General features: G+C 48.0%; 3 long non-coding RNA genes across 3 annotated transcripts in view, besides 15 other annotated features; 1 reads left to right on the top strand and 2 right to left on the bottom strand.

The window, feature by feature from the left end:
• Nucleotides 16,310–16,946: an enhancer, noted in NCBI's record as "H3K4me1 hESC enhancer chr6:168551001-168551637 (GRCh37/hg19 assembly coordinates)". NCBI's record gives its function as "activates a minimal SCP1, AML or CMV promoter by ChIP-STARR-seq in naive H9 embryonic stem cells {active_cell/tissue: H9 hESC(naive)}" and the evidence as "EXISTENCE:reporter gene assay evidence [ECO:0000049][PMID:30033119]".
• Nucleotides 21,638–22,637: an enhancer, noted in NCBI's record as "H3K4me1 hESC enhancer chr6:168556329-168557328 (GRCh37/hg19 assembly coordinates)". NCBI's record gives its function as "activates a minimal SCP1, AML or CMV promoter by ChIP-STARR-seq in naive and primed H9 embryonic stem cells {active_cell/tissue: H9 hESC(naive and primed)}" and the evidence as "EXISTENCE:reporter gene assay evidence [ECO:0000049][PMID:30033119]".
• Nucleotides 22,638–23,635: an enhancer, noted in NCBI's record as "H3K27ac-H3K4me1 hESC enhancer chr6:168557329-168558326 (GRCh37/hg19 assembly coordinates)". NCBI's record gives its function as "activates a minimal SCP1, AML or CMV promoter by ChIP-STARR-seq in primed H9 embryonic stem cells {active_cell/tissue: H9 hESC(primed)}" and the evidence as "EXISTENCE:reporter gene assay evidence [ECO:0000049][PMID:30033119]".
• Nucleotides 23,636–24,634: an enhancer, noted in NCBI's record as "NANOG-H3K27ac-H3K4me1 hESC enhancer chr6:168558327-168559325 (GRCh37/hg19 assembly coordinates)". NCBI's record gives its function as "activates a minimal SCP1, AML or CMV promoter by ChIP-STARR-seq in primed H9 embryonic stem cells {active_cell/tissue: H9 hESC(primed)}" and the evidence as "EXISTENCE:reporter gene assay evidence [ECO:0000049][PMID:30033119]".
• Nucleotides 34,278–35,477: an enhancer, noted in NCBI's record as "P300/CBP strongly-dependent group 1 enhancer chr6:168568969-168570168 (GRCh37/hg19 assembly coordinates)". NCBI's record gives its function as "activates an origin of replication core promoter dependent on BRD2, BRD4, P300/CBP, MED14 and CDK7 cofactors, with strong dependence on P300/CBP, by STARR-seq in HCT116 cells {active_cell/tissue: HCT116}" and the evidence as "EXISTENCE:reporter gene assay evidence [ECO:0000049][PMID:35650434]".
• Nucleotides 45,622–46,329: an enhancer, noted in NCBI's record as "H3K4me1 hESC enhancer chr6:168580313-168581020 (GRCh37/hg19 assembly coordinates)". NCBI's record gives its function as "activates a minimal SCP1, AML or CMV promoter by ChIP-STARR-seq in primed H9 embryonic stem cells {active_cell/tissue: H9 hESC(primed)}" and the evidence as "EXISTENCE:reporter gene assay evidence [ECO:0000049][PMID:30033119]".
• Nucleotides 55,714–56,913: an enhancer, noted in NCBI's record as "BRD4-independent group 4 enhancer chr6:168590405-168591604 (GRCh37/hg19 assembly coordinates)". NCBI's record gives its function as "activates an origin of replication core promoter dependent on BRD2, P300/CBP, MED14 and CDK7 cofactors, and independent of BRD4, by STARR-seq in HCT116 cells {active_cell/tissue: HCT116}" and the evidence as "EXISTENCE:reporter gene assay evidence [ECO:0000049][PMID:35650434]".
• Nucleotides 59,383–59,950: an enhancer, noted in NCBI's record as "H3K4me1 hESC enhancer chr6:168594074-168594641 (GRCh37/hg19 assembly coordinates)". NCBI's record gives its function as "activates a minimal SCP1, AML or CMV promoter by ChIP-STARR-seq in naive H9 embryonic stem cells {active_cell/tissue: H9 hESC(naive)}" and the evidence as "EXISTENCE:reporter gene assay evidence [ECO:0000049][PMID:30033119]".
• Nucleotides 60,207–60,856: an enhancer, noted in NCBI's record as "H3K4me1 hESC enhancer chr6:168594898-168595547 (GRCh37/hg19 assembly coordinates)". NCBI's record gives its function as "activates a minimal SCP1, AML or CMV promoter by ChIP-STARR-seq in naive H9 embryonic stem cells {active_cell/tissue: H9 hESC(naive)}" and the evidence as "EXISTENCE:reporter gene assay evidence [ECO:0000049][PMID:30033119]".
• Nucleotides 60,857–61,505: an enhancer, noted in NCBI's record as "H3K4me1 hESC enhancer chr6:168595548-168596196 (GRCh37/hg19 assembly coordinates)". NCBI's record gives its function as "activates a minimal SCP1, AML or CMV promoter by ChIP-STARR-seq in naive H9 embryonic stem cells {active_cell/tissue: H9 hESC(naive)}" and the evidence as "EXISTENCE:reporter gene assay evidence [ECO:0000049][PMID:30033119]".
• Nucleotides 74,052–74,758: an enhancer, noted in NCBI's record as "OCT4-NANOG-H3K4me1 hESC enhancer chr6:168608743-168609449 (GRCh37/hg19 assembly coordinates)". NCBI's record gives its function as "activates a minimal SCP1, AML or CMV promoter by ChIP-STARR-seq in primed H9 embryonic stem cells {active_cell/tissue: H9 hESC(primed)}" and the evidence as "EXISTENCE:reporter gene assay evidence [ECO:0000049][PMID:30033119]".
• Nucleotides 74,759–75,465: an enhancer, noted in NCBI's record as "OCT4-NANOG-H3K27ac-H3K4me1 hESC enhancer chr6:168609450-168610156 (GRCh37/hg19 assembly coordinates)". NCBI's record gives its function as "activates a minimal SCP1, AML or CMV promoter by ChIP-STARR-seq in primed H9 embryonic stem cells {active_cell/tissue: H9 hESC(primed)}" and the evidence as "EXISTENCE:reporter gene assay evidence [ECO:0000049][PMID:30033119]".
• Nucleotides 74,918–75,212: an enhancer, noted in NCBI's record as "tiled region #8070; K562 Activating DNase unmatched - State 20:ReprD". NCBI's record gives its function as "activates a minimal TATA promoter and a strong SV40 promoter by Sharpr-MPRA in K562 cells {active_cell/tissue: K562}" and the evidence as "EXISTENCE:reporter gene assay evidence [ECO:0000049][PMID:27701403]".
• Nucleotides 80,933–81,433: an enhancer, noted in NCBI's record as "H3K4me1 hESC enhancer chr6:168615624-168616124 (GRCh37/hg19 assembly coordinates)". NCBI's record gives its function as "activates a minimal SCP1, AML or CMV promoter by ChIP-STARR-seq in naive H9 embryonic stem cells {active_cell/tissue: H9 hESC(naive)}" and the evidence as "EXISTENCE:reporter gene assay evidence [ECO:0000049][PMID:30033119]".
• On the bottom strand, nt 91,268–92,506 carry LOC105378137 (uncharacterized). The gene is made up of 2 exons (NR_134590.1): nt 92,298–92,506; nt 91,268–91,513 (listed from the first exon to the last, which is right to left on the bottom strand). It is a non-coding gene; the product is annotated as an uncharacterized LOC105378137 (long non-coding RNA).
• Nucleotides 92,507–94,681: 2,175 nt separating this feature from the next.
• On the bottom strand, nt 94,682–97,365 carry LOC124901501 (uncharacterized). Its single transcript, XR_007059934.1, has 2 exons — nt 95,376–97,365; nt 94,682–95,257 (listed from the first exon to the last, which is right to left on the bottom strand). It is a non-coding gene; the product is annotated as an uncharacterized LOC124901501 (long non-coding RNA).
• Nucleotides 96,580–97,081: an enhancer, noted in NCBI's record as "H3K4me1 hESC enhancer chr6:168631271-168631772 (GRCh37/hg19 assembly coordinates)". NCBI's record gives its function as "activates a minimal SCP1, AML or CMV promoter by ChIP-STARR-seq in primed H9 embryonic stem cells {active_cell/tissue: H9 hESC(primed)}" and the evidence as "EXISTENCE:reporter gene assay evidence [ECO:0000049][PMID:30033119]".
• An 11,561-nt stretch (nt 97,366–108,926) lies between the features above and the next one.
• The window catches only part of LOC101929420 (uncharacterized), a 19,641-nt gene continuing 18,544 nt past the window's right edge, over nt 108,927–110,023 (top strand). The window contains exon 1 of the long non-coding RNA NR_110870.1: nt 108,927–109,064. This is a non-coding gene — a long non-coding RNA (uncharacterized LOC101929420). The remainder of the gene's footprint in view (nt 109,065–110,023) is intronic.

A 110,023-nucleotide genomic window follows, 5' to 3' on the forward strand; every position in this document is an offset into this window, starting at 1 on the left:
CCCTGAAGGCATGGCCTCCTCCCGGTGTCACAGCCCTGCTAGCTGCCCCTGGGTCCATGAAGCCCTTGCTGGCCGCTGAGTATCACGTGCCTGGAGAACTCAGTGACACGTTGAGGTCTCAGACCAGATGCCCCTGAACCAGTAGGCATTGGGTGGAAATCCAGCCCCCATCTGTCCTCTGGACACATGGCTGGGATGCTAAGCAAAGAGGGCTGAAGGTGACACAAAGTCCCATCCTAGAAAATGCCCTGAACCCTGGAAAGTGTGGTGGAGCACAGCCTCAGGTACCTCTCTAGGGTGTCACAGGGGCCGAGCCCCTCAACCGGACACTCTCCTCTCTTCCTGCACACTCTGGACAGAGGCCAATGTGCAGCTGTGTCCCCACGAGGCTCTGGGACGTGGGATGTGGACCAAGTGAGGGGTGGACACTGCAGCTGCTGGTACGTAGACCGAGTGAGGGATGCATATTGCAGCCACTGGGTTGAGGCCACAGGGATTGGAGAAGTGTCTGCACCTGCAGGGCTGATCTGCACGTGTTCTCTCCACACTTCCCAGGACCCAGGAGCACCCAGGGGAGGGCTTTGCAGCTGCTGGGGATAGGGCAGGTGCATTTCTAATGATTGCTGTTCACACGATCGTGTTTGTTCCTAAACACTGGCAAAGCCTGGAGAAGTTTGGGTTAGGCGAGAACCCAAATTGGTTTACAGACTGCTTTTAACCAGAGGCCGGCCGTGGCCTTGGTGCGAGGTCCTGCAGCTGTGCTCCCCCCTGCCAGAAGCAGTCCCTGCAAGAATGCTCACATCCTCCATTCCTCACCTCCCGATGAGGCAAGTGAAATCCCTACAGAAAGGAGAGCAGGGGAGGCAGGAGGGTGTGCAGGAGGGTGTGCAGGAGGGTGTGCATGCTGGCGCAGAAGAGGAGCCCTGTGGCGGGTGATTGGAAGGAGGTGCTCCAGCGTGGACGTCCAGTCGTCAGATGCAGCCACTTGGTGGTCAGGCAGGCCCCATCAGTCCCTGTGATGACCGTGCAGCCCCCTGCTGGGCCTGATCTCAGGGCTGGAGCCTGAGAGTCCCTGCTTCTCTGACTTTGGGCCAGAACTGTGAGTGGGTCAAGCCCGCCCAGCCTGGGTGTGTATGTACAGGACTCGGGGGTGCAGGGGTGAATGGGTCAAGCCCGCCCAGCCTGGGTGTATGTACGGGACTCAGGGGTGCAGGGGTGAGTGGGTCAAGCCCGCCCAGCCTGGGTGTATGTACAGGACTCGGGGATGCAGGGGTGGGAGTCATACAGGGTTGGGTGTGAGGGAAGTGAAGTAAGTGAAGTAAGTGATGTGTATGTCTCCATCCATTCCCACTCCTAATACATTAGACTGGGTAATTTTTAAACAACAGAAATTGATTTCTCACAGTTCTGGATGCTGAGAAGTCCGGGATCAAGGTGCCAGCAGGTTCAGTGTGGGGTGAGGGCTCTTCTTTGCTTCCGAGCTGGCACCTGTGGTTGTGTCCTGACATCAGAGTGGGCGGAGGGGCAGAGGGGGGCGAACTCTCTCCCTCAGGCCCTCCTACGAGGGCACGGATCCCACCCATGAGGGCAGAGCCCCCATGACCTAATCCCCTTTGGGGGGGTCCATCTTCTTTTTTTATTTTTTAGATGGAATCTCGCTCTGTCACCCAGGCTGGAGTGCAGTGGTGTGATCTCGGCTCACTGCAAGCTCCGCCTCCCAGGTTCACGCCATTCTCCTGCCTCAGCCTCCCGAGTAGCTGGGACTACAGGCACCCGCCACCAGGCCCAGCTAATTTTTTTTGTATTTTTAGTAGAGACAGGGTTTCACCGTGTTATCCAGGATGGTCTTGATCTTCTGACCTCATGATCCACCCACCTCGGCCTCCCAAAGTGCTGGGATGGCAGGCGTGAGCCACCGCGCCCAGCCTGGGGGGTCCATCTTCTAATACCATCATCTTGGGGCTTAAGTTCCAACATCTACATTTTGGAGGGACACATACACTCAACGCATAGCAGTGTGTGAGCAAGGAAGACCCAACCTTCCCTTGAAATCCCTGTGGTGTTACAACTTTATTTTAGGGGAGGTTTATGACCCTGGAGAGCAGGTGGCAGGCCCTGAGTACAGCTTGGCGATTGGGACTGAGTGAGTGACGCACTTCTCCTTCACAGACCAGTCTCTCCCACACAAGGCCACATCCTGGGCACCACTCAAGTCAGCACGTCAAAGAGACACCTGTACTCCCCCGTTCACCACAGCACCACTCACAAAGGCCAAGACACGAAATCAACCCAAATGTCCAACACTGGAGGAGTGGGCAGAGATAATGTGGTGGATATGTATAGACAAGAGAATACTACTCAGCCGTAAAAAGACTCCACTCCTGTCATCTGAAGCAGCACGATGAACAAGAAGGACATTGCATCATGTGAAATAATCTAGGTACAGAAAGACAAATACCACATGATCTGACTCACATGCGCAAGCTAAAAAGTTGTTCTCATGGAAGTGGAGAGTAGAAGAGTGGTTGCCAGAGCATGGGGAAGGTTGCAGGGAGTGGGGACGGTGGTGGGGAGGGTTGCAGGGAGTGGGGACGGTGGTGGGGAGGGTTGCAGGGAGTGGGGACGGTGGTGGGGAGGGTTGCAGGGAGTGGGGACGGTGGTGGGGAGGGTTGCAGGGAGTGGGGATGGTGAGAGATAGAAGAGTGGTTACCAGAGTGTGGGGAGGGTTGTAGGGAGTGGGGGTGGTGAGAGATTAGCAAGGGCATAGAACTACAGTTAGGAGGAATAAGTTCTGATGTCACGTGACGGGATGGCTAAAGTTAACAACAGTGTACATTTCAAAATAGAAGAGAGGGTTTTGAATGTTCTCATCATAAAGAAATGATACATGTTTAAGATAATGGGTATGCTAATTACCCTGATTTGATCATTGTACAATGTATACATGTACCAAAATACCATGTTATGTCCTATAAATATGCAAAATTATTACGTCAGTTATCACAAAAATTAAAAAATTGTGTATCTCTCAATCTAAATACAGTCAGGAGTCACTTCATAATGGGGATATGCTCTGAGAAATGAATCATTAGGCAATTTTGTCTTTGTGGGAAGACCATGGAGTGCGCTTACACAAACCTGGGAGGCCCAGCCCCCCTCTATACACCTAGGCTGTCCGGTACAGCCCATTGCTCCCAGGCCACATACTTGTGCAGGGTGTGGCTGCTCAACACTGTAGACAACTGTAACACAACGGTAAGTACTTGTGTATCTAAACGCATCTGAACATAGGAAAGGGACCGTAAAATGCGGTGTATCATCTTACGGGACCGCCATTTTAAATGCAGTCCATACGCCACCAAAACAGGAGGTGGCACCTGACTGTATTGCTTTAACAATTTCACTGACAATTCCATTGCTACTGCTTCAACAGAGCACCGTTTCTCTATGATAATTAGCAAAATCCATCTAGAAATACAATGGTTCCATAAATGCTGTCTAATTTGTCGTTACTCTCAATGGAACACAGATTGTGTGAACATCTTAATTACAGCAACTGAATTAGTATTTGTTGAAAGAAAGGCAAGAAAGAGTATAGAATAAATATATAATTATTATGTTTATCTGCCCCCATGTTTATCCAAATATCACCAACTGCTCAACAAAATATTCAGATTTGTGCTATAATAACTAAATTTAGTCATTTTTGATATTTTATCAACATTTTAATTATATGAAACCTATATCTTTAAATACTTTTTAAAAATGTTGTTATTATAAAGGTTCATCTGTCAAGATTTTAAAAGGAGAGAGTGCGGCTCATTTGCTTTTCTTTTCATAACCTCTAACTCTTTACAACTGTGGCTTGTGACCTTACGGAAACCTTGTCTGAGACACGCCCCTCCTAACCCTTCATGCAGCTGGACTGAAACTTTCATGACAGAGCTTGGGCTGCTTACTCCCTTGTAACACATATTTCGATGTCTTCCCAACTTCAGGATTGCACCTGAGCTCTGTGATGTGCCCGTTTGCTGGTCGGGCACCTGAGCTCTGTGATGTGCCCATCTGCTTCTCTAAAAGACATGGACTTTTTCTTGTACAAACAAATTGCTATGATCACACCTGGTAACATTATCAATTCTTTTATATCTAGTAATTCGTCCATAATCAACCTTTTATTTTCTCTTCTCTTTTCTTTTTTTTCTTTTTGAGACAGAGTGTCACTCTGTTGCCAAGGGTGGGGTGCAGTGGCACGACCTCAGCTCACTGCAACCTCTACCTCCCAGCCTCAAGCAATTCTCCTGCCTCACCCTCCCAAGCCGCTGGGATTACAGGTATCACTATGCCCAGCTATTTTTGTATTTTTGGTAGAGTCTAAGTTTCGCCATGTTGCCCAGGCTGGTCTCAAACTCCTGAGTCAAGTGATCCACTCGCCTTGGCTTTCCAAAGTGCTAGGATTACAGGTGTGAGCCACTGTGCCCGGCCCATAATATATCTTTTTTGATGAACTAAAAGTGTCTTTTAACAATTGTATTCAGTTTTTAAACTTGGTGCTGAGAAAGAACAAAAGCAGCTGGAAGCACCCAGGAGCTGCCCCGGAGCTCCCAGCTGAACCTGCTGCTTTGGTGGATGGGCAGAGGCTCACAGAAACCCATGTGAGGCCCGGCCACTCGGCAACCCACAGACATCAAATGCTCCTCTCTGATTAAATGAGTGCTGGCTCCAGCCTTACCCTTACTCCACTCTGCCCTCCTTAGGAGGAGGTTCACTGGCCCCCCCAACTCATAGACTTGCCTCCACTTCCTGACAGCACCTAACCTAGCGGGGAAGGGCCTCATCTTCCTGAGACCCTCCCCAAATTACTCCAGCAAAGTCCCATCCTGTGACAGGTTATTTCTAACACCCTTTCACTGAGACACTCCCACCCCCAACCAGTGAGAGGTCACCCTTCCTACAGGAAGTAATAAACTCATTTTTCAACCACAGTGTGTTCCACACATCTTTGGCTGAAAACTGTCTGGATGTTGACAGCCCTCAGGTGCATTAACGTGAAATCTTACAAGTCTCTTTTCCTCTCGAGCTGCCCTACCCTTTTCTCCTTTTTTTATGCCATGCATGTGTTGATAACTGGTCAATTGTACTGTGGAAGTTCTCACTTTCTGGGTCTTTCTGTTTGCTCCCTTTTTTGGGGTCATTCAGCTTGTTCCTCTATCCCCCATTTCTGTAACTCCGATTTCTGGAAGTTAGCACTAAAGGCTTGATGAGACTCGGGCTGAACATTTTGACAAGAACGCCTTCTGTTGGGGCTGTGATCTTCCCCTGTGCCAGGGTGGAAGCACCCTATGTTGGGTGGGCCCACTCTTAGGGACGCTGGGGCTGGCACTGGGCTCTTGGGACAGCTGGAGCTCTCTGCTATGAGGCTCTGTGTCAACCTATTGTCCAGTGGTTTTATCTATAGATGAATGAATATTTTTAAAATTAGAAGTGGAAATATTTTACTTCTGTTATTCCTTCAACATCGTTATTAGTTGGTATTAATTTTCAAAAAAGAAATAGTGTCATCATCCAGGGTTATTTGGTTATGTTGAAGTACAATTTGTGCAGGAAAGGCAGGAAAATCACTTCTTACTCTATTTGCCAATTTCTGATAATAATCTTGCTTATTTATTACACCTTTGTTTATTTTCTCTTTCTTTGCTAGAGAGGAGCTCCAAGTGGCAGATATGACTGCTCGGCTCACTGGTCTATCCCAAATGCTGAGAACACATGGGAGAGATTGCTGCACGACAGAGTGAATTCTTCTGAGGCATCCAGGTAGCTACATGGCCTCAAAGCTCGGAATAATTCTCAAGTCTCATATTCTCCATTATTTTCTTTCAAACATTGGGTTCTCTCCTGGAATATAGGACACTTGTTTTTATTTTTTATTTTTTAATGATTGTGGGTACATGGTAGGTATATATATTTATGGGTTACGTGAAATATTTTGATACAGGCATGCAATGTGTAATAATCACATCAGGGTAAATGAGGGTATCCATTCTCTCAAGCATTTATCCTTTGTATTACAAACAATCCAATTATACTCCTTTAATTATTTTTAAATGTACAATTAAATTATTATTGACTATAGTCACTTGTTGTGCTAGCAAATACTAGGCCTTATTCACTCTTCCTATTTTTTGTACCAATTAACCATCCCAACTCCCCCTGCCCCACCACCCCACCCTCTCACTACTGTTCTCAGCCTCTGGTAACCATCCTTCTACTCTCCATGAGTTCAATTGCTTCAGTTTTTAGCTCCCACAGATAAGTGGAAACAGGTGAAGTTTGTGTTTCTGTGCCTGGCTTATTTCACTTAAAAATGACTTGCAGTTCCATCCATTGTTGCAAATGACAGGATCTCATTCTTTTTTAAGGCTGAATAGTACTCCATAGTGTATATGTACCATGTTTTCTTTATTCATTCATTTGCTGATGGACAACTTGATTACTTCTCAATGTTGGCTATTGTGAATAGTGCTGCCATAAACATGGGAGCTGAGATATCTTTTCGATATGCGGATTTCCTTTGTTTTGGGTATTTCCTTTGTTTTGGGTATATACCTAGGAGTGGGACTGCTGGATCCTATGGCAGCTCTATTTTTAGTTTTTTGAGGCAATTCCAAATTATTCTCCAAAGTAGTTGTACTAATTTACTTTCCCACCAACAGTGAAAAAGGGTTCAATTTTCTTCACATCCTCATCAGCATTTGTTATTGCCTGTCTTTTGGATAAAAGCCATTTTAACTGGGGTGAGATGGTATCTCATTGTAGTTTTACTGCATTTCTCTGATGATCAATGATGTTGATTGAGCACCTTTTGATATGCCTGTTTGTCATTCATATGTCTTCTTTTCTATGTCTACTCAGATCTTTAGCCCACTTTTTAATAGAATTTTTAGATTATTTCCTATAGAGTTGTTTGAACTCCTTATACATTCTGGCTATTAATCCCTTATCAGGTGGGTAGTTTGAAAATCTTTTCTTCCATTCTGTGGGTTGTCTCTCTGTTGATTGTTTCCTTTGCTGCATAAAAGCTTTTTAACTTGATGTGATCCCATTTGTCCATTTTTGCTTTGGTTACCCTTGCTGTGGGGTATTACTCAAGAATTTTTTGCCCAGACCAATGTCCTGGAGAATTTCCCCAAGGTTTTATTTTAGTAATTTCATCGTTTGAGGTCTTAGATTTAAGCCTTTAATTCATTTTGATTTTTTTTTTTTGCATATGGTGAGAGATAGGGGTCTAGTTTCATTCTTCTGCATGTGGATATCCAGTTTTCCCAGCACCAATTATTGAAGAGAATGTCTTTTCTCCAATGTATGTTCTTGGCACCTTTGTCAAAAATGAGTTCCTTGTAGGTGTGTGGATTTGTTTCTGGGTTCTGTATTCTTTTCTGATGGTCTATGTATCTATTTTTATGCCAGTACCATTCTGATTACCACAGTCCTATCATATAATTTGAAGTCAGGTAATGTAATTCCTTCAGTTTTGTTCTTTTTACTTAGGATAGCTCAGGCTGTTCTGGGTCTCTTGTGATTCCATATAAATTTTAGGTTTTTTTCTATTTCTGTGAAGAATGTCATTGATACTTTGATAGGGATTGCACTGAACCTGTAGATTGCTTTGGGTAGTATACATATTTTAACCATATTGATTCTTCCAATCCATGAACATGAAATAGCCTTCAATTTTGTGTGTCCCCTTCAGTTTCTTCCGTGAATGTTTTATAGTTTTCATTGTAGAGATCTTTCACTTCTTTAGTTAATCCCTAGGATTTAAATTTTATTTGTAGCTATTATAAACAGGATTGCTTTCTTGATTTATATTTCAGATTATTCTGTTAGCATATAGAAATTCTACTGATTTTTGTATGTTGATTTTGTTGTATCCTGCAACTTTACTGAATTTCTTGATCAGTTCTAATAGTTTTTGGGTGGAGTTCTTTTTCCTTACAAATATAAGGTCATATCATCTGCAAACAAGGATAATTTGACTTCTTCCTTTCCAATTTTGATGTTCTTTATTTTTTTCTCTTGTCTGATTGCTCCAGCTAGGACTTACAGTACTATGTGGAGTAACAGTAGTGAAAGTGGGCATCCTTTCCGTGACCTAGATCTTAGAGGAAAGGCTTTCAGTTTTTCCCCAATCAGTATGATGCTACCTGTGGATCTGTTGTATACGGTTTTTGTTATGTTGAGGTATATTTCTTCTATACCTAATTTCTTAAGGGTTTTTATCATGAAGAGAAGTTGAATTATATCAAATTCTTTTTCAGCATCAATTGAAATGATCATACGGTTTTTATCCTTCTTTCTGTTGATCTGATGTATCACATTGATTGATTTTCATATGCTAAACCATTCTTGCATCCCTGGGATAAATCCCAATTGGTCATGATGAATGATCTTTTTAATGTGTTGTTGAATTTGGTTTGCTAATATTTCGTTGAGGATTTTTGCATAAATATTCATCAGTGATATTGGCCTGTAGATTTTTTTAAAATCTGTCTGTGTGGTTTTGGTATTAGGGTAATATTGGCCTCATATGATGAGTTTGGAAGTATTTCCTCCTTCTGTGCTTTTTGGAAATAGTTTGAGAAGGATTGGTATTAGTTCGTCTCTAAATGTTTGGTAGAATTCAGGAATGAAATAATCAGATCTTGGGCTTTTCTTCTCTGGGAGACTTTTTATTATGGCTTCAATCTCATTACTTGTTATTGGCTAGTTGAGCTTTTGGATTTCTTCATGGTTCAGTCTTGGTAGGTTGTATGTATCTAGGAGTTTATCCATTTCTTCTAGATTATCCAATTTATTGGCATATAGTTGCTCATAGTAGCCATTAATGATACTTTGAATTTCCATGGTATCAATTGTAATGTCTCATTTTTCATCTTTGATTTTTCTTATTTGGGTCTTCTCTCTCTTTTTCTTTGTGTGGTTAAAGGTTTGTCAATTTGTTTATCTTTTCAAAGACCCACCTTTTAGTTTCATTGATCTTTTGCCTTGTTTTTTTCATTTGAATTTCATTTATTTCTGCTCTGATCTTCATTATTTCTTTTCTACTAACTCTGGGTTTGGTTTGCTCTTGCGTTTCTAGTTTTTAAGGTGCATTGTTAGGTTATTTATATGAAAGTTTTCTTCTTCTTTGATGTAGACACTTATAGCTATAAACTTCCCTGTTAGTATTGCTTTTGCTGTTTCCCAAAGGTTTTGGCATATTGGGTTTCCATTATCATTTGTTTCAAGGAATGAATTATTGAATTTCCTTCTTACCTCTTTATTGACTCCCTGGTCATTCAGAAGCATATGGTGTTTGTATAATTTCCATGTGTTTGTATAGTTTCCCAAGTTCCTCTTGTATTGATTTCTATTTTTTTTTGTCCATTATCATCAGAGAGAAGATGCTTGATATTATTTCCTTTTTTATTAATGTTTTAAGACTTGTTTTGTGACCTAACACATGATCTATCCTTGAGACTGATCCATGTGTTGAGGAAAATAATGTGTATTCTGCAGCCTTTGGATGAAATGTTCTGTTAATATCTATTAGATCTATTTGGTCTTTAGTGCAGATTAAGTCCAATGTTTTCTTTATTGATTTTCTGTCAGGAAGATCTATCCAATGATGGATGAGAGGTATTGAAGTCTCCAGGTATTATTGTATTGGGATCTATCTCTCTTTATCTCTAATAATATTTGCTTTATATATCTGGGTACTCCATAGTTGGGTGCCTATATATTTAAAATTATTATATTTTCTTGCTGAATTGACCCCTTTGTCATTATGTAATGACTTTCTTTGTCTCTTCTTATAGTTTTTGTCTCAAAATATACCCGGTATTTCATGTAAGTATAACTACTCTTGCTCTTTTTTGGTTTCCATTGACACAGAATATCTTTTTCCATCCATTTATTTTTAGTCTGTGTGTGTCTTTATAGGTGAAGTGTGTTTTTTTTTTTTCAGGCCACAGATCATCAGGTCTTGTTTTTGTTATCCATTCAGCCAATCTATGTCTTTTGATTGGAGAGTTTAATCCATTTCCATTTAATGTTATTATTGATAAGAAAGAGCTTACTCCTGCCATTTCATTGTTTTCTGTTTCATTTCTTTCTTGTTTTCTCCTCTGTAGTTTCTTTTCCTTCTTTCGTTCCTTCCTGTCTTCCTTTTAATGAAGGTGACTTTCTCTGGTGGTATAATTTAATTTCTTTCTTTTTATTTTTTGTGTATCTGTGGTATGTTTTTTGATTTGTGATTACCATGAGGCTTGATATCTTATAACCCATTATTTTAAGCCGATAACAACTTAGCACTGCTTTCATTAACAAACAAACTAACAAGCAAAAAGAAAGCTAATAAGAACTCCACACTTTAATCTTGTTCCCTACTTTTTAACTTTTCATTGTTTCTATTTATATCTTACTGTCTGGTCTATGTCTTGAAAAGTTGTTGTAGTTATGATTTTTGGTTGATCTATTTTTTAGTCTTTCTACTTAAGATGAGACCACAGTTACGGTGGTATAATATTCTGTGTTTTTCTGTTTACTTACTATTACCACTAAGTTTTGTACCTTCAGGTGATTTCTTATTGCTCATTAACATCCTTTTCTTTCTGATTGAATTATTCCCTTTAGTATGTCTTGTAGGACAGGTCTGGTATTAATGAAATCCCTCAGCTTTTGTTTGTCTGGGAAAGTCTTTATTTCTCCTTCACGTTTAGAGGACGTTTTTGCTGGACATACTGTTCTAAGGTAGAATCTTTTTCTTTCAGCATTTTAAATATGTCATGCCACTCTCTCCTGGCCTGTAAGGTTTCCACTAAAAAGTCTGCTGCCAGATGCATTGGAGCTCCATTGTATGTTATTTGTTTCTTTTCTCTGCTGCTTTTAGGGTCCTTTCTTTATCCTTGACCTTGGAGAGTTTGATTCTTAAATGCCTTGAGGTAGTCTTTAGGTTAAATCTGGTTAGTGTTCTATAACTTTCTTGTATTTGGACATTGATATCTTTCTCTAGGTCTAGGAATTTCTCTGTTATTATCTCTTTGAATAAACTTTCTACTCCTGTCTCTTTCTTTACCTCCTCTTTAAGGCCAACGACTCTTAGATGTTCTCTTTTGAGGCTATTTTCTAAATCTTGTAGGCATGCTTCATTCTTCTTTGTTCTTTTATTTGGTTTCCTCTGACTGTGTATTTTCAAATAGTCTGCTTCAAGCTCACTAATTCTTTCTTCTGGTTGATTGATTCTGCTGTAAAGAGACTCTGACACATTCTTCAGTATGTCAATTGAATTTTTCAACTCCAGATTTTCTGCTTGAATCTTTTTAATAATTTTAGTTATTTCAATCCCTTTGCTAAATTTGCCTGATAGAATTATGAGTTCCTTCTCTGTGTTATCTCAAATTTCTTTGAGTTTCCTCAAAACAGCTATTTTGAATTCTTTCTCTAAAAGGTCACATATCTGTTTCTCCGGAATAGGTCCCTGGTGGCTTATTTAGTTTGTTTGGTGAGGTCACGTTTTCTTGGATGGTCTTGATGCCTGTGAACGTTCATTGGTGTCTGGGCATTGAAGAGATAGGTATTTATTATAGACTTTGTTGTCTAGAGACAACAAAGGTACTGCCTTTGTGGTCTTGGATAAGATCTGGAAGAACTCTCTGGTTACCAGGGCAGAGACTCTTATTCTCTTCTCTTACTTTCTCCCAAACAAATGGAGTCTCTCTGTCTCTGTGCTGAGGCACCTGGAGCTGGGAGGAGGGTGACACAAGCACCCCTATGGCTACCACCACTGGGACGGCACTGGGTCAGACCTTAAGCCAGCACAGCACTGGGTTTTGCCCAAGGCCTGTTATAACCACTATCTGGCTACTGCCTATGTTTGCTCAAGGTCTTACGGCTCTGCAATCGGCAGGTGGTGAAGCCAGGCAGGCTTGTGTCCTTCCCTTCAGGGCAATGAGTTCTCCCAGGCCCCGGGCAGATCCAGAGATGCTATCCAGGAGCCAGGGATTGGAACAGAAAACCTTAGAAGTCTACCTGGCGTTGTATTCTGCCGTGGCTGAGCTGACACTCAGAACACAAGATGCAGTTCTTCCCCCTCTTCTTTGCCCTTTCTGCAGGGAGAGAAACTGCATCCTATGGCCACCACGACCACAGACCCACGGGAATACTGCCAGGCCGCTGCCAGTGCTCCCTTCAAGCCCAGGAACTCTTCAGTCAGCTTGTGGTGAATGCTGCCTGGCCTGGCACTCACCCTTTCAGGCAGGGGGCTCCCCTCTGGCCCAGGACAGGTCCAGAAATGCTGCCTGAGAGCCAAGGCCTGGAATTGAGACCCCAAGAGCCCGCTTGGTGCTCTGTCCCACTGTGGCTGAGCTGGGACCTAAGGTGCAAGACAAAGTCCCCTTTATTTTTTCTCTGTTTTTCTCAAGCAGAAGGAGTCTTGCCCTGTAGCCACCACAGCTGGGAATGTGCCAGGTCACACCTGAAGCCAGCACGTCTCTGAGTCTCACCCAAGGCCTGAAACTCCTGGGTATCTCTACCGCTCCTTCAGGGCCCAACGGCTCCTCTGTCAGTAGGTAATGGCTCCTACTTGGACCACGTCCTTCAACAGGGCACTTGTTGTTTTTTTTTTGTTTTGTTTTTTATCCTAAGACAGGGTCTTGCTCTGTTGCCCAGGCTGGAGTGCAGTGGCATGATCTTGGCTCACTACAACCTCCACCTCCCAGGTTCAAGCAACTCTCCTGCCTCAGGGCGGTGCTCTTGTGCTGAGACAGCTCTGGAAAGTGTGGAGTTTCCAGCTGGGCTGGGGCTTTTGCCCAACATGATCAGGCTGAGCTGGAGCAGCCTTGATCTCAGATGTGGGTCTATTCAAGGGCAGGTTCACCACGGTGCCAAGGAAAGATGCCTGAGGACACCTGAGTGGCCTCATTCTACACCTTCCTGATGGCAGTGGCCTCATTCTGCACCTCCTGATGGCAGTGGCCTCATTCTGCACCTTCCTGACGGCAGTGGCCTCATTCTGCACCTTCCTGACAGCAATGCAGCCCCCAACGGTGATCCATTTTTTCTGAATATGCAAAAAATATCAACTCCATAAAAGACTCGTGTCTAGTTAATAATCCAAACAGGATTGAGAAGTCCTGCTTTGGAAATGAGAAGAGAGGAAGTGTCCCCAGGGCTTCGGTCCTGGCAGGCATATCCATTATGGCTCCACTCGCTAAATGAACAGCCTGGCTCACAGCAGGCCCTAGACCATCCTAAACCCTTCCATTAATCAAATTGCTTGGATTAAATAGAACAGCAAAGCAGTGATCTTGAGAATGATCTAATAATATTGTGATTGCTTTGAAGATTAAGTGAAAATATCAAAGGAGGTTAACCTAATCTCCTTCCCACCCCAAATGTAAATATACAGTATTGGATTCCCACTGAGAACTGGGAACCTTTTGGGAGGTGGCTCCACTAATCACTCTTCCTGTGACAATCTAGAGAGCCTAATTAAAGATTCTAGGGGCTGGAGAACATTGGCTCTTGGGAACATGTGGGCAGCAGGAAACTGAGCTCTTTTGGAGTGGCTGTGATGGGCGTTCCCAGGCAGGACTGCCCACTTTCTCTGGGTGGACTGGATGGAAGCTTTGATAACCGCATGTGAAAAGCACTGCATCTATTTTTCTTCCTCTATACATTTTCTACCAGAGGTTCACGCAGACTCAGGGAGGTGGTTTCTATCGTGGAAGATCAGGTTTCCCAAATGGTGTGCAGAATATCCGGGACTCATTCTTCCAATCCTGCCTCATACAGACTGAGAACTTCTAATTCAAAATGCTTGGGACCAGAAGTGTTTCAGATTTCAGAGTTTTTTCAGACTTTTGAAATATTTGCATATACATAGTAAAATATCTTGAGGGTCCAGCACAAGTCTAAACATGAAATTCATGCATGCTTCATGTACGCCGTGTACACATAGCCCAAATGCATGCTTCATGTACACCTTATACACATAGCCTAGAGGTAAATTTATACATTTTACATCATTTGAGACATAAAACAAAATTCATGTACATCAAACCATCAGGAAGCAAAGGTGCCACTATCTCAGCCACATATACGGATAAGCTGGGAATATTTCACATCACCATCTCTCCTGGCTCTGAATTTATCTGCTACCAATAAGCAGTCCTTTCCTCACGCTTACTTACACAGAGTACGTGACAGTAAGGAACACTCCATCCCATTAAAACAGTGAAGAGTAACGAGTCCAGGGTTAGTAGCAGCATGGTGGCATCAGCCATCAGACAGCAGCTGCAGGGAACAGCGGCATCTTCAGTATCCACCAACAGTGCTGGGCTTGGTTAAAAGGTGACCATACGCTGGAGCCCCCTTGCTGAATAAACGGTGTGTTTTGCACCTGTGTTTTGACTGTGACCTGTCACATGAAGACAATGCAGAATTCTTTGCTTGTGGCGGCATATCTGTGCTACAAAATTTTGGGATTTTGAGCATTTCGGATTTTGAATTTTCAGGATGCTCAGCCTGTGGTAGACACTAAACTAATATTTGTCATGTTGAACACGCATGTGGTGAGTGCCGACTGCATCTGAAGCACATGCACAGACCACATGTGAAGTCTTGCCGACTTCAGAGTTCAGGAGCCTAGCAAGAGGTGAGAGAAACACAAACAACATAAGTCAAAAGTGACGTGATACGAGGTCAGGAGTTTGAGACCAGCCTGGCCAACATGGAGAAACCCCGTCTCCACTAAAAATAGAAAAATACAAAAATTAGCTGGGTGTGGTGACACATGCCTGTAGTCCCAGCTACTCAGGAGGCTGAGTCAGGAGAATCACTTGAACCCGGGAGGCAGAGGTTTCAGTGAGCCAAGATCGCACCACTGCACTCCATCCTGGGTGGGTGACAGAGTGAGACTCCATCTAAAAAAAAAAAAAAAAGTGATGTGATAGAAATACAGATTCCAAAAACGGGTTCCTGTCATAGGTGCTTTTTCGTCTCCAAGTCGAGAGTATCATGTTCCTTTCCAAATGACACGGATCATACAAGTTTAACACAGGCTTAGAGGTCTCCCAGCCCTGGAGTCTCCACGTGGAATCTCAGAATCACCGGGGGAACATGGAGCAGCCGCTGGCCCCAGCCCCACCCGGACCTGGCCCTGCTGGATGCATTTCCCACGGCTGTTGAAACAAATCACCTCAAACGCAGTGGCTTCTCCTGACCAGATGGAGTGGCGGATGTAGATGAGACATAGCACTATAAACCTCTCACACTGAAGGGGGTGTGGAACTAAGAAACGTGTTATGTGCTGCGCTTTGAAATGGGGAGAAGACTAGGGAAGCATTCTAGAACGAAATTCCAAATATCTCTTCTGAAGGAGAACAATGCGTGAATCACCCTAAGTAACAGAAGTAAGAATGCCTTTCACATTCGGCTTTGAGGGGCATTCTGTAATTTTTGCCTTGCTTTGAAAAAATATCTTCCATAATTTCTTCATTGGCTTAATATTTGAAGCCTCATTATTCTCTGAGCCACACATCTATGGAAAGTATAAGATGTCCAGGATTAAATGTGGCAAAGGAATGATTAAAATGGCTAACCTCTTGCGGTCACTCCTAGATGTGTGTATCTCAGGGTAAAGGTCTTAATTTCTTTACGGCAGTTTCCTCATTGGTAAAATGAAGAGAATCACAGGGCCACCTCCTTCATAGGGATGTTACGAGGTTTAAATGACACAGTATATGTCGGCTGGTTGTGAGAGCACTCAATGAACAGAAGCCGACTTTGTCACCAACGTCATTTCCATTGTCATCAGCACCGTGCACTTAATCGCAGCGTAAGGAGGGAAGGCTTGCTGGGGATTAGCAGATGATGGGACTGTGAGCCTCTCTCTGAGGATATTTAAAACATCTCAGTCTCACAGCAGATTGGACGCAGAACTGAGCGATGAGGAATTGATGGGAGAATTAATACCTGCGCATCTGTCCTTACACTTGGGTGGGGCACGTGCTCATCTGACACAGGGTGATATTCCTCTTGGTGGCAAGATTCACTCAAACATCGATTTTCTCCCCAGCATTTCCATTTCTGAATGGGATCTCTGTGTCCTTTGACATGGTGTTAAATGTTAAAATACAGGGTTTTGTGGCATCACAGAAAGTCTCTGAGGACTCCGAGCTGGGTCCCCATTGAACCCACCTACAGAGGTTGCTGTGGAGCCGGGAGAGTTTTTACCACAGTGCCTGGCACATTGTAGGTTTCAAAATACAAAAAATGGAGTTTCTGGATCATTTGTTAGCTCTGTTTTTAATTTTTTGAGGAACCTCCATATCGCCCTCCCTACAGTGGCTTCATCAACAGTGTGCAAAGGTTCCAATTTATCCAAAAAATGGGAATCAGGATCTCAGAAAGATGTCTGCACTCCCATGTGCAATGTGGGACTGCTCACAGTGGCCAAGATACAGAATCAACCTGTGTCAACAGATGAATAGATCAAGAAAACGTTCAGACAGAGAATGCAATATGCTTCGACCTTAAAAGGGAAGGCCGTTCTCACCCATGTCACCTGCAGAGGTGAACCTTGAGGACGTTCTGCTTGCTGAAATGCGCCAATCACAAACAGACCAACACTGTGTGATTCCTCTTGCGTGAGGCCCCTAGAGTCCCCGGAGCCACAGAGGCAGCCGTGGAGTGGCGGGAGCCAGGCAGGGGCAGGGAGGAGAGGGTCTGCTGTTCCGTGGGAGTGAGTGTCAGGGACGCGAGTGCACACGCTCTGCGATCTGCTGTGCAACGTTGTCCCCAGAGCGAACAGCACCGTGAGGTCAACACTTACAGTTACGTGAGGAGGGTTGAGCCCATGCTAAGTGTTCTTACTGCAAAAAAATTAAAGCAGAAAAAAACCTTAGAGGTAGTGATGATTTCTATCTATAGTCAAAGGTGTTCTAGGCGAAACCTGTTTTGGTTCGGCTTGTTTTGCCTGTGCACACAGCAGGTGGCAGTCTGAGCCTGCAGATGGCACCCTGAGGCACGGCTGGACGTCGAGTTGAGGAGGGGGCGTCTTGAGGCCTCTGTCATGCCCTGGGTGCCATGTGGGCGGAGATCCCTGCCCAGGCACAGCTCTGAGTCCCATACACGGGTGACCCGCACCTCCCAGGGTACCGTGTAGACAGGACTTTTCTTAGCAGGAGGGAATTGTTCATTGAGTTCTCTGAGTTGATTAAAAGGGAAAAAAATCTATCATAGAAAATCTGTAGTTTCTTGGTTTTTTCCTTTCAAAAACTCACAGTTTTCTTGACACTCTTACAACTGCAGGAAGTAAATGTTATAAGTTCCGATAACACCTCAGCATACTTCATTCCTTGCACCAAAACTAAGTCTGACTGGATCACGGTGTAACTTTTAACAATGAAACCATAAAATCCTAGAAGGAAAACAAAAATATACGATTAATATTGGGGTAGGGAAGGTATGACCCAAATCCCAAAAAACATAAAAGAAAAAGTTGACAACATTTACCATATAAAAATAAAAACATTCCTGACAGGAAGAAGTGTGTAAACAAAGTCAAACACAAACATTCAACTAGCAAAAGATATTTTAACAAATAAGAAAATAAAAGACTTATGATTCCAATACACATACATATTAATAAGGAATGAAATATTGAAAAATGGCCAAAGATACAGAGAAAGAGACGAAGAGCCATTAAATATTTAAAAATATACTGAACCTCACATGATTAAGGATAGTTTGTTCAAATGACGTCAAGTCAGTCTTCATGCATCCATTGGTAGAGAGGTAAACCCTTCCCATAACTGGCGAGGGGAGGTGCAAGAAGGGACTCTCATTTACCATTGGGGGAGGGTAAATTGGCCTAATATTTGGAGCTCAATTGGCAGTATCTTTTAGAATGATGAACGCTTTTGCTCTTTGACTCAGCAACTCAGCCCATTTGCACAGAGATGTTTATTGCAGAATTTGTCTGAAATAACAACAAAGTGTAGAGACTCAAAGGCAGGTGGGCTATGATAACATGTGGCCTCCTTCTCTACAGACTGGGAAGTGGAGGCAGGGAACGCTGCCTCGTTCCTGCTCTGTTGCTTGGCAGAGAGCTTCCAGGCAAACCAGAATGGAGGTGAATGGTGAATTAGGCCTTGGATTTGGGGTCTAGACCATGCAACATATAGTGGGTCACATCATTTCACACCAACGACATGGGTCATCGTCTCTCCTTAAACTTCAGCTTCATAGGGCTCCCACGATTTAGTAATGTCACAAAGCAACATGTGGTCTTACTTGGGACAGACATAATAATGCATCTTGAGCCATGGAAATGGGTTAAGTGCTAAATCTTATAAATATTTGTCCTGCCCTGGACGTTTAGGGCAAGGAAAGGAATGTTTTCTCTCTTACTGAATTCCACATCATCTCAGCTTGGCAATCAATCAAAGCTCTGGCTTTCATCCTGGGATTTTATGACCTCAGATGGGAAGCACGACAAGCAGAGAATTTACAGCTATGTGGGGACCCCAAGCTGAAAGCTTTCTAACGCACGTTGGAGGGTCTTCGGGCTCCACTGCCGTCTTGTGGGTTGCTTTCTCTTCTTTGCAGTTTTCCTGGCAGAGTTGCTCGGATTACTTGATGAGGTTCTTGGGGTTATCTTTTCAGGAGCATCCCTGAAATCACAGGTGTTGTTGCCAGAGGCGATGCCCTCTCTTCAGCTGGCAGAAGCGCCAGCGGCAGGAGCGTGTCGAGGGAGGTTTTGTGTCTCTTCTCCCCATCCTCGGCCTGCTTACCGAGGCCCGCTCCGTGCCAGAAAACACACTGGTGTTCATGTGTCACCCCAGCTCCACGATCATGACCTGCTGCCTGTCTCAGGTACCACCAGTTGCATTTTCTCAGACAGAATTTTAACTTCATCAAATTGTGGTAGGAGGAATCCTAGAGACCACGTAAAATGACTCCTTCATTTTCTAGGTGAGGATCTTGAAACCCAGCAGGGTTAAACGACACTGAAGAGGAAACACCCAGCCCTGGCCCCACAGAACAGCGTGAGCTTGCTAATGAATAGCCCGAAGACCACAGAGCACTAGACAGAGCATTTCAGCTTTGAAGAAGTGAGTTCCTGACCTTGAGCTTTGGAACAGATGCTCTATGAACCTCTGCAAGTGACCAGCTTTTAGGGCCATCCTTGAAGACAGCGATTCTAGTGAATGGACAGTGTGTAGCTCCTGCTCACAGCTGGGAGAACTACTTAAAGGGAGCACATTAGGTAAGGATCCAACTTACACTTTGATGTCTAAGTCTCTTTCTTTGCCCGTCAGAACAAAAGTCACTGCCATGATAACTAGGCTTTGCTAGTGCAATGCAGTATATTTTAAATTCTTACAAATATTTTAGACTTGTTTCCACAGAGGCACCATTGATATGTACGTAAAACAGGGCCTTTCAGCAAAGTGTTAAGCTGATCATCTGCAGGGGTGAACCTACAACAATGAAATGACACGTGTGCTCGTGGATTAGACGGCAGTGAATGTGGTTTCTCTTGAGAACTTCGTTCTAGTGGAAAAATGAAGCATCTCTCCCTCGTGACACGGTTCTCACCACAGCGGTTCTGGCCCCTCCTGTTAGTGATGAGCAGGTTGTTTAAAAGAAAAAGAAAAAATATGGCCTCCTAAGCACATAAACCGCACGTTGTAAAAAAGCCCAGACTATCCCAGTGAGATTATAATGAACGTCTTATTTCCAATTAAGTTTCACTTCATATAATTGGATTTTATGCTTCAGAATGATGTTCCTAATTATGGGTGTTATGTCTGTGAGACAACTGTTAAAAGAAAAACCTTGGACAAGGCCAGGCACGGTGGCTCATGCCTGTAATCCTGGCACTCTGGGAGGCTGAGGTGGGAGGACTGCTTGAACCCAGGAGTTTGAGACCAGCTTGGCAACACGGCAAAACCCTGTCTCTCCAAAATTTTTTTTAAAAAAGCATTATCGTGGTGTGGTGGTACACGCCTGTAGTCCCAGCTACTTGGGAGGCTGAGTTGGGAGGATCGCCTGAGCCAGGGAAGTCGAGGCTGCAGTGAGCTGTGATTAGTGCCACTGCACTCCAGCCTGGGCAATGGAGTGAGACTCAGTCTCAAAAAAAAGAAAAGAAAAATCATAGACAAATTAAATTTAAGAGAGTAATTGAGCAAAAATGCTTCACCAATCAGGCAGCCCCTGATCAAGAATAGGCTCAGAGAGACTCTGGCACTGCCTTGGGGTGGAAAGAAATTTATGGACAAAAAAGCAAAGTGAGGCACAGAAAACAGAGAGGAAGGACAGAAACAGCTGGTCAGTTACAGCTCAGTGTTTGCCCTTTTGAACACAGTTCGAACAGTTTGCTGCCTGTGATTGGCTGAAACTCTGTGATTGGTACAAGAGTGGGTTAGGTCTGTTTCCATGTCCAGTTAGGTGACAGTTCGCTGTGTACACAGAAACCTTCAGGCCAAATGTAAAATGTGTAAGAAGGCAGCTTTAGGCTAAACTTCATTCAACACAGTGCAGAGTGTGTAGGCAGCATCCATGAATGAGAAAGTTATAGCGTGTGAGTGTGTGTGCACAGGGCAGCACCTGTGGCTGAAAAAGTCACAGCAGGCGAGTGTGGGCATGCACAAGGCAGAAGGATGGGACAGCATGGCCGGCCAGTGCATGGTCACTGGGGGATTTGCATGGCAGGCCAGCTGGATGGTTTCTGGGGGATTTGCATGTCGGGCCAGTGCGATGGTAACTGGGGATTTTTCATAGCAGGCCAGTTTGATGGTAACTGCAGGGTTTGCATGGTGGGCCAGTGCAATGGTAACTGGGGGACTGGGTGATTTTCAGATGCAAGAACTCTTCCCATTTCTTCAAAGCGGGTACTGACATGCTGAGCTGTTCATCTGCATGACTGCAACCTCTGTGGGAAGTTGGGGAAGCCACAGACAGAGGCATTTTCTTTTCTTTCTCACAGGTCTGGGGTATCGCTGCCACTGTGTTACTCCCTCCAATGATTAAGTCCTACAGAAGCCAAGCCCTTTTGGGAATCAGGCTCAGAGTGGGCTGTGTCCTCACCTTAGTAGCTTCCCTTGTCCAGGCCCCTGACAACAGTCATGGGTGGCGGGGCCTCCAGTTTCAGTGAGCTTTGGGGATTTTCTGTAGCGCACCACCTTCCGCTCCTTAACCTGCATGAACAGAGATGACCATGGCCCATCAGAAGATGGAGAAACTAGACAGGGGGGCATGTGTGCCCCCTTTTCCAGAGCCTCACAATGACTCAGCGTTTGGGCAAGAGATGGATCCCAGGACTCCCAAACATTCTTCCAGCCTCGCACAGTTCACCAGAGAGTCACAGTGACTCATTCTCATCCTCAAAGTCTTTTCCCACTCAGGTGTCTGGTAAGAAGCCTGGTTAGAAGCTCCACTGCAGGAAGAAGGACATCTTGCCATGTGTTTTGAACACATGTTGTCTTGTTATATGTTGTGAACATAGATGTTTTCAATTGATTTTAACAAAACACATTATACATTCCATTAAGAAAAAAAAACAATCAGTGTGTTTGCTTTGCTGTCTGTGAAAGATGTTTCAAATGAAGTGGAGTGATCTAATTTCATTGTCGGCTCCTGAAGAATTCATATAGCAGAGTGAAAACATCCATCAGTATTTGGACATGTACTCCTTGTGGTTTAAAATAAGGGCCAAGCACGCCTTTTATTTGGTGATATTCAACATAAAGAAGGCGTTTTCTATGTTTTTGTGATCTCATTTTGCTTTCTTTGAAGACGAATATCATTTTTAGAACAAAAAAGATTGTAAAATAATTATGTCATCAGAATTCAATGATAATTCACAGGAAAACAGGACACTGATTGTGTTGGTCAAACAGCCCATGCGCACGGTAAGCCGAGTGTGACTTTGTTTATCAAATGCTCATGTGGCGAGACCGATCTCTGGACTCTGTCCTGGGTTCCCGGGCTCCACCCAGGCTGCATCTCCCATCCCCCCGGTGCACACGCTGTGTTGCTGCATCTCCCAACCCCCGGTGCACACGCTGTGTTGCTGCATCTCACATCCCCCGGTGCACACGCTGTGTTGCTGCATCTCCCATCCCCCGGTGCACACGCTGCGTTGCTGCATCTCGCATCCCCCCGGTGCACACCCTGTGTTGCTGCATCTCGCATCCCCCTGGTGCACACGCTGTGTTGCAGTTCTTGCCTCGTAGGAGCCGTCCATGGCAGCTGGCAGGTGGAGGATCCTGCCTTTTGAGTACTGTGTTCCTGGGTCAGTGCAAAGTCAGGTGCACTGGAGCAGGCTCCTATCAGCTAAACATTCAGGAAGTTTGAGAGGCTGATGTTAAGGTAGCTTGAAGTGGTCATGAGAGAAAAATTTGCACCCTGAAAGTTGACAAATGCTTCAAATCAGGACTCCTCCTCCATCCTGTCCCAGCTGAATACAGAGAAACGATTCATCTTTTGCCGACCTCTGTTGCCTTTTGGCAAAGTAAAGTCATGAGACTTCAGGAAGCAATTCAACTTCTCAAAATGAATTAAATAGCTTTCATGAGCTTGCAAATGTCTGCCTTTCTTATAGGAGGAGGCAGAGGGTTCAGCCTCCCTAGAGAAGTGATATTATAATCTCCACCTCTGTCTCCTTTTGGCAAAGTGAAGTCACGAGATTTCGGGAAGCAATTCCCGTCTACATTCAGCACCTGCAATTGCATTAAAGGACATCCCGGGCAGAGGAAAAGCAAGGCCACGGGCACAGGGCGGGGCAGTGGCAAAGGTGATGGGGAAGGGTGGCTGCCGACATGGTGGTCAGCAGGCTGCAGCCACCTTGTGACCAGGAGGTATGCCTTGCTCAGAAGCCCAGATGCTTGATGCATGTACCGTCCAGATGTTCTAAGCCATGTGCACAGAGAGCCCTCGGGCCTAACAACACATACATCACTGTCAATCCCGAAGCACCGTCATGGAGATTTATCCACCCTCCAACAGCATCAGTGCCCAGGAATCCGCCCAGATGAGATGAGTTCCAGGAAAATGTTGTCCCTCAGGAGTCCTGGGCTTTACTTTCAGATACACTACTCTCTTCAGGTATGAATTCCATAGTCATTTCCATGTTAAGCCTCAGCCTTTTCAGTGTAAAATGGCAGTTCCAGGGGGAAATGTTGTACAGTAGGATAAGCCAGACTCAAATTACTGAAAACATCCTGAATTAGTAGCCACATTTCCACGTTTCGGTGGCCCCTGGCAGGTGGAGGTTATCAGAGCGTCTGGCAGCCCTCTCATTCCCAGGCTAAAATGAGGTCTGACTGCAGCTCATACAGCTGGAGTGTGGCCTGGTGAGGAAGGGTTTAGAAGACCGAGAGGAGGCTAACATCCTACAAAGCACAACAGTCACTTCCTGAAACATACCTTAGGTGTGATTTTAAACTTGACTCATTTGACGCACTTTTTCTGGCACTTACAGAGATGAGGCCATCTTCTCTTCTGACTGCTTTAAGCTCTTGCCAGGCATTGCCAAAAAAAAAAAATAACCTGGGGACGAGCCGCCCACCCAGCAGTAGTATTGATCCGTGCTTGCCAACGGTCCTTTGCTTTCGTGTCTGTAAGCTGTGGCTCCCTGCGGGTCAGTCTTCCTGACTCAGAGGAGCAGACACTTCTGCATTACTCACTGTTCTAAAACGTCCTTGTAAACACCAGAGATTTATTCTTCAGCTTTGCTGTCAGATGGCTAATCTCTCATTTATGGGTTTGTGCTGACTAGTGCATAGCCAGCACAGCACGGGCTGCCGCTCTCCACTCCCCCAGAGAAGGGCCCAGGGTCCCCCCTGCCCCGGCTCCCAGAGCTCAGCTCTGGTATTCAAGGCAGGACCTACCCACCTGCCTGAGGGCTCGCCAACAGTGTTACATGACGACCTAGAATAAAAGCTGCAGAGACTTCAAAAGAGAGGTCTCCTTTAAAGGCAGTGAAGTAGGCGTTTTGGAGAAAAGATGTCTATGGTTGCTAAACACTCACATTTTCAGGAGCCTTGGTAAACCTGGAGAAACTGTTTGATTTCTAAGTCAACATACTTCACCCAGTCATCCTTCCATTTGGTTAAACTGCATAAAGCTCATCACTGTAACATCACTTCACTAGGGGGCTGACCCCCTCTGTCTCCTTTAACAAAGGCAGATATTTGCAAGCCCGTGAAACACAGTGGGCTGAACATGTTCCTACATTGTTATATTGGAAGTGGAAGCAGCTGCTCCTAATTTGGTCATCTTCCCTCAAGCAGGAAGGTGTCGCCAAGCAGAGGGTCCCACGGAGCCAAGACTCCACAGACTGCTACGTGACCACAGGGATGGGTTAGACCCGCTTCCAGCTTCTGCAGCTAAAGCAACAGCCCCCACAGGGCAGAGGAAAGCGACAAAACCAAATCCCAGCGCTTCTGAAATGGACACATCTGCCCTCTGGAAAAAATCAATTGGCGTTGCCGTGACAGATTCTGCCGCCCAGCAAGACGCGAAGTGATTTAGTAATCTAGTTGTTTTTTGTTTTTGATTAAGCAAACAGTTTTCTACAAAAGCAGCTAACCCTCTCCTATCATTGCCGGAGCATGGGCTTGGTAAAGGAAGTAGGTGCAAAATGCTGGATTTTATTGATTCTCCAAATGAAGTGTTCCCACAAGGCGAAGAGGTGGAGCTCCGGAAATGCTCACCGTGTCTGTCTTCTCCCTGGCATGGTGGGGCTGGCTGCACAAACACTCGAAGAAGTCTTTGAATGCCAGCCCTCAGCACGTGGGGCAGGTGCAATGGTGCCTGGAGTCTCAAAGCTGAGTCATGTAAGAATCCGCTTAAAATGGGTTCAATGTTGACAAACACTGACTTAAAAAAAAATTTAACACTGACTTTAAAAAGCCAGTCTATTAAAATGTCTTTCAACTGTAAATGTTTACATCAAAAGTTTCATCTTTATAATCACTAATTTAAAAAAACTACCAGTGAAGTGAACACACACACACACGCACTCTCACACACATGCACGCACACACACACACGCACATGTGTGCACACACAATGCACACACACGCACACACACAAAGCACATATGCACACGCACACACAGGCACACATGCACACACACCCGCGCACACACACGTGATTATCTTCTTTCTTTTTGAGATGGAGTCTCACTGTATCACCCAGGCTGGAGTACAGTGGTGCAATCTTGGCTCACTGCAGCCTCCGCCTCCCGGGTTCAAACCATTCTCCTGCCTCAGCCACCCGATTAGCTGGGACTACAGGCATGTGCCACCATGCCTGACTGATTTTGTATTTTCAGTAGAGATGGGGTTTCACCATGTTGGTCAGGCTGGTCTTGAACTCCTGACCTCAGGTGATCCACCTGCCTCAGCCTCCCAAAGCGCTGAGATTACAGGTGTAAGCCACCACGCACGGCCACGTGATTATCTTCTCACTCATCACTCTGAGTGCTATGTTTGAAGACCCCGGCTGAAGACCACTGATGTGATGTAAAGATCTGGGCTTTGCCAAGATGGATTTAAGTTTAAATTCCAGCTCCGCCACTCAGTGCCTCTGTAAATTTGGGCCATTTAAACTCTCCAGTCTGTTTATACACAAAGAGAGCAAACAGCATCTGCTCCACAGTGGCTGTGAGGCCTGCACGGAGTGTCAGGAGAGCATCTGGTACACAACAGAGAGACAATTGCAAGCTTCGCTCCGCTTTCTCCTGTAACAAATATTGATTGAATTGGTTGAATATTGATTTGGAAGCTCCATTAGCAGGTGAGTTTCCAAATGCTCACCTCCACTGAGGTGAGCTCAGGGGCTCCTCCAGGACAAAGCCAGTGGTGTGGGGAAGAACACTTTCTTCTGGGCCATTTGGGGTGAACTCCTGGGGTTGGGAGCACTGGCTCTAGGCAGCCTGTGTGTGACACCAATCTCGTTCGGACCTGGGACTTTATGCAAATGGCTTACTTCCTCTGTGCCTCAGTTTCCCTATCTATAAAATGAGGAGGGTAATAGTGCCTTCCTTAGAGGGCTGTATTAATGTTAGTCTTGGTTGTTATTATAGGAAAATGCATTTTTCCCCTCGGCCTTCTTTTGTTCAATCTCTTCAATTTTCTTCCTCTCTGATACATTTGTTATTTTTATCATGCCCCCTTTCCTGGACTAAAGGAGAATATTCAATTAAAGTAATGCAGTTTGAAAGCTCTGAAGGAGGAGTCTTTTCTTCCTCAGCCCCAATTACTTTGATAATTGGAGTGAGTCCTACATATGACCGCAGCTAAGAGCCATCGATGGGGAGATGGACACCACAATTTCCTATTTCATTACAAAAAATGGTGCCAATTAAATCGAGTCAAATCTTTCTTACCATTTAGACTTTTTACATTTTTTCTTACAGAAGGAGTAAGGGCTAATTCGGGCCCAGATTGTCAGATGTCATCCTTGTGAATGCATAAAAAGGAAACTGTAGTGGTGGGAACGGAAGGGTTCCCTGAAGCATGGTCGGAGACCCTGTCCTCGTTCCTTAAAGTCACTGATGACAGAGTGAGCAGCCGTCTGGATTGCCTGGGACAGAGGAGCTTTCGGTGCTAAAACAGGGACAGTCTGGGAAGCTGGGAGGCTGGGCCATCTTGGGTGAGGGGTGGTTTCTGCACACCGTCCACCATGTCCCTGAAGGCTTGGTCGACACACACTTCTTAGAGCACCTGCCTGACCTCCAGGGTTTCCTTCCCGCCCTGACAACAGTTTCGCAGGTGTGATGTTCACTTTCTTCGATCTTACGTGGTGGCATCCACCGAATGCTTTCAGCCAACAACCAGGACTTACATTTTATTTCCTAAACCTTATGCAGTTTATGGGTGAAAGCACTGGGGGGCATGGTTGTCTGGTGCGGTTTGTGGGTGAAAGCACTGGGGGGCATGGTTGTCTGGTGCGGTTTATGGGTGAAAGCATTGGGGGGCGTGGTTGTCTGGCGAAGGAGTTATGGGGTAACAACCATGTCACCTGTTCCTACCTTGGGGCCAAGACCTTGGAGCACCCGGAGGGCAGAAGTCTTTATCCCAGAGGTTCCAGCCCAGGGGCCTGTGCTGGGCCCCACCCCGTGGCTCTTCTTTTTGATCTTCAAGTGCCTGAGAGGCCCCTTCCTCTGCGGGCTGAGGCTTCTGCCAGGCGAAGCCCATGGCTCAGTGGCAGTAACGGCAGCATGGCCGAGGTCACTCGTGAGGAGGCAAGGATGTCCAGTCACGACCGCCTCCCCATAGTCCATAACAAGCAGCCTGACTCTAGAGAGGCCAGAATGTTGGGAATGCCGTAGATTTAATAATCAATGACGCGTGGCAACTCCACCTGGTCTGTGAGGAGCCCCACTGTCACCCTGGCCGTCCTGCCATCCCCCGACGGGGCGGCTTCCTCGGTGGGCTGCGCCTCTCCCCTCCCCATGCTGCTCCTCCCCAGTGTCTCCAGTGCTCCCCTTACCCCCCAGCCTGGCAGGCCCTTCTCTGGGTGCGGGGTGGGAGGAGCAGCCCCTGCCAGGCCCCCCAGCGACCCTTGCCCGCCTCAGCTCTGCACTGACACTGGGGTCAGGTCTTCGTTTTGGAATCCCGGGCCGGGTACTTGCTTTGGTCAAGACTGCCTTTGGTGCCCGCTGCTTTCCCATGTTGAACACTGACAACCGAAGCGTGGGGCATATCAATTATTTAAGCGATGATGAGGAATTATTTTTATTTTCAAGAGAGTTTCGAAGTTCTCTTTGAGTCCTGAACCATGAGTCTTCCTCAGCCTGGCAACTTTGCTTCTGATTTTCCGTGAATGTCGTTAGAATATGAACGAGGAGGTTCTTTGTGTCTCAGGCAATGCCAATCCCAAGAACAGAGCTTTCTCCTGCCGCACGGGTATGCACCATGTTCTCAATTATGTCTGCGGTTTTCCTCTCTCTGAGGGTCTATCCGCCCCACCTGTGGTGAGGACTGAAGGCTTACAGGTTAAACACAGCTATCCCTTCCAGGCAGAAGTGGTAATTTGTGCTCTGATCTCAGTGATGTTTTAACCATTAGAGGATGCTTTTTAACACCTTAAATTCCATCAGTCGGGATGGAAACTTGAAAAGGCTATGGGAAATACATTATTGCTCCATCTAAAAAGCTCCCTTCAAATGAGAATGAAGGAAAGGAACGAGCTACTGAATGCACCAGGCAATCTTCTTGCCCTCACTGTTAGAATCGCCCTATCCTTGCCTCTCCTGATCACTCAAACATAAAAGATATTAAAATATTTTTTTCCAGGTAAGACTAGTTGGCCACCGATCCACATTCTCAAGAGGAAAGTGTGATGATTTCTTGGTATGGCTGGTGCAGATTGAACTGAAAATCTGAGCCTGCCCAGGTTGAAGTGGCTCCAGCCCTGCGGTTAGCAGGACACTCATTTAGATGGAGGTGAGCAGTGGGGCGGTTCCCTCAGATGCAGCTGTGACGCTGAATTCCTGGCTCAAGTCTCAGACCTAGTGAGGTTGATATGTTCACAAACACTGATCTGTGTGCACTTCCGTTTGTCTAACACAAGATAAATTCAAGCGTGTGTTTATATGTTTGTATTTCCAACACAGAATGAAAGTGGCTCTTTTCTACTTGGATATATTACACATTTTTGTGACTTTCTTTTTAGACCTCTGAGCTCAGAGGCACCTCTGCTTATTCCTAAGGTTGAGTTTTTTTCTTTTTGGCTCTGTTTTCCAGAACTGAGGAGCATGGAATGTTGAGAGTTAGGGAAGATATTGGGAGTGGAAAAGGAACGAGTGGGTTCACCTTGGGTCAGTCAAGAGTTGGCCTGTTTTTATTTATTTACTTATTTTTTGAGGTGGAGTTTCACTCTTGTTGCCCAGGCTGGAGTGCAATGGCACCATCTCAGCTCACTGCAACCTCTGCCTCCCAGGTTCAAGCGATTCTCAAGACGGGATTTCACCATATTGGCCAAGATGGTCTACGAACTCCTGACCTCTGGTGATCTGCTCACCAAGGCCTCCCAAAGTGCTGGGATTATAGGCTTGAGCCACCACACCTGGCCTGCTTGTTTTTAAGTAAAATTCAAGTCAGTTGGTATTTGTTGACTCAGGGCCTCGTATTTGACACAGAAAGATGTCGAGAGGCGAGCAGAATCTCACTGCTGCACTGAGGGGCTCGCTGGCTGACGGTGGGAGGAGAATGTCTAACAACCTACCACATGCAGCAGATTCTCCTGGAAAGACGGGAGAGGCAAACGTGGCTACTGGTGTTTGGAGCAAGAAGAGATTTCAACAGCCCATGGTGAGGACTGGGAAAGGCTAAGTTATGGAAAACAGGGCTTTTTAATGGCTTGACACATCAGAACCCTCACATTGCTTTTAGAGTATGTAGGTCAGCTGGTTCTTCTGGCACGCATTTGCTGTGTCCAGGGCTGGTGCTCTGACAGCTGGAGATTCCCCAGATAAAGGCTTGCTGCTGGGCCGCACAAACCAGCTGAGGTCAAAGCACTGAGGAAGCTGCTCTGTGGCAGTGCCCTCGGCGGGAGGCAGGAGAGAGGCTGGCGTGGAGAAAACAGGGCTCGGGCAGCATCAGCTTTGATGTAACAGAGTGCTTCGTAAAACTCCCAACTTCCAGTGATTTGTTGATTGAAACATAATAGTTTCTGTACAGTTCTTTGGAAACCTAAATTTGTGGGTTACTTTCCGGTACTTTTTAAATTAATTTCATGTAAGCACCAGAAATATGATCAAAACAAACAATTGTAAACTTTGAGACTGTGACTGGACTCAGTCCCCTCACAGAGGAATGTAGGATAACTTTGAGCTTTAGAAAGACCTGCAGGACTGTCTGCAAAACTCCAAACAGCCCAGGGAGGTCCTCTGGCTGCTGCCCTGACCTCGGATAGGTCACGTCAGGGCTTTGGAGACTAACATGGTAAATGGGCTAGGCTCTGTGAATTCTTCAGGTATCAGTGAATTCTTCAGGGGTCAGTGATTCAAAGTTCTTAATTCTAGGGTTGTCTACCTCTTGTCGTTATCACTTAGGGGAACTAGAAACTGATTTACTTCAAGAGCCCCCTCCATCACGTTTTATGCAGACGTCAGAAAAGCATTGCACATTTTCACAGAGTTTCTTGCCATTTACTTATCACACGTAAATTGGCATAATTGAAAGAATACTTTCTTTAGTTCTGCATGGATGGTAAAAAGTTTCTGGAAATTTATTTCATTTTGAGAGTTACTTCCAGGGTTATTTGATGAAATTCAGATTTTTAAACAAATAATTTTAAGATTGCTTTCTAAGTAAGCATTTTTTATCTCATTCATGGGAAAAATGAGTAATCAAATTCGATTACAAATCATTTGATAGGTAAATAAAGCCTGATTTTTTAAAAAAGCACTTGGCTTTTTAAAATGAAGTGTTGAAATTATTTCCATTCAGCCATATTAGTACAGCTTTTCTTTCTAGATTTTCTTTGCTGCCAGGACTCCATTGAATATTGTGAAAAGAGTTACGATGCTGGAAAGCTAACACTGATGACAACGATGATGATGATGATGATGAATAACTGATATTTATTCATGACTTGGCAAGCATCAGGCATCATTCCAAGTGCCTCATATGTCTGAGCGCATTCATTCCCTTAGTACCTCTATGAGGCAGGGACTATTATCCCCATTTTACAGACCAAGAAGCTGAGGCAGTGAGACCGAATCTTGCCCACAGCTGCAGAGCTGGAATGCAGCAGAGCTGGGGGTGGAAATCAGGCTTTGAACCTTCAGCACTGCACTCCCAGCTCCCTTGTTAAAGACGAGATGTTTGCAACTCAAGTATCACCCTGAGGTCTGGGAGTGTGTTGTCTTCTCGACATGGTGTTTCTAGAGTCTAGCCCAGAGCCTGGCACATAGAAGCTACACAGAAATATTAGCTGAATGAACATCGATTTACCTGAAGGCGGGTAGGTCCATTTGGTGCATGTCATAGAGGATTTCCAGAGTTTGAAATGACATGTGTGACAATACAGCTTGGAAAACTAAGAGCAGAATATGTTTTGACAGAGGAGGTAGCAATTAGGCACCTTTGTTTTTGGAATACTAAATAGGATTTGGCATTTTGTGGATTTGGTCTTATTTTTTCAGACTCTAGGGAGGAGAAACAACATCATGCATCTCTTCCTGTGGTCAGGTGGATCTTGTCTATTTGGTGAAAGCTTCTCTGACAAATATAAGCTTTTATTTGGGTTACTGTGAAAGCATTGACTCTCTAATAATTATTTTCCCTCTTTTAACCTGCTGTCATGTTTGTTAACGAGGCCATCAGCAGAGCAAATTTAATTAAAGGGTGGATGGCAGGAGATGATGGGCCATGACTAATGGTTCCCGAGAGCATGGAAGAGTGTTTGGAAAGAGAGTCACTCCCTTCAGCCACCAGGACCACATCATTCTGTTATGTCATTTTTATTTTATGAGGGATGTTTTCTCGCTGGCATCATATGTTGAAACTCCTCCTGCCGCTCCTGTGAGGAGGGCTGGGCCTCGTCATCATCCTGGACCCAAGAACTGACCTCATGCTTGACTTTCCTGCCCACTCCCTGGGTGGGATGCACGAATCTCCACAGCATGTGGTCACCACATGGAGGGCTCAGTGCGTGGCGTGGTGTGGCACATGGGATGAAGCGCACACAGAAACCAAAGTGCTCTAAGAGCCACCTCTGTCACTATATCGTGATCATTTTGCCTGAGTTTGGTGTTGCTCCTGATGTTGGCTCCTTATGATAAATGTGTCTTTTATCTGTCCCCATATCAATAATTATCTAAAAATAAATCAACAACTAAAGTCTGCTGAAGATTGGATGGTTTGTTGCCTCAAACATGCAATTAATTTCCTTTCATTTTGATTCAATTCTCATTAAAAAAGCAGAAGTGAAGAAACACGGCAGACCATCCACCACACAGGGGCTTCGGCAGACCCTCCGCCATGCAGGGGCTCCGTGATTGGAGAGCCCTGTTCGGACGCTGGCACCCACTCAGCCTGGGTGGCTGTGGGCAGGGGTCTTACTTCAACCAGAGTCTGTGGCTCATGGTGGCTGTGTGTCTTCTGTATTCCAAGTCCAGGACAGACCCAGGACTGCCAATGGGACTACACAAGGCAGCCAGGTATGCTGTGAATTGTACAGCTGTACAGGGCTTCAAACAGCTCAGAACATTTTTGCAACATTTATGAATCTGTCTTTCCAATCGCGTATAATAGATATACTTAGGCCTATTTTATATAGGAGAGACTGAGACAGAGGTACTGAGCTCAGAACTGAAATCCAGGCCCTCTTCCATCGGGGTATTATTACTGTTATTATGCCAACCTTGTGATGGGTTGAACTGTGTCCCCAAAATTCATATGTTGCAGTTCTAACCCCAAGTATCTCCGAATGTGACCTTATTTGAAATAGGGTCTCTCTACAGAAGTAATCAAGTGACAGTGAGTTCATTAGGGTAGATCCTAACCCAGTACAACTGCTGCCCTGATAAAAAGGGGATATTTGGACACACGCAAGGAAGAGACACAGGAGAAGATGCCGTCTACACACCAAGGAGAGAGGCCTGGAACAGATTCTCCATCTAGGCTCAGAAGGGGCCAACCCTGCCGACACCCTGATCTGAGATTTCCAGCGGCCAGGACTGTGAGGCAATGGCTCTCTATGGTTTAAGTCACCTGGTGTGCGATCTTGTGTGAGGACAGCCCTGGCAAACTCAGAGAAGCAGGCTTCAGTGCCCCACACAGGCATCTGTCCTAGCTGGGTGGCCTTCTTAGGATGATGTCTTTGTAAATCCCAACGTGAGGCACATGGCCCCATTCCCCATGCTGCACAGGTGAAGCCAGAGGCCCAGAGCACCACTGCCTGTGACCTCAACCTGCAGGCAAATCTGCATGAGGACGTAAAGTGGCTTTTTATTCAACGGAGTCTTTGCCTTGACTCATCCCAAGGTTGTGTCTCCATAATGTGAAAACAACTGATAAAACCATTTGTATTAGTCCCTTCTGCCACTGCTATAAAGATACTACCTGAGACTGGGTAATTTATAAACACATGACTCACAGTTCTGAATGGCTGGGGAGGCCTCAGGAAACTTACAATCATGGCAGAAAGCACCTCTTCACAAGGTGGCAGGAGAGAGAGTGTGCAGGGGAAATGCCAGACACTTATGAAACAACCAGATCTCATGAGAACTCCCTCACTATCATGAGAAAAGAAAGGGAAAAACCGCCCACATGATCCAATCACCACCCCCAGGCCCCTCCCTTGACACATGGTGATTACAATTCAAGATGAGATTTGTGTGGGGACACAGAGCCAAACCATATCACCATTTTAATAAAACAGCCAAATGAATTGTCCAGCCTTGTGGAGAGGAAGGGAGAGGCCACCTCACAGAGACCTTTCTCCTTAAACTCAGCTAGGATATCCCAGGACAGAGGGTCATAGAGTAGCCGAGCCAGCGGGAATCAGAATCAGGATGAGATACATGCGGTGCGCTGGGGGCAGGTGCAGGGGAGGTGAGTGTGCTGGGGTGAGTGCTCTGGAAGTGAGTTAGAAAGCATTTCCAGGGACATTCCACCCAGCCTCCACCTGTCAGGTGGGCCATTCAGGTCCCAGATGGAGTCACATTAGCGTATCCATTCTCTCTTGCATGGCTTCTAAAGGCAGCGACGAGGGGGGTGATGATCAGTCCAACAATTGTAGGAACAGAACGATAACCCACATATTAATGGAGCTCTTCCAGGGAACCCGAGGCTGAGCCCCAGGGAAGCAATGGTGATGTCCTGGCTGCTGTGGTTGTGCAGTCTAATGGGAGGAGACATTCTAGACAAATTGTCAAAGCTCAGTACATAGAGGATGAGTAACAGGGGCAGCCTCCCTCCAGGGGTGACAGGGGCTGTGTGTGAGGGATAGGAGGTTGCTATGCGGGGGTGCAGGAGGATGGGCTGGGCTGGGTCATCCTGGGGTGGGAAGGGACAGAGCATCTGAGGAACAGAGATGAGGCCAGTGAAGCAGCCAGCAGCAAGGGGCGGGACAGCCAGGGGCAGGACGTGCCACCAGAGCTGTAGGCAGGAGACCAGCCTCAGGGGACCCAGGGGGGTTCACTGAAGGGCTGATTTTCATTGAGAAGGCATTGGGGGGACATGAACAAGCCTCTGTACAGAAAGTTTACTCTTCCTACAACATGGGAAATGGATTTGAGAGGGTTCAGCTGGGACCTTGAGGCCTGGGGAGCTGCTGCGGTGGCTGCAGCGTGGCCCTGGAGCTGGAGAGTGGGGGCAGATTTGAGGGAGGCCTAGGAAGTGAAGTCCAGAGGACCTGGGGATTGACGAGTCACGGGGGTGAGAGAATGTAAGCTCCACAAAGACGATGATTTTGTCGATATTCTTAGCTTTTGTATCTGCAAAGCTTGTATAAGGGTTGCTCATAGAAAGCGCTGAATACAGTCATTAAGCGAGGGACTTCCTGAATACAGTCATTAAGCGGGGGACTTCCTGAATACAGTCATTAAGCGGGGGACTTCCTGAATAGTCATTAAGCGGGGGACTTCCTGAATACAGTCATTAAGCGGGGGACTTCCTGAATACAGTCATTAAGCGGGGGACTTCCTGAATACAGTCATTAAGCGGGGGACTTCCTGAACACAGTCATTAAGCGGGGGACTTCCTGAATACAGTCATTAAGCGGGGGACTTCCTGAATACAGTCATTAAGCGGGGGACTTCCTGAATACAGTCATTAAGCGGGGGACTTCCTGAATAGTCATTAAGCGGGGGACTTCCTGAATACAGTCATTAAGCGGGGGACTTCCTGAATACAGTCATTAAGCGGGGGACTTCCTGAATACAGTCATTAAGCGGGGGACTTCCTGAACACAGTCATTAAGCGGGGGACTTCCTGAATACAGTCATTAAGCGGGGGACTTCCTGAATACAGTCATTAAGCGGGGGACTTTCTGTGTCGCTCATCAAGGCTGATGCTCAGGCTTTAGCCTGCACTGCTAGGGCGTGGCTGTGTCACCCACTGAGGCATACGGCACAGGACAAGGACTGAAATGGGAAACTGAATCCACGTGGGGCATTGCCCATTACAGAGCAAGGTGTTCCAGCAGAGACTTCCCAGAGCCAAGTCTGGCACAGATGTCGCTTCTCCATGCAAAGTTCCCTACACCCCAGGTCGATGTAGCCTTTTGTAGCTTGGCTCTCAGGACACCGGTCCACATTACTCCTGTGGTTACAATCACACTTTGCTTTATCACATTTCAACACTGAGCAATGAATGTGAGCAGGTGAGATTGCTGGATGTTTGCATTACAGCCTGGGAGGAAGAAGAACAGGAGGGCAGAGTGTGGTGCACTTACAAAATATTCGCCTCGGTGGAGGAAATGTGTGCTAAGAAAAAGATCCTCATTTTGGAAAAGCTTAACTGCTTTAATGAAGTAAATGTAAAGTTTTCTTCAGGTGAACGTTAAGATTCACTGACTTAAAAATAAAGCTTCGGCAGGGCCAGTGTGTGTCCTCTGTCCCCATGAACCACTCTGTCTCAGGAAAATGAATTCCACGTGGGATGAGTGGTGTGTTGGTGATTTTCCACGAGGGTTGAGTGGCGTGTTGGTGATTTTCCACGTGGGTTGAGTGGCGTGTTGGTGATTTTCCACGTGGGTTGAATGGCGTGTTGGTGATTCTCGCATGTTTTGGGGGTGTTTATGGCCTGCGATTTTTCTGCAGAATCCCTGGGGTGTAGCAAGGGAGGCCCAGGCCACCCTGGTCCCTCCTTCTTTGGACAGGGTTTACTCTTGGGCTTCTCTGATGTGACAGTCCGGAGCTGGATTCACTCCCATGGTCTCTCCCAATCACCCATGAGGTTCTGCTTAGATTTAAACAGACAAGGGTCAGAGATGACACGTGGAAGTGACGTGCTCACTAAGTTGTGTCTTCAGAAGCAGTTCCGCTGTGAAAGTTGTCAGAATCAAAATGGAGTCACTTACGTTAAAACCCTGAAAAATAGAGCCAGGAAAGGCTGTAAAGGGAGGGTTCTTATGTATGAATGCCTGACAATAGGAACTGTCACAAAAGACTCTGCAAAACCCACGTCTTCATACAAGAGCATCTCGACCTTACACAAAAGTACAGACATCTGCCCAGCAACTGCCTGTCCAACCCGGGACTGGCACCACCTTTGTTATTATTGATTCTTGTAGCTAAGAATAATTATCTCAAAACAATGATGTGACCTCCATCCTCATTTTTCCTTTAAAAACCTCCATCTTCCTTTACCTCCCTGAATATGCACATAGTTTACTATAGCAGACGTATTCTCGTTGCAATGCCTATTCCCAAATCAATGTCATTTTCTTTTAGAGAGCCTGTCTCTGTTTGTTCTTTAGGCTGACAAAGATGGTGCTCAGTGCAGGAGCTGAAGAAACATCACGACTGGAAGGATGGGCTGTTCTTGGACCTGTGTGCAGTTCTCACTGGACCCCGTTGAGCTCTCTGTTTCCATGGGGATTCCATCACCTCTTCTGCCTAGGTGAGTCCTCTCTCAGGCTGAGCCGCCCTCATTTCGGTACAAGCTTTTTTACTCTGTCTGGGATTTGGTTGGGTTATAAGACCACCTGAAATAAAAGAGCTCACACCCCTTCTGGGATAATGGGGGACTTTTTGCCTTCTTGGCAAGTTCTCTTGGGTATAAAGGCCAGTGCCCCTCTGGTTTGAGTGCCATGCTTCCTGTGGATTTTACCTTCTGCCTCCGAGGCTCTTGTCTTCTCGGGTGGATTGACTTTGGACTCTTTCTGCCCAACATAATGTTTTGTTGGATCGGAGTGTCTAGTTAGAATTTTGTGAGTGCTCTGATGTTGGCTCATTTTGGTTTAGTTTTGTGCATCTGTAAATAATTTGGCTCTTTTTCCCCTTGACTGTTTCTAAAAAATCTTCCCAGAGCAAACACAAACATTCTTCATGGTGGGTGTGGGATGGCTAACTAGAAGCCACTCAGCAGTTGCCGCCGTCTAAGACACTGACCCAAGCTCCTGACACTGCTCCACAGGATCTATGGGCTTTTCTTGGCTCTTGAAGAAATGAAATGGAATTCTCAAATACTAAGGCCACCGAGATTTCTGGGACTCCAAATGGTTACAAGCATTTCCCGGCGCATGTGTTTACATCACTGGTCATCATGGGGACCTTTTTTTCTTTTTTTTTGAGATGGAGTCTCGCTGTATTGCCCAGGCTGGAGTGCAGTGCCGCAATCTTGGATCACTGCAACCTCTGCCCCCTGGATTCAAGTGATTTGCCTGCCTCTGCCTCCTGAGTAGCTGGGATTACAGGCGCGTGCCATCATGCCCAGCTCATTTTTCTATTTTTAGTAGAGACGGAGTTTCACCATGTTGGCCAGTCTGGTCTCGAACTCCTGACCTTGTGATCTGCCTGCCTTGGCCTCCCAAAGTGCTGAGATTACAGGCGTGAGCTACCGCTCCAGCAATGGGGATCTTTTGAACTCCCCAAGCTCATTTTTCCTTCAGGCTACAGCTACAGAGTTAACTTGTAGAGTCTTTTAACTTTTCTCTCTCTCTCTATATATATATACATATTTTTTTCTTCCTACTTTGCATTTGCTGACTCTTCTGCAGATGTTGAGAAAAAATTCATTGCTTATCACATGCCAGACAAGGTTTTAAAAAAGTCTTAACGGGCTTTCAAATTACTGACTTTACAAATTACCACACCTCCATGGCAACCAACAACAACCAAGACACCTTTTGGAAATGTAAATTTAGGTTTGCCTGACTAACAATTGCTTAGAGTAATGGAACAGTTAACTGAAGGAATGACATTACAAAAGAAAAAGTAGTAGAAATTGTTTATAAAATTAGGCCCTAAGATCAAACAGGTCAAAATCTTGAGTTCACAGAAAAAATATAAAAATATTTCTGTCTGGCATAAAAGTTGTTTTGTCTTGCCATGAAGGGGCAGAAAAGTAAAAAAACTCTGCTAAAATGGTTCCCTGCCTGCATAGACTAGTCAACCAAACCAGACTGGTAAAACCAGATAGATTTATTGCGGGTCCAAGGCCACCTGGAGAATTTATTGTATATAATTCAGCCAGCCCTAGCAGAAATGTCAACACTGAAAATTCAACCCTAAACTCATTTGAAACTGAACAAACGGTAAAAAAGAACAAAGTTTTCTTTAAAAGTCAAACTGCTATGGAAACTGCTTTACCCAAAACGTTGGTCCACCACCTTCATTAGATTATCTGTCAGGGAAAAAAAAGTTTAGCCACGTGAAGGTGTCCCAATTTGTCGGAAACATAATTTGGGTCTAACTGTCTTTTCTATACTGATGAGTTGGTATGTTTACCGTATCATGACTAAAATCCTAAAATGCAAACTGTAAGATCTTTGTGTGTACACGTGTGTTTAGGTGTACTTACATGTATCCACATGTATGATGTTATATATTACATCTACATGGTAAAATCTGGCATAATCAGCTAAAAATTCCTTCAGAAAATTTATTCAGTTTGGCTTAAATAGGTGCTCATAGAAGTTGTTAAACTATATAGTAATTAAGTATCTCTTAGTTCACATGACTTCAGTAACTGATAAATAAGCTGGTTTTAACATTGTTGTTAAAATAAAAATAGAAATGTTTTTAAAATTGTCAGCACACATTTTTACCTGAGGTTGCTGGCCAGACGGTTTTATATTTGTCTTCACTTAAGGCGTCACGGTTTGACACCAAGGTTATAAAACTATAAACTCAGCCTAAAAGCAGAATAATATTTGTTTGTATAACTCTTTGATAAATAAGGCTAATATAATGTTATTGATTTAAGAAAATTAGCTGTATCTTCTGAGTCATCACCAAAATATCCATGTATTTTACTTTAAGTTTCTTACTTAGGTGAAGTACATTATATTCATAGGCTAGAAAAATGGTTACTAGGAAAATAACAAAATGATTAGCTTTGTCTAATATCTTAGTTTTCATAAGTAATATAGGTAAACCATTAAAAATAAACAAATTAGGTAAATTTAAATGGGATAAACATTTACGAATGAGCTTTGCATGTAAAGTCTTAACGTCATGTTAAATTAAGTTGTGGATACCCATAAAATGTCTGGGTGATTCTCAAATAAGATAAAATGTTAATATTGGACAGACAGTTCAAAATTGCTTTGGTTTTAACTAAAAATTAGGGTTACTAAGAGTTAAAATTTGGATTTATATATTTATGTGTGTATGTGTGTGTGCATATATATATGATTCTATATAGAAAGTGTGCCAAAACTTAAGATGTGCTTTTAATGACAAAAATGAGGAAGGCATAAAGTGTGTTTTTTATTGAAAAAAGAGCAATTCTGTCTAATTCAGAGCTTATTTTAAAAGGTTGTTTCAAAGTATGGATTAAAGAAAAAAATAGAAGCAAGATAGAAACTGGTAAATAGGTGACAAAGATATGAAAAGAGTTTTAAACATAAAATTGTATTTATGGTAAAAAAAAGTTTAAAAAGAGAGTAATTTTGTAGGAGAAAGAATCTTGAGTGGTGCATTTTTGTCTTAAAGTAAAATAACTGGTTATGTAAGAAAGAGGATGCATGGGGCAGAGCAGAAAGTCTTAAGTGTGTAGTGGGAGGTCTGTGCAGGTCACAAATGGTTCATGAAGGATAGATTTATGAAGGGAATGTGTGTGTAATCAAGTTGGCTATAATTAAAAGAAAATTATTTATATGTCCATCTAAAGATTGAGATTTGATATTAAAAATACACTGATACAAAACTTGACCAGCCTAAGCAACATAGCAATATCTGTCTCTTTTTTTAACTTGTATTTTAGGCTCAGGGGTACATGGAAGGGTTTGTTATATAACAGGGGTTTGTTGTGCAGATTACTTCATCACCCAGGTATTAAGCCCAGTACCCAATAGTTATCTTTTTTGCTCCTCTCCTTTCTCCTACCTCTTTTTTTTTTTTTTTTTTAACGAGGGGGAAAGAAAAAAAAATACACTGATACAAAGCTAAAATTTTCCCCCCATGTTAGAACAACAAGATTTTAAACAAAAATATTGATCTGCTCTTGGTAAATATTGCAAAAGGTTTTGATTTCTAATTCTGAAGTCTATTTCTTTACATTTTCAACCATCTCCTGAAGGGCAGCTTCTTCCTGTTTTAGTTAATGTTTCTGCCAATTTTTTTTCTGAGATCCATTTAATGTACCTAGTTTCAGCTTAGGAATGCTGTTTTCTTCATTGAGAATAATGATTTTATTTCTCAGGGTGGAATTTCTCTCCAGAAGCTTCTCAGGTTCCTGTTCAGAAGTTTCCCTTCTGCTGTTTCTTGCTGTATGTGATTTGCCAGCCATGCACCATTGCCTTCAGCTCTTTCTCCCCTGAGAAGGCTCCGGTAGTGACTCTCTCCTTTAATTTTTTTGTCAGCTCCTATAACTTTTTTCTCTGGTTTTGTCTGCTGTTATAACCTGACACTGAAAATTCTGTCTTGAAAGCCTAGAAAGGCATATAAATTCAGTACAACTTGAACTCCTGGCTTTTCTCAGTACGTCTGAATTTTTCCATGTAACAGGAAGCTCATCATGCTGTTACTAGAGGCCATGTGTTCCCGTGCTCAAGATACTAGCGATGTTGTTCATGTTCCATGGTCTACACTAATGACCTTGGACACACACTCTTGCTGTGTCTTATTAAATTCAAGTAGCTTTTCCATCAGGTTTGACTTCTAGTTTATCAAAATGGGCTTCCAAGAAGCCATCACATTGCAGGAGGATTTTCTTTAACTTTTTGGTAACATGCCTAAAGAAACAAAGATTTTACATGTTATCAAGATAATTTCCTCAGTTGTCTTTATTAGTTTTTGATTACTTAGACAAACTGTGCTTTGAAAGGGTTAAGGTTTCTTTATAAATCCATGTAACTTTCTGTATTGCTATTAAAGTCTCTATCACGAGGGTTAAATGAATGACTATTACTTCCACAATGACTTGTGATTCTGTTTTTATCAAATGTTTCAACACTTTTGGTATCTTTGATGGGCTCCCCCAATATCAAAATTCTAAATTAAGTAGTTTTGACCTAAAATTATAGATTGTCCATTCAGGCCCTTAGGGAGTCTAAAATGATGTCTCTCTCATCTTGTAGAAATATTAAATGATAAGGCTTTTTTGGCAAATTGCATGGTAAGCACTGTCAGATGGTGAGAGATGCTAGAGATTCCTTCAGTTACATTGATGGGTATGTTATTGATACGAATGTTCCAAAATTGCACAAAACTCTGAGAAGTCTAGGACATCATCAAGTCCTAATTCTGTTTTTTTTTATGCTGTATGCCACAAATTAACCAAGTTTTCTTGTCAATTTCTGATAATGGTAAATTTTCGTTCAGATTTATAACCATGGCTATTCTAACTCTCTGTGATTCACAGTTACTGTTTTAAGTCTCTGTCTGAAAGCATCTGCAGTCAGATTTGTGAAAAGACTCCAATAAGTACTCTTAATTACAGTTTTCTTATAACTTTAAGATCAATAGACTAAAGATTTTTAGAACGTTAATGAGGAAATGGATGGGTTCATGAAGCTGATAATGGAGATCAAGCAGAACAAAAATTAATCACATAAGCTGAATAACTGATGGAAATAATATTTCTATGACTTTCATCTGGGACATTGTTGGAAATTTTTTTGTTTTCCAGACTTAAGGAAATTTTCTCTCTTAAGCTATCTACAGCTTATGATAACTTGGTGAAGTATACTTTTGTGAACAAAGATGGAAGTATTTCCTTTTTCTCCCTAATTGATTCTGCCAGGAGTGGAAACTGTCAGGATGTATTCTTATTCTCATTACTTTTTGGCAATATGGCTATTCGCATAATTTCAATATGAATTCACTCTCCCTTGCAAAGAGGATACAATTGAAAACATTGGTTATATTGCCAAGGTTTTGTCTGAAATATCACATTTGGGGATGTGCATAGAATGCCTGTTTGTAAGGGTTAGTAGGATCTTATAGTCACTAAAGTTGTCACTTTCTGGCAGGCCCAGGAACCTCGAGACAGTAGGTGGAATCTACAGTCAGTATTAATTTGACTTTCTAGCCTCAAGAGATTTTAAAATCTGAGATTCCTGTGTGATTAATGTAGAGAGAAGAAGTTATGTTTCTGAGAAAACCTGCCCATACACCTGTTATTAGATTACAGCTCTGTGCATTGTTTTAGAGTTCTTGTTTCTACCTATAGACTAGACTAAATCCTAAATTCTAGGTTCCTCCAATCCAATTTTTTTTCCATAAAGGTACTAAAAATGGAAACCATTCCTGAAGTCCTGTAAGCTGAACCTAGGTTAATTTTAAGGAACAAGTCCGATACCCAATGTATAAGTCAAAAAAAAATTCACCAAACCTCCTGATGCCATAACCAGAGACATTCAAATTGTAAACCAACAGAAGTTGATGGTTTCACACTATAGATAGTCTTTCATAAGATTATGGAAACAAGACTCTATGTTGCAATGACACTCTTACTTGTCTTAATGCCTTTTAAACTTGACCGAATAGTGGTCATTTAATGTATTTAATTGGTGGCCTTTCAGCCTACGTTCATGTCTCAAAACCATGATATAACCTGGGTTTGAGAGATTACTCTTAATTTTAATCTCTATTGTCCTTTTTACATTTTGTCTCTGTTGCTTGTCAAATTTCTGCAGAAGGACAACTCCTAGCAGAAGGATGCTGGCCCAGCACTTTGAGTTGATAGCCAACACCTACAGAACAGATGAAATTGAGCTTAATAACAACTTAACAAAATTGAACTCCAAGCAGGCTTAGTCTGAGGACCACTCCCTCCAGGCCTCCCTTCTTGCTCAAATGTGGCTGAATGGATTTCAACACTGACTCCTTGTCACCAGTCACTCCCTCCAATGTAGAAGCAGACCAGACCAAATCAAGACAGGTCCATCCTTACACTGAGGGAAAATCAAAACCTAACTGCAGGATGGTTGATCAGAGAAAGATCTTGATCAAAAGAGGAATGTGAAAGTTACCAGAACCAAAATGGAGTCACTTGTGTTGAAAACTCTGACAAATAATACAGGAAAAGGCCATGAAAGGAGGGTTCCTAAGCATGAAAACAATCACGATAGACTCTGTGAACGATGCGAGCCTGCACAAAGGCCCACTGCAGCTTACACAAAAGGCACATCTGCACAGCAAGTGCCTGTTCAACCCTGGACTGGCCCCCTCTTTTTATTGATCCCAGTAGCCAAAGAGAATTCTCTCAAAACAATGATATAATCCTTCTCATTTTTCCTTTAATAACTTTGTCTTCCTTCATCCTTCGGAATACACACATAGTTTACTATGGCATGCTATTCCCATTGCAGTGCCCTATCCCCGAATAAATATCATTTGCTTTTAGAGGGCCTCTCACTGTGTGCTTTTTAGGTTGACACACCTTGATCTGTCCTTTGTCATTAGGGGAACCTGAGTGCTGTTTGATACACTGAGGGCAGCAAGATAACCCCATTGCCCAGAGTCCTGCCTGGCTGCCCCATCCGGTGGCTGCCCTTGGCACACCTGCGCCCTCCTGCCTCCTTCCCCACGCAGGCTCCTCCTTGTCTCCTGCACCTGGAGCCCAGTTTCTCAGACTGTCTCCACCAAATGTCCTCTGTGTCTCTACCCTCTCTCTTCCCATTGCTCCTCTTCTCACCTGCTTGCATCTCTTCCTCCAAAAGAAAGAAAGAAACCTTCTCCCTGGGGCCCAGCATTATGATCTATGCTGCCCCAAACTCTTCTTTTCTTACAGTCAAACTTCTTCTCTTTTTCTTTTCTTTTTTCTTTTCTTTCTTCCTTCCTTCCTTCTTTCTTTTTTTTTGAGACAGTCTTGCTCTGTTGCCCAGGACGGAGTGCAGTGACATGACCTGGGCTCACTGCAACCTTCGCCTTATGGGTTCAAGCCATTCTCGTGCCTCAGCCTCCCGAGTAGCTGGGACTACAGATGCGCACCACCACGCCCGGCTAACTTTTGTATTTTTAGTAGAGATGGGGTTTTGCCATGTTGGCCAGGCTGGTCTCGAACTCCTAACCTTAAGTGATCTGCCAGCCTCAGCCTCCCAAAGTGCTGGGATTACAGGCGTGAGCCACCATGCCCAGCCCAACTTTTTCTAAGCGTGCCCTGACCTGTGGGCCCATTCAAATCGCAAACCAGGAGAAGCTGATGGTTTCACACTATAAGTAACTTTCCCCCCGACCCTCCCCCTGGGGGCCACAGCAGATCCACGTGGCGAAGCTCAGCAGCTTTCGGTCTCTGTCTCCTTAGACTCCTCGTGAGCAGCCAATGGTGCTGACCACAAGCGCTGTGCACATCTCTGGGGTCAGACTGTCGGGAATCTGCTTCCCATTCTACCACTTATTCACTGTGTGCTGGGCAGATGACTCCAATCCTCTGTCTCCTCGACTGTAAAGCAGTCCTGGACCTCAGCTAGTTTGTGGGAGGATTCCGTGAAATAATGAGGCAGTCAGCCCAGTGGGGGAAGATTATAAGCTCCCTGTAAATGAAGCGGTGGTTGTTGTTATTCTTTTATCTGACCCACAGAGTCACGTCTGCTTGCCTGCTCTTGTGTTTCTAACGCAGCGCCTGCCTGCGGCGTAGTGAATATTTGTGCAGCAGATTGGCAGTATTTCCGGGTCAGCCTCATTCCTGAGCTCAATACCCACAAATCCAATGGCTTCTAGTGCATCTTCATCCAGATGTTCCTTAAGCAGCTCAAAACCAGTGTTGCCTACAAATGGAAATCACCCTTCTCTCCTCTCCCTGGCCTGCTGTCCATCTAAACCCGCTTCTCTTTCTGTAGCTTATCTCTTGATCACAGAACAATCTCCCCTTTGCCCAAAGTCTCAATTTGAAAATTAGCTTGGACCTTCTCCTCTTCTTAACTTTTACATCCAATTCATCACCAACGAATTTGAATTCTACCTGTGAGCTTTTCTGGGCTTTGCCCTACTCTCCCTCTGCACCGAAGCTCTGTCAGGCCGTCCTGGGCCCCTGCAGTACCTGGTTCCGGGGTTGACTTCTGTTCCCTTCTGGGGTGGATAAATACCCTGTGGTTGACGCCAGAGGGAGTTTTTGATGAGCAGCTTGCCCTGACTGTGGGAGAATGCACCCCTCCACCGCCACTGAACTGACAGGGGAGGGACCCTCGATAGGAGTCACAACTGAGGCGAGGACCACCTGCGGGGACGGGACCCTCGAAAGGAGTCACAGCTGAGGCGAGGACCACCTGTGGGGCCACCTGGCCAGGGAGATGGTACGGTGCCAGCTTCTCTCCTCTGGGAGGAACGCGCCCCTCTGGGTCAAACAAAGAGCCTTCTGAGTCCCAGCTGCGAGTCCCAGCGTCAGAGCTAGAGAACAGGCCTGGGGGAAAAAAAGGACCTTTCGAGGTGTGGAGTGACAGGAAAGCTGTCTCTTCACCCTCTGAAGGTTCACTGGAAAATCAACTGTCAAAAGGCAGGTGAATTGGAGAACAGGCATACAAACTGATTAACTTGTACACAGAGGCCTTGGGACTGAAGACCCAAAGACACAGGGGAATTGGAGGGGAATTGGCCATCTCTATACTTGGGCTCAAGGCAGTGTGGATGGCCGTGTAGGAATGTGCCTGGATAGAAAGGGCCCGACCTAACGCCGATGGGCTGAGGGGGCGGCAGGGGCGGCAGGGGCGGCAGGGCCTAACGTGGACGGGCCGAGGGGGCGGCAGGGCGTAACGCGGGTGGGCGGAGGGGGTGGCAGGGCCCATCTGTCCAGGTTCCTCTTGGCCCCTCTGGGGAGCATCCCTTCCCTTTGTGGGGCGGGGCCCTCTCTGGAACGGGGATCTCATGACCTGCAGTCAAACAAGGTATGTCCGATAATTTCCTCACCGCCAGTTTTTACAGAGAAAGGCGGAGGAAAGTGGGAGTCCTATTTCCAGGTTTTATGGCTGGCTTTGGGGAGAAGGGTCCTGGTTCCTATGACTCTCCTGGAGGAACAGGGATTCTTGTTTCTGTGGTGCCTCAGGGGAGAATGGGGCCGAGAGGCAGGGACGGCAGGAGAAGGTCGGGGAAACCTTTTGCTTCTGAGGCCGCTGCTGAAGCCTGCATTTTGGGGGATTGTCTTCTGAGTCCCAACAGCAGCTAAGCGATTATTTAAGAATATTTTCAACTGTTAATAGTTTCCATCTATTCAGCCTTTTAAGCTGAGTTGGCCAATCTAATCCTAAAAATTGTTAAACTGTATTTAACTTAAATCTATTTAAATATATGTAAATTATTGTAACTATTTGCTCCAGCAGAGTTGATGAGAATACCTAGAAATCCTAGCGTGTGATTTTTCTGCTTTTAAAAGGATTTCTTTCTTAATCAGAATGCCTGCTGAGAAGCTATTCACAAAAGAAGAGTTCCTACAAACGGGGCTGCCTCCTGCCTCCAGGGAGACCCAGGTTTCAGTGGGCTGTGGGTCCCAGTAGATGTCCTAAAATAGCCCCTGGCCGATGCTTTGTTTCCGTTCAACAGGCAGGTGCAGATTCAAACTGGTATCTTGCAATCAGGGCTGAGGCCACGTGGACAGAATCAGAATTTGCCCAGCAAGCAGGTGAGTCATTTCTGGACTTGAGCTGGCTTCACGTAAATCCTACGGGCATCAGAGCCCGAGCCACACATGTCCCCGGCCCAAGTCCAGGGAAGTCCCTCCACCGAGACGTGCCTTAGGCCTCTAGCCTGTGCCTGGGACAAAGCGGGCCTCGTCTTGGCAGCACGGTTAGAGGTGCGCCTTTGTGGAAGGCGATCCATAGTCGTGCTCTGGAGAATGAGCTGGGGTCACGGCTTCTAAGATGCCTCTGCGCTAGCAGTCTGCGGGGCCAGCTTTCCTGCGAGCCCCACACTTTTCTCTTGCTGATAGTAGTGACCAGCTACAGTTTGATGAGCGCTCATTTATTTTTTTGTCTGTGTATTTATCCACTTCACCTAAATCCTGATTACCAGCCTACGATGCTGGTATCACCCGGATTTTACAGCTAAGGAAACTGGTCCAGAGAGGTTGACTAACTTGCCTGGGATCCCATGGATATGAGGGGCCAAGCTATGACTTAGAGAGTTTTGGACTTAGAAGCCTGGGTTTTCCCTGTATCTCTCTATGTCCTGGGGCTGGGGAAGTCCCATGGGAGCAGGATTCTCAGACCTCAGGCCATGGGGACCCGTGCTGTGGACCCCAGGGATGTGATGTCCCTGGCTGTTCATTTCCACCCTGGCTCCACTTCCCTGCTTTTTAAATCCTGGGATTGAGGGAACATATGTCAAAGACGTGGCACATGTGTGGCTGTGGGGCAGCAGCCCCTGGAGAGAGGAACGCCCCCAGGCCTGTGCTCCTGGGCTCCCACCTCGGGTCCCTGGGGCTGCTTTTCTACAACCGAAAACCTTTCTGTTAACTGCTGAAGTCCAAGGCTGGTCCTACATACCTGGGGGAACTCACGCCAGGTAAAGCCAGCATTTACTGAGCACCTGCACAGGTGGTGAGGAATAAAAATAAAGTTCTAAGCCCCACAGCTGACTAAATGAACCCCCCTTGGCCAGGGGGATCCCTGAGAAACCTTATAAGAAATGCCTCGCTCTGCCTCCTCCCTGCCCCACTCTCTAACACCATCAGGCTTCTTAAGGACTACACAGTAACTGGCCCCTTGGAAAGCCTCCCCCACTGCGAACTTAAACATCCGACCAGCGTCCCTTCCCGACAAGAGAGCACCAACTTCGGAGTGGCTCTGGCCCTCTACGGAGGCTGTGTGCTGAGTATCTTCCTGTCCCCGCTTCACCTTCTGATGGACAGGGTCTGATTGAAATACAGTTAAATATTAAGTCTCCACACCCAAATGAGCGTGGGTCTCATGTAACATACGTGTTAGCCAACTGCGCACGCTTGCAACCCCCCCTTCATGAATATCCATGGCTCTTCCTGCAGCCTGGTGAGTATGTGCACCCAGCCAGCCTGTTCAGCACGAATTCCTGTCTCCTCCTTCCCTCTCCTGAAGTGCTTGCTTTTCGGTTTTGGTTGGAGGCCTTGCTTCTGGCCCACAGGCTGAGCTACCCTCGTTTAGAAGTAAAGCTCTGTCTAAATTTATAGATTTTGTGACTTTTCCAGTCCACAGTGGCCAGTGCTTCACGTTGCCTCAAGGGTGACGGTCCACAGTGGTTCACATGCAATTTCTCTATTTACTCCTCAGAATCATGTTAGAACCAAACTCCTGTTATTTCTCACTTTGTGTTGAGGAAATGAGGCTTACAGAGACGGAGGAGGTTGCCTCAGGCCCTAACACGAATGGTGGAGCTGGAACTGGAACCAGGGGCAGTGAAGCTGGCGCAGGGGTGTTTCTGCAAACCACCAACGCTGTGTGCTTGGGGGAAACGGAAGAAAAGGGAACAAAAGAGCAGCAGGAGAACAACTTAATCTCGTTAGTAGAATAATACTTCCATCCTAATGTGGAAATTGAACACAGAAACATTTTCCACCAGTTCCCAAAATCCCCTCCGAGTGGTTGCCATCAGTACCTAGACTGTGGGGGATCTCAGGGGAACACGGCCCCACATCCCTGAAGGATGAGCCTCCTTTGAAAGTCCTGAAATCAAGGACCCTGTAGAGCAAATGGGGCTCCCTATCTGATGCACTGGAAGCCAATACTATGACACTGGGTTTTTGAGAAAAGAAACGTTTGCTGTTGAAAATCAACTCCCAGGGAGACACGAGTCCACTCAGATCTGTCTTCCTATGCTGGCTTCATGGCAGTGATTTTATTAGAAAAGGCTCGGGGGCTGGATCCTGGGATTAGCAGGTGACTGGTGGAAAGTCCTTGGGCCTGGGCAGTAGCTCTTCACACTGCCTCAAGGGTGGCATGTGCAAACTCGGGGGTGTGAGCATGAAGCCTGCGGTGGAAATTCAGGCTGTGACATCAGCAAGTACATTCCCTGCGGACTCCAGTGGGCCGTTCGGTTCTAGCTGATTTTGGCTACTTCTTTCATTGCATACGTGGAGGGAGTGGCAGCGTTTCAGTAAGTTGTTTCCTTTTTTATTTGCCATCCCGTAAACTCAAGAAGTTCTTTTAGTCGTTGGTTTCTTTAACTCTTTGGGGCAGGGTTTCAAACGGATGGCCTTTGAAAGTGAGACTCAAGGACGTACTGACACTGGGCCTGAAAAGCCTAAGAGGCACATGGGCTCCAGGATGTGTGAGGTCCAGGCCAGGCCGTCACCTAACCGAGCACACTGGAGTGACCCCGGAGCGTAGGCGCACGTGGAGGGAAGGACTCACGGAAGGACGGAAAGGGTGGGGGTGAGGAGGCTCTTCTGAGCCTGCCCTGGCAGGGGTGCCACCCAGGCACAGCCCTGCTGTGAAGGTCGATGCTGCCCAGCCTGACATCACTGTCACCCAACCCTCAGGCAAATTAATTGCAAGTATGTGCCAACATTTTACGTCCAATTTGCTGATCATTTTTTTTTTAATGGTTAAAGTTGTTTCTTTTTGGAAGAGTAATTGTTTTTGTCTTTTGGGAGAGACTTGGGGGAGGATGTGGCAGGATGACATTGTTAGAATAAGCACAAAAAAAGGACTTCCGGCCACAGTCGACTGCCAGGGATGCCCAGGGCGGCAGCAGGTGTCAGCACTGGGCGTGGAGAGATGGGCTGGATCAAGCACTACGTTCTCTTCTCACCACCTTTTGCTTAGTTTGAGAGAATTGTGTTTCTTATTTCTAAATGTTTAAATCATGGAACTTTCCACATAGCTCTGATTCATTGCACAGCCAGCAGTGTCCTGGCCCCACGTGCTCTGATAGCCACCTTCCGTGAAGAGCGGCTGCTTTATTTCTCCAAGTGCAAAGGATTCCTCTGGAACTCAGTTCTCCACACCAGGCTTCTGTGTTGGGCTAACGCCAGTCTGCCTTTGAGGGGAAAATCCACTCCAGGGCTCATTTTTCAGGCTCTGGGACCAGAAGGAGGAAGGTCTGGCCCTGGACTGGGGGGAACTCACCACCCATGGGGCCCAACCCAACTGAAGGAACCCTTGCCCAGAGTTCATTCAACCTCTCCTAAAAATGCGAGAGAATGTTCTGGTTTCAGCCCTTTAGTTGAAGCAGTGGCTATTCACCAAATTGTCTCTGCACACCCCTGGATAAAGAAGTGGATGTTTAGATCAGTCAGTGTTGAGGAGTTGTTAATGAACTCATTCAGGATAAAACATGAAAGCTGTTGCTGCCACTTTCCCCCTCCCATTCTGTGGGGGAGGAATTCATTTCTCTAGGGAATATTTCTGTCATCTGTTACTATTTTTTTTTTTGAGACAGAGTCTTGCTCTGTTGCCCAGGCTGTAGTGCAGTGGCACAATCTGGGCTCACTGCAACCTCTGCCTCCTGGGCTCAAACGATGCTCCTGCCTCAGCCTCCCAAGTAGCTGGGATTACAGGTGTGCACCACCATGCCCAGCTAATTTTTGTATTTTTAGTAGAGATGGGGGTTTCACCATATTGTTCAGGCTGGTCTTGAACTCTTAACCTCAAGTGAACCACCTGCCTCGGCCTCCCGAAGTGCTGGAATTACAGGTGTGAACCATGGTGCCCGGCCTGTCTATTAATATTAATGCTCCATTAAAGTGAACATTTCCCTAACTAGCTGTTCTACAGAGCATCTGGTTCAAGGTGGCCTGTTCCTGCAGAGCCAATTTGTCCACACTTCCACCCTCCATGGCAGGAAGAATGAGCCCAGCCTTGCCTCCCCTCATCCATGGGAGCACGGCCTCCTGTCTCCTGGCAGGTGCGTTTCTGACATCACCTTGTGATGGATTTGTGTTTCTTGATGTCAGTCTCACATTTCCTATATAGGACAAGACAGGATTTCCAAATGAGATTGTCAGAGGGACAAGACCTTTTCATTTTGTTGTATGCAAAACAAACTGAATTAGTTGACAAATTATTTCATATAATTTTGTGCCATGAAATTGGCTCTTTTGCTTTCTGTAAGTTTCCTACTATTGGTATCTAGTAAAAGGGGCTCATTGCACGATGTGCTAGAAGCCAATACTATGATGCCGGGTTTCTCAGAAAAGAAAAGCTTGATATTGAAAGTCGTCCAGCTCATATCTGCCTTTCCGTACTGGCTTCATGGTGGTAATTTTATTAAAAAAATTTCACTGGGTGGATCCTGGGATTAGCAGGTGACTGGTAGAAGGAAAAGGGAGGTCTGGAAAGTCCTTGGGCCTGGGCAGGGTATTAGTCAATTCTCACACTGTGTAAAGAACTGCTGGACACTGAGTAAATTATAAAGGAAAGAGGTTTAATTGACTCACAGTTCAGCATGACTAGGGAGGCCTCAGGAAACTTACAATCATGGTGGAAGGTGAAGGGGAAGCAAGGGACTTCTTCACATGGAGGTGGGAGAGAGAAGTGCTGAGTGAAGCGGTAAGAGCCCCTTATAAGACCACCAGATCTCATGACAACTCACTATCATGAGAACATCATGGGGGGAAACCACACCCATGATTCAATTACCTTCACCTAGTCTCTCCCTTAACATATGGGGATTATGGGGATTATAATTCAAGGTGAGATTTGGGTGGGGGCACAAAGCCTAACTATATCATTCAGCCCCTGACCCCACCCAAATCTCATGCCTCTTTCACATTTCAAAATCAATCATGCTTTCCCAGTGGTCCCCCAGAGTCTTAATTCCTTTCAGCATTAACCCAAAAGTCCAAGTTCAAAGTCTTATCTGAGACAAGGCAAGTCCCTTCCGCCTATGAGCCTCTAAAATCAAAAGCAAGTTAGTTACTTCCTAGATAAAATGGGGGCATGGGCATTGGATAAATACACCCATTCCAAATGGGAGAAATTGACCAAAATGAAGGGACTACAGGCCCCATGCAAGTCTGAAATCCAGTGGGGCAGTCAAATCTTAAAGCTCTGAAATGATCTCCTTTGACTTCATGTCTCACATCCAGGTCACACTAATGCAAGAGGTGGGCTCCCACAGCCTCGGGCAGCTCTGCCCCTGTGGCTATGTATGGTACAGCCCTCCTCCCAGCTGCTTTCATGGGATGGCATTGAGTTTCTATGGCTTTTCCAGGCACATTGTGCAGCTGCCAGTGGATCTACCATTCTGGGGTCTGGAGGACAGTGGCCCCCTTCTCACAGCTCCACTAGGCAGTGCCCCAGTAGGGAGTCTGTGTGAGAGCTCTGACCCCACATTTCCCTTCCACACTGCCCTAGCAGAGGTTCTCCATGAAAGCCCCGCCCCTGCAGCAAAGTTCTGCCTGGACATTCAGGCCTTTCCATACATCCTCTGAAATCTAGGTAGAGGTTCCAAAACCTCAGTTCTTGACTTCTGTGTACCTGCAGGCCCAATACCACATGTACACCTCCAAAGCTTGGGACTTGCACCCTCTGAAGCAACAGCCTGAGCCGTATGTTGGCCCCTTTTAGCCACAGCTGGGATGCAGGGCACCAAGTCCCGAGACTGCACAAAGCAGCAAGGGCCCGGGCCCAGCCCCCAAAACCATTCTTTCCTCCTAGGTCTCCCAGCCTGTGATGGGAGGGCTGCCATGAAGACCTCTGACATGTCTTAGAGACATTTTTCCCATTGTCTTGGCAATTAACATTTGGCTCCTTGTTACTTATGCAAATTTCTATAGCCGGCTTGAATTTCGCCTCAGAAAATTCTTTTTTACTTTCTATCCCATTGTCTGGCTGCAAGTTTTCTAGACTTTTATGCTCTGCTTACCTTTTAAACCTAAGTTCCAATCCCAAACCATCTCTCTGAAGTTCAAAGTTCCACTAGGGCTGGGCAAAATGCTGCCCATCTCTTTGTGAAAGCATAGCAAGAGTCACCTTTATTCCAGTTCCCAAGAAGTTCCTCATCTCTCTCTGAGTCCACCTCAGCCTGGACTTCATTGTCCATATCACTATCAGCATTTTGGACAAAACCATTCAAGAAGTCTCTAGGAAGCTCCAAACTTTTCCACATTTTCCTGTCTTCTTCTGAGCCCTCCAAACTATTCCAACCTCTGCCCGTTACCCAGTTTCAAAGTCATTTCCACATTTTCAGGTATCTTAATAGCAGTACCCCACTCCCAGTACCAATTTACTATATTAGTCTGTTCTCACACTGCTATAAAGAACTTCCTGAGACTGGATAATTTATAAAGGAAAGAGGCTTAATTGACTCACGGTTCCGCATGGCTGGAGAGGCCCTCAGGAAACTTACGATCATGGAGAAAGTCAAAGAGGAAGCAGGCACCTTCTTCACAAAGTGGAAGGTAGGAGAAGTGCTGAGCAAAGTGGGAAGAGCCACTTATAAAACCATCAGGTGTCATGAGAACTCACTCACTGTCACCAGAACAGCTTGGGGAAAATTGCCCCCATGACTCAGTTACCTCCCTTGACACGTGGGGGTTATGCGGATTATGGGGACTATAATTCACCATGAGATTTGGGTGGGGACACAAAGCCTAGCCATATCAGGCAGTCACCTCTTCATGTTACCTCCTCAGTCACATGTGCAGATTCACAGGAGTGAGCATGAAACCCATGGTGGAAATTCAGGCTGTGATGTCAGCACATGCGTTCTCCACAGACTCCAGTGGCCATTTGGGCTCAGCCCGTTTTCACCAGCTCCTTCATCTCATGAGTGGAGGGAGGGCTTGTATTTCTCAAGTTTTTTTTTTTAATCTGTCATCCTATAAAATCAAGAATTTCTATTAGTCATTTTTTTTAGCTTTTTGAGGCAGTTTCATTATTTCATACACTATTGTTTTTTTCTTTCTTGAATGAAAATCTTTGAAAGAAATGGCTTTTGTTTCTTATTCAACTTCCCATAAAAACCTATCTATCCCTAGACTTTATGTGCAAAAGGATAATAATTATGTAATAAGATAATACATAATTATCTTAATTAATATAAAGATTATGATTCTAAAATAACCTATAGAAATATTAGCTGTGTTTAGGTGACCACATTATTGGTTATTGTAAATGATCTATTTTCAAGATTTATGAGATGTTATGTTACATTTGTAAATTTAAAAATGCATTCAGCAACACTTGCTGATTAACTGCCAGGAGCTGGGTGTTGTGCCTGGGCCCTGTGGCTGCAGAAACGTCCTGAGAAAAACCCATTGCTCTGTTTCATGTTTGGCAGGGCTCTTGGGCCATCAGGTGGCTGGGCTCACTGTTGTCAAAGGATGTGAGCTGGGGCGGGGGCGGGCACATCGGGGGGACATCTGGGCTGGTCTGAAGAATGATTCCAGGTCCGCAGTGTTAGGTCTTATTGGTGAAGAAGGGGCTGAGCTGGGGAGGCCGTTTCAGGTGAAGGGAGAATAATGAGGAGCTAGAAACGCAGGTGCAATTCTGAAGAATCCTGTGCATCTTAGGCTGGCGAAAGACATGACGTGCCCCGCCCTCCATGGGGCATGGCCAGCAAGCGGGGATGGGTGGGGGAGCAGCTGAAGGTCAGATTATGTTAAAAGCCACAGGGACAGACTCAGAGCTTGCTGGGAAGAGGCATAGAGTGGACGCCCCAGGCTGCTTTTTCCAGTCACTGATGTGGAAATCACAGGACTGGGTCACCAATCATATAATTAATATCTGCAGGAAAAATGTCAGCAGTGTCCTCAGTGGGAGGATGGAGGATGGCCTCATGAATTGAAGGAGTAAATGACGTAATTTGAGGATCATTGGAAAAGTCCAAATTGTTTACACACTAAGCTTATACAATTCCAGAAGTCATCCCAAATAAAGTGATTTCTTTGGTGTAGACGTGTGAGATGGAAACGTCCTGCATGGCATTTAGGTTTCCAGACACCTGTGAGCAGCATCTTATAGACAAAGATGGCTCAGAAGGGTCCATGCCAGCTTGCTCCTGGCAAGGCCTTGGCCCTGGAGGAAGCAGCCCCTCAGTCCGTCCTCTCTGCCCCTTCTCCTCTGCCGGCTCGCTGGGTGCAGAGTTCCCTGGCATTTCTGGTGCTCCCTCAGTCTGTCCCAGTATCCAGATGTCCTTCTGGTGTAAGGGAGCCATTTCCAGGGAAGAAGTCACTTTCCCTGGTCAGGAAGCCCATCCTGGAGTTCTGTGCCCGCACTCAGAACCACAGTTCAGTTCTTACTTCCCCAGCTGAGCGGTGCCCCCTCCCTTTACCCAGCCACCAGTGCCTCCTGAGTTCACAGGTGGGAGCACCAGGGTGTCCTAGTCTAGGGGGTACAAAATGACATCAGGCTAACAGTCTCACAACATTGCTGACACACAGATGGGGTGCACCCTTGGCTTGCTGCTTGCCAGGTGTCAGGGACCAAAGACAAGTCAGATCCTCCCTGCTCTCAGCTGCCCATGAGTGGGTGCTGCAGACAGAGAAGTAACTAGAGACTGCGGTGTGGACAGGGCAGCATGGAGCACACACAGGTGTGGATATTCAGCAGAGGCCCCCCCTCAAAGGCCATGCCTTGTGGCCAGGGACCTCAGCAGGACAGTGAAGCTAGGTGGCCCTGGGCCCAGTGTGCCCATCCAGGGTGAGGGCAGCCACGTCCAGAGGCCATGCAACCTTGGCTTGACCTTGACCTGGGCCAGCACTGCCTTTGAGGGGATATGCTGTTGCAGGCAGGAGTTTCGGGGAGTGGGGACCCATGATGAGTATGTGTGCGGTGCTTCACGGCTGTCTGGATGGGCGTGGAATCCAGCTACTTGCTGGGAAGGTGGGAGGCAGGAACCCCGGCAGGTGCATTTGTCCTGGCATTAGGGGCTCAGGATGGAGCTGGACACACTTCATGAAACCCAGGCAGAAGCCCCTTCCCATGGACCGGGGTGTGATAGAAGCTTTGTAAGGGTGCTGTGGGTTGGGGTTCTGCCCAGACTTCACACTGGCTTTTCTAGACCTTCTCCCTGAGGCCCCGAGGCTGTGGTTACACTGCATAGCTGGCTCCGGAACCTCGTTCAGCCCTCACTCCCTCCTGGTTGTCATACTTCTGTGCTGTGCACCTGACGTCCCTCCGGCGAGGCTCTGCCCCCACACACATCCTGCACTGTGCACCTAACGTCCCACCTGCGAAGGTCAGCCACCTCACGTGTCCTGCGCTGTGCACCTGAAATCCCGCCTGCAAAGGTCGGCCACCTCACGTGTCCTGCGCTGTGCACCTGACGTCCCTGCCTGCAAGGGTCAGCCGCCTCACGTGTCTTGTGCTGTGCACCTGACGTCCCTGCCTGCAAGGGTCGGCCACCTCACGTGTCCTGCGCTGTGCACCTGACGTCCCGCCTGCAAAGGTCGGCCACCTCACGTGTCCTGCGCTGTGCACCTGACGTCCCGCCTGCGAGGGTCGGCCACCTCACGTGTCCTGCGCTGTGCACCTGACGTCCCGCCTGCGAGGGTCGGCCGCCTCACGTGTCCTGCGCTGTGCACCTGACGTCCCGCCTGCGAGGGTCGGCCGCCTCACGTGTCCTGCGCTGTGCACCTGACGTCCCGCCTGCGAGGGTCGGCCGCCTCACGTGTCCTGCGCTGTGCACCTGACGTCCCGCCTGCGAGGGTCTGCCTCCACGTGCGTCCTGCGATCTGTTCAACTTTGCACGTTTGGCAGCCAGTGTTGGGAGGCACATTGTAGGTGTTCAATCAGCTCCAGTCCCATGGCACGGGGGCTGGGCCGGGTGCAGGTAGAAAGGTTTGGAATTCAGGAATCTGGCAGGCTGGCAGTCATGCCACCATCCAGGAGGGAGACTGAGGGGTTGCAGGCAGGTGGCAGGCGGACCTTGAGGTCAGGGCACAGCCAGTTCCCTAGAGGAGGTGATAGTTGAGGCAGGCCTTGAGACAGTATGTTGTTAGCTGTAGGTGCTCAGTAAATGCCAAGAGTAAGGCTGCCAACACGTAGCGAGAGCATGGCATTTGCCTGGCACTGTCACTTTCTCATGGAGGGCTCATGCTGGTTCAGGGAGGTGGGATTATCTCCACAGTCCCCCGTGACAGAGGAAGACATGGTGGCTTGGGGGCATGCAGGCAGCTCGCAGGAGGTGGGGCTGGATGTCAGTGGCACCTGCGTGACTCCGGAAGCCACGTGGTTACCCCTGTGCTCACTCGAGGGGGTAACTGTTAGGATGAAGTGAAAAGAGCCACCACATTGTAAATGGTTTGTGTTTAAGGTGCTGGTTTTAAAACTTTGTGTAAATGTCCTGAGTTGGCTTTTCTGCCCCTGCCCCTCGCCCTTGGGCAGGTCCTCAGCAGAGCTCCAGGGTCAGGCTCCATGCAGGGCTCAAGCCACTGCCTGCGATGGACTCAGGAGCCCTGAACTCTTTTCGATTTAAAATCACTGGGCTTGTGGAGAGAAATGGGAGGGTTCGCTTTTTTTTTTTTTTTTTTAACTGGAGGATTATTACAAGGTGTGCATGGTCCAGGCATTCTGCCCCTTCAGATACCAAAACTATGGTGAGTGTGTGTGTGTGTACGCGTGTATGAGAGAGAGGGAGAAATAGGAACGATATGAGGATAAATTTGAATCATATATTCACCTAATGAATAGCCTCCTTTAATTGGGGTGACTTAGTGCCTGGGGAGGCTTCTTGGGGAGGGCATAAGATGTTCGGGACTCACAGCCTTGAGGAGAAGGTGGGCAGCCATCCACCTGGGGTTTCTGCCCAGCAGGTGTTCTGTGAGCTGAAAGCTGACAGGCTATGGTTGTGTCCTGAGTGTGGGCCACAGTGACACCCCCATACCAGCATTTGGCTGGTGAGAAATCTGCCTTTTGAGGCTTCCCAGGCACACCATATGATTAAATACTGCTCAGAAGGATATAGTCCCTTCATTATAAAAAATTAGAATACATACTAACTCTTTCTTCTCCATTGGGAATAAAAAGCAAACTCCACCTCCTTCCCATCCCCACCCTAAGTTCAGGTTTTGCACAGTCCCAGGTTGGGAGGGAAGTGCTGTGACCTCTGAGGGGAGTGCCTGGGGCTGATGACTTTGGGGGCTGCTGTGCCTCTTCTCTTCCGACTCCTAAAGACAACCTTTTGGTCCTTGGAGGACTTCTGGGGCTGAAGTGCTATGTGGCTTTTTTGTTGTTGTTGTTGTTGTTAAATTATCTTTAAAATATTTACATGTGTGTTTAATTTCCCAGAGTTTTGCCATCTGTTACACGCTCGGTACTGCTGGAGTTCAGCAGCTGTGGGCATGAAGAAGCGGTTCCCTGGGACCCCGCCCTCCCCACCGTGGGCATCGTTAATTACAGTGTACTCTTCCAACTCCCTTCCACTAAGAATGAGCCTTTTGTTAGCAGTGCTCAGATGATCATCCCACCGGAAATTTGTTTTTAAGCACCCAGGTCTCTAAAGACCGTGCTTCTCTCTCACTGGGAGTGCTGCATTAGCCTAAGACATCTTTAATTATAGGCCACGGAAAAAAATACCAACACCCTAACAGTATATTTTTCTCTTAACAAGAACAAACTTAATTTCCTCAGGCTAAGCCACAAGAGCAGATTTGTACTTGAAAGTCACGTGGAAAACAATGGGGGCCTCTGCCTCGGTGCTGTGTGAGGGAGGTGTCACCTGCCTGTTTCCAGAAAGCCCAGGGTGCAGCCCCCAGCGGTGTCCACGCATCTCTGAACCGTTTCCTGTTCCCAGGAAACAAGAGGAACCCTGGAAAGCCACAGCAGCGATGGATTCCAATGCAGTGTATCTAGGAGTTCCGCATTAATTTAAAAAGGTAGATGTCTCATCCCTGTTGCATGTTTGAATCTCTAATTAATGTCATGGGAAATATGTTAGTTAACAAAACGTCATAGAAGATGTCAAGGAGCACCCGCCCTGTGACAGCGTAATGCTGGGTGCCCGCGGCCGCGCTGGGAAAACAGACGCGCACACACATTCTCCATGTGGTGGGTCCAGAGCGATACGAAAGCTCCCGAGGGCGCCGCGTGGGGTCCTGCGGGGGCTTCCTAGAGGCGGCGGGAGTGGGAAGGGAAGGATAGCCGGAGGGATGAGGGCCTGGCCTGGCCGTGGGGTGGGAGAGAGGACGGGTGGGACGGGCAGTGGGGCTGCAGGCATCTGAGATGAGATGCCCTGTTGGAGAGCGAGGCCCCTCTCAGCCAGAAAATGGGAGCCACTGAAAGTTTAAAAACAAAGAAATCACATGGGCAGCCTCCAACTTCGGCGAGTCCGACTTCGGCGAGTCCTGTGTGGCAGGAGATGGGCTGGCAGGAGCGGGAGGAAGGTCTCCGTGAGTGACCATCAGGACACGAAGGCAGGAAGCTCAGACACGCTGATCCTTCCACATGAAGCAGAAAGGAGGGAGGACCCCACTTTTAACAGAGCAGTGATTCTGAAGCCACGGACCCGATAAGGACCTCAGCAGAGCCGAGGGAGGGGGGAACTCAGCTGTGGCCTAGACGAGCACCGCAGGTGGTTGAGAGGGGCCGGGGTGCAACCAGGGGACGCCCTGGGACGGAACCCAGCAGACAGTCTGGGCTGGAGACAGGGTTTGGGAACGGGGGCAGGAAACGGTCAGGCATTGCCCAGGGAGAGTTTGTGGCGGGAGAAGAGGCGAATCCCTGCGGTGCGGGGAGCTGGTGTTGAAGAGAAAGGTGGAGTTGGGGGACTCCTACAGAAGATATGGGCCTGGTGGGCAGGAGGGCATCCCGGAACCAGGGGGCAGAGCTGCTGGGAAGAAGGAGGGCCCGTGCCGTGGGAGGAGGACGAGGCGCAAAGTTCAGGAAGGAAGGACCTGGAGCCGGGCCGGAGCCTTGGAGGGAGGAGAGAGGGGAGGCCGGAGTTGGAGCGTCCACCACGGTGACCGCTGTTCCCACCAGGCACTGCCCAGGGGCTGCCCATTTTCCTTCAGTCCCCACGGGGGATGTTGTGATTTGACAGGTGAGGAGAGCAAGTCTCCTAGACAGGTCGTTTTCCCAAGGCCGTGCAGTTCCCACAAGTTCAAATGTGACCTGCGTCGGGCAACTCCAAAACACTGCCGCCGTCAGCTCCAGGTGGCCCTGCAGGGAGGGGTCCCCGGTGTCCTCTGTGAATTGGAATCGGAGGCTGACTCCTCAGAGTGTGAGAAGCTGGCGGGCCTGGCGGCTGGGGACGTGCTGCGGTGTGCGTGTATCGGGCTGAAGACCTGCCAGGTTGGACGTCCCTGCCGTGAGTGGTGTCCTCAGAGGCCGCGGTTCTCTGCAGCAGCCCTGGGCAGTCTGCAGCAGGGAAACCTCTGGTCGAGTGGGTCCAGGGGGAGCCTTGGTGGCCAAGTCTGCTGTGTGGCCGCAGTAGAATCCTGAGCCTGGGTGAGGGGGAAGAGCAGAAGTTTCCTTCCCACATTTCTGGAGGCTGGGGGTGCAAGATCAAGGCGCCGGCGTCCCCGGGGCCTCCTGGCTGTGTTCTTGGAGGCTAGAGGGCGCTGGAGGCCGCAGGAAGCCTCTTGTGTGACGGCCTTGATCCCCTTCACTGGGAGGAGACCTGGAGCTAGTCATCCTCCAACACTATCACGTCGGCAACGCCTGGGTCTTGGAGGGGACACATTCGAACCTCAGCCAGGTACAAGCAGGTAAGGCAGAGAAATGGGGGTGCAGCTTCTGGGGGCTCGAGAGCCTCAGAGGAGCTTTCCACACCTCAGTGCCCAGTTCCCACCTGCCATGGCATCCTCAGGATGGGAAGGGTCCCTGCCGATGAGTCCCCCTTGCTGGCACAGCCTCTCCCTTTCCCCGGAAGCCGACTTGAGCAAGCAGTCGGCTCACACCACATTCCTCACTACCCCCTTCCTGGGCCTCCTCCTTGATTGCCTGGCACATCTGCCCCGACACCCACCTGTAAACCGCAAGGCCAGGCACCCTGGGGCCTCTTCCTGACCGTGCCCCCGACACCTCACAGAGTGTTTGCACGTGAGATGTTTGGTGGCTTGTGACTCCATGATGGCCTCGCCCCATCCCTGTCATGCAGTGTCTCTGCAAATCCACCATGACCCCACCCTGCCATGTGGCATCCCTGCAGCCCCCTGGAGCTGCTCCCCTTGAGGTCCTCAGTGACCTCCTGAGGGTTGGTTAACGTAAGGTGAATTCCAGCCCTAAACCCCCCTGGGGTCAGAATCTCCTGTTAGACACGCTCATAGCTCCTGCAACTTTTCCTTGATGTCACTTGTTAACCGGCTTGCATAATGAGTTACTTAGTAAATGGTGATGTGTCCCGTCTTTGCTACAGTCTCTGCTCCACACGGGCCGGGCAGCGTCTGAGTGGGTCCTCTGCCTCCCGGTGAGGGCAGTGCCAGGCTCAGGGTGGACCTTGGGCTCAGCAAGTGCTCCCAGCAGCCCTACCATGGCAGCCCCCACTCCTTCCAGTGACAGAAACAGGCTCTCTTTGGCTTTGCCGACAACATTCTCTTATGGTTTTCCTCCCTCCTCCTCCCCCTGCTCCATGGATGAAGTGCAGGAAGTCCGAATCTCGTCTTGACTCTGCGTGATATTTCTCTAGCCCTGAGCACACTTCCAGCTCACTGTTTAAATGAGGTGGGGTGGGCCACATGGTCTCTGGAACCTTTCTGTGAACCCCCTAAGGTACAGCTTGGAGCTTGTTCCAGGGGTAAGCCTTCATGTGGGGAGTGGTCTCTAAGGCCCCCCATTCTGGATGTGTGGATTATCATACTTATTATTATTGTTTTCTGGGAATAGAGTCTGGCACTTTCATCAAATTCTCAAAGGGTTCTGGCTCCCCAAGAAACATAAGAACTGCGGGTTTGTGGCTCCCGCGAGCCCAGATCACATCTGCCGGTTACCCCGAGGTCCCCCAGGATCACGTCTGCCGGTCACCCCGAGGTCCCCATCTTCCTCTGTGAGTTAGAATTGGAGGCTGATTCCTGTTGGGGGTATGCAAGTTCTTCAGGGACCACAGCTTTTGTCTGCTAAGACCTTAAAAAGGAGACACAGATTGGGCACCCTCTAGATGCTGAGCCCTAGGACGGGGGCTGGCATCTTCCGTCTCTTTAAGTCCTCACATCTGCCTGGAAGTGGGCACCATCACCCCCTTTTACAGAAACTGAAAGGCCAGGATCAAATGCTTGGTAGAGTCAAAGCTGAGATTTTAATCCATGTCTCCAGATTATTTTAATTGTTTTCCTTGTTCTGCCATAGATGTTAAATTGCTGGCAGATAAAAAAGCATGGTGATGTGATGGGCACGTTCTTATAAAAGCTTTATTACTAAATTTTTAGTTTCAAAATGTCATTTATTTACTGAAACTCTTGATTTATTTACGGAAACAGCTTGATTTTTAAACGGATCATGTTCTTGCTATTGCTCAATGGCACCAGCTTTTCTTTAACGTACAGGGCAGATAACAGCCCGTGAAGCTGAGCAATCCGTGCTTGTGAATTTGGCTTTTAGAACTTTGCTTTCTACCTAGGCAGGATGTGTTATTAGGCAGAGTTTTGAGTCAATAGTGCATTGTGCCCAGAAGACCCAGAGGGCTTTAGATCACTTGAGGTTGTGGCAGGTACGGTTGCTGGTGCCAACACAAATAGCCCGTGTGTTTACCCAGCACAAAGACGTGAAGCTGGCCGTGACTTCCTGACAGCCATCCCAAAGGAAAGGCAGGAAGAGGGCAAGAGATCCACCTGCAGTATCGTGACGGAAGTTTTCACGTTGTTAAAAAAGTATTCGACTTTCTATTGAATTACAATACGAAGAACAATATGCACAAAACTTTTTTCCCTCAGAAAACTCCCAGACTGAGGAGAAATTTGTCTCCTTCCCCAGATGAACTCCGCGTAACGTGGCTGAGTGCAGCGACCCCATCTCCTCCCCCGAACAGGTGAACGCATCCCCCTGCCCTGGGCTGGCTGGCAACCAAACACGTAGTAACTCTGGATTCAGAGTTCGAGATTCAGAACTGAGTGGACTTTAGACAAGCATAGAGCGATGCTGGGAACTCTCCCACCGGGTTTGGAGCCACGTGGAGGTAGCGTGGGGAGGAAAAGCTGCTGCAAGAAGAAACCACGTGGAGGTAGCGTGGGGAGGAAAAGCTGCTTCAAGAAGAAAGGACGCAGGGGAGGAGCAGGGAGGCAAGGGTCTGAGTGGAATGCGGTTGCAGCCAGGGGCTCCGTGGGCACAGGCCCAGGCTGGACCTGGGAATGGGCCGCATGGCCTCCAGTTGTGCTTGGCTGTGAATGCCCAGGTGAGCTTAAGGGCTGGCAAGATGTTGCCAGGAGACCAGAGACACCAGACCCTGGCAAGTCCATGCCACCCCTCTGCCTTTTGGAAGCCCCTTCCCTATGCATCAGGTGGAACTGAACACGGTGAGCATCTGCCTGAGGACCCCGTGCTACCTGAACACGGTGAGCATCTACCTGAGGACCCCGTGCTACCTGAACACGGTGAGCATCTACCAGAGGACCCCGTGCTACCTGAACATGGTGAGCATCTACCTGAGGACCCCATGCTACCTGAGCAGGTGAAGATGATTCAGCCGCAGTGAGCTGAGTGAGTGGACCAAACAAACTTGCTTCTCGCTGTGATCTGGGGGTGGAGGCTCTTGAGGACGACATGATTCATTGCAGATTTGCACCCTCCATGGTGACATGAATAACCCACTCTCTGAGATCTCACAAGTACAGGCCACAGCCCAGCCAGCCTGGGGGCCAGCAGGGCCCCAGCAGCTTGGTGACCCCTTCACCCGAGCAGGGCCTGTGGGGGTGGGGAGGGTGGGAAGGAGCTTCTGCTGTGGTCCCTTCCTCATCCTGCTGAGTCCAGGAATCCCAGGAACAGATCAGCCTCTTCCTGGCTTCAGTGCGCATGTATTTCAGCCTGCTCCATGGTGTTCAGCATTGCTGCCCACTGCAAGACTGCAAAGCAGAGAACTGGCCCTGTGGCGTCCATGGTCTCTTATATTTCTGTGATTGAGGGGACTCACCGATCTTATTATAACCGGATAACCGGCATTCAGGGAGAGCTGCCCTCAGAAAGCAGGAGAGGGACTGGGTTGATTCCCTTGTCTCATGTCCTGTGAATTTTCTGCAGAAGGGAAGCTGGCTGGAGGTGCCATGGCTTGTGGTGTGTTGGCCCCTTCACTCATTACAAGTGGCAGTGTGTGCTTTTCGGATAATCCCCGCTGCAACCCTGTGAGGAAGGGGCTGTTGTTGTCTTGCCCATTTTTCAGATGGGGAAATGGAGGTACACGTGGCCAGGGAGGAGCCCACTTGGAGCACTGCCCACCCTTCCCACAAAACGGCAGCTGCCCTCCGTGGTGACAGCTCATGTGCTGTGCATGCCCTGACCATCACCTCTGGTGTCTCCCCTCACTTCTTTGGAAGACCCTCCTACTGGGACTCTAAGGGCTGAGGGGTCTGTGAGGGACCCCCTGTGCGGGTGGCCCTCGTGGGATTCCCTCAGCCCTGCCCAGTGGCCTCCCTCAGTCCTGTGCCCAGGTCCCTTGGTGCTGTCTGCCAGTGACCATCACAGCTGGTCCTGCAAAGCACTAAGCCTTCAGCTCCTGCCTTCAAGAGCTGCCTGCAGAGGATGCACGGAAAAGAGGTAGAGAAGTTGGCCGTGCTCCCTTCTCCCTCACCCCCAGGGCTTGCCTCACCCCAGGCATCCTCTGGGAGTTTAGAATTCTTCCACTCGTCCACACTGCCCATGGACACACAGGCCTCGGTGCTGCTCTGCAACCCCCGTCAGACACCTGGGGAGGTGATCCCTTAAGGACATATCTTCCTGGACTAAAAGGCTGAGGATTGATTGTGTCGCTGTCTCAGAGGAGGGCTCGCTCCCAGCACAGGTGTCGCTCAGGGATCCTGTGTGAAAGGCAGGCAGGGTGTTTGCTGAGCTTGGTGGCTTCTCTTTGACATCGCTAAAGTACAGATGGCTGTGCTGAGTGGAAGCGGCCCCGCCCTGAGACATTCTGGGGTGGAGGCCCTGGCCAGGGCCCGGTGGTGCAGCTCATCCACGTGCCCTCCTTAGCCGCCACACCAGGGGATGGACCAGGGCAGTGGCTCAGGCCTTTTGGGGCTGGAGAAGCCGGGACCCAGCTGCTGGGTCTCCATGCCGGAGAGAAAGGAAGAGGGCAGGCCCCCTTGTGCAGTCAAAACTGGCATTGAGTTAAAGTAATCCTCCGTCAACTGAGACAAGTTAAAACCCACACTGAGCACTGCGCGTTCCTGGTGGCATTAAGCTTCTCAGTGTTCACGGAGAGGCAGCCTGGAGGTTGGGCTACACAGGCTGCGAGACGGTGCATAAGACCAGATGGTGGCTCCTCAAAAAGTTAAATGTAGAATGACAATTTGACTCAGCAATTCCACTGCTGGGCGTAGACCCAAAAGAAGTGAAAGCAGAGACTCGAAGGATGTCTGTCCACCCGTGTTCACCGCAGCCCTGTGTCCAACAGCCAAAGGTGGAAGCAGCCCCGTGTTCCTGGGTGGGTGGATGGGTGGATAGGTGGGCGAGTGGGTGGGTGGATGGATTAACATGGTGCAGTTCACACATACGATGGGGTCTTAAGCAGCCTCAGAAAGGAAGGAAATCAAAGTATTTTACCCCAAAATATATTTCTTTGACAGATGTTTATTATTACCATTTATTTATTTATTTTTTAAGATGGGGTCGCTTTCTGTCACCCAAGCTGGAGTGCAGTGGTGCAATCTTGGCTCACTGCAACCTCCGCCTCCTGGGCTAAAGCAATTCTCCCACCTCAGCCTCCCAAGCAGTTGTGACCACAGATGCGTGCCACCACAGCTGGCTAAGTTTTTGTATTTTTGGTAGAGACAGGGTTTCACCATGTTGCCCAGGCTGCTCTTGAACTCCTGAGCTCAAGTGATCCACCCACCTTGGCCTCCCAAAGTGCTGGGATTACAGGCATGAGCCACTGTGCCCAGCCTCTTTGATATATTTTAAAATGTCCCTGCAAAGCTTTCTCTTGTGGGGAAAGTCTACATTCTCTAGAGAACCCCCCTCCCTTTCCAAGTCTTTTTCCTGATCCAGGAAAGAATCCTCTAAGAGTCTGGCACCTTTTAAGTCTGATAGGAAACACTAACCATCTGTTCTTTCTAAAACCTGCTACCTGGAGCCTGCATCTGCATGATAAGAACCTTGGTCTCCACAACCCCTTATCCTGACCCAGACACTGCCTTCTATTGGTTCTAGGTCTTTGGATAAACTCTTTCAGCCAATTGCCAATCAGACAATCTTTGAATCCACCTATGACCTAAAAGCCCTCTCTGCCCTTTGAGTTGTCCCACCTTTCTGGATTGAACCAACGTACACTTCATGTGTGCTGATTGATGTCTTCTGTCTCCCTAAAATGCATACAAACCAAGCTTTGCCCCGACCACCTTTGGAATGTGTTCTCAGGACCTCCTGGGCTGTGTCACGAGCTATGGTCACTCACATTTGGCTCGGAATAAATCTCTCCAAATATTTTAGAGTTTGGCTGTTTTCATTGACACTCCTAAGGCAGGGCTGTGGCAACTGGGCTGCTGTGAGCTCTGAATCTGAGGGACAGTCCTGGACAGAAGCAAATGGACGACTCCAAGGAGTCTAAGGCAGACAGTGGGAGGGATGCGGCTGACACAGTGCCAGGCCAGGCCCATACGGGGCTGTCCGAGTTATTCCCACCAAACTCCTGGAAAAATGCAAAACATTGCAGGTTACCCTTGAGCCCAGGGCAAAGGCCCTTTGACCTTCTTGGGCAATCCTGCTGCAAGTACGATGACGTATCGGAAATGAACCATTGGTGCACAGATCATAAGGCACAGTTGTAACCTACCATAAACAGAAAGTATCTGAGACAGGTCTCAATCAATGTAGAGGTTTATTTTGCCAAGACTGAGGATGTGCCTGGGAAAAAGGAACACAAAACCACAGGAACATCTGAGATTTCTGCTTTGTCCAAGCAGGGTTTGGGGACTTCAATATTTAAAGTGGAAAGAGAAGGCAGTAGGGGAAAGAGGGAAAAAAAGTTGGGAGGGGATAGGAAAAAGGGGCAATGGCTGTATTCTTTCGAGGCCTTGATCAGCATTCACTGAATCCACATTTTACATAGGAGGCAGCAGAGGAATAGTCAATTACACATTGTCTCACTCTGTGAACCTGCACTAATAGGCATTTGTCTCAGGTGGGCGGAGGGATGACTCCTGGTCCCGTCTTTCTCCTGTACCTGTGAAGATAAACTGGTAATTTACATTGTCGGGGTGAAATTCAACAGAACTCTTTTAGGGTAAAGATCGTGGGGCCCACAAGGAATTTCCCTGTGAACAAATTGTGAAGGAGACCCCCCAAGGGAGGGATGTGGCCTTTTATCTTTGAAGGTACAAAAATGACAGGCAGTTTTGTGTGGCCAAAGGTCAAAAGCCCCTGCTGGCTGTGGAGTCTTGCATGTATTTTTGTTTACTGTTGTCCTCATCTGGACTCGGCCTGTTTTTATGATGGCCACAAGAGGACCTCAGCACTCAGGCGAGGCTTCAGAGCTCAGAGCCAGGTGGCCACCTGCTGCCTCGCCCGTGTGGACGGGGGATGCCCTCCTCTCAGAGACGCATATGGACCAAGTTGTCTCTGCTGGTATCCAAACTTCTTCTCCACAGGCCCGTGGGGAGGCCTCAAACCCAAGACCCCCACCCAACTTGGGTCAATCAGGTAAGCTAGGAATGGAAGAGAACTGGAATATTCAGGCACCGTTTTCCTTCCATAGCTGACAGCTGAATACTGATTTAGTTACCACGAAGAAAGAGGGGAATGTGGGTGGCAGACCTAGGTGGCCTCCCTGGAATTCCATGTCCCAAGTGGTCCTTCAATTGCAATGTGAATACAGCTGTGGTACCTCAGTCAAGATTCCTGCCTTTTTGTGAATCCACCTTCCTGCACTGCAATGGACGTGTGGCTTCTTGGTGCCTGGCCTCCACGAATCCGACTCCTGGCAGCCCCTGACTTCTTTTGGGGGATTCCTCCTGCTCCCACTCTCAGGTCATGCAGGTTCAGTGGAATGGATTCGGGTTCCATCTCCAGGGAAGCAAGAGGTCAAGCCTGGAATCCTCTGAAGAAAGGGTTTGGTTCAGCCATGAATGTTTTGCTCAAGTTAGACTAATCAGAATCAGGATTTAATTCTGGGGTTTTGGTGTGAACTGAGTGAAGCAGCAGGATGTAGTCCTGCCATTTTTCAGGGACAAGAGAGGCGTGGTCTCAGAAGAGAGCTAACACAGAGAGGGATAATCTAGGGGAGGGAAAGGAGAGATCAGAGCATATCTGAGCACTTGAGGTCTGTCCTGGCTTGCTCAGGCCTCCACAACCAAGTACCATGAACTGGGCAGCTTATCCAATGGAAACTTCCTGTCTCTGTCCTGGAGACTAGAAGTACAAGATCAAGGTGTTACCTGGACCCTGTGGCTCAGGTCGCGGCCTCCTTAAGGGATTTGCTATTTCCTTTGTGATTTATTGATCCAGTGGTGTTCAAGAGTGTATGGTTTAATTTCCACGTATTTTGAATTCAAGTAGTGTGATATTTTTCCAGCTCTGTGGTTTTTGCTCAAGATTGCTTTGGTTACTTGGGGTCTTTTGTGGTTCCATAAGAAATTAAGGGGTTTTTTTTAATCCTGTGAAAAATGTTATTGGAATTTTGTTAGGGATTGCATTGAATCTTTAATCACTTTGGGGAGTATGGACATTTTAACAATATTAATTCTTTCAATTCATGAACATGGAATATCTTTACATCTTTTTATAAAAACTTCTTCAGTTTTTCTCACCAGTGTTTTATAGTTTTCAGTGTACAGATATTTCACCTCCTTAGTTAAACTTATTCCTAAGTATTTCTCTAGCTATTGTAAATTGAATTGTTTTCTTAATTTCTTTTTTAAATATATTGTTAGTATACAGCAATGCTACTGATTTTTGTGTGTTGATTTTTTATCCTTCAACTTTACTGAATTTGTTTGTTAGTTCTAACAGTTTTTTAAAGCTATAGTAATCAAAACAATATGGCAGTGGCACAAAAAACATACATATAGACCAGTGGAACAAAACAGAGAGCCCAGAAATAATCCATGCTTTTACAGTTCATTGACTTTCAACAAAGAACACACAATGGGGAAAGGACAGTCTCTTCAATAAATGGTGTTGGGAAAACTGGATATCCACATATAGAAGAATGAAATTAGACCCTTACCTCACACCAGACACAAAAATCAACTAAAAATGGATTAAAGACTTAAACATAAGAACTGAAACTGTAAAGCTACTATAAGAAAACACAAGGAGAAACCTCCATGACATTGGCCAGGGCAATGAATTTTTTTAATATGAATCCTAAAAGCACTGGCAACAAAAGCAAAAATAGATAAATGGGATTACATCAAGCTAAAAAGCTTCTGCACAGTGAAGAAAATAATCAACAGAGTGAAGAGACAACCTGTGGAACAGGATAAAATATTTGCAAACTATGCATCCAATAATGGGTTAATATCAAAAATATATGAGGGATTCAAACAACTCAGTGGCAAGAAAACAAATAATCTGATTAGAAAATGAACAAGAAACCTGAATGGATATTTCTCAAAAGAAGACAAACGTTTCTCAAAAGGACATATGGATGGCCAAAAGGTATATGAAAAAATGCTCAACATCACTAATCATCAAGAAAATGCACAATGAAATATCACCTCACTTCTGTTAGGAGAGCTGTTATCAAAAAGATAACATGTTGGCAAAGATGAAGAGAAAAGGGAAGCCTTGTAGACTGTTGGTGGGAATGTAGATTAGTACAGCTATTGTGGAAAACAGCATGAAACTTCCTCAAAATATTAACAAAAGAACAACCACATGATTTGGCAATTCCACTTCTGAGTATATATCCAAAGGAAATGAAATCAGTATGTTGAAGACATATCTGCACTCCATGTTCATTACAGCATTATTTACAGTAGCTAAGATTCTAAAATCAACCTAAGCGTCTGCCAACAGATAAATGGATAAAGAAAATGTTACTATATATACACAATGGAATACTATACAGCCTTTAAGAAGAAAGAAATTCTGTCACTTGTGACAATATGGGTGGAATTGGAGAACATTATACTAAGTGAAATAAGCCAGGCAGAGAAAGACAAATACTGCATGATCTTATTTATATGTGACATTTATAAAAGGTAAATGCATAGGAGAAGAGAGTAGAATGATGGTTCTTAGAGGATACAGGGGGATGGGGGGCCCTAACGGGGCAGGATGGCGGCACCTCGGTTCTGGCCTGACATCTGTGCCCTGGCTGATGCAGGAGCAGGGAGGCCCTGACGGGGCAGGACGGTGACACCTCCTCTCCACACCTCTGCAGCAGAAGATCGTGCCTCCTGGTGGGGATGATTATTGATTAAAGCATCTGAATTCAATCAGAAGCTGTTTCCTGGTGCTCACATGTGTTTTCATTACCAACAGACCTGATCATTCTCTTTCCTTCCCTCTATTGATTTAAAAAGAGCAGCCTGGCCAAAGAATAAAGAAAGCAGCCCAGCACACACACACACACACCCCCACACATGCATGCACCATCCCCCCCCCTACACACCCCTCCCACATGCACATGTGTGTGCGCACATACACATGCACGCACAGGAGCCAACATACTGTAACTTTTCTGTGTTTTAGAAAACTCCTCTGTTTGTTTAGGTTATGGGTAGAAGGACTTGGGAACCTTGATAACCTCTGACTACTGTGTCCCCAACTGGGTGCTGTGTGGTGGCTCCCTGCTGCAAATAAATGGACTCTCCTTTTATTCACGATTCATGCCTCGAATAAAGACAGCAGCAGATAGTACATCTCTTTGAAAGATTTCTTTGCAACATGGATTCGGCCTTGAGAATTGTTCGATGTAAGCATGACTGAAATTTTGACAGAAAGATATTTAAACACAGGTCCAAATGCGGAATGATTCAGAAACAAGGATAGGTACAGATAAATCACCCTTCTTGACCGTAGAGATACAAACTATTGGATTCTGAACAACCATTAAGAGTATTTACCTTTATTTTCTTTGATTTTTGTGAAGACAAAAAACATTGAGATATGTGAATTTATTGTTTTTAAACATGTTTTATCTCTTCCTCAAATATCCCTACTTCTCTCCAATAGGAAGCCAGGATGGTACATTTCCTAGTATCTACTTTCACACGCAGACCACATCCATACCCGTGCAAGCACACGCTCACGCACACACATGGGTGCGGGTGTGGTCCAGGAGCCGGGTTCCAAGTCAGGTGGGCCTTGTTGAAATCTCAGTTCCACCTCGGACCTGCTGTATGACCTTGGGGAACTTGGAATAACCTTTCTGAGTCTCCAGTTCCTTATCTGCAAAGTGGGGTAAAAATAACGTTTTGAAGTAGAGTTGCTATGAATGTTTGCAGGTTAAAATCCCTGGCGGTAAGCGTGAGTTCGTCCTCATGGTACCAAGATCAGACCCCACCAAGGGCTGGCAGCTCTGGAACCAGCACAGAGTTGTACCTTCTAGGTGCTTGTGAGGTGAGAAAAGCATTTGGAGAGAATTTATCAGTGTTTCCTTCTTCATCTTTTTTCTTTTTTTTTTTGACAGAGTCTGGCTCTGTCGCCCAGGCTGGAGTGCTGTGATGCGATCTCAGCTTACTGCAAGCTCTGCCTCCCGGGTTCATGCCATTCTCCTGCCTCAGCCTCCCGAGTAGCTGGGACTACAGGCGCCCGCCACCACGCCCGGCTAATTTTTTGTATTTTTAGTAGAGACGGGGATGTTAGCCAGGATGGTCTCGATCTCCTGACCTCGTGATCCGCCCACCTCAGCCTCCCAAAGTGCTGGGATTACAGGTGTGAGCCACCACGCCCAGCCTGTTTCCTTCTTCTTTAAGCCAGTTCAGCCCGTTTCTAATCCCCGAAGCTCTTTGATTGTGCCCTCAGTGTAAATACTGAAGATACTTTGGTAGTAACAACAACAAAATAAATCATTGAAGGTAGAAGAATGTGTCAGGAGAGGAAAAATGGATAGTCCCTCCCAACCTGATCTCTCTATTTAAGTGATTTGGATCGGAAGAGCAAACAGTTTCTAGCAGATGTTAACACCAGTTAAATAATTAATTCCACGAGCTCAATCATGGTGTTGGCAAGTCAGTGACCTAAGGCCTCTGTCTGAGCCTGAGCGTCGAGTGACTCAAACATCGATTCAGGCATGAAGTCAGGCTTCAGGCTGGGCAGGGACGGGGTGGGGCCACCTTAGGGTTTCCAGGCCATCTGTAGCTGAAAGCCAAGTGCGACCAGCAGGTCAGCACCCCTGGCCTACCCTGGCATTCACTTCCAGATGCCTGGGAGGGTGGCGTGGCTTTAAGAGCTCTCGGGAAGGCCAAGGCCAGTTCCTGGCTGGAGATGGCTGTGGCCAGTGTCTTGGAAGCATCCAGGCACTGACAGGATGACTAAGTTTCTCTCCTGCTTGGAGAGCAGGGGGGATGATTACCAGGAGTGGAGAAACTTGCCTTCTTTTGGAAAAACGCAATGAAGGGATTCAATTTCCAGAGCAATTAATCTAGTGCCTCTGGGGATTTTACCTGTGACTTAGGAGCTGCCTTCTGTGACCCCATTGAGGCCTGGGAAGACCGCCCTTCCTCAGTGCTGCTCGGAAGAAAGCGTTTGATTCAAGGAACACAGCACAGGCACCTCATGAGTTATGCATGAAAAATCACCAAGGCACACAAAGCCGGGCTGGCAAAGACCAACCTGATGGCACAGGAAGGACAGAGGCTCCAGTCGAAAGAGGCCACGTCCTCAGAGGACCTCGGGTGCTGGGTCAGGATGACAAGGGTTTACGTTTAGAATGAGTTGGGATAATGTCCAGTGACTTGTTTGGTTCTTTGAGTTAAAAAAAAAACACAATCAGCATTTATGTAACAAGTCTTTCAATTCTGCACGGTTGCCAGGGCCCTCTGCGGCATCCTGCTAAGCAGGCATGACGGATGACGGGTGAGCCAGGGCCATTGGCCACAGCCCTTTCATTTTCCTGCAGAGCTCATCAGGAAAGGCTGCTCTGACATGGAACCAGTAAGCTCTTCCCTCTACCTGCCGGGTGATTCACACGGGCTCTGAACCAACGTAAGTCCTGTGCTCACTCATGAACAGGAGGGTTAGAACTCTACCCGCTCAGGGACCACTTACTGTGGTCTCCTGTATCTGATCTTTCTAAGGAAGGGAGAGGGGGCAGAAGCCCAATTCTTTCATTTTCTCACTGTGGAGACCTGAAAAGTGACCCTTCCCAAGATATTTTTACTTCCTAATCTTCAGAACCTGTGATAAATATCTTACATGGTAAGAGATGAGATTAGGTGAGGGATCTCTTGAGGAGGAGTTGATCCTGGATTTGCCTGGTGGGCCCTAAATGCAATCACAGGCCTCGGGGTGGGAGAAAGGCAGAGGGGTTTGGTCACAGACACACAGAGAGGGCAGTGTGGAGATGGAGCCGGGAGGTGCAGCTGCAGCCAGGGGAGGCCTAGAGCCCCGCAGAGCATCAGGAGGCTGGAAGGAGCCTTCCTGGACCTTCAGGGAAGCTCGCCCTGCCTGCACCTGGAACCGAGATCACAGGTCTCTAGCTGCAGTTCTGTGCGCCCTGCCTGCACCTGGAGCCGAGATCATGGGTCTCTGGCTGCTGTTCTGTGAGCGGGTAGATCTGCTGGTTAAGGCCACCAGTCAGTGCCATTTGTCTCGGCGTCCATGGGAGAGAAACACAGTCCCTTTCTCCTTCCTGGAGCCCCCTCCCCTGTCCTTGGCTTATGTCCTCTGGCACGTCCTGAGCTGTGGCCACAGCGAGCCTCAGGCTCCAGGCCTTTCTGCCCAGCTTCTGCTATGGCCTAGCATGGTGGACCCTCCCTCACGTCCCATCCCTGACTCCCCTCATCCACCCAACTGTCCCCGCTCAGCCGCTGCGACCGCTCCCAGGAGAACGCTCTGTTCATTGCTCGGCACTGAGGGTTGTTTTATATAAATATCACTCGCGACAGTGGATGCCTCTTCAGGGTGGAACCCACGTGGCAGCTGGTGTGTCCCTGTGGGCAACTTGCTCATGACTTTGCACCATCACTGGAGGTTTAACAAAAATCTCATTTATTCAATTCCAGGCTGGAGGTAGCCTGCATCATTTCTTCATCTGGTAGGTAGTTTTCTTTTTTTTTTTTTTTTAATTCGGGATTTAAACCCTTTCTAGGAAACAGACATCTCTAGAGAAAAATGAAAGCATAAATCTACCTCTATAAGCTTGAACAAATAAATTACAGTAAAGCACTGTTAACTCAAACTAACTTGAAGGAAACGCTGCTTATTAGCAGGAAAGATCATTTAAAGTAAAATACACATGGTACCACCTTTGATCACTGTGGATTCTGGAGCAATGTTCATATTCCATGCAAGGATGCCAAGGGCCAGGTTCCAACGTGGGATTGTTTCTCCCGCCCCATGAGGGTCCATTGCCAAGGAGGGACACACGCAGGAAAATGGGAATTTAAAGGATTGCTGACTGTGTCTCCCAATGCCCCAACGAAGGACTCCAGAAAAGTGAGCAGGGGCCGGGCATAGAGCCCAGGCGAGGGTCCCAGGCTAGGCCTCGCTCCCAGCTCCTTGGAACCTCAGCCCTGCTGGCTCCAGAGGCCAAGACTCTGTGATACAGGAGTTATTAAGAAATAATTTTTAGGCAGATAGTAAAGGTAAAGGTTCTTGGTGTAAACTTTCCTGTAATAAAAAACACCCGAACCATCTCTTTTCTAACAGAAAAGGCGGCTTGAAGGGCCGGACTGGCAAGCTTTGATATGCAAATGCCGACCATTAGAAACTGGATACCTCAATATGGCAATTCCCGCTGTCTTCTCCTTGCCAGCACGTGTACCAAGTTCATGGCCACCTCCAGATAACACCAAGTGTTGGGAACATCATGGTGACCCACATTTGCATATTAAAGGGCTAAGGTGGGAGGGCCAGGTTTTTCTCAGGCTATGTAAATGACACACCTGGTCAAGCCAATCCCCTCGGCCTTATGCAAACCAGACACCGCCTCCTCCAGCGTCCCAGTATAAGCAGCCACTTTTCCGCCCCACACGGGGGTTTTCTCTTTGTTTGAATCCCCCTCCCTCTGCTCTGTACAGGGGAGCTGCTTTCTTCTTCCTTCCTTCTTTCTTGCCTATTAAACTTTTTGCACTGGGCCTGACACCCCTGCCACTGGCCAGGGGCTGAAGGGGCCTGGACCCAAGTGACCAGTAAACAGCCTCGATCTCTCTCTGTCTCTCTGCATCTCTGTCTCTGTCTCTCTCTCGTCCAAATCTTCAGAGGCAGCCTGGCCTCCTGGGGATGGTGGGCTAGGCCTGTGAGGTTGGGGGGATCCAATCACTAAGCGGAAGGTGCAGAGCCCAGCCCACCCTGCCTCCCTGGCCCCACTGCTCTCGGAGGCATGGAACACACTGCCTCACTTCCTCACCACGGCCAGTGGAGACGGGGCAGGGGTCTGGCATTTGAAAGGGCCGTCCTGTTCAGCCCTGCCCCTGGAGAACCAGCCTCGGGTGTGCCTGTGACGGCTCCATGGAACAGGCCACTATAGATTCCGCCGTGACAGTCAGGATGTTGGAGGGCCCCTGCCACCATAGGGCCTGACTTGGGGCAGCCAGACCTGAGTGGGAGCAGGGATGGCCTGGTGGGAGAGGCCTCGGCTCACCACTCACTGGCTCTGCAACTCTTACTAAACCAGCACTGACAGCCACAGCCTCAAATCCCTCTGGTGCAAGCTTGGAGTTCGCGTTCATCCTTCCGTGTTTTCCGGGGGCTGAGCACGTTTCTTCCCGGCCTCCTGCTCCCCACAGAGATGAGGCTGTGCTTGGGTCACAGCTTCCCCTTCTGGAGGTTACATTCTGCTCCATCTTCAGTGTCTGTGATATGGGCGTGTGTCTGTTATGTGTGTGGCTGTGTGTCCCTGTGTGTTTGTGTGCTGCATATTTGTGTGTATATGTGTGTTGTGTTTTGTGTGTGTGGTATTTCTGTGCATTTGTGTGTCTGTACGCTCTGTGTGTATCTGTGCATGTGTGTGTCTGTGCATGTGTCTCCATATTCCTGTGTGTGTGCATGTCTGTATGCTCCCTGTATGCATGTGTGTGTGTATGCTCTATGTGTCTGTGTACATGTGTATATGCTATGTGTGTGTGCATATGTCTGTACACTCTGTGTGTGTCTGTGCACGTGTGTCTGTATACTATGTGTGTGTGCATGTGTATGTGCATGAGTGTGTCTGTGCCTGTGTCTGTACACTCTGTGCATGTATGTGCATGTGTGTGTCTGTGCATGTGTGTATACTCTGTGTCTGTGCACATGTGTGTCTGTATGCTATGTGTGTGCATGTGTGTCTGTGCATGTGTGTCTGTACACTCTGTGTGTGTTTGTGCAGGTTGCATGTGTGCATGCGAGACCTTGCTTTGTTTGCCACATGTGGCAGCTCCCTAGGAAGGCGCCTCTGCAGGGTCCTGCTGCTCAAGCCTTCCCGCTGAGCTGCCTTCATGCTGCCCTGACCCACAGTTGAAAGCTGAGCTCTGCAGCCCGTGCCAGGAGCTCTTCTTGCTGTGTTTTTGCTGCAGGAAGCAGCAAAATGGGTGCTGGGTGGAAACTGGAGCCAGGCCCCTCCACGTGCTGCTCTCGGGCCCCTGGAGATGACCAGGCCAGTGAGGGTGGGGCCCTAAAAAACCTGTGGCCATGGGAGGGTGTGCCCGAGCCTGGGGTCTCCTCCTCACGGGGGCCCTGGCCACCAGCTGGGTGTGCACTTGCAGCCCCAAACATGCCCCGCGGATCCCACCCTCCAGCGTTGCTGGGTCCTGCCTGGCGCTGTGCTTCCTGCCAGCAGAGGGTGCGGTGACAGCCTGCCCCGTTGTTCCCTGGTGCCCCGAGTGACTCTGTGCCCCAGAATCCCTAGGCTAACCTAAGCCCCAGTGTGGCTGCATTGGAGATGGGGCCTTGAGGGAGATCATTAAGGTTAGACGAGGTCATGGGGGTGGGCCCTGACCCCATGGGATTAGTGTCCTTGGAGGAAGGGATGCTGGAGAGCTCTCTCTTTCTCTCTCTCTGTGCACAGAAGAAGGAAAGACCTGTGTGGGCACAGCAGGGAGGCAGCCCTCTGCAAGCCAGGAGGCAGCCCTCTCCAGGAACCAGCCCTGCCCACGCCTTCATCTCAGACTCCATCCTCCAGAACTGTGAGAAAACAATTTCTGTTGTTAAGTAGCCGGGACGACAGGCATGTGCCTCCACACCCAGCTAATTTTTGTAATTTTGTAGAGACAGGGTTTCACCATGTTGCCCAGGCTGGTTTCGAACTCCTGGACTCAAGCAATTCACCCACTTCTGCCTCCCAAAGTACTGGGATTACAGGTGTGAGCCACTTTGCCCAGCCTCCAGAACCTTTTTATTTTCCCAAATGGAAACTCTGTCCCCATTAAACGCTCACTCCCCTTCCTTCTCCCTAGCTCCTTGCAGCCCTCACCCTCCTTTTTGTCTCTGTGGTTTGACTCCACTAGGGAACCTCAGATCAGTGGGTCCCACGATTATTGTTTATGCTGCTTGTATCTTTAGACATAATTGAGTTTTGAAATAAAAAAAGAAAATCAAAAATAAAACATCAAATTTTAAATCAAGAATTCAAGCTGTCTTTATTTATTTTACAAACAATAACATGGCCACGTGAATTCACGATTCTAATGAAGTGTGACCTAGTCCTGCCACCCTGAATTCATCAGAGATCAGGGGCGTGGCCTCGGGAACCTCAGGTCTCAGGGAATCCACCAGGCCTTTCCCACACAACCAAAGCGAGAAGCACAAGCACATCTCAGCGTCTCTGCAAGTTTGTCGTCTTTCCTTGACTTCAACCAAATAGTCACAGAATTCACCTCTAAGAGTCAGGCCCAGGAGAATAATTAGCAAATCAATGTAATTTTTATTCCTTGTCTACTGGTATGAGAACTGTTAGATTATCAAGCCACTCTGTAATGAATGTCTCTTAATTAGTGGAGTTGACTTCACAAAACCCACTATGAACATATTTGGGGCACAGCCCTATGCTATAACCTGTAACAAAGCAAGGCCGTCATGAGCACAAATTCAGGGCAGGGCTCAGCTCTGAGGGGAGGGCAGTGGTGGGACCCCCGCCTTGGGTCCAGAGTTGTTTTTCTTAAGCTGGGTGGCGGGGCAAGGATATTCGTTACTGCCTCGTTGTACTGTGTAAGCGTTTTGTTGGTGCCTATCCCATCGAGAATACAGAACAACAGACAGAGGACACTGGTGCTCACTGGCTAGCCAGGGGGGCAGCGGGGCAGCAGGCAGGGCCGGAAGGCGTGAGAGGGGCAGAGGCGCTGCAGGATCCCCAGTCTGGAGACGTAGTTTGGAACGTCTGGAGATCCCCAGTTTGGAACGTAGCACAGCGTGCGTGGGGGGCAGGGGGCAGGGAGCAGGAGGGTCCACACTTGCGTGGGGCAGGGGCGGGGTCTACACTTGTGTGGGGCGGGGGCGGGGTCTACGCTTGCGTGGGGCAGGGGCGGCGTCTACACTTGTGTGGTGTCTACACTTGCGTGGGGCAGGGGCGGGGTCTACACTTGTGTGGGGTGGGGGCGGGGTCTACACTTGCGTGGGCATCTGGAGGGTCAGGGAGGCTTCTCCGGACTTCATCCTGAAGGTGTAAATGCCACCCTCCTGCTGGGGTTCTGGAGGTTTCCTTGTGGTTCTGGGGTGGCCGGGGACCTGATGTGGGTCCTCATGCCCAGGGGGACCGAGGATCAGCCTGGGGCTGGGTGAGGGCCCGGATCTTGGAGGCTGCAGCTTAAACAGAGAAAAATGAGCGGATTTGAGAAATTTTCAGTTTCAGAGATGAAATTGACAGGCCAATGTGGTGAGTTGGAGCAGGAGGCTGAGATAGGGTGGAGCTTCCGAAAAAAGAAACAACATTTAGCTGAGATACAGCAGTACGCACAATGCCGAGCGCCTACTGAGTGTTCATGTTCCGGCAATTTCACCAGTCATTTTGTCTCTCAACCTCCATGGCGAGGGGGTTCTCTCTGCAGTCAGCCCCTCCCCAGACAGAGCCACCGCCTGGATCCGGGGATCTGAGGATGAAATCTCTGAGAGCCCCTCGTGGGCCCTGGAGGACAGATGAATCCGTGATGGGCAGCACGGATCCGGGGATCTGAGGATGAAAGCTCTGAGAGCCCCTCGTGGGCCCTGGAGGACAGGTGAATCCGTGATGGGCAGCACGGATCCGGGGATCTGAGGATGAAAGCTCTGAGAGCCCCTCGTGGACCCTGGAGGACAGGTGAATCCGGATGGGCAGCACCCCCTCAGGCCCATTGTGAGTGGGATCGCGTTGGCTTCCCCCATGGGAGATGCCACTGCAAAGTCCAAATGCCTGAAGAGCCCCGACGGAGCCACGCCAGCCGGTTCTTTCTCCCCGAGGCACCTGCTGAGCTGCCTCGTTGACTTCCCACCCCAGTGGTTTGGAAAATGGGATGCCCATCATTTGAGCTGTGACTTCTGCCCCCTCTCACAGCCGCGTTGTGTCTTCACTTCACATTAATGTTAAAAAAAAAAATAGGGGCTGGGCACGGTGGCTCATGCCTGTAATCCTAGCACTTTGGGAGGCCGAGGCGGGCGGATCACGAGGTCAGGAGATTGAGACTATCCTGGCTAACACGGTGAAACCCCATCTCTACTAAAAATACACAAAAAATTAGCCAGCCGTGGTGGCGGGCGCCTGCAGTCCCAGCTACTCTGGAGGCTGTGGCAGGAGAATGGCTTGAACCCTGGAGGCGGAGCTTGCAGTGAGCCGAGATCGAGCCACTGCACTCCAGCCTGGGCGACAGAGCGAGACTCCGTCTCACAAAAAAAAGAACAAAACAAAAAGGAAAGGCACGCGGCAAAGTCTCCAAGTACAACCTGTGACGTATTTTGCACTACTTACTCCATTCGATAGAAGCTGGAGAAAAAGGATGAGTGCCCCTGCCTGGAACCAGCCATGGCATTTACATCATGATGTCAGTTTGACTCAACGTCCGTCACTGCACTTACATCACTTCATAAGCAATTTCCCAACATTTCTGACGCTGTAGTCACAAAAAAGAAATAAGGAGTCATGCAGGTCAGGTTTTGAAAATAGATCTAAAACCCAAGGCTATACTTTCTAATAGCCAGTCATGCATAAGATTTAAAATTCTCCTCTTTCTAACACTTTTCCATGTAGATGTTCTTGTCCAGCCTCATCTCAGCAAGCTCAAATGAGAGTGAAAGGGGTATTGGTCTGATGTGGTCAGCAGATGTGGCCTTATGCCTCCATGGGTCACTCGCAGGTTTGATTGATGCTCGTTGACTTACGGACGTTTCTGCCTGAGCGCTGTCTCAGGCCTCCTGGGGCTCGCTCTCCACCAGCGATTCCTCCCTCAGTTTCCACGTTTGCTTCTGTGACCGGCCTTTCCTTGGGTGCGTAGAAATAGTCACATCTCATATGTGGTTAGAAAATTATCCCTCAGCACTGGGTCCCCTTCTTTCTCTAATTCTTGCCTTCCCTTCACAGCGAGTCTACTCAGGACAGCGCCGTGGCAGACACGCACGTGGCCAGGCCCCAGGGGAGCTGTTCACACTCTTGTCCACGTTTGCAATGTGCACGGGTGCAGCTCTGTGCAGCCACTCTGCCGGGCGACCCTTTCCCGGCACCTGCCCTGGAAGCCGCTGGGCCCTGTGTCTCTGCACTGCCTCCCATTGACACTGCTCTCACCGAGGTCCCTGGGGGTGCCTTTCACCCTTCCCCAGCCGCTTAACCACATCCGTACTCAGCATCTCTGCAGCACTCAATACTACTGACCATGGAAATCCCGGCTTCCTAGGCTTCGTGACCTTGGTGGAACTGGGTTTTCTCCTCCTGTCTGTGGGGCCTCTGTCCCTTCAATGCAGGTGTTCCTTGGGCTCTGTTCCTGCACCTGACCCCTCCCTCTCCCTGCACCTGACCCCTCCCTCTCCCTCTCATTTCCATGGCTCCAGTTATCACTTGTGCACCAAAAACTCCCAAGCACAAGTTCGACCAAATGACCTTCCCTGGAGAGCACCTGCCCTGCACGAGCCGCCTGGCGACCCTTTCTCCACCCCTGCCAGAGGGACCTCGCCAAACTCAGAGGTGAGCAGTCCTCCACCTTGCCAAACATCCTCTGGGCGTGGCAGGGAAGGTCGGATGCATGGGCAGGCGAGGGCCTTGCTGATCTGACCCCATCTACCCGTTCCCCTCCCCAGCCCAGTCACTCACCATTCCTGCCCCTCCAGGGAAGCCCTGGGCTCCATTTCACAGAACACATGAGCGTCCTAAGAAGATTCCGAGTTCTTTCATGTTCTCCTTCTGTGTACATGCTACTGTGGACAACCGCAGTGTCATTCATGACGCAGCTCCCGCTCCCTCTCTCTCCTCTGGAAGCTTCCATGACACCCTGTGTGGGGTGAGACCCCCACCAACCACCTGCCACTGTCGCACCCCACCTGCCCGTATCGGAGAAGGTACAGCCCCACCCCATCACGAACAGGAAGCCCACTGGACAGAGCTACATCTGACACCGTAGGGCCCTCCCTTTCGGTATCTTCCAAACGGCTCATTGTCGATTAAATAGGAAATCATTAAGAGAAATACCGACAGAAACTAAATATTTCCATGGCCACTTAGACACAATACTAACTAAATATTTCCATGGCCACTTAGACACAATATTTTTTGGGGGACTCAGGCTTTTTCTCCGGCAGGAACTCACTGGGGTTTGTGTCTTTCTTGCATGAACAAATGCCGAATGACTCCGACAATTTTCTGCTCATTTCCGCAGAGTAGGGTGAGGACTTCACAACCCTGCAGAGACAAACACGCTTTGGGACTTTTATGATTTCTCCATCTGCTCCTAAGTCAACAGCAATTTTTGTAAAGCAGACAGAGTTTCTATCTTTCCAAAGCATTCACCTTAGTTTTTGAGAGAAACAAAGCTCTCTCCTTTCATGCTCTGCATCTTAGATATCATATTAGCATATTGTATTAATCACCTCCAGTCTTTTCTCTTTGATCACATTTTTTCACTAATAACACATGTGACTTCAAGCACAGTTTAAATGAACTACCTAATTTGTAACAGAGTAAATGGGAATTCTTCAGGAATTCCTGACCCCAGGTGGTCACTGAGGGACCTCGCTTCTTTCGGAGCAGCATGGGAACCTCTTGTCGGCTCAGGGCTGTCTGCGTCCAGACCCCAAACACCTCGCCCTGCTGTCTTTCCTCACAGCAGCCCCATCATTTGCAACTCTCTGCTTTCATTTGCCTATCATCTTTCTTTCCTTCCAGAACATGAGAATCGTGAGGACAGGGACTTTTGTCTGTTTACATTATCACTGTGTATAACTACACTAAAGAGCAATATTTCAGGTGCCTGATACATAAATATTTGTTGAATAAATAAATTTTCCTTTTTACTCATCTCACCATCAGATGGAGTTTGCATTCATTAAAAATTAGGTTTGGCTCTCGTTACAGATATTCAAAATGTCAGGAGTTTAAACAGGGCAGAAGTTTATTTCTGTCTCTCTTGAAGGTCAGGTGCAGAGACTTCGGGGCTGGTCACAGAGCCCAGACTGCTCTGGGAATTTGTGGGCCAGGACGCAGCCTCGGGCAGGGCTCCCGGAGCCGTGCCCCCATTTCTTTCCCATCCTTTGTCCGGAAATTACACACATGGCCGCACTTACTGCGATGGGCGGGAGAATGTGGTTTTCATTCCAAGAGGCCGCTGTTTTTCCTGTAGACAGTGGGTAGAACAATTAGCAGCAAGAAGCACCCTGCTGCAAGCTTGCCTGTGTGATGAGGTGGAGAGGCACTGAATGCCCCTTCCTCGTCACTGTGCTCACTTTGGTGGAGGCTTATCATGATCGACTAGGACAATTTTCTAGCATGTCTGCACCGAATCTCTTCCCGATAGAATTGAAGGTGAACTCAGGGCAGCATGGAGTGCCCACCTGGCCTCCTCCCAGTGTGTCTGCGTCTCCGCTTAGTCTCCGAAGTGAGTTGTTTGGTTGCATGTGGATCGGCCTTTGGATGGGAAGGGTCAGGAACCCTCACTGGATGACCCTCGCTTTCCAGAGGCGGCACAGGACAGAAATCACACCTGCCCTGTCGAGGGTGGACAGAGTTCATGTGGAGCCTGGGATTTGGGTGGGTGATGGGGGCGGGGGACTTTTCATAGGTTCAGCAGAAGAGGAGGGTGAGGGAGGGCACAGGGCGAGCCAGGCCGCGCGTCACGGGCAGGACACGGCCGCTTCCCTTCCAGGTCTCCTGCTGGTGGGAACAGGAGCGCATGTGCCCGGGAAGCTCGGTGGATAAAGGCTGTCGCTCGCGCTTGTTTGGGAAACTGGGGGGAAGTCCTGATGAAAAAGGGGTGCCTGGGAGTGGGCTGGAAGAGCTTTAAAATGCCAGGCTGCTGGGGTAACTGTGGGGTGTGGGATGCCCGGGCTCCCCAGACCCCTTCGTCAGCAGCTTCGCGTGGCCTCCTTCATTCATACATCCCCAAGCCACAATGGAGCAAGGCAGAGAACTGCTGTGGCCCCGAGGTAGGGGGAAGAGGGTCCGGAGTGGCTCCAGGCACCTACAAATGTCTCCTAGGGATGGGGTCTTTGAGGACCTCAGGCTGCCTTTCCCATCACCTGTTTTAGTGACCTTCGTATCTTCTCTTTTTAATTTTTATTCTTCTGAAATCAGCCTATTTAGGAAGTACAGTATAATACCTATAAATATTCTCAGCCTCGGAAAGATTTACTTTTATAAAATACACAACTAAATAAGTCGTGCAAAACATCTGATGTAAGATATTTATAATACAGGCCTCTCCCTGAGCTAGTGGTGCCTGGAGCCAGGGTTCCCAAGAGTCCCGGGACCCAAGTGCACATCACAACCTGCAGAAGAATCAACACCTCATTCAGACACTTAACCCTGTGATGTCAATATCTGTAGATACACATGAGATTGGCAAAGTAGAGATGTGTTTTCAGAGTCCTCTTGATTTCACAGTGGCTTTTTGTCATTTTTTTTGGTTGTTCATTTCAATTAGTGGACAGTAAGAACACCTGTGCTACCCGTGAGCAGCCAGCACAATGTATTCTGACATCAAACAGCTCCTTAGAAAGTCTGGGAACCCTGCCATGAGACGTCATGCAAATCCAGTTGAGAGTCCTTTGTCTCTTATGATTCTAAACAAAAGTACCACCTTCTTCAGGGAAAGTGGAATTGACCCACCCTGTGACCGGCAAGTGCCCGCTGGAGGGCACCTTCCCTGGGGGGTAGTTTAGTTTTCCTTTCAATGCCGTGAACAGTTTCACTTCCGATTAAGCACCAAAGCAAAAGATATACAGAAATAGTTCATTTGGAAGAGGATGGAGTCAAATCAGCTGTTTTTCTTTTTATTATACTTACTATAATTTAAAAAAATCCTAAATGAAGGCGACATGGAGAGATTTCCTCCTGTTAGGGACGGGCCTGACATCGCGCATCTCAGGTCTTCTGTGCAGGCAGAATCCACGGCGAAGACGTGCCTTGTTCATCACCTGTGCAGAGAACGAAGAAAGCAACCTTCATGCTTCCCTTTCTCACTAGAAAAACAAAAGCATGAGTCTGGAATCTATGCAACGTGATATTGTTTTAGAAACTGCGGAAATTTCTGTTTCTATTCTGGGGTGTTTTCCAAGCACCACGATGGTAGCACAACGCTCACCTGCCCCAGCTTGATTCGTCAGATTTCACCAGCTCACTGCACAGGATGCATAGGTGGTGCACAACAGCGTGTGCAGCTTACTGCTTATAAATCAACTAGCTTGCTCATAAGACACCGTTACTGCAGACTTTTTAATCTCTCTTACCCTACCCCTGGGAAAAGGACTGGTAAGTGTAACGTTCATGAAGTATCTTGCATAGGCAAGGATTTACTCAAATGCCAAACTCAACTTAAACCTGAGTTTTTCAATGCTAAGCATTGGGAGGCCTGAACCAGCTCCTATCTGAGGCAGCATTAACATGCTTGCCCTTCATACTAAGAGAAATATTCACTTTCTCTAGGGATGAGGAGTGGTTAGCAGAAGGAAATCAAACTTTTCTGGAAATGATTTCAGCATATTCATCTTGTAAGAATGTCTTCTGATATAATGCTTAAAAAAACAAGTGAATGTGAGAGTTGCTTTACACAATTCCCCCTGGGTTTTAGGAATTTCACCAAATACAGTCTGGGGACCTGGAGTCTTTCTGCCTGGTCAGTCCTGGAGGTGGAATCTGGAAACAGCCTTGGATCGCAGCCTTCCACTGCTGGGCTCGGCCCTCCATTGGGTCCCCCCTTCACCCCACGCCCTTTCCCAGAGGCCTCCTGCTTCTGGAACCGGAAATGTTCATTTTGGTGGGGCCGTGATTGGTGGGCTCAGAGCCAGAATTTCCCATCTCAACTGCCCTTTGAAAGACAACGGCAAGAGGGACCCAGGTGACATGGAACAGAGCTGTGTGCCTGCCAGGGAGAAAGTCTATGTACAAGGAATGCTGTGAGCCATCTCCGCTTCCAGTGGGCAAGACCAGAAGTCACCTGAACTGTGAACCTGGTGGGTCCTCTGGCCTCTGCCTCTCAGCCACTCTTTTGTGAAGAGTAAATGAAACAGCTTCTGCACAGAGCCCAGCGCTATGCTGGGTGCATCATACACATTTCAGAAAATGTACCCTGACCACAGCATGAGCCATGGTGCCCACAGAAAACACAGAGTGTGCCCGGTGGGACCTTCAGAAATGGGCGGAGTCCCCTTTGCCTCTCCCCAGTCTCTGCATCCGTTCCCATTGGGCGTGTTATCGGATGAACGCAGAGGGCTGAAGCGCTCTGGCTTTTCATTGTGGGTTTTTGAGCCAATGTAAAGACATTTGTTCCCATGGACCCTGGATTTTCAGAGACACCCAGATATCAGGAGCGGCACAGCTGGCGTTCTGTGGAAAGTCATACCAATTATTTATGATCTAATGCTTTTAGATTAGAAAAATCAACAATATCACATCTGGGGAAATAGTTGTTATGGTCCACTGTGTGATAAAAAATACAAATGATCCAAGATCCTAAGAAATATAATATTCAATAAACAGGATGTCTGCATTCTAGTGTTTTCTTTCAATTTATGTTAAGGCCTTTGTGGAATCAATGTGACTTGGTGTAGAGATGGGTTGCCCCCACTGTCAATCACTTTCAAGAGCTTTGCTACCTCCTCCTCCCAGCCTCTCCTCCTAGGAAGCATCTGAAGCTCCTGGGGCTCCCTGGAGGCAGGTGCACAGCCTGGACCCCCAGGACAGGTAGTGGTGCCATGTTTCCAGCCCATCTCCTTCCTATAATTACAAGTAGAAGAAATACATGGGCTCACGGACTATTTGATAATCCAATTAATGAAAAGCTAATCATATTAAACTTCCAGAAAAAAACATATTTTGACTAATTAGCTGCTGACACACCTCTAAAGTACTATTCCCCTGTAATTGTTGTCTGTGTATCCTTTGGTTGACTCTTCATGTGCCAAGTCTTGTATAGAGAAAATTAAAAGTTAATTCAGCAATCCAGCATGCCTGACCAAAACTGATTTTTATTACTGAGTTTAGGAAATATTTTATATAGAAAACTTCGTTGTAATAGCATGCAACTTTTTATAATTTTTTCGTTTCCTTTGGGAAAACCTCTACCAAGTTGCTTTTGTCCATAACGATGTGATTTCAGAGCTGTTTAAGTCTTCCTCTGCTCCGACCCCTTTTAAGTTGGCCATATCCATTAGTGAATTTGCTTTTAGTGCCCTCATTTTTATTATGTATGAAACTCGACGTCAACACTGTCCGTTGTGTTCCTATGAGTAACTCTTCTGTACCAACTAGCTCAGGAGCCCATGGTTTTCTTCTACTGGCAATTCCTCTTTCTTTTATGCATTCTTTTGTATGTATAGTCTGAGTGTGTATGAGTGCAAGGTGCTTGCAGACTTTCTGAGGACAAGATGTAACACATCCTGAGACATGGTTAATTAACCGCATAACCACATAACCACATAAACCACACACAGAGTCACCTGCTGTGTGTAACCCAGCTACAGTTTTGCACCACACACACAGGAATTCTGATCAACTCTATTTGGCATGGTTCATGTCAGTAAAGAAAAGCAAAGCCTGATGTACTGTTCATTGTAGATGCTGTGTTATCAGTAGCAATCCTGGAGGACTGCGTTTTTATTTTGGGTAGGCAATGCGACCTGAGTCCACCGTGTACAGTTTCACACTCTCGATGACTGGAAGAATTCTTTATAGATTGTTTCTAGCTCCTTATATTTAAACCTGATTTCTCCTCCAGTATTCACAGGCTGCCAAAGAACGTCCCCATCAGGACATGCCTCTTAGTTCTGCCCTCAGATCTAGCCAAGAGGGCCATGCTCTGGGCCTGCTTTTGGGAGGACCTCACCCTGGCCTTGCTGGGCCACCAAGCCCCACCCCACGGTGTGTCCCTGGGAGCCCTGGAGCCTGCTTCACTCTGTAGATTTGGCCAGGCATCCTGGGCCCAGGAATTCCCTACTCACCAAGCCCTGAGCCCCTTGAGGGTCTGCATAAGCCCCTCAGTGGATCTTCCTTCTGAGGGTAGAGTGCACTGCGGTGTGAGCCCCAGGTCAAAGAGGGCTGCTGGCAGGAGCCGTGGAAAGAGCATGGACCTGGAGGCCAAAGGGCCCTGCAGTGCACACATGTGTCTGGGCAGGGGGCCCAGCTGGCATCGCCACAGGCCATGGATGCCAGGGATGGGTGGGAGATGGGAGGTTTCCAGAAGGATGGGAAGAGAAAGGAAGTGCTGTCCAGAGGCCCACAGAGCACGTTCGGTCAGGAACCCGATGCTGCCCCTCTAGGGCCTGCACTTGATGAATGTTGGACTCGGCGGCTTCAGGTTTTGTTCAGTGTTTTGCTCACTGGCTCACTCTTGGCAAGTTTCTTTCTGCTGCCAATATCTATTGCCTTAAACCAGTCTTTTCCTTTCTTTTAGGGTTCTGTACCTCTGTTTGTCAACGCATCCCTTCTGAAAATTATGTAACACAAAGCATATGGCTGGGCTTAGGTCTTTATTTTCCTTTGAAATCCTTCAGCCCTACCACTATTCAGTGTCCGGCCAACAGGGAAGCCAGAGATGCCCTGGTTTAGCATCCTCCTGTTAGGGGGAGGCGGCTGGAGTCAGGTTCAGGTGTGGCCGTGGTGGCTGCACCTGCTCCTCCTGCCATCAGCGAATGGTGCCCTCCCTGGCCCTGTGCTCACCCGGCTTTGTCTTTGATGCCTCTCTGGGCCCAGCATCTCCCCGGTGCTCTCCAGGCTCCTCACATCATTCCCCCTCAGGCTGGGGCTTACCCCAGAGCTCCAGCTTCTGAGTGTGGGGTGAGGGGCCCCTGCCACTGGGCAGCCACAGAGGGCGGAAGGCATGGAGGTGACAGTGGGAACTCTTTCGGGTGACCCTGAATAGACACCATCTGTTGGAACACTGCCAGAATATTTGCCTCTTCGTGCTGATGGATAAGGAAAATAATGCCCACTCAGTGCTTAGCAAAGGGTAGAGTCGGTGAGTGGTGGCAGGAAGGGGTGGGAAAGGGGAGAGGGTGGTGGCGGGGAAGGGCCTCAGATCTTCCATCTGGTCTTCCTCACTGATGTCAGAGGCCTCTGCTGTGGGGCGGGAAGGCAGTGTGGGTAGCTCCGGTCTGGCGGCACAGCTTTTGGGACTCCAGGTGCTTGATTCAGCAAAACTTCTCCAGGGCCAAAACTGGCTTTGTGAGGGTGACCGCCAGGGCCTCATCGAGGTAGGCAGAGAGGGTTAAATAACCCACACAAGGAATAAGCAGGGACCAGTGCAGGAGCTATGGGGGAATGGAGGACATTGAAGTGAGGAGAGGGTCCTGAGCCACCTAAGTTGTGGGAATTGCTGGTTGGGGGTTGAGGCTCAGAAGACAGAATCAGAATCCGCACTTCTAAGCAGAAGAGTATTTATTTTGGGGGCACTCAATGGCTTACAGAGGCACTGGAGGAGCTAAAGAAGTAGAATTCACACTGAGCTTTTAGAAACAGTTCCCACAGCCTTGCCCCAGAACTGGGTCCCAAGGAAGCAGCTGCCTCTTCCTCACTCAGGAGCCTGGTGCATTAGGGGCTGTCACCCCAGAACTGGGTCCCCAGGAGGCTGATGCTGCAGCTTTCAACTTTGGAATTACACAGCCTCATGCAGCCAATGCCTGGGCCCCAGAACCTCCTCTGTGTCCTTGGGGACTGTTCTTGCAGCAGCCTGTATCCCATCCCACCTTGCAAGTCTGGCACAGGTGCCTCTGATGGAGAGAACGTAAATGCTACCTGCAATCACAGCTGCCGAGTCATATGGGAGATGTGACTTTAGCTTTCAATCTCTGTTCAAGAGGTTGTCACATTAAAAATGGGAATGGCTGTGGCCTGGCTATTCTGGGGACATGGAAAGGGGACAGAGAGGAGCTGGCTGGAGGAATAGAAATAGCCAAAGAGCTTGGTAAGATAAGTCTTCCTAAAATTTAAGCTCTTAGTTCTGATGCTGTGTGATAAGCCCTTGAACTTGGAGTAAAACTCTCCTGTAAATAATACCTCCTGCAAATGATGTCTGGGGATTAAGGAAAAGTGCAAGAATTCTTCCTGTGCACGTGATAAAAACTCAATTCAAACTAGCTCAAGCAAAAATATTATTATCTCATGTAACTGAGAATTCTAAGAAGAAGATGGACTTCAGGCATGGTTGGATCTAGGTGCTCAACCCAGGCATATTCCTGCTTTTATCTCTTGCCTTTGTTCTTCTTTGCATTGGCTTCATTTTTTAGAAGGCTGTTTCTATGTCCCACCTACCACTCCAGGCAGATGTAATGTGTACAACTGATAATCTCAGAAGCAGAAGGGTTCTATTTGTTCCAGTGTTTGTATCAATTCTAGAAAAAGGAAGTTGGCTTGCTTGAGACATGCACTGCCTTTTGGCCCAGTTGCTGTGTTCAGGGGTGCAGCGTTCTCTGGACAGCCAGGCTGTGCCCAGGGACAGTGGGATTGGTGGGCAGCCCCACTAGAATCATGCAGAATGGAGCAGGCTTGTCCACAAAGGCTCTGATTACAGCTGAAACAGGCCCCCAGGGAGTGCTTGGAGTGGCATGGAGCAGAAATAAGGGTACGGTCACCCACAGATATGAGGACCGAGGCAGAGCAAGCATGTGGGAGTCCCTCAGCAAGCCCAGATGCCATGCACCAAGGAAGCTTCCTCACCCCGAGTCCCCCGAGGTCTGAGGAGGGCGGCTGGGTCTGGCTCCATAAGTGGCACCATGGTTTGATGCGACTCACCTGAGTGAAAAGTACACGGTGACCCAGCAGGCAGCCAGGTCACTCGACACAATGCAAAAATTGTTTTTCTAACCATTCTGTTTGTCTCCAACTCCTGAGACGTTTCCTTTCATTTTAACCTGACCAATCTTCATCCTGCAACTTTGAGGCCAGCATAGTAACCACTCTCCATGGGTCTCAGCAATTGGTGTATCTGAAGTTAGGTTTCCTGAATTGTGTTCTTATTTAATGATATATCAAACTTTTTTCAGCTGATTCACTAAAACCTATCATCATAGACTCCATCTTTTCAAAATCTACATCAAGAATACAACTTAAAAAGGGTGACAGGCTGCCCAAATGTGGCCAAAGCTGAGTGATAAACACGATAATCCAATCAAAGGGGGGCAGGCTTCGTATTTGGAAAAACAGACTCTCACGTGAAATAAAAGCAATGCCACTTTGCTCTGTTTCAGTGGCCTCTAGGTCTTTGGGCTGACACGTAAGATGGTACAGAAACTCCTGTGCGGTCGACCTACCTAACCTCATTGTCCGGTAGTGAGGCATGGTGTGCTGTGCACTCGTCCGTGTATGTGTGAACATGCATAAATATGTGTATGTGTTTGGGCACATGTGTGCACGTGCATGTTGGTGCGTGTGTGTGCTTGAATGCCGGAATAACAAGGAATGAGAAAGCGATGTGTGGGGCAGACGCAGATTTACTAGCTATGCACTTTATAAAATAAAAACATACACATTTGCACAAGATTTTATTTTATAAAATGATTCCTTATATCAATTTTATTCAACCTTAATAAATTGCTCAGAAGTTATGGCTATGCAGCCTTTAGCTGTAAAAAGTGAAATTTATATACTTATGTAATATTTGCCAATAAAGTGAAAAAGACATATATATATTTTTTCTCAGTTTATGAGCATCGCGGTGACTACTGCAACCCAACAGAGACTGTGGATCATGACGGAAGAATTCCTGCTCTTCGCAGTGTGTCCCTTCTGTTCAAAATAAGACAGACATGTTTGTTATTGCTATAGCAACTCACAACTACCAAATAGACACCTCCGCCCAGCGTGACACCCTTTCATTGCATCAGCACCAGGCCCCACTTCTGTTGTTGAAGGTGCTGGGACTGGGACGTGACCTCTCTCAGGAAGGGGAGCAAGGCTTGCCGTTCCCATCACAGCATCTGCATGCACTTACTCTGACCCAGGTGCAACAGCTGTCAGCCTCTGTCCTGCAGAATGGGCTGGACAGCTAAATGCTATGAGCATTAGATGTTATACTGCTCACGGCTTCTTACCTCACCCACCCCTCCCACTCCTCCCTGAGCAGCCTTAGCAAAGAATTTCCTCCTCCTTCTCCTCCTCCCCCTCCTCCTCCTTCTCCTCCTCCCCCTCCTCCTTCTCCTTCTCCCCCTCCTTCTCCTTCTCCCCCTCCTTCTCCTTCTCCCCCTCCTTCTCCTTCTCCCCCTCCTTCTCCTTCTCCCCCTCCTTCTCCTTCTCCTCTTCCTCCACCTCCTGCTACCCTTCTCTTGTAAGACTTTTGGCCCAGAGCATTTCTTTCCATCATATTTTGGCTTATGTTTGAATTCTAAATTCCGAAGTTCTCAACTCCTTACATACAAAACAAACAAAATAATGTACTTTTTTGTTATTTTCAATTGAACATGTAGAGAATCACACATACATACACACACACAGAATGTGCAAGAGGCTTCAGACCACCTGCATTCACTCTGACATCGGTGAGGAGAACTAGGAAAATGCCAAGTGATCTCACCACTGGCTCTTGCTTTGCTGAGACAGTTTTCCAGACTCAGGCCTTCCAGGACAAGGACTTCAACGTGTTTCCTTCTTCTTCTCTGGTCACAGCAAACCATTTACAGGCATAGGAAAGTAAGAAATTATGAGGTCCAGAAGAGAGGAGGGAGATGGTGCAGGCGATGGAGCAGATGCAGGGTTCAGCCTTGGAGGGGAGCTCTGAGGCTGTGCCTCGGTCTGGCTCCTGGGGATGTGCAGGCTGATGTCGCAGTAACATGTCCAGAGCCTGGCTTGGTTTCGCTGTGTGCTAGCACCATATTATCCAGCGTGGGCTTGAATATGGCCCCTTGCACTGGGGAGGGAGGGAGAAGCCCCATGGCAGCTCTCCCAGTTAAGCTGAACAAAGGTTATTAAAAGTTTGGCCAATACTTTCCCTGCCTGAAGCATCCGAGTTATTCTGATGGCTCAGGGAGGTCCCGAGTACCTGGTTTTAGGAACCTGTGAGCTCTTTAGTCACAAAAGCCATTTGCTTGTCTTTATATGTTTTTATTTCTATTTATCTGCCCAGCAAAGCCCTGCTGTTGTTCACACAATCTTTTTTTGGTTCAGATGAATAACTTAATAGACTTTCATAGACAAGACACTGTAAGCAGTTGAGTCAATTGGGAAACCCAGGTTTCAACCTGCACAGTTAAAAGGAAAGCAAGAAAACACGCCACAGAAATGCATCAAAACTCACCGCAGAAATCCATCAAAGCACACATTGTTTGGGAGCAGGAATTCAGAGCCGCTCCACCCAGTGTGAAATTGTATCCTCCCTGCCAAACTGAAGACACTAATTTTCCTTTTCAACTTTGCCCAACAATGTTAACTGTTGAGTTTCGAGGGACCACTTCATCTACGTGATATCACTTAAATTTACTGTTGCCATTCACAATGCGGCACTTGGAGATACAAAGTGATTTGGCCAGGGGCCCACTGCTGGTAGCTGCAGGGGAGGGATTCGAATGCGGGTCTGTCTGCCTCAGAGTTTCTTGTTTCATTCTCAGTCCATACAACGCCCCACACTCACTCCCACCTGAGTTTTAGAAACAAAGTCTTGATTCTTGCCTCTGGAGATAAGTTCAAGATATTAATAAATGCAAGATATTATCTAATATTGTGAAGTGGAAAAAGGCAGGATTGTGTGTGTGATCTCATTTTTTTTTGTAAAAAGAAAGTCTCCATAAAGGAAATACACATATATTAATAGAAAGATCACCAGGTGGGGGAGGTGGCAGATTCTAGATGATATTTTATTATTTTTTTCTACCTTTCACCTTCACATATGTAGTATGCCGTCACTACCCCAACCTTACATCATTGGAGTCATTCATTAAACCCCAATCTGTGTGAGTCACTGCGGAAGTGAGGCTAACAGAAGCCCACACTGAAGGCCGCGTTCCTTCGTGGCGCCGTCCCATGCCAAAGCTGCTGTTCCCACGTGGCTACGGAGCTCTGGAGATGAAGTGAGTGACACCAAGGAGCTGAATGTTGAATTCCATGTAATTTTAATTAACATTTAAATAGCCGCGTGCGGGTAGTAACTACCGTATTGGCCAGTACAATTAGTAACAGGGATGTTTTAAAACACACATTTAAATGAATCACAGGTGAAGTCGGCTGTGCCCGTCTGACTTGGCAGACAGGGGCCGACAACTGGGCAACTGCGCAGACCTTCTCTGGCATCACACACAGCGCAGGACGGCGCGGGACCCGAGCAGCTGGCTTACCTGAATTGTGGCAGCAGCAGTAACAACCCCGAACTAGCTTCAGGGTGTGGATTTAATTACAGAAGCCGGAGGAGGGCAGGCACTGGCTGTCTTCAATCTTTCTCAGTGACCTCCACCTGTCTGCTTCCAACTGAGTAAAAGTCTGACTTGATGGCTTCATGATGATCTAATTGATGAGGAAGTACTTTTGTTTATACTACCTTCATCCAAGACACAATTTCCTGTTAAATATTTCAATATGAAGACTGCCTGTTTGTTTAATGATTTTTTAAAAACAAATTTACCGCCAGAATTAGTGCATGAAGGTCCCGAGGCCGTGGCTGCATCCTAAATGCCCCAGCAATGAGCAGAGGGGAGCCCAGCCCCACCCTCTTAATGTAGCTCTGGTCCCTAACGCGATGCTTCTAATCTTATGAGCCTTGACTAGTTTTTAAATCCAGGAGCACCAGAGCTCCAATCACAAAGTCCTGTATTCTGTCTAGGATCTTGGTTAAAGCAATGAACGTGTCCCTTGCTTTGCTTTTGCCCCAGAGACCTCTAATTGCCAACATTTCACCTTAAAAATCTCTTGCAAACCTTAATTCTCAAAACCCTTCTGTAACAACATAGACAGGAAGACCACTTCTAGCGCTTTTCCATTTATTTTTATATTCATAATTTTATTCGTTTGTTGGGAAATTTAAGGCATATAGAAGTTAAAACCACAGCCAAGCCTCAGGAGATGCACATGTTCAAAGATTTCAGAGTGCAGAGAGTCATTTCATTTTTTACGAAGCACGTGCTCTGCTTCCGGACGGCGCTAAGTCGGCTGTGTGCCCGGGCGCCGGCAGTTGCGGTTGTCACATGGGCCTGAGGGCAGTGGACAGCGGAGGGCAAGTCAAGGAACCACACTGACAGTAATCACCCTGGCTTCAGTGTTTCCATGAAGTGCTCTTAGATGCAATGATTGTGAAGTGGGAAAATCATGAGTGGCCACCTGGGCGAGCCTCACTGGCCGACATCCCTGCATCTGAGCATCTCTGCGGTTGCTACTGTCCGGTAATTTCGGTCTGTTCCGGGCACCTGGATCAAAGTCAGAGGCCCTCCCTCAGGGCTCCTCTTCAACTGGCCTCCGCACTAGGGTCCTATCTTGGGCAGGATCCTGGAGGCTCACCCGCTTCTTCCCAGGATGGAAAAGTCGTCTGGGCTGCTTGTGTCTGATGAGGAACTTGTTTGACAGGTGAGAGGCACAGAGCGGATGAGTGGATTCACGTGGAACCAAGAGTTCCCAAACTGCCTGAGCCTGAGACTCACCAGTTCCCAAACCGCCTGCGCCTGAGACTCACCGGTTCCCAAACCGCCTGCACTTGAGACTCAGGGGTTCCCAAACCGCCTGGGCCCGAGACTCACCGGTTCCCAAACCGCCTGCGCCTGAGACTCACCGGTTCGCAAACCGCCTGCATTTGAGACTCACCGGTTCCCAAACCGCCTGGGCCTGAGACTCACCGGCTCCCAAACCACCTGCACCTGAAACTCACCAGTTGCCAAACCACCTGCGCCCGGAACTTACTGGCTCCCAGACCGCTGCGCATGAGACTCGCTGGGGGCGTTACTCACAACGCAGGCTCCTGGGGCCCTCCAGAGACTCCGGTGTCAGCGAGCTCATGGCGCCCACCTCAAGTAACACTGGCCTCGGGCACTGATTCTCAACCCTGGCTAACCACTAAAAATTTACTCAAGGAGCTTTTAAAAAGTATCAGTGCCTAGGACACAACACAGGTTAATTGAATAAGAACTTCGGGAGGAGACTCTAGGTACTTGCATTTTCCTAAAAATCTTCCTAAATGACTCAATTTTTCAGCCAAAGTTCAGCAATGCTGGTCTAAGATGAAAAATAAAATGACTGGGTTAGAACCTCAGGCTGTGTGGAACCCACAGTGGGTCCAGACTTTGGTTTCAGTGCCCCCTACGGTATAACAGTCATTAAGGACCCCAAATTATTTATGTAAATTATATGTCAATATTTACCATATTAGGAATTAAAACAGAAAATGTTTTAAATATTCTAATTCATTTTAAAATAACAATAATAAATCCATTATGTGTTAACATATTTTTATTAAAACCAACTATATTTTTCAAAAGAGAAAAGAAATCACTGAGAAGAGTGGCATTAATCTACATGTGTGTCAGTCTCTGTCTGGCTTTAATGGAAGACAGCTGGACTCACCCAGCTGCCTCTGCCTTCCACCTGTTACGGTGTGTTTTGGGGAATATATGAGGAAAATCCAGACGTGTGTGTGTGTGTGTACATACATATATGTAGGGGGAGAAAAGAATATTTTTAGAACTTTTTTGGATTATTATGGATATTCTTATTTTAATCTTTACAAAAACCTGAAAAGTGATAGTTTTTAAAATGATTAATGGCCACGTAGAATCCGAAGCCACATTGGTGAACGTTTCCTTCTCTCCTACACTAATATTCATTTGTCTATCTTGCCCTTTGAATGGGCCTTTTACCCAGGCCTAACTTTGTAACTTCATGTGTTCACCATTTGGAAAATATCGGTTTACTGAGACGTGCAGAAATTCCAAATGCAGACGTCTCCGAGAGACTGAATATACGAAGGGACGCTGGGTAGACCACAGAAAAGCCACAACTCTGACCCACACCTGCATCAGCCTGCCCAGGAAAACTGACCCTAACCTAATATCTGCAAACGCCAGCCCCAGAGGCCAGCCTGCTGTCCAGGAGTCAGGACTGCAGGAGGTGGGAAAAGGACCCCACCACAGCTGACCCAAGATGGCAGGGCTTGATCAGTAACTAACAGATTTCTTCACTGTTTCCGTGCTTCCCACTTAGCACCAACCAGAGAAAGCTGAATACACTCCCTGGCCAGTTCCATAGGATGTTCCGATTCCAGCTACTCGCCTCCAGTGTCCCCAGACAGCAGCCTCCGGCAGGGCTCACCTGGGACCTTCCGTTTTCTCATCATAAATCCCCAGACCCCTGCCTTTGAGTCTCTGCTGGACACACACCCTGGAGCCCTGCCTTTGAGCCTCTGCTGGACACACACCCCGGACCCCTGCCGTTGAGCCTGTGCTGAACACTCGCAGTGGTGACCGACGCCCCCACCACAGCAAGCCCCGAATACACAGCCTCTGTGTGTTCCCACTGAGTTGGTCTTTGTTTATTTTCACACTTAAATTACACACTATAAAAAAACCACAGTTGTTAATATTGCCACCCATCTCACCAAAAAAGCCTCTATATATTGTAAAACTGTCAAGCTCAAGGTGATGAATAAAAGTGACCCAAAATTCTAACGTTTCTCAAACGCTCAGATTTTATCATGAGCCACAAATACTACTAGTTCTTTCCCTTGGAGGAACAGGCTGTTAATTAGCTAGGTCTGAATACCATAGTTTGTCTATCAGTTGTTCTTTCAAGTAAAAGCTGTGTTCCACGTAAAGAAAAAAACATAACCAAAACAGCGAGTTCAACAGGTAACTGGAACGATGGCCTCTGCTTTTCCCACAACAGTGATCACGTGACTCCGATGTGGAGAAATGCTTCATCCAGTTCCCACTTCATGGTGCAGAATATTAAAAAGACAAGCCTGCACGGATTGAGGCTAAATAGTTAATAATGAGCCTCACTGCTTGATTCTGGACACTGTTAGGTGAAAACGGCTTTTCTTTTTCCTGCAGGTGGGTGGTGGTGCAGAAGACCACAGCTGTTTGTGTGGTTGGCACTCAGCTTGTTTCAGGTTAGGGATTGAGTAGTTTCACCCACTATTGCCTTTATACACCAGCAATAGGATATCTACACAGTTAAAAAAAAAAAAAGGCTTAGCATTATGATAAAAATAGTTTTCCCTCTGTGGGCCCCCTGAAGGGGCCTCGGGACCCCAGCAGTGTGGATAGCAGGCGCGGGGACCTGGCAAGAGGGTTTGGTAAACCTTCTGTTGCAGCCTGGGTGTGAAGTGAAGGGGTCCCAAAGCCCTCATGCAGTTTTAAGCTTTAAATACATTTCTTCAAGTTTTAGTTTGTGGGGTATTTTGGTCTATAAGGCAAAATGACTAAAACTTCTGTGAGACATCTGAGAACTGTGATCAATGAAAGAGAAACAGAAGTGAAGAGTCATCAGTTTAGGGGACAGCGTCGGAAATACTAAAGGGTGGCAGCTGTCGTGTGAATAGCACTGACCAGCTCCAAAGTCCGCCACTAGCAACAGCTGCAGTGAAATTCTGGCCAACCAGCACTTCTGGAGGTCCCATGCCCTGTCTTCCTCTCCTTGTCTCCTCCTTTCCCAGGCAACCCAAACGTAAGGCCAGTTCATCTGCATTTAGTACCTTCAAGAGAGGAATTTCTAATGCTCTTGAGAGTCCGCATTTAAACTGCAATTTCTGAATTACTTGGGAATACTCACGGGCCATCTTGGATTTCAGAACATACAGGGGTTTAACATTAATGTATTGAGTTACAAGAGGAGATTCTTAGCTCATCTGGCATTCTAATAAGACCTATACATGGGTAAATTAGGTGTTGCTACTTAAATTCAGCTTTTGTCCTTGAGCTCAAAAGTCCTGCAGGGAAAACAGCCTGAGGGAGCTCCTGCAGGAGCGTTGCTTAGGAGAGGCTGTCCCCTTCCAGCCGCAAAGGCAGCTCCGGGAGACACACCAAGGCCCCGAATCCAAGGCTCCTGATGCTGTCAGAACCACTTCCTCAGCCGAGAATCGGCCGTCCAGCCCGACCTTCAGGGTACAAAGCGAGGCGAGCACACCCAGCCTTCTCTCAGCTCCAACCCCCATTTAATCGTTTGGTTTTGAAAGATTTCTCCAAGAAAAATGTATATATGTAAATTATGTATGTCAAGTTTTACCATATTAGGAATTAAAACAGAAAAATTTTAAATATTTTAAAATAGCAATAATAACTCCATTATTTGTTAACAATGGAACGGAGAGGCTGGATGAGATGCGGCGAGCGCGTGACACACATCAGAAAGTGGCAGAACCAGAACCGGCTCCCCGGGGCTGCCCCTGCTTCCCCTGACACCGGCTGCGTCTGTCATGGGCTGCGGCACGGTCATCTTCGTTTTGACTTTCAGGTGGCAACCGCACGGTGCCACAGGCTGTCGCTGTCACCCAAGCACAAGTGCAGTGACAATCCTCGCTACGAATTTCCTCGCGGCTCCATACCTGAAATAAGTATCACTGTATTATCACAGCTCTGTGGAAATCCCCACCTTTCAAGGCTCCTCTTGAAACACAGGTTATTGTAAGCGGAGAAACAACTGCTTTTCAAGATGTTAATATCTGTTGGGATAAAGGTATTTCTCACTGAGGATTCACCCTCACCAAGCTTCCCGGCATGTAAAAAACATCACTGTCACTGCAGGCAGATGTAAGGAATAAGAAAACACCCACACGAGCTCACTGTGGAAACCAGTTCGGTCCTCAGTTCCAATGACAGGCGTCTCTCTAAGCGGGCTGAGGTCTTCTTGGGGCAGGACCCTTGGGAAGAAGTGCCTTCTTGCATGGGACAGACCTGGGGACCCTGGGGGGCTACCCTGGGGGAATTACAGCATGGACACCCACCCCCTTAGTTGTCTCCAATTGTACCCTAAGGAAGAATAGGTCAGTTCCTCCTCTTTCGCACTGAGAACAGCCACCTCCACATGCTCCCATGCGAGGGCCTCTGCTGGCCAACACCAGCTTTCAGCATGGCAACTAGGGGAGGATGAGCACGGTGTGATAACTAGGGGAGGAGGAGCACAGTGTGATAACTAGGGGAGGAGGAGCACATGTGATAACCAGGGGAGGATGAGCACGGTGTGATAACTAGGGGAGGAGGAGCACATGTGATAACTAGGGGAGGAGGAGCACATGTGATAACTAGGGGAGGAGGAGCACATGTGATAACTAGGGGAGGAGGAGCACATGTGATAACTAGGGGAGGAGGAGCACATGCGATAACTAGGGGAGGATGAGCACGGTGTGATAACTAGGGGAGGAGGAGCACGGTGTGATAACTAGGGGAGGAGGAGCACATGTGATAACTACGGGAGGAGGAGCACGGTGTGATAACTAGGGGAGGAGGAGCACATTTGATAACTGGGGGAGGAGGAGCACGGTGTGATAACTAGGGGAGGAGGAGCACATGTGATACCTACGGGAGGAGGAGCACGGTGTGATAACTAGGGGAGGAGGAGCACATGTGATAACTAGGGGAGGAGGAGCACGGTGTGATAACTAGGGGAGGATGAGCACGGTGTGATAACTAGGGGAGGAAGAGCACGGTGTGATAACTAGGGGAGGAGGAGCACAGTGTGATAACTAGGGGAGGAGGAGCACATGTGATAACCAGGGGAGGATGAGCACGGTGTGATAACTAGGGGAGGAGGAGCACATGTGATAACTAGGGGAGGAGGAGCACGGTGTGATAACTAGGGGAGGAGGAGCACGGTGTGATAACTAGGGGAGGAGGAGCACATGTGATAACTAGGGGAGGATGAGCACATGTGATAACTAGGGGAGGAGGAGCACATGTGATAACCAGGGGAGGAGGAGCACGGTGTGATAACTAGGGGAGGAGGAGCACATGTGATAACGAGGGGAGGAGGAGCACATGTGATAACTAGGGGAGGAGGAGCACATGTGATAACTAGGGGAGGAGGAGCACATGTGATAACTAGGGGAGGAGGAGCACGGTGTGATAACTAGGGGAGGAGGAGCACATGTGATAACTAGGGGAGGAGGAGCACGGTGTGATAACTAGGGGAGGAGGAGAACGGTGTGATAACTAGGGGAGGAGGAGCACATGTGATAACTAGGGGAGGAGGAGCACGGTGTGATAACTAGAGGAGGAGGAGCACGGTGTGATAACTAGGGGAGGAGGAGCACATGTGATAACTAGGGGAGGAGGAGCACATTTGATAACCAGGGGAGGAGGAGCACGGTGTGATAACTAGGGGAGGAGGAGCATGGTGTGATAACTAGGGGAGGAGGAGCACGGTGTGATAACTAGGGGAGGAGGAGCACATATGATAACCAGGGGAGGAGGAGCACGGTGTGATAACTAGGGGAGGAGGAGCACATGTGATAACGAGGGGAGGAGGAGCACATGTGATAACGAGGGGAGGAGGAGCACATGTGATAACTCGGGGAGGAGGAGCACATGTGATAACTAGGGGAGGAGGAGCACATGTGATAACTAGGGGAGGAGGAGCACATGTGATAACTAGGGGAGGAGGAGCACATGTGATAACTAGGGGAGGAGGAGCACATGTGATAACTAGGGGAGGAGGAGCACATGTGATAACTAGGGGAGGAGGAGCACATGTGATAACTAGGGGAGGAGGAGCACGGTGTGATAACTAGGGGAGGAGGAGCACATGTGATAACTAGGGGAGGAGGAGCACGGTGTGATAACTAGGGGAGGAGGAGCACATGTGATAACTAGGGGAGGAGGAGCACATGTGATAACCAGGGGAGGAGGAGCACGGTGTGATAACTAGGGGAGGAGGAGCACATGTGATAACTAGGGGAGGAGGAGCACATGTGATAACTAGGGGAGGAGGAGCACGGTGTGATAACTAGGGGAGGAGGAGCACATGTGATAACTAGGGGAGGAGGAGCACGGTGTGATAACTAGGGGAGGAGGAGCACATGTGATAACTAGGGGAGGAGGAGCATGGTGTGATAACTAGGGGAGGAGGAGCACATGTGATAACTAGGGGAGGAGGAGCATGGTGTGATAACTAGGGGAGGAGGAGCACGGTGTGATAACTAGGGGAGGAGGAGCACATGTGATAACTAGGGGAGGAGGAGCACATGTGATAACCAGGGGAGGAGGAGCACGGTGTGATAACTAGGGGAGGAGGAGCACATGTGATAACTAGGGGAGGAGGAGCACGGTGTGATAACTAGGGGAGGAGGAGCACATGTGATAACTAGGGGAGGAGGAGCACATGTGATAACTAGGGGAGGAGGAGCACATGTGATAACCAGGGGAGGAGGAGCACAGTGTGATAACTAGGGGAGGAGGAGCACCGTGTGATAACTAGGGGAGGAGGAGCACTGTGTGATAACTAGGGGAGGAGGAGCACGGTGTGATAACTAGGGGAGGAGGAGCACATGTGATAACCAGGGGAGGAGGAGCACGGTGTGATAACTAGGGGAGGAGGAGCACATGTGATAACTAGGGGAGGAGGAGCACATGTGATAACTAGGGGAGGAGGAGCACATGTGATAACTAGGGGAGGAGGAGCACATGTGATAACTAGGGGAGGAGGAGCACATGTGATAACCAGGGGAGGAGGAGCACAGTGTGATAACTAGGGGAGGAGGAGCACCGTGTGATAACTAGGGGAGGAGGAGCACATGTGGTAACTAGGGGAGGAGGAGCACGGTGTGATAACTAGGGGAGGAGGAGCACATGTGATAACTAGGGGAGGAGGAGCATGGTGTGATAACTAGGGGAGGAGGAGCACATGTGATAACAAGGGGAGGAGGAGCACATGTGATAACTAGGGGAGGAGGAGCACGGTGTGATAACTAGGGGAGGAGGAGCGCGGTGTGATAACTAGGGGAGGAGGAGCACATGTGATAACTAGGGGAGGAGGAGCATGGTGTGATAACTAGGGGAGGAGGAGCACATGTGATAACCAGGGGAGGAGGAGCACATGTGATAACTAGGGGAGGAGGAGCACATGTGATAACTAGGGGAGGAGGAGCATGGTGTGATAACTAGGGGAGGAGGAGCACATGTGATAACTAGGGTAGGAGGAGCACATGTGATAACTAGGGGAGGAGGAGCACATGTGATAACTAGGGGAGGAGGAGCACATGTGATAACTAGGGGAGGAGGAGCACGGTGTGATAACTAGGGGAGGAGGAGCACGGTGTGATAAGTAGGGGAGGAGGAGCACATGTGATAACTAGGGGAGGAGGAGCACATGTGATAACTAGGGGAGGAGGAGAACGGTGTGATAACCAGGGGAAGAGGAGCACATGTGATAACTAGGGGAGGAGGAGCACATGTGATAACTAGGGGAGGAGGAGCACAGTGTGATAACTAGGGGAGGAGGAGCACCGTGTGATAACTAGGGGAGGAGGAGCACGGTGTGATAACTAGGGGAGGAGGAGCACATGTGATAACTAGGGGAGGAGGAGCACGGTGTGATAACTAGGGGAGGAGGAGCACGGTGTGATAACCAGGGGAGGAGGAGCACATGTGATAACTAGGGGAGGAGGAGCACGGTGTGATAACTAGGGGAGGAGGAGCACATGTGATAACTAGGGGAGGAGGAGCACGGTGTGATAACTAGGGGAGGAGGAGCACATGTGATAACCAGGGGAGGAGGAGCATGGTGTGATAACTAGGGGAGGAGGAGCACCGTGTGATAACTAGGGGAGGAGGAGCACATGTGATAACTAGGGGAGGAGGAGCACGGTGTGATAACTAGGGGAGGAGGAGCACATGTGATAACTAGGGGAGGAGGAGCATGGTGTGATAACTAGGGGAGGAGGAGCACATGTGATAACTAGGGGAGGAGGAGCACGGTGTGATAACTAGGGGAGGAGGAGCACATGTGATAACTAGGGGAGGAGGAGAACGGTGTGATAACCAGGGGAAGAGGAGCACATGTGATAACTAGGGGAGGAGGAGCACATGTGATAACTAGGGGAGGAGGAGCACGGTGTGATAACCAGGGGAGGAGGAGCACAGTGTGATAACTAGGGGAGGAGGAGCACGGTGTGATAACTAGGGGAGGAGGAGCACATGTGATAACTAGGGGAGGAGGAGCACATGTGATAACTAGGGGAGGAGGAGCACGGTGTGATAACCAGGGGAGGAGGAGCACATGTGATAACTAGGGGAGGAGGAGCTCATGTGATAACTAGGGGAGGAGGAGCACGGTGTGATAACAAGGGGAGGAGGAGCAACAATTCCAGGAGTTGGAGATTTTACAAACAGCATCTAGATGAATGACTTGATTTTTCCAAATTTCTGTCTTCTTTTAGACAGAATGTGTATTGGTTTCAAGTATCAGGATAGTTGAGGAACTGAATGAGTTTATACAACTGATTCTCTGTGTGGAGAGGGTTGAAGTCTCATTTTCTCCTTTGGTTTATTTTTTCCCTTTGACCTGTTTGGGGGTTGAGCCTATGGAATCATCCCTGCAAAAATAATCAGCTTTACACGCATGTTAATTTCACTAAAATCCAGCAAAGCCTAATCTTTGAAACGCAAGTGTGTTTACTAGGACGAGTCACAACCTGACACCCTGTGGCTGATGCCAACAGGCCTGACTTACTCAGAATTTACCATCAGTGTCTAATAACTTGGCATGGCTCTGGGTGGAGATTTTTTATGGAAATTTTAGTGAATTCTTACCAATGTGGAACCATTTCCATGCTTGAAGGACTGAATCATATAAACAACATTGCTTTCATAAAGTCCGTAGGCTGAATTAGGCTTTAAAATCTGAACAGCAAAGGTGTACTTAGCATTAGAAACAGAAACACTGGCGGGAGGTGAAGGGTTTATAAAGGGAATTGTATCTTTTATACACACGCAGCGTCTTCTCGGAAACTCTCTGAAATGCCAAGTCTGAGTATTTCCCAGAATGAGTCAAAACTACATCTTGCGGTTGATAAAAAGAAGCATTTTAGGATGTATTTAAATGTTGCATTGTGTCTCCCTGGGGCATTTGTGTTTTATCTCTTACTGGAATAAAACTTTGCTCCATAGAAAGAAATGTGTGGTGCGCTGTTGAGATGAGGGAGTGAGGGCGAAGTCCCTTCCAAGGCCCCAGGGGTCAACCCCACAACCCTCTCCACCTACTGCATAGGGAGCCTTGAGACTCGGGGACAGGTCCTATTTCTTCTCTACTTTTTATGACAAGGCTGATATTTTTTAGAAATATTAATGAGCATTTCTATTTTGCATTTTCTATATACAACCTACTTAGCAAATAGCAGCCTTGGTGGGATGAAGATCATTACAAAAGAATGCAAAGAGACAGAGTGGACAGTCCCTTCCGACACGCAAGCCAGGTAAATGCAAAGAGACAGAGTGGACAGTCCCTTCCGACACACAAGCCAGGTAAATGCAACGATGCGAGGCAGGGAAGCCTGAGAGAGAGAACACGCGATGATTTCACCGCCTGTGTCAGCATCGATGCCAGCTCGGTGGAAAGGCTGTGAGGTCCCTATCATGGAGCTGCTGGCAGTAAGGAGAGAGGGGCTGGGCAGGGAAGCCCACCCTTCACATTCCAGAGAGTCACTGGGAAAGGAAGGGACAGAGACACAGGGGAGAAGGCAGGGCCGGGCTGCCCCAGTGAGAGGAAATCACCGGGGCAGGGGCTGAGGGGAAGGCTGGTCAGGGCAGCCCTGCTCCCACCTGCAGGCCCGGCTGGCAGCAGGCTGTGAAGTCTGGGCCGACTTGAAAGGGTCAGCGTGGGCTCCCAGCCACCTTCTCCAGGCCTCAGCGGCCTGCAGGCCGAGGGGAGAGTGAGTCATCCTGCCCTCGGCCCGTGTGGCAGAGAAAGGAGAGCACTGAGTTACTGGCCTGAGGCAGGGCCCTGAAGAGCCAGGGGCCTGTGGTCAGCAGAGGGGCCTGTGGACTGGGGAGGGTCTGTGATAAGAACCGAGGATCTGTGGTCAGCAGAGAGGCCTGCGGTCAGCCCACCCAAGGGCTGACACCACCAAATGGAGTACTGCATTGCTGGTCAACTGGTTTTTAAATCACCATGGACTAACGATCAGCCAGTAACCCCTCCTCCCACGTCAGTTCAGTCGAAATAAAGACACGTCTCCTTGGACATCTGGGTTGAAGGATGGGTGAGGTGTGGCCCGCACCCTCCACCTTGCATTGCGTCTATTGGGAAACAGGTGCTTCTCCAATAGCCTTGGTTCAGGAGTAAAACAGATGCCTTGTGGCTGGGGGCTGCGGAGGGCAAGGTGGGGAGGCAGGTTTGGGACAGGATGACAGTGGTGGGGATCAGCACAGCGTCTCCTGTAATCGGTGCTAGAACAGATCTCAGGAAAGCCAGGTTTGCACCCAGCTGGCCCTGGAGCCCACACTCAGGAAGCCGGTCCTCCTGGTGCTTCTTCAGCTGAAGCATTACCTTGAAGGACTTCCCAGGTGCAAAGCGATGAAGGAATGGCTGGAAGCAGAGTTTGACATGGAAAAGTCCTCACCACAAAGGGGGCTCAACAGGGAACGTAGCCTGAGCCCTTGCTTCTGTCTTTTGTGAACTGTGAGTGGTTTCTCCCTGGTGCGATGTGTCTGTACGTGGCTCTGGGAGAAATGATAAGCTTAAGCCAGAGATTTTTCAGTACTGAGCTTATTTTTAGAAAGGAAGATGCAAGTTCACTTTCTCTGTTTGCTTTCACAAGGACAGACACAGAAAGAAAACCTTTGGAACAGGAAAAGAAGAGCTCTTTTGACAAAGCAAAGGAGGATCACAGAGTTCCAGCCCTGGGGGCTGCGTCTGGGGGTTTCCTGGCATTAGAGGAGCTGATGGTGAATTTTCCCTCAACCATCACCGGAAATGTGAAACTCAGTGGAGCTCCCTGTTCCCACAGGGTCACATTCAAGCACAATTCAAATATGAATACAGTAAAATCATGAGATCCCAGCTACTCTCAACAAGGCTTACCCACAGCGTTTGTGGATTTTGTGCCAGGCACTGAGCTGGGTGCTGGATATGGATGGGTCTTGTCTGTGATCTACGGAGCCTGCTGTTTAGTGGGGGAGACACAGGTTAAAGCAGTCCTTCCAATAAGTATGCAGATGTTAACGGGGAAGGTGCAGCAGCGCCGTGTCCATCTGAACCTCCTGTGATCAAGGAAGGGTCAGGAGGAAATCTGATTTTGACTGAGACCTGAGAATGACTAGAATCAGCTGGATAAAGAGGGTGTGTGGGGGAGGATGTTCCAATGTCTATACAAACCTGCAATAGAAGAGAGGAGCGTCCAAGAGATGGAAACAAGGTCAGCTAAAGCAGGGGAATGAATGTGAGACAGACTTGGTGAGCTGAATCACATCCACTCAGGTCACAGGGCCTGAGCCACCTGAGGGGTTGGGCTTTGTCAGGGATGTCTTGGAGAGTTTTAAACAGGGCCTGACCTGTTCACTTTCCCATACCTGGCACCTTCCTCCGGAGTCTGTGTGGCTGACGAACTGGAAACATGACATCAGCAAGGGGAGCCCTTGGGCCTGGGGAGGGTCACCCAGAGAAGCTTCCCGTAGCGTCTGGAGTCGGGCAGGTGCTGGTGGAGGAGATGGGCAGGGATCAGGTCAGCGGGCCTAGGGAAGCATCCCTCATCTAATTAGAAAGAGCACAGTCATTCCTCATCTCAGCTGGTGGTCTGAAAAGGAGATATTTGGAAAATCAGTAAGTATCTTTTTAATTTCTCAGGAATTCGGCCTAATTTAAATGAGAAGTGTCCCAGTGAGAAAACCAAGGGGTCTTGCCGCCTCTCAGGGTTTCCCCAATATCTGCAGACCCAGATTACAAACAGCAGCCCCTCAGCTTGCATTCTGCCCCTTTCCTCCTGTAGAAATGGGGGCATGCAAAGTGTCTGCATTGAACTAGCAGGGGCGTTGGCCACCATCACCCAGGTTTGACAGCCTCAAAGGCGGCCAGAGGAGGGGAGCCTCACGGTGCAAAAGCAGAAGGTGCCAGGTGCACCCTATGGAGGCAGCTGGCTGGGGAAGATGGAGGCAGGGAACTGGAATCAGGGCACCCTGCAGTGTGGGGTGCACACTTGGCTTTCTCTGTTTGGTCCTGAGTTGGAAGCAGGGACAAAACCTAGGCAGCTGTCAGCTATTCATCAAGTCCCGGCCGTCTTGGGTCTGTTGTCACAGGGGTTCCCGCTTGGCATCCTGGGCTGTGGGTCAGAGTTCCGTCTTTGCACATGGCACTGTTGTCCGTTTCTGGGTTCAGTTTCCCCCTCCCTCCAGTGATCCTGCAGGGGGTCTCGAATGCATGCGTGCACGTCAACACCCCCACTCTCACTTCCAAGCACCCCTCTACCAGAGCCTCCTGTTGAGACTTGGGGTGCACACTGGCAGCACGGGTGGGCCTTGGCTGTCTGAGCAGGGGTAGGCTGGTACAGACCCTGCCAGCCCAAGACATGGGGCAGGAATTCCAGGTCTGGGCATTGGCTTGGCCTAGAGAGTGGGCATGGGGCTGGGTGGGTGGTCAGTCCCTCTGCCCTGTGGAGCCTGTGCCCCATGGAGAGGGCAGCAGCCAGAGGGCTCCAGGCTGGGCCCCCACAGTGCAGCACCCAGGCCAGGCCCTCAGTGTGGTGATGCAACCATGGGGGTTTCAGGAGGACACCAAGTCCCTGCTTGTACCGGGTCCCGGGTCTCCCACTGTGAAATGAGGCCTGGGCAGGTGGCTGTCATTGCTTGGCTTCTGCCAAGGAGACCCTGTGTGGAACTCCAGTGTATACACATGTTAAAAAGGGGCAGTTCTGCAGGAAGCCTGGCTCTCCCCCAACAGCCATGGCCACTTGTTCCCAAGGTAACTTCCTGAGGAGTATGTGAGGTTTTGTGGAAGACAAAAACCAAACACAAATCCACCACATACATGTGGGGTTACAGCATCGATACATCAGTTCTCAGGCCAGCTTTCCATTCCTCGGATTCCATGTTTCTTCAACAAGCAGGTCCCAAACATGTTCTGCTGAAGAACCGTGGCCTTTGGGTGATATTCCACAGAGCCTGCTCAAAAACAGGGCCAGGGCTAAGTTCACTTCCTTGGGCTCTGGAGTCAGCATTCTAATTGTGGAGTCAGCATTCTAATTATTCTAATTATGGTGAGACCTTCCTCTTCTCTCAGGCCTTCGCCCTTCACCCACCAAGCCCTCGTCGTTCCTCTTCAACCCCAGCATCCCCCTGGGTTCCTGTGCAGGCCTCGGCTTCCAGGAACCCTGCCTTGGAGTGTGTGTGTGGCTCTGTGACCGGCAAGCAGGAGGCCACGGCTGTCCCACCCTCAGGGCTCTCACATGGTGAGTGGCTTGGAGGACACCCTCCATGTGGAGCTCAGGGCCACCACCCCGACAAGGCCTGCAAGCGTGGGCTTGTGCCTATCACTCATGCCTTCCCAGCTACCTCGGCCCAGTGAGAGTTGAGCACTGCGCTGAGCGCTCACAGCTGGGTCCCAGGATCCAGCTCCGTGAGGCTGCCCAACGCAGAGCAGAGGGCAGAGGCAGCCTGGGTGGCCCAGCCACTGCCCCAACCTGAGGTCTCCCAGCAGCACCAGGTCTGGAAAATGCGAATCCCAAGAAACATAAAAGAAACCCTGAGGATCACAAAGAAAGCTGCGCTCTTGAGAAACAAATACATAAACAAAAATAAAAAGGAGAAGAGAAGCAAGTTCGGCTTAGGTAAGGAGACGAAAGAAAAAATCTTTTATTTATGATCAAACATGCAGACTCCTCTGAGAATGTGCAACACAGGCACCTTTTTCCCCTTTGCCTGCGTGTGCAGCAGTTCTCATCAAGAAACAATTCTCTCTCTCTCCCTCTCTCTGCCCAGCCTTCCTCTCCATCCTCTCTCTCTCCCTCTCTCTGCCCAGCCTTCCTCTCCTTCCTCTCTCTCTCCCTCTCTCTGCCCAGCCTTCCTCTCCTTCCTCTCTCTCTCTCTCTGCCCAGCCTTCCTCTCCATCCTCTCTCTGTCCCTCTCTCTGCCTAGCCTTCCTCTCCATCCCAACAAGAAACAGTGCATAGCAGCAAACAATGGCACTAAGGAAAGAAATCAAACTCTTTAAAGATTCCACAAAATACTCACTCTGTCCCCCACCCCACCTCCTATACCAGTTTTGCTGTGAATAATTAATGCTTTGGGTAGATTTTTAATCTTCTGAATCTGAGCCCTTGACCTGAGCCTTTGGAAATGAAGATGAACATGTAACCACTGTCATGGAGAGGGCCCCTTTTCTGTAGCTGAAGGTGAGGTTCCTGGAAGC

The sequence above is a fragment of the Homo sapiens genome, chromosome 6 (genome assembly GCF_000001405.40).
Source record: "Homo sapiens chromosome 6, GRCh38.p14 Primary Assembly".
Lineage (NCBI taxonomy): Eukaryota > Metazoa > Chordata > Mammalia > Primates > Hominidae > Homo > Homo sapiens.